Source organism: Dromaius novaehollandiae, chromosome 7 (genome assembly GCF_036370855.1).
Source record: "Dromaius novaehollandiae isolate bDroNov1 chromosome 7, bDroNov1.hap1, whole genome shotgun sequence".
NCBI classification, from domain to species: domain Eukaryota; kingdom Metazoa; phylum Chordata; class Aves; order Casuariiformes; family Dromaiidae; genus Dromaius; species Dromaius novaehollandiae.
Window position 1 is genome coordinate 37,849,620 of NC_088104.1, and position 113,353 is coordinate 37,962,972.

The 113,353-nt window shown below is 46.2% G+C and overlaps 1 protein-coding gene across 8 annotated transcripts; it reads left to right on the forward strand.

Annotated features, from left to right (window-relative positions):
* Positions 1–23,638: 23,638 nt before the first annotated feature.
* Positions 23,639–89,580, forward strand: KLF7 (KLF transcription factor 7). 8 transcript variants are annotated; one of them, XR_010390045.1, is made up of 6 exons: positions 23,639–24,199; positions 56,582–57,194; positions 75,690–75,813; positions 81,398–81,795; positions 82,440–82,524; positions 86,489–89,580. XR_010390045.1 is itself a non-coding variant. In XM_026111469.2 (4 exons), the coding sequence occupies exons 1-4, from the start codon at positions 24,098–24,100 to the stop codon at positions 81,447–81,449; spliced, it is 891 nt and encodes a 296-aa protein (XP_025967254.2). In that variant the 5' UTR covers positions 23,639–24,097; the 3' UTR covers positions 81,450–89,580. The 8 variants fall into 8 exon arrangements, 3 of the variants coding, with proteins under 3 accessions (XP_025967254.2, XP_064371308.1, XP_064371307.1); XR_010390043.1 differs by having other exon boundaries at positions 81,398–86,707; positions 87,261–89,580; XR_003260977.2 differs by having other exon boundaries at positions 81,398–82,524.
* Positions 89,581–113,353: the final 23,773 nt, after the last annotated feature.

Below are 113,353 nucleotides of genomic sequence, written 5' to 3' on the forward strand. Positions count from 1 at the left end.
TCCCCGTGCCCGGCACCCCTCGGCGCCGGCTCGGCAGAAAACAACGGGCCACCGGAGTCATTCTGTTTTTTAACCCACTAAGTAAAAGCTTTATAGCTCATGTTAATAGCTTTTATCTGATGAAAACCCTACATTCATCAGGGAAGGATTTTTTTTTAAACTTTTGAGGAAACGTTTTAATTTTTTTTTAAGCCGCCATTGATTTTTTGTAAGCAAAAATCCATTTCTTCGTGAACCAATTTTCATTTAGGAAAACATTACAACACACGACTTTCAATTTGCTCTCCATGTATTCTTCTCGTCCTGCCATTACAGGGGTCAAAGCATAACTAGAGATTGACAAAAACTGCAAAAAAATGAACTTGTTTTAACAGCACTCAAGACTCTCATATTTGTTTCCAGACGGTTTTGTCTTGCCGCTTTCCTTTTTATTTTTCCCTATACAAAGCTGTGCATGTCCAATGGAAATAGGGATGCACCCGAGCAGGTGCATGCCCGCACCAGGACCAGCACGGGGAAAACGGGACCGCTGCCCTCTTCCCGTTCCCGCGTTTGCTCCTCCGCCGCTCGCGGAGCAAAGCCAACGCTCACTGACCGGGAACCAGCAGCAACGTAATGAGTAAGGAACAGCAAAGTCGTTTTAATGTTAAAACCAACACCTTTGTGCAAGAGTGGTTTTTAGTCCCCGTTAGCCCAGTTTGGGGGATTTTAGGCTCTGCCCAGCGCCTCCCCTTCGGCCCGGGACGTGTTTTGCGACCCTCCCGGTTCCGCACCAGCTGGAGGCGAAGGGGGCAGCGGTGCTGCTCCGCAGGGCGTCCCACCCCAACGCCGTGCCCGCGAGCTCTGTTCTCCCGGGAAAGGGGGAGAAATCTGTACTTGCAACGCCCTCTGCCAGGGATTTTTATTTCGTGGCGCAGCGGCGGCTGGCGGCTCCCCGCGAGGCGGCGAAGGCAGGGCTGGCTTCATTTCGCTCCCGTGGCGGGGAGCCAAGAGTGCAAAAAACTAAGCTGTGTTCCCACCAGTTTGGTTTGATTTGGGTTTTTGTTTTTTCTTTTTAGTGCTGGTAGAGCAAACCTGTGCAACCCCGGGGGCATGAGGCGCCGGGACCACCGGCCCTCTGCTCTTGCCGTCGATTTAACAGCGATTCAAGCCCGAAAGACGACGATAGCTCTGAGCTGGCTGGCGGCCCGAGCGAGGACTGAGGAAACTCTTGCTTTCCTCCGCCAGCCTGATGTCCTGTGCAAAAACCCCTCCAGGACGCATCCCCATCCCTGTCCCCATCCCGCCATCCTGCCCCGGCGAGCGCCGCTGCACGGGAGAGGGAATAAACCTCGGTATTTGAGCTGCTCCATTACAATCGGCCATCAAATCTTCCCGGTACTGGATGAACGGGGAGAGGAGGAGCGGTTGTATTGCACACGGGCTGGAAGGGACATAACTTTTTACAAGCAGCCGATTAAGTTATAAATCTGCATACGCTGAGGGCTTCTTTAATTTGCTCTCCGGATGGAGGCGAAGGCCGGGCTGGGGGGAGGCCGCGCGGAGCCGGGGAGCATCGCTAGGCCTGCGCTCAGCCTTCGCAAGGCCTTTCCGCGCAAGGATTTTCCCGCAGCCGGGTCAGTGTTTGCAAACACGCTTTCCCCCCAAAACGTCCAGCGTTTTAAAGGTCAGGGCATACGTGCATGACGCCCGGGAGGACTTGCCCGCGCTGACCCCCCCCAGCAGCCGGCCGTGCAAGCGCCCGGGCAGCGCGGGACCTGCAAGCCCGTGTTTCCAAGTCGCGGCGAGAAGAGAAGTGCCGGCGGGGTAGTCGGAGGCGTCCAAGGCGATTTCAGCTGCTGATTAAGTTTCCAGTCATATGCTATTTGAATATTGAGATCCTCCATTTGTGCAGTTTTTAAAGGTGACCCACGAAAGAAAACAAAATTTGGGCTCACGCCCAGCTTTTGCTTCCCTGTGCTGAATAAAAGACGACCTGAAAATACACTTTTTTACAAGGCTGCTTTCTTTTTTGCCTTGGAAATGTGGATGCTGGCTTTGCTCAGGGACGCGGGAAGGTGCTGCTTCGGGTGCAGCAGCCTGCTGGAGCCGACGGAGAAGACGATCCCGGCGAGGGAGGCCCAGAAACGCAGCATCACCCATCAGCTCCAGGGAGAAATCAGCCACTTCTCCGAAAAGCGATCAACATTGCAAGTTTGCTGCTAAATTGCCACATCCTCCGGCTACTTCGGCTGGGGTGAAGCTGTTGGTGCATCAACACCGCTCGTGCTACTCTCTCCTGCCTCACCAGCAAACAACCTCGGCTTCGACGCCACCAGCCCCCGTCTTTGTCCTCGTCCTTGCTGGGAACATGCGTCCCGCGCAGCCACCAACTGCTGCGGCGTTTCCCCTTCGGCAAGGTGCCTCGCTGCCTTCGCAAGGCGCCCGGGGTCCTGCTCCGGGCGTTGCGGCAGCGTAATTAGCTGCTAATCATCCTCCTTTCCGGATTTGTTCAGCTCCGCTAGGTCTCCCTGCTGCTCCCTTCCAGACATCTTATTGTCGCCTGGTCCCTTCCCATCCACCCCCCCGGGTCGCAGGGCTGCTCGCCGAATCCACCAAAGCTGCCGCTTCGGTCTCACAATAACTTTAACAAAGGCTCTTCCTCACCCTGGGGATCTTGCTAGCGCCTCTGTCACAGCCGCCTGTGAAAGCCCTGCTACTCCTGCTCACTAATAATTCATCGCTTGGCTTCTGCTTGGCTTCCTACGGTTCTCCTGGCTCCACCGGTCTCGCTCCGGGTTCACTCGTCTTCCTCCTCGCGCAGGCTTTGGAGCAGGAAGCGGTTAATATTTGATTTCTCCCCCGAACGCGGTGCCCGGGAGGCATCAGGGGGTCGGCGGCGGCCGCCCCAGGGAGCAGCGCCCGTCGCCCTCGGAGCTGCGCTCAGGCCTCCCGGCCGTGCCGCTCTGCCCGTCTCCCCTCTCCTCCCGCAGCCACCCCCGCGGGCCTGCTTCCCCCGTGGCTAATCCATTTTCCGCACCGAACGCCTCGCCAGCGGCCTTCCCTTTGTCTGGGGCTGAAACCCCGCGCCAGATGCGGAGCTGCTTCTGTCACTAAGGGCAAATCCTTGTGCAAGAGCTGGTTGGAAAATGGGGAAACTGTTTTCACGAAAGAAAAATTGAAATATTGGGCTCGTTCTCATTCCACGGGCCTCATGAAAGAACAGCTTTTGTTTGGTGTTATTTCCATCTTTTTTCCAGAAAAAATCTTTAAAACCTTGGTTCAGAAAATGTGATTGTGTTTTCACATGCAGTTACTATTTCTCTCATTCTCTGCTTTGCCTCTGGAAAAAAAAAAAAAAGAAAAAACAGAGCAGGAGAGGGAAGCAAAAATGCGAACGCTTTGTTAAGCGTTCAGATTTCAGGAAAAAAGGGCTACTTGAGACCCCTGCACGCGTTTGGGCTGTTGCCCTTCTCCGACACCCGGCCCGCTGACTTGCGCCCACGTGTCTGCGCTGCCCCTTGGCGTTTCGCGGTGGGGTGGACTGAAGAGGTCCCGCAAAGCGGAGGTGCGAAGGAGAGGCTGAGTGAGTCCCGGTGCTGCCTGTGTCTCACAGCCAGCAGGCGCCCAGCAGAACTGGTGTGGGAGCTCCCGGGTTAGCAGCAGGCAGCGCTTCTTCATGCCACGCAGGTGTAGGTGGAGGAACCCGCTGCTGCAGGATGTGGGCAAGAGCAAAAGCACGCACAGGCTCCAGAGAAGCAGGGATTTGCAGAGGACAGACCCAGCAAAGGGTCTCCCCCCGGTCAGGACACGTCTCCCCGCTCAGGACTGCCCTCAGGGCTGAGCGCTGGCGGCTGGGAGCATCACCCAGAGGAAGGATCCCCCTAAATTCGCACTGTTTCATCAGCTTTCGCCCTCTGCATCTTCCACCCACTACCGTCACAGATGGGACACTGCACCGGAGCAACAGGGCTGCTTTAGTGCAGAGCCTACGTTGAAGTCTTATTGCATTTATTGAGGTCACTAACAACATTTCCAGAAGCAAGATTTCCTGTGTGTGTGCTGAGCGTTTCTGGGTGGATACGTAGCTGGGCTCCAGGAAGTGGGCGAGCTGCAGCTCAGAAGCAGCTCTCAAATTAACCTTCAAACCACGTTTTTATTACTTGGCATCATTTCCAGAGTTCTGCAACCTTTGTAGCTGCTAAAATAAGGCATTAGGCTGGCCCACAACGCCATCCCCACGAAGGGACACCTCAGCCGTCTCGGTGCTGAAACCTAGCAGCCCAATACCCTTGCAACAGCAGCAGAGCTGCAGCACCAGCTGCAGACAGGCAGCCGCATCCGAGAAAGCCCTCGAAAGCTTACAGACGGCATCATGCCATACTGGACCGGTATCCGAACCGAAGCCTGACGAAACGCCAAGCTGTAGGGCATGCCGACGGTGCCTCGGCACGCGGCCCCGTGCTGGTGAGCCATCACGGCTCCGTGGTCTTGCGCTCCCACCGCTACCGGCTGGCCTATCTACATTCGTCCTCCACATGCAAACAGAGACGTTTATGCAGCTAGTCAGAAACTCACTGGAAAACGCCAGCCCGAAATGTTTCAACTCCTGCTCAATGAACTGTTCCTGAACCCAGGAAGGGATCTGCTAGGACACGCTGGGCTCCTGGCGGGTCTGCCCAGGGCCAGGGCTCGGGAGCCTCCTGGGCTTGCTCACGACATTCTTCCGGTTCAGGGGGAATTTAGTGAGTTTTTAAGTTTTGCCCTAATCCAGAAGCCCTTTTTGTGGCCAGTTTCTGGCTGCAGTGGCAAGCCCTGTGCCCGGGAAGGCCTGTAGCCCCGCGGAGGCTCGCGCCGAGCCGTGCAGAAGCTCCCTTGGGGTGAGCGAGCGGATCCGCTCCCTCGGCACCCCAAGTAGCTGAAGCACTACATGGACATGTAATATCGGGACATGGATCTGCAAAGCAGCCCGGACAGAAGCCAAACAGGAACCGGCACAGGGAAAGCACCGGGGTGACGGCTGCTCGGCTGTCGGGGGAGAAGCAGCCGGCGGGCAGGAGAGCTGAGGGAGGGGGACTGCGAGAGCAGGCCCTGAGGGGAGAGCGAGGTGCTGAGAAACAGCACAGGACAGAGGGGTCTGGAGCCACGTGCGCGCGAAAGGAGGCCTGGAGCCGGCAGCAAAGACATTTTCCCCGCCTGTTTTTTCCGGCCGGCATCAAAGGCCCTCGCCTTCACCCGCAGCTCCGCCGGCCCCGTGCCTGCCGCCCCACCGCGGTGCGAACCCACGGCCGCAGGCGCACGAGCGGGGCCGCGGGGTGCCGGCAGGACGGCGCGCTGCGTCGCCACAAAAGTGGGTCACCGAAGTAGGTTGGGCGGGAGGGACAACTGCGCCCGCCACCTCACCTCCGTCGGCGCGGCCGGGGAGCCGCCGGGCCAGGCGCAGGGCCTCCGTGACCCAGCGGCCGGCGCGGAGGGAGGGAGGGAGGGCGGGCGCCGCGTTTTCGGGCGGGCAGGGGCCGGGGGCACGCGTAGCCCGCCTCTCTGCCGCCGCACACCTGCAATTTTCCCTTTCCGCCTCGCTCCAATCTGGCTACTCCCACGGGAGCTGCTAATATAGGACAACGCAACGGGGCTTCTCCCCGCCTGGCCCAGCCTCATCTATTTGGCTAATTAGCTCGTTTTCGCTGGGGGGGGAGAAGGGCGAAGAGGGGAGGGGGCGCTGGGGGGGGGGCTGCCCGGAACGCACCCTCCTGCTCCGTCCTCCCGCCCGGCCGCGGTCCGGCTCGAAGCTGAGCCCCGGGGTGCTTCTCCTGGCCGAGTCCAGGCCACCGGCGCGGGCACCGGCTCTCCGCTGGCAGCCAGGAAGCCTGCAGCTGGGCCCGCGCCGCGCGAGAAGCTTTTACGAGTCCTTCGGCAGCGAGCGGGCGGTTAATTACCATGTGCCGCCGCTGTTAACCTCGGCAAATAAGTCTAATTATCGCGGATTAATGAACGGAGCGCGGGCGCCGCCGAGGCGCCGCCGCCGCCGCCGCCGCGGGTCTTCCAGGGCCGCGCTCGGTTACGGCGCTGCCGCCCTGCCTCCCCGACCCTGCCCGGCGGCACCCGCGGCCCAGCGCTGCACCGGCGCCCGGCCACGTCCGGCACCGGGCGCCTCCGCGGGGCCCGGCACAGAGCAAGGGCTGCCACCGCCCCCAGGCCGCGGCACTCCCCGCCTCGCACGGCCCGGGAGGCAGGCAGGGGAGAGGAGACCACAGCTAGCGATTTAAAAAGGAAAAAACACCCCCCCCCCAATACCATTTTAAGACAAACCCATGACTGCGAGGACCAGAGTCCTGCTGTCGGACTGAAAGGCAGCGGCCTGAGGTTGATCTGGGATGTATTCCCCAAGCGAGGAGCATGAATAAATGATGAGATTTTATGATCATGTCAGGAAAGCTTACCCTTCCAGCATTAAAGTAAATAATGAAACACTGGTGAGCTCCTCTGGCTTATTTTCAGCGCCTGCCGAACGGCTGCTGCTTTGTTATGGCTGCTTTTACAGCAGTCACAAGTGTCCTCCCAGATTCGAACCAAGTGTCCTAACAGCACATACGCGGTCCGTGCTGACCTCGAAGGGCATCACTGCGACACGCGCACGATTTCTGGGCAGAGGCACCTGCACCGCCAAATCGCTGCGGCCTTTTCTCGCCACCCCGTCCGCGTTTGGACAGCTTGTGAGCCCTGTCCTTCCAGGCAGCCTCGCTCCGGAGGCGGCAACGATGTGCTGGGCCCCGTGGAAAGGCCAGGGCGGCCCCGGCTGCGAGCGTTGCCCGTCGCCTCCCCGGTGGGATCGCGCTGCCGCGGAGCACAAAGCCAGCCCGGCGCGGCGGCGGCGGGGAGCGCCGCGATCCTCCGCAGCGCGCGGGAATCAACAGATGCAGAGGAAGCTGAATGGGCAAATGAATGTTAAAATAATTGGCGCCACCATTTCAGCCTTGATGAGTATGTTGCTCAAATTACAGCTCTGCCTTGCAAACAAAACAAAATAAAAACCCCAATGAATGTGACATTAATTTAATAATAGTGAAACTTGTAAATAATGTAGCACTCGTTTAAACGGTTGCTCATGCAAGATCTCTGGAGAGGAGAGCAAGGGACTTGATCATTTTGGGGACGGGAGGACACATGTTCTGCAAAACGCAATGTTTTATTAATTGGGTCCCCAAAGACTTTGCTGGGCTGGTTTTACCGGGGCGGAGAAGCGCCGCCCTTCCAGGAGCCGACGCGTCCGGCAGTGACCGCACGCCATTTCCGTACGGATCCGGGATCCGTCTCCGCAGGGAATGTCACCAGCCCGGGGTCGCGGCAGGGGGGCTGTACCTATTCTGCGAATAAATAGGGCATTTTTTCCCCCTGCTGCTATCAACGCAGCCGTTCTCACAAGCCTTATTATACACGCAGCTCTTAATATCCCATTTCTCGCCTCCTCCGCGCTGCGCACAATTAAGGTAAAACCCTGCTATTTCATGTTTCCCAATATACCAAGCGTGCTCCACTTGCTTAATATAAAACACATTTAACCTACCAAATATCCTCTCCCATTCACAGTGATTACGGAATAACAGCAAAATTGCCTCCCTCTATTTACTTAAGGAAATTATCTGTTGGCTGCAAGCGCTCTGTAGCTTCGTGCGTCGGCAAGCCGGCACGCAGAACGGTTTCTTGCAGGGAAGCATCCGTCCGGGTGCAAATACCTGCGGCCCGCGCTGAAAGGCCGGCGCTTAGCTTGTCCCCTCGAATCAATACCTGACAGCCGCTGCGGGCATCGGGCTGTTGCCACGGGTTACGGCGAGGCGCTCGGCACCGGTGCCCTCAGCCGCCCCGTCCTCGCCCGGGTCAGCGTCTCGCCGCAGGGACCACCTTCCCCTTCTTTTTCTCTTTCTTCCCTTTTATTTTTGTGTGTGTTGCGCGTTAAAAATATTTTACTCGAAAGGTGAGCGAGAGCAACTACGGAAATTCGCCTGTCCGTGTGCGGCTTTTCTTGCCGTTCCCCTGGATTTCGCGATGCTCGTTGCGAGAAAACGGGAGGCGCCGCGAGTCCTTCAGCTTTCCTGCCTCGCTTCGCCCGGGCATTTATTTAAATACGTGGTTATCCTTCACCCTGCACCACGGGGTGGATGGAGCTCGCAGGGAAGCAAGCGACGGCAGCTAGCAATTACCATCACGCCCAGAGAGAAGCAGACCAGAGACGTTCGGTTCAACTCTTTGTCCCTTTCCTTGTTTTAAGTTGCCTTTTTTTTCCTTACTGCTGTAACAGCCTATTATCAGTGTCTACAACTTCCTTTCACCAGGGACCTCTGGGTTTTTCCCTGCCTGCTTCCTCTGCTCTATTTATTGACATATTCAATAATTCAGAGAAATCTTATTTTAAATGCGCAGGGCAGAGCTCGCCCCCGGGTTTAAAAAACAAATCCTGCCACGTTTGGCAAGTGACTGAACATGCGAGGCAGACATCAAGCACATATATCCAGATATGCAGATTCGCAGAATCGATGGATACGGCGCGCTCTTTATTCTCATTTTTCACCGGGAAATGAAAGCTCGTGGGTAACAGCACCGTAACGCCGCCGCATCGACCTCCTCGTGCTGAGGTGCATCCTACAAACCTGCCCCGCCAACAGCCTCTGCGCCCGCAGCCAAGGTCAGCTTGCCACGCGGGGACCTAATCGAGAGGGAAATGCGGGTGCACCAGGATGGCTGAGACACACGCAGCCCGGGCCACCCGCAGCGGGGAAAAGCGGTGAGGATGGGGGAGGCATGGAAGAGCGACTGGCCGACGGCCGCTACCCTCCCAGCGGTGCCAGCGGCGGCGCGGCGCCTCGGGGGCGTTTCCCCGCGTTATCCGTCCCCTCTCGCTGCCGTCCGTCACGAAAGGAACGCGCACACCAGCGGCGCGGCGGCAAGCAGCCGCCGGTTTTGAGGAGACGTTGGCATCGTCTCCTAAACGTCAGCGGCGGCGCAGGGCTCGGTCACCTGCTACCGCTGCGACGGCTTCCCTTTTATTAAAAACACATATTGACAATAAACGCGCTGTGTTGGTCTCGGGAGATCTTTAAGCGCGCGCCCTGCAAGGTGAGCTCGCACGTCCTCCCGCAGACGCCGCCGGGGCGGGCGCTGAAAGCCCGGGCCGCGGGAAGCCGGGCTCCCGCAGGCTCCTCGGCTGCACGGCTCAGCCGCGCGGCCCTTTCCCCCGGGTTTGGCTGCAGCCTCGGTTTAAGCGATGTTTCCCCTTTCAGGTAGGGAGGTTATTTTTTAATGGAAAATGCTTTTTAAATGTGAGGAACCGCTTCTTTTTGAAGCAACGTGGGAGAGAGAGCAGCACTTGGAAAGGCGTCCCCCGAAAGAAAATGGGCTTTATTTCACCAGCCGCTATGCACAACCTCGGTATTTCAGCTTCTTTCTCTTCTTTACCTCTTTCCTGCACAAGGGGTCTTGGGGGAAGATCGCTCGTCATGTTTTCGGGGAGACACTTGCCGTCCTGAGCTTGCTGCACCTCTCGGACTCACTGACACTACGCTTATGCACTGGGGATGCTGTTAGACAGAGCGTGGTTACGGCTTCAGTTCACACCTCCGTCTCGTACAAGAGAGCCGCGAGTCTTTCACAGGAATTCCCCAAAAATACGTTGCTCAAAACCACAAAAACGCAGCTGCCACGACGCGCACGTCCATCGCAGCAAGTCGCAGACATCGGCCATCTGTAAATCGTCCCGCTGCAAGTCGAACTGTTTTCTGGTCAGAGGAGTGTTTAATACACTATGAACAGTTTAAAGTTAGCATTTCGTACTCAGAGTGATTAATGGCACCATATTGTATTTCAATTACTACGAGATACTTCCCCGTAATAAACGATGGCAATAATATTCACATTAAGTCAATAAAAAGCATCTTCAAAGTGTGATATATAAGTGCCATTATCACGGCATAATTTGAAAGCATCAGACAACAAGTTAGCGACACCGATAACAGCGACTCCAGCCCCCAAAGAGGGAGTTTCGCCCTGACATCGGCGAGCCGCTTTCCCTCTTGCAGACTGCACGGCCTCGCGCGCACGCGCTCCCAAAACGGCAGCGGCCCGAGCGCCCAGGAGCACAGCGCACCCGGAAACGCACCCCACCGGGTATTTGCTTTCCCCGCCAGGAAGTGAAAAACCGAAAAAAAACAAATTAAAAATGTTGATTCAGAAACAAGAAAATATTTCATTTCAATACACAGCGAATTGTTTTCTCTTGACATCTTAATTTCATTTTGTTCCACTTTGCCGAGATGAAAGACAGTTGGCTTAGGTGTCAAAACACAATAGCATATAAGAAAAATTAAATACAATATTAAATACCATCTGGATAAGGGCAATGATAAGCTACCAACTATTATGACAGTGTATTTATAATTAGTAGAAAATGGAATAAAATGAGAAGGTTGAAATAAAACTATTTTTACATCATAGAAATGACAATTCGCTAGCAGAACAAGACATTTGAACGTTATTGAAATAAAACAGAAAAGCCCAAATGATTCGCTCTCACTTTCCTGTTGAAAATACTGCTCAGCTTGACACATTCCCGTGAAATGCCTGAATTTCAAAAAAGCTGCATGTCCTGATGAAAATGCTGTTCAGCTGAAAACCTCTGCGAACGCTTTGGCTGAAGAACGGGGCAGCGAAGGGGTCTGGCCACGTTTTGGCACCTCTGTGCGTCTGGGCAAGGATTCAGGCTCCTCGCCCGAGACCCGCGCGGCACCTCCGCTCGGTGGAGACGGGACTGGACAGTTCAGCTATTTCTAAGGTACAAAATAAGCAGTTCATCTCCTCGCTGCACAAAAAGCACGGCTCAGCCTTCAGTGCCACCACCAAGAAGCAACAAGAAACACACCACTAATAGCGGTATCTTACAGAACGCTACAAGAGCATTTGAAAAAGAGGATTTTTTTCATGACAGGTCAGCGTTAATGCACCCAGCGTGTGGACTGCAGGAGAGCGTGAAAATCTCCGCGCGAGCCGTTACCTGTAGATCACTGACACGACGGACCATAAAGGCCTCTTCTGAGCTATTAGAGTCAACCGTTCCAATAAGCATTCATCCTGCAATCAGTGGCAGGACAAATGGGAATGCTCTTCCCAGCCTCGCTGGGAGGAGGTGGCAACCGCTCCATCCCTCGGGGAGGCCAGATTATTGCAAGGAGAAAGCAAAATCCCCTGACCCCCAGTGCCGGGAGGCTCCCAAGCAGCACCCGCGTGATGGAAGCGGAACGGGGTTTGTTTGCACAACTGGTTTCCCTTTGCTTGCCCATCGCCAACAGCCCTTCCCACTGCTGTTCCCACTGAACTTCTCCAAAGCCGGGAGGAAAGGGAAGGCGGAAAGGGAATACAGCCTCGGGCTTGTTCACACAAGGAAACAGCTTTGGCATAGTTAATCCTCACCAGCTGGGAGCTGGGAAGCGGGTGAGGAGCCGTCCCTCACGCCTTCAGCTCAGGCCTTAGCTTAGTTTGCAGCAGCTTCCCTGCGCGGTGCAGCTCCAGCGAGGTGATCCCCGCCTCAGACCACCGAGGCTGGAATCGTGCCGCTCGGTGACTTTGGGTGGATTTCTTGCTTTCCCAGTTTCTGCAGCCCTAAGGAGAGCACCTCACATTAACGCTCTCTGTAAGGCACTGCTGAATAACGTGCTTCCTTGCAGTACCCCAGCGCAGTGACCATGCAACTGAAACTCTATATTAAAAACTGTCTCTGTGCTTGACAGCAGCCATTTTTTAAATCCTAGACATTATGACCAGTGGCTTTTATTAAAACTAATGCTTAGACAACTTAAACTGAGCTAGAGACCCCAGAACTGCCTCCTGGCAAAGCAAGATAACCTATATTACACCCCCAGGTGATGTGCTTTATACCTTGAGATGTAAAAGCACAGACTACGTATACATTTGGGAGTCTTTTCCAGCCTGCTGTTTAAACGTCTCTCAGTTCAGACGCTCCCCGGTGCACGAGTAACTGAGATCTGTGTTAATCCTTTACAAACACATGGGGTGGCTACGCGGGCTCCTCAGAGGACCCCGCTGCATGGAAAACCCTTCTGTGCCGCCTGCCCACTTTGGGCTTCCGAGAGAGAGGCAGTCAGCTGGCTGCGCGCGGTGAAAGCCGCGCTCCCACCCGAGCTGCCCCTCGGCCCCTCTGGCCAGGGGATTTCCAGCGTGTCATTCACCGAGAATCAATCCGCTGCAATAACATCAATGCAATTTTATTAACTGTCTGCTCTGCTCTGAAAGAGAAACATCAGCTTCTTCAGCAAGCCTGTATTTAACATTTTCTTTCCACAGACTGCTTTATATTGCATTTGTAGATTTTTTTTACCATGACCTAAAATTGGGAAACCCCTGTTTGGAGACATTCTTTCCTCTCTGATATAAACAGCAACATCAGTGGATGGAAAATGTTTCACTAATGGATGCATAAATTAAAGGTGGCACTAGTATTTCTATGAATCAGGGTAACTTTATCTTCATCGTCTGGAGTCCAGCAGAGTAATCCACGGGTGTGAGGAGACGATGAGAGGCACGGTGTTAACAGGGATGCTCATTAGGCTCGGTGTGATTTCTGGAAATACTGTGCTGCATTCACAGGCCTCTTGCATGACACATGGTGTTTGTCCTTGGCTCCCTGCGGATGGGTGGATGGATGGACGGACGGTCAAGGCAGCAAAATCACCGTGCCCGATGCCCACTGTGATTGACAATCCTGACTTGCAAGCAGCGAGTTAAAAGAAAACAGCTCTGAGAATGAGTATCATTCCCTCCCTCGATGGTGGCCATCCTACAGCGGTTACGAAAACACTGACTTTGCATATCGCTTGTCCAAAGCAGAAACAAAATATGCAAAAAAAATAAAGGGGTCTGGTATACAGTCTGTCCAAACCCACTTTAAAGTGGAAGCTATTGGTAGGAAGCAAAGAAACCTCCAGAATTTATTAGTCCTAACCCAATTAATGCTAATAACGTAAATCACTAATAATAGTATGTAGCACTCCTCCTCACAAATCAGACTTTACAAATGCAGCAGGCTTTGCGATGCTCACTGTACAGCTGAGAGACAGAGGCTGAAGCAGCAATAAAGCACAAGCTGCTTGAGAGTCCCGGTCAAATCAGGCCATGCCCTGACCATACTGCTCCTTACTTTTTAATTTTCGCGTTATTCATTTCTTGAAACACATGTTCCTGTTTAAGTCAATGGGAAATTTGCCACTGACTTCAAAGTGAACTCGAGCGAGCTCCTGCAGTAGCTGGTCTCCTTAAGGAGAACGAAAGTGCATCCCCAGTTTTGGTGTGGCACCAGTAATCTCGGCTGTTTATAAAGGCACAGTCACACTCAACACCACAAGTGCTGGGCAGAAGTTTCCGCAGGAATCATCTGCAGAAACTCGGCGTGGCAGCTGACCAAAAAAATACCCGAATTTGCGCAGACTTCAGTGAACAGGTTCGTAAAAACAATTAAAAATATATGCACGCATATAGTGGTTCAGCCCACAAAGAGATGAGTCACCGCCTCTGGCAGCTCGCACTGCGGTAGGACTACGCGCTTGAAAGATGCGCGCGGGCAGAGCCGCAGGCGCGGCGGGCGGGCGGGCGGCCCCCCGGGCCACCTCTTGGCTACCTGGGGTCGTGCCGGCCGGAGGAGCCGCAGGGTGGGAAGGTCACCGCGGGGGCCTGTTCCCGTCTACGCTAAGCGCAGCGGGACCTTTCCTTCTGATCCGAGCGGGGGGCGGCTCGTTCCCGCAGCGGAGCTGCTCTGGGAGCAAAGGCAAGGTGCCCTCGTGCGTCCCCCCGCCCAGGCCACACGAGCCCCCGCGAGCTCCCTGCCGAAAACCCGGTGATGTCTGTCTGCGTTGCCATGGAGAAAAAGCGATGTCAGTGACTAAAGCAGCCGCGTGCTTGCCTGTTTCCAAGAACCTGCAAGAGTTTATGAAGTGACACGTCTCCCTCTTCCTTTGTTCCTCCCAAGACGATGCCTCTCGGCGCTTTAACTCTTGATTTCAAACACCCGGGTGAATCCACCACACACAACCGGAATCTCCCTTTGCTTGACAAAGCTCTGGCAGGAATGATTACACGGGGCATCTTTAACCCTTGCCACCCCCAAACTTGCTCTCAAGTCACCTCTGTGTTTCTTTCCATCAGAAGGAGCAATGGCCACGCTTGCCTTCTGCAGGTATTTACCTCCTCCTAAAGAGGAGGAAGGAGGCTGTGTTCGTGACCTCCATTTCATAAAATGATTTCCCCCACCCCTTGTAAAACAGTCTCATAACGTTCCCCGTGGCTTTAATAGTAATAAGCAATTACTCACTGGTGGCAGCAATTGCTACGGGTGGAAAGGGCAGGGATGACAAACTGCTGGCTGCCCTGCCGAGCATTGCCCCAGAGGAAATGACAGCTCAGCAGAGCTCTGTCAACTCACGAATCGACTCGGGGAGCCAGCAGATTTCTTCAGTCAAAAGCGTGCTTTAGGGGAGCAGGTACCATAGGTACGGCCCATACCTAGGCATTAGCTTGCGATTTGAGAGGATCCGGGATTTATTTTGGGTCCTGACTTGCTTTGTGACTTTGGGTGAAGCTCGGTCTCTCCTGCATTTAGCCGAGGGCTCTTGTGGCTGTCTGGTGCCCAGCACTGCTGCCATCAGCGGGAGCCGAGACAGGCTGCTCACCGCCAAGCCGTGACAGGCACCTCTGCCAGCACGGGACTCAGGCACACCTCTCTGAGGTGAGGACAGCCTTAGCCTTAAGTGCCTAACACAACGGGACCCTCACTCCCAGGCGAGTCTCCCAAGCAGCATTGCTGTCCTGCACACAACAGCAGCACGGAAAGGTCTATAAAGTGGATGTACCAGGTGGAAGTCATGAGAGTCCAGCCTGAGCCAACATGCAAAGCTCAGAGATCTTCCTTGCAGTTCATTATTATTATTTGTACTGTTGAAGTACCTGAGAGCCTACTAATATAATCAGAGACCGTTTATGTGAGGTGCCCAACGCTGACAGAATAGCAATGACTACTGCCCTTGCAAAGAGCTTCAGAAACGTACAGATCCCTCTGGGTAGAAAGGAGGGCCTCCGGTTTGGGTTTGTGTGCACTGACCCTTCTTGTCCCCAGCATGGCTGGAAGCACGGTGGTACAGCCAACAACGGAGAACAACTTCTGGTGCCAGGCTGCTCTTACATAATTATTAGATTTGCTGCAGGATCTGGAAAGCTAAGGGAGACAGACGAAGGGTCACACAAGCATGTGACCTTTTTGAGAGGAGGGACAGACTCGTGGTTACAGGTTCAGGACCTGAAAGACAGAAGAGCGAGAGCTTAGATCCAGATCTTCCACGAGCTCTCCGTGAGACCCAAAGTGGTCCCACGAGTTCCTGGAGTCTCACGTTTCCTGCTCTAACAAAGGACTGCATCTGTGTGCTGCCGAAAGGTTTCACCCATCACCATGCAGCGCTCTGCGTGTAACTACACTGCATACTTTTACAGCATTGTTTTTACTAACATGTTTTACATCGTGCCCAGTGGCTCACTACCAACTTTCCCCCGGCCAGGGCCGCAGGCAGGGCAGCCTGCTCCATAGCCCTATTTCTATTAGATGGAGCATAGAGCTAGATCCCAGCCGATGTCAGTGCAATGCAACCAAAAGAGCATCTTAGCAACGCAAAACAGGGAGACCTGGACCACAGGGTGAAGCACACCTGAAGCAGTATTCAGTATGGGCTGAACGAGTGCACAAACCCAAATCCGGCTGAAATGTGTAAGGGGACTGCTGGGCAGTGGGAATACCATTTCTGCACTGTGGCAAAGGCAGTGGGAGAATGGGAGTGAGTCTCATACCAAACATACCAAACAATTAAGATTCGCAATTTTTCCACTGCTTCTCTGCAGGCGGAAAACCAAAGCAAAGACGGGACCTGGGGACTGTTGCTATTGTATCGTTTAAACCCAATCAGAGCAGGTTTAGGGAATAAAATGCAAAAGGAACCAAAAACATAGGTATCTCAGAGCTCCCTCTGGGACAGACCTGTAAGTCCCAATATTCTTGTTTTGAAAACTGGTAGACAGAGACAGATCCTAATGTGAACAGCCACAGTTGCATCATAACTGTGTGTGTAAGAAATATGAAAACCCTAGAGCACATGAACAAACCACAGCAGATGAAGACTCCTTCCCCAAAGCGAAAACTCAATCCTGTTAAGCGCTAAGCGTGCTGAATGCCTTTTCAGGACAGGGGGAGTCAAAAGACTTCAGGCCAGAACCAGATTAGGCCTGTTCCACTATTATTTCCAACCGTCCCTTGAAGCACTGGGCTTTGTTTTTTGTCTCAGCCCAGAGAACTGAGCTAGTCGGATGGTGTTTCCGCTTTGGGATGGCATGTCCTGCTTTCCCACCAAACATCTTCTGCGTCTGGCCAAGGATCAGCTTGCAAAGTCCGCTGAGACTTCTGGATGCCCTAAGCTATGATTATGGGTTAAGCCCATTCATCCCTAATCCTGGAGGGTGCTCATTAGCTGCCCTGCAATTAAAGCCACTGCGTTGTCCACAGGGCACTGATTTGAAAGGGGAGCCAAATGATGCCTGTTTTTAGGAAGGAGGGAAAGCATGAGAAACTCCTGTGCTACAGTCTGGTCCCCTCTTCGGCCACTGTAAATCCAGAGAGCTGCTAACGGCTCGCTAGAGGCCAGGAGACACCAGTGCCCACGCTCGCCCCGTGCGGAGATACCCACTAGCCTGCACTGAAGCGTGTCCGAGGCAGAGGCAAGCGCAGGAAAGGTGGGAGCTCAGGGCAGTGTGGCAGCACTCGGTGACGGCTGTGAGTTATGGCAGTTCCTCCCAGCTGCAGCCGCTGCGAACAGCTGTGCTGCCTCCCTGAAGCCCCAGGGATGGGGAGGTGAGCGAAGACCACCTCTGCCCTGCGTGCTCTTGGGATGCCGTTTCTGGGCTGCACCTGCTGGAGGATGAAGATGGGATCTCAGCCTTAGCTCTCTTAAATATTCCTGCTGAATTCTGCTTTCTTGGCAAAGCAGAACAGGGTCACAGCACCAAGCTTCCCACCTCGCTCTGATTTCCCTCTCTGCCTTCGCTGAGCAGCTGAGCAGGCTCTTTTCCTCTTCAGAGCGCTACGGCAGAACAGCTGCGTATGCAGCGGGTCACAACATGTGCATGCGGACAGGGAAATCAGGGCCTGGCAAAGCCGTGCTTATGCAAAAGTGCAACTTGCTTGTTTTTCATCTCAGGCTGCTTCCCTGAGGGGCAACACCAAGTCCTTTTAAGGAGGTCTCATTCCTGCCCTTGAGCAAAGGGGCAAAATGAATCCTTCTGGAAAGCACCTTCCTTCTCCTCCCCCACCAGGAAGCATGCACCAAGAACATCTGCCTGCAAAGGAGCAATGTGAAGAGTGGGGGCAGCAAGGAAGAGCCAAAATGCACGGCAGAAACACACACATGCGCTCGTGGATATCCATGCGGCGTAAAGCCTGCTCCTGCTTCCCACTCAGCCCCTTTGGAGACAAGGCCTAGCGGAAGAAACACGCCGGAGAAGGGAAGGCGAAGCGGCAGCCTGTCGCGCCCTCAAAGCCCAGCCCATTCACAGCATGGGACACAACCCGCGCGTGTGGCTTCAGCAAAGTGGACTGTGCCATGGAGGAAGAGGAGCATTTACTTAGCTGCTGGAAAAAAACTCCGCTGGTGGCTCGGAGAGCCCCGGAGCAAGCAGATTGCCAGTAGCCATAGCAACCAGCTCCGACTTGGAGGGGATCTCTCACGCGCAGAGAGGTGGTGGCGGATGGCACCGGCAGAAGCTGCGAGGCGGCGCAGTTGTGGCAAGCCGGGAGCCACTCTACACGCGGGCCCAAACCCCAAGGGGGACAGCGCGACAGAGGGAAGAACATCCTGCCTTACAAAAAAGCAGAAACGAGGCTTCGCCCCGAAGAAAAAATGCCACTAAAATGGAATAAAGCAACAGGTCAGAATTTGGCCAAAGCCTGCTCCAACCGAAGAGCTCTGGCCTCTGTTAGGGAAGGACAGCTGTAACAGCTGGATGTTTCCCAGGGGAAGGCTGGGGAAGTGCCAAGCTGGAGCTGGGGATGCAGAGACCTTCACGCAGCAAAAGAGCTGGGCCATCGCCTGCCTCATCCCCAGGGGAACGGCGGGGAAGCTGCCCCAACACAACCCACTACTCCCGGACTTACTGCACTGAGGCACGGTACAAATACACAACAAAATCTGCTTTAAACTGTCTGCAACCCGTGCAGATGAGCCACAGAACTGGGACAGACTTTAGTCAGGTGCAAGTGGTCATACAGGAGGCTAGTGGCAAAAACAGACCCAGCAAGACGTGTCCCCATGCTCTCTCCTGGAGCACCACCCACGCTGTAAGTCACACCGCTGCTCAGTGCGTCCACACCAGCCCAAATCGCTTGTGACCTGCTCAGAGCGAGGATGGCAGGACTGGCCTGCAGAGTCTCAAAAGCTGGGTGAGCTGGGTGCCCAGGGAAAGCTGTGGGTGTGCTGGTCAGAGCACAGCGGAGGAGCTCGGGGCAGCTCCCCTCTCGGTAAACCCTGCCTCCCACCACACGAGGAGGGCCCAGTCTTGTTAAAATAGCTACCCTGCAGAAAAGCCTTCAACTAAAAAGCAAAAGGTTAAAAATAAGGGCCACCCAGGATTTCCCTGCCCTCAAAAACAAGGTCCTCCTTGGAAGGCCCTCACCACCCTTCCCCAGGACAAGCTGCAGAAGGGAAGAGCTGGACTTCTGTTTCGGCCTCCCTCCTCCAGACCTGCTCCCGCCCTGCGGCATGGCCGCTCAGATCAGCCAGCGGTTCAGAGACTGCTTTAGGAAACTTGACATACTGAACTGTTCTCCAGTTCACGGAAATGTTGCCGCGCGGGGGCGGGAGGAGGATGTGAAGCCCAGCAGCAGAGACCTTTCTCTAGGAAACGGAGGACTGACAAGGAGGTGAGAGGTTGGGAGGGTGGGAGGTATCTGACTGGAGAGGAAACGGGGGACTTCCACGGCCTGGAGCGAGACGCTTGGTTCTGGGAAAGGAAGTTCTCTCCTTTATGGCTCCTTGATGTTTGTTGGGATTTTGGTAACATACACAGCTGTTCTCATCAGATTTAGACGTGGTCGTTGACACAGACACACACACTCTTGTATCAGAAAGTGGTAACTCTGAACAGCTGGGTGGCTTTCAAACTTTCCCACTGCTCCTTTTGCGGTCTCTTCCAGCGTGTCACCCGGCTGTCAGCCACCACCAAAACGACTTCTCCACTCCCCCAGCCATAGCTTTTGCACCCGCTGCTGGAGAGGGGGCAGCTGCAAACCCAAGCACACTCCAGCAAGTTTCTCAGTGCTTTTCCTCCACTCCGCTCTTTGCAAGGCTTCATAACCAATGATAACTCCAACCCTACAAATGTACAAGCATAGCCTCTTCCCCTCCGTGAGGGACGCCCTGACTGAAGAACCAACACCTTCGAGCATCCCCAGGTTTTAAGTACAGGAAAATGGTATTAACTCTCAATCTGAGATGGGGGAAAGGAAAAGGTGCAGATGGCAAAACAGCCCAAAGTCCCCTGCAAACCGACATTCCCCTTTGGGTCCCATTACACACCCTTTGCCATTGCTCCTGGTCGCAGTGGGGCTGGAGATATCACAAGGGAAGGCAACCAGAGCAATCAAAACTGTGATTCTACCCACAGCAGTGGCTTGTTGAGACCCAGCCAAGCGCAGGGGGCCACTCTGAACTCCCAACCTGGAGAGGATGGAGAGGTTGTTGGCAGGGGTCTCGTGGCAGGCAATGAGCAATTCAAGCTTTCTCAAGAAACCAGTGACCCCAGAAAACAGTGACATCATCTCTCCTCTTTCTCTACAACAGCAAAAGCAACAAGGAAATATTTTTTTTTCACTAGGACTAACCACTCCCATTGCTCCTCAATGCCAAAAATACACCCCCTTTCCTTTTTCCAGGTGCCAAGACCCATCGTCACTATTGCTAACCAGCTATCCCAACTCCCTGCATCCTCCTGACATTTCAGCAAGTCAGAGGAATGCTGGCTGGTTCAAGACTGGCTAAAAAATCCTTTTTCTGTCCAGGCTATTCTCTTTACCCAGTACAAGACCAACCGGTGCTATAGCTGAAGTGGCCATCTTTACTTCCTGCGGGACCAGCTCTCACCATTTGCCTGAATTTTTGTGTACTCCTTTGTGCCCCTGAGCCTGGCTGCGCAGTGCAGGATACTGCTGCTCCTTCACCATGCTCGATTGCATTGCTCTCCGTGATGGGTGGTTCTGTTGGGCCAGAGCAGGGAAAGTTGCTACCTGCTAAGGGTAAGCCTGGAAAACTAAGAGAGCATGGTAGAAATTGCCTGCTCCCTTTATTATCTCTGGGTTTAGCATAGGTATACGCTACATCAGATCCTGGGCCAAGTGCATTATACCCAGCGTATGACCATGTTCACTTTTTGTCCAGACCTTTCCACTTCTGCCAAGCAATAACCCCATTCTGCTGTCTCAACTGACCTCCAAAGCAGAATATCCAAGACAATAAAAATGCAATGTCTGCCTGGAAACCACCGAGGCAAGCAGCCAGATCTGTAGCCCAGCTCTTCACCTCAAGGCTCAGAGCCAAAATCCTGCTCTCAGACACAACTCCTCCTGAAGCCAGCGATAGGAGCAGACCGGTATCTGCTCATCGCTATTTGGCCACCAGTTACTATGCAATCTGGGCACAGGCTGGGATCTTTGCCGGTGTAAAGCAGCTGAGCTCCACAACTGAGAATAACCTTTACCCTAAGGGTGGAAAAGGGGCTGTTCCTACAGCAAAAGCATTCAGCAGAAAACTGAAGGCAGACAAATAGATTTTCGATGATGCTAACCGGAACTATGAAGTAGCAAGTAGTACCCTTTATCATGGCAGAGGGGACTTCTGGGCTGTAAATAGTAACTCATTATAGGCACAGAGCTTTGCTATAAACCAAAGTATGAGCAACCTGCAGCTCATACAGGCCAGTTCTGCTCTTACAGTGTTACAGGGGAGGCTTGGTGATTAGAGCACTAAACAATTTACTTATTAAGAAGGTAGTTGTGCTTAACAAGGCCAGAAGTGTAGTACCAAAATATTTTTCGGCCATCAGGATTAGAAAATTTGGAGATAGGGATATTTGAATAGCTTGCACCATGAACCTCTACTGCTCTTGTCCTCTATTTCCTTGCCTGGGTCAGAAGCAGCCTCTGCACATGCATATGGCCTTGTTCTGGTGAGTTCTTAAGGAGACATGCTTATTGAAAGCTTTTTCTGAAACAGACACTACCTGCACAACCCTCTTGGTATAGGTGCTGCGTTACGATTCCCAAATTCTGCTTCCTACCAGATCTGACCATCTTAGGTCTGATTCCCTCCTCTCCTGCCTTGAAGCTTTTACTTCCAAAGGTGCCCAGGAAATGTGTCATTTTGCCAACTTGAGGCATGCTTGGAATTGATAACAACCATCTGTAGGACCTCTCCAACAGTACTCGCTGTGCTAAGCTTCCCTCTCATCTCCCTACTAATATATACATTTATGTGTGCATTTATATGAGAAAGAACAGCTTATTATTCACATCCGATTTTACACCTAACTTTTCTGCTAAGCCTGCTGTTAAAGGTGCCAGAGATGGTCTTGTCTGAGACAGCTCCTGCTCTCAAGGTGAATGGTGAGAAACAGGCGTCCTTTTCACATCCTTTTCAGAAGCAACTAACAGGAAAGAGCCATCTTCAAGCGAGCTGCCCCAGACTGTGCTGATCCGTATCCTGAGAGTTGGAGGCTGAGCAACACTCCTGTAATGCGAGCATCCAAACAAAGAACACCTCTGCGGAGGGGTGACCATTTATGAGAAAACTGCCTACACCCGATCTCTCCCAATCACTGCATTTCCTTCAGTTAACAACCTGATTTCCCCTCCCTCCCTCTAGATTTTGACTCCCGAAACTAGGCTGCAGTACCTATTCTGTTATACTCTAAAATTACAGCTGCCTTGCTTGCCAGCGCTTAGCAGTTTGGGGCTCAGCACAGCCATTATCTGGGCAAATGGAGGTTTATTCTCAGAAGCTTTCTTCAAACATAGATTTCAAAATTGTTAACATGGATCCGGTTTTGGAAAAGGCAATTTGTCTTCATCACCAAGAAAGAAAACATACCATGAACTAATTAACACTGATGAGTTATGCTGCCTCGTACTTTCACATCAATGTGAGTGGGACACCAGGGATGAGATGTGTGTGTGTGTTAGTGGCGTTACACTGCTTTATGCCAGCTGAGACCTGGCCCAGGCATTCTCATCTGGTTCAGAAGGAAGACTGTAGGTAAGTATAGATGTCTTAGCAACACAAGGCAAGAGAAGCATAATGCAACTGCGGCAAAACCAGATGGCTTAACAACCCACGGCTGCATCTGTAGCAGGATCTGTTTACATGGATACCCATTCCAACTCACGGTCGACAACCCACCATAAAAGGGCACTGGGGGGACGTTTGTCCGGCAGCCTGGTGGCAGGGTATGGCCCTGGCAATGCAGCTGATGGGACTACGGGGCCCTCTGTATTTGAGAGCAACAAAGAGAACATATTTCTGCTATTACTGGAAAACCCCCCATCATCTTTAAATGAGCACACGCAGTTCTGCAATCTTTCCAAAAGCAGAAATGCAACCGTGCCCAGCGCCACAGCAATTTTGGGGAAGCTTTGCACCACACTAACCATTTAAGGTCAAGCAGCTCATTAGCCAACCCAAACTAGCACTCAAAGAAGGCTCTGATCACAGCTAAGCCTGCTTAAACACCCTGATAGATGCCTATCGACTTAATAAGCATTTCTGGAGAAAAGTTTGGCTTTATTAACATTTGGCACCGCTTGCTCCTCTGCAGCTGTGTCACTCTGGTCTCCACACACAGCCAGCACACACGTGCTCCTTACACTGCCCACCCTGCTCAGGGCATGCTCCTGCTCTACCTCCCCACCGCCTCCTTCCACAAAATCACACCAGCTGCTCATCTTTTTTTCCAGTCATTTGTGAGAAGTGAACACTCGGGGCTGCAGACCGACCACAGAGCCCATCCCCGCTTCCTCGGGGTCCCCGCTCAGCCCCAGGGCTCCCCCCGCCCCCTAAGGCGACCCGGCCTTCAAGGAGCAGCATTTTTCTGCTGAAAACGGCAAACACCGCTACAGCCCGGCATCGGGACACCCCGCTGCGCCACACCGAAAGCCGCCGCACCACAACGCGCCGCGCTCTGCCACCGCCGCGCCCGCCGCCGCCCCCTTATATAGCGCCCTAAAAATAGCTCGCCGCGCGCCGCCTTGTAGGGCGGTGGGGAGTGGGGGCGGGATCCGCGGCGCCGGCCAATCGGCGCCCCCGCCGCCGCCCGGGCCCCTCCCCCCGCGGCCTGGACGGCGCCGCCATTGGGCGACAGTGACTTCAGGCGCGGCGCCCCCCCCTCGCTTCCCCCTCGCCCCCCACCCGCGCCGGCGTTTACCCTACATGGTCACGCGCTGCCTGAGTGGGCCGCGCGGCTGCGCGCGGGGGGAGGGGCGGCCGTGAGGCGGCGGCGGCGGCGGCGGCCGTTGGGGGGGGGGGGGGGGACGGGGACGGGCTGGGTTTGCCGGGGGGGGGAAGAGAAGGGGGGGGAAACGTGGTCTCCCGAAAATAAAGCGTGGAGGGGGCGGGGGCGACGGGAGCGCGCGCGCATGGCCGCGGCGCGGGGCTGCGCGGCGGCGGCGGCGGCGGCGGCGGCGGAGCCCCGGTGTGGCGGCCGCGGGGTGCACGGTGCGCGCCGGGCGCCTCTCGCCGTCCTCCTCGCCCCCGGCCCTCCCCCCCCGGCCCCTCGCCTCCTTCCCTCAGCATCGATCCCCCCCATCTCTCCTCCTTTTTTTTTTTTTAAAGTGTGACTGAAACAAAACAAAGCAAAAGGGACGTTGGATCTATCATTGGTTGCTTTTCCTCCTCTTTTTTTTTTTTATGATCAAAAACAACCCCCCACCAGAGCAAACAAACACACACAAAAGCAGAAAGAAAGGGTTTTGCTCAGCAGCAGCATGGATGTCTTGGCTAGTTATAGTATATTCCAGGAACTCCAGCTTGTCCACGACACCGGCTACTTCTCAGCTTTGCCATCCTTGGAGGAAAACTGGCAGCAGGTGAATCATTTAAATTACTCCTGTAAATCTCTTAAGTGCAGACAGTCGATGCATTGGGGCTGCATTTCTGACTTTATTTTATTTTTGTTCTTTAATTCAGGGTTGGCTCTTTTTTTTTTCCGCGTGGGTAGACCTTTAAATCTCTATTTTTCTTTTGCAATGACAAACTGAGCAGTCCATTCAAATCTGTCTGCCTCCAGTCCTTTCTCTGCACGTCCGGCAGCACCTGAGAGCCGGTGAAATTCTTCTGGGTTTTGTTTTTGTGATGACTACTATTTTATTTTTCAGCTTAGGGTTTTTTTGTTGTTGTTGTTGTTCTTTTAAGCAAGGCTGATCACTTCCAGCCGGTGCTGACAACTGGCAGCTGGTGGAAACGGAATAGATCATTCTTATTTTCAGGTAATTAGTGTATGTCAATAAAAATCCTAGCTTAATTCAGAGATGGGGGGTGGGCAGGTATGTGGAAGTCGTAGTGAAAGGTTTCAGGATAAATTCTGCAACTAGGGAGGTGACTTTTTTCCTTCTCTTTTTTAGAAGGTGGGAGAAACGCACACTTCTTGCTGTATCTTAAAACAATGACGCCTTAGGCTGGTTTCGGTGAACCGATGTGTTTTGAGGCACCATAGGGTTAATATGCAGAAAGAATTAGGGTATTTTTAAAGGGGGAAATCAAGTGTTATGAATACATTAAAGTGATGATTGGTAGCATGAATAAATAATATCAAGGAGAGGAGTAGGTTATAGAGAAAGCAGTTATATAGAATTAACTATGAGCCCAAATGCACAGGACTATAAATAGTTATCAGCTAGGATACTGAGGGGAAAGAAAAGGTAGGATTCCTTATTATGGCAGGATATCATGAGATAGTCCCGTTTCTTGACAGGGTTTTCTGGCAGAGGCAATACACCAGTCAAAATTCAGTAAACTAGTGTCTCTTTAAAAAAAAAAAAACCGCTGGTCTGTAGGAATAGTGGAGTGTGGCTGGAGTGACATGTGGTGCTAACGCGAGGCACGGACCCATGACAGTGTCAGTTTAAGAAGAACGAGCCGCTGGATTTCATCTTGCAGGAGCTCACGTCCGTGTTGGCGAGCGTGAGGGTAGTGTGCGTTAGTTCCCCGCTAAGTGACTGTTTGGGACATCCGTTTAATTTTCCTTAGGAGTGCTGAGGGGTGAGAAATGTGGATGGTAGGACTTTGGGAGAGTACTCGGACTATATCAGTGACAGCCAGCTGGGCTGTGGCTGGATCTTTAAAGGTTTTCCCTAGTAAAATTGTTTTGCCTTCAGCTTTGTGTCTCTGTGTGTGTGTATGCACGCTTATGAGAGGTTTATTAACAGCCACATTCAGGATTTCATTTGCAAAATGACTGATCCAACTTTGCTTTATCCTTCAGGGGGGTGGGGATGCTTTTTGTTATTGATATTCAGCTCGCACATCCATGATGGTCACATCTGCTTTCCTTTTATATTTTTAACATGCTAATTAAACCGAAGAGGTTAATATAATTTCATTTTAAAAAAACCCCACGCATTTAATTCCATAGCATCGTTGTTGCTGAATCAGTTGCATATTAATGACAGTCCAGACAGTCCAAAGCGAGATAATCTGTTGACATAGCCAGCATGCTTTAGGCAGTACAGTATGTGATACTCTGTCTCCTGCTGCCTTCTTTTATGTGAGGAAGAGCAGCAGTTTGTTCTATACCGCACAACGTATCTACGCAAGCCCACTGTTATTACTGGGAAATCTAAACTAACACTCCTCTGGTTAAATCCCACTAACTCTCCACAAACGTTTGAAAAGAAAAGTTGAAAATAATATATTACATTTCCCGTCATATCCTCCAACCAGTGTGTGATGTTTCATAATATATCCTGTATTTACAGTTTTTTTCCTCTCCCCTGTTGCTGCCTGGACTCTCCTTGCAAACAAGGGGGGGAGGGGACTGCTGGAGCAGCAGTAGTAGTAGGAGCAGTTAAAGTCGGCTGTACGATATGCGCTGTCATACAGACTTGGCAGACCCACTGACACAGAGACCCCAATTTCATTCCTCTGAATCGCTTCCAAATGTAGCCAGGTCTTAGGGATTTATTTACATTAGGCAAACAGTAGCAACTTTGAGACAAAGTGCATGTGTGTGTTTCTAAAGGTGTCCCTTAAAACTGGCAGGCTGCAGCCAAGACCCCAGGGAAGACAGCTGACTGAGCATTGACTGATCCCTGCGGGAAGCCTCAGCATTGGGAAGCATCAGCTTTAATTTTGAGTGAAAACACTTGAACCGTTCATCCCTCCGCTCTCACAAAGAGCTCTGGTGCAGTATCTGTGCTCCACAGAGGCTCCGGAGTGGAGCTTCTCCCAGCAGCAAGGCAGTGCCTCCGGGAAATTACTTCAGAGTCTCTTGAAAGGGGAGAAGTCCTTATTTGGGTCAAGAGCAGGCTTCCTTATCACTTTGCGAGCTCAAATTGTTTTGTGATATAGAGGCTACTGCTGGTGCTTGATGTGGAGAGGTTAGTCTGTGCCAGTTCTTACTCCTGGATATGGTGTCTGCTGCTATACCATAAAGGTGCACTTGCCCCGCTGAAAGCTTGGCAGAGCCTTCGGGTGAAAGTGTTGACAAAGTATGGTCTTCGTTTTCTGCTGAGTCTGGCCCACCCTTTTGTGGGTGCTTGCTGAGGGATCTAGAGCTCGGCAGTTGCTCATATTTCCGATTGTGAAACATCAGTCACTCACGGAGGGCACTGACAGCAGAGGCAGGTTGCTAAATACTTACATACAGTCAGCTGGTCTTTCCCCTTTTTCCTTCCCACTGCAAGAGAAATGTGAGGAAGTTTGGTATCTACTCTTTTGACACTTAGTGCTGGAGCTAAATGAGGGCAACCTGGCAATATGTCTAACGCAAACAGATTTTGGGTGGGAAGAGATTGTCATCTGCTTATGCAGGTTTCTTTTTCAGGAGGAAAAATACAAACAAAAAGCCCCTCATTCCACACCAAACATAGTTTAAATTGTAAAAGCAGATATACCTGAAGTGGAAGCTGGAACTCAAGCCACGATGTGTTTGATGCTATTTTAAAACACATAGTGATGGCAAAGAAGGGCTTGGATTTTAGGCAACAAAGCTTAACTTTACTGTGTCAGCTTTGGGTGTCCTGTTCTCCTTCAGGCAAAACACGTCTGAGGTCAGAAGGGTTTTTTCAGAGTGAGGAGGACAGGATCTCATGAGTAATTTGTAGCACAGGTTCATCGAGAGAGAGAGAACTTTGTTTATTCTTTTTCAGTGGTGTTGATCAACCGTGACACTAAGGGATATTAAAGAGCGCGGTAGGCTCTGTGTGTTCAAAAATCAGACCTTCGCCATACGTCAGCAGGCAGGTAGCGTGGAATCCGCGTGTTTCTGTCTGGTGTTGGTTTCAGCCTTGCTCTAATTTGAACCATCCTTGTTGCTGTCTGTTCCAGCGAGCTGACTCCACATTTCAGAACCTGTCGGGAGGGATTTCAGCACCTGCATCTTTGCTCTTGTGCAGTGTGAGGATCTCTGGTCCCATATGCTGTTGTTCAGGGACCGCCGTCTGATGTGGCGTTCTTGAGATTGGAACCAGACTGCTGGGGGAGACAACAGGAGGCCAAAGAGTGCCTTGTTACTCTGCAGAGGAAGGAAGTGGGTAGCAGGCTGTTTGTTGGGATGTAGTTGTGAGGAGTGTAATCCATGCGGCTGCATGTGGTCCCACTGTCAGGGTGCCAAGCTGCAAAGAGGGGGAGACGGGGCAGGATTTGGGATGGGATTGACAGTGAGCTCCAGTCTGTCCCTTGCACTGACCCTCACTACATCATCTGAGCGGTCATTAGAAGATCAGTGTGCAGAGGGCATCTTCTGTCGTCAGATATGTCTCTTCATAGGCGTAAGATTTCAAGCCACTCCCCCTATCCTTCTCCTTGGGCCCCGTGGAGAGCTTGGGACTCACCATCCCTGTGTGGAGAAGGAGGTCTGATCAGGGGACATCTTTGGGCTCTCCTCATTTTCTGTGGGGGGCCATCGGGCAGCCTTTAGCACAGTGATTCCTATAATGTCAGAGTACAGGAGTGCAAAGAGCAGGTAGACGCACAGGGCTACTGTGCATGGGGCTGATTCAGGAGATTTCTGAAATCAGCAGAGTTTAGATGTCAAACCCAGGCTTAAAGACAGATCCTCTGGAAGACAGCCAGCCTTTCACATGTGTATCATTGGGCAGAACAGGTCTTATTGGCTGGCAGAAATGGGAATAGCATTGTATTTTTTGTTAACCATTGCCTGGTAGGGTTTCCTCTTGCCTTGATTGACCCAGTTGCTCTTAGCTACAGCAAGCTGTGATCTTTCCAAGTAGAAGGGAGGCTGAAATTGCCTGTAAAGCACGGGACCAAGGCAACCTTTGTTTTGCTCTTGGCTTTGTGGCAGAGCCTTCTTTGCATATCTTTGAGCACACCTTCACGCTTTAGTTTCCCCCTTTCTGAAATGACTGACAACAATAATGCTAAGGCACGGTCTTGTGGGACTGGGAGGCTGAAGTGACCCATTCTGGCAAAGTGCTTTGAAATCTCTGTGCTATGTGGGAGCAGAGTATCCCGAGGTGACTAATCTAGCAGAACTCTGTTACATCTTAATTCTGACTTCTATTTGGCAGACAGGGTCGTTTTCAGGCCTATAGGAAAAATTTCCACTGCTACTGAAAAGGAATAAATCACACTGGAGAACATTCCTGCCTCCCCATCGTCTCCATTGTTCTAGTTTAATGGCATAGTTGGCCACTACATAAACTAAACCATCTCTTTTAATATTGCTATTTCATCTTGGTTCCAGTCACAGTGTAACACATTTCTTAAGTGCTTATAGTACATCATGCCTCTTGAGAATAACTTGCAGAAATGGTTGACTTCCAAGAACAGCCACATGTGTAATACAGTGTATTTCAGAATCTGAGCTCTGGTGCATTTGTAGCTGCAGGTTTGCTGCTTGCTTCATGTGCTGAAAGCAAGCTCCTGTCACCTTATAGAAAGAAATGAAGAAAGAGGAAAGACAAACCAAAACTGCTATCTGTATTGTTTTCTGATTCCTTAATTACAGAATCTGCTGTTTTAAATGATTATTTCTTGGCACTATGGAAGTGTAGAGCCCTACAAACCACATTATAAATGTTAAATAGCTGATTTTATGTATGACTTACGGCATGTGATTTTTGAAAGGGGGTGAATGTCTTTAACTAATGCACAATCACAATGTGGGTACTAAATTAGAAAATATTTTCTCTTATTTTCTCTTATTTAGTGTGCTTTAACCTCCCCCTCCAAACCACCCATGTCTTTATGTCCTATTAAATAGGCAACACATATATAAGAGCATACCGCATAAAAATCATGATATGTAGCTAGTTTGCAATGTGATACTTCCATGTGGAAATGCTGGGAGGTCTTCAGTTTCATGCAGTAATTTCACACTTAGGCTTTTCAAGGTGGAGGCAAATGGTCTCTTCTGGATATTCTCAAATTCTTTGAAGCTTTGTCAAATGATTCCTTTCTGAGAGGGGTCCATCGTATCGGTTCTCCATTCCGTATTAGGAAGCATATTACTGGGAAGTGAGAGGGGAGCTGCTTCTGTTCGAATATGTAGCTGCATATGAACAACCTTGCTTGCTACTGTCCTCATAAAACAAAGGAATTTTGCTCAATGGCTGAGCAGCATTGGTGCTCAGTACGCTAAGCAGTGGGGTGGTAGTACATTTCATCTCGTATCAAGTCTGTCACGTCCTGCAGAGGGAAGAAAAACTGAAAGCTTTTGATCACCACACTCAAAACCTCAGCAAAAGTTATTCACGGCTATTGTAATTGATGGGAGTTTTCCTCTTTGATGATGAAGCTGCATTCCAGAGAGTTAATAAGGATGTTTTTAAGAGTGGTGCTGAATCCCTCTTACTTTCCTTTCTGTTTCTCTGGGCTCTCAGGTACCTCCTGCCTATTCTCTTATGTGTGAATCTGCAACACCCTCACCACTTTCAAACTCCCAGCAATGCTGAGGAGCTGAGAGTGCCATTTCTGTGGCTCTTTGCAGGCTTAAGTCCCTGCCATAGTCCATCTCTGAATTTTCTCTTCCCACAGGTCCTCTTTGTGCTATTGATAACAGCTTCATCCAAATTAATTTGGATTTGAATTTGCATGGGTCAGTCGATTCTGTAACAACCAAACAAAAAGACCTGCCAGGGAAAGAACCTCCCGTCCTCCCAGGTTTTTCCGGATGGAGAACAGGTTTGCAGTGTAGATGTTACAAAGGAGCATTCCCCGGCCTGATGCTGTTGCATTCAAGACCATCCCAGTTTTCTTCCCTTGGTTTCAATCTTGGAAGGCATTATACATGTTCTGCGTGTCTGTGTCTGGTGCTCTCTTGACTGGGTCTCCTCTCCAGCATTGCTGCTTTGAGTTTAAAAATCATATGCCTGGTTCCCAAAACACTGTAAGATTGTTCTTAAAATCAAAGACTTTTTAAATTTGATGTTCTTTTCATTTTCTTTGCTTCTCAGCCACTGAAGATTTATTTTATTGTCTTTTTCTCTTGACAAAAAAAAAGCTGGGTTTTCAGGCAGTTAGTTGACTGCAGGAGAGTATTAAGAAAATGCCAGCTATTGTGAGGGTTACAGCGTAAGCTTGAGAGCTCACGGCGCTGAGATGAAAGCACATGTCAGAGGGAGGCTGCGTGTGGCTGTGTTAGCTGGGCTGCGTTAGCCGTCGCTGGTCCAGCAGCAGCTGGGGAAGAAGGCTGCCTGGCTGCTCAGGTTGCTAGGCGGGTTGTGAGAGCAGGGCTCAAATCTCATTTCCCTTCACAGAACAAATTGCTTCAGTCTTTGTGCTCAAAGACAGTTCGGCATCTTGAATTTCACCAAAAAGCCAGACCTTTGCTTCTCAGTTCTTCAGTTACAAAATTACGATAGCAGCAGCTTCTCCTTTTGTCACAGAGGTGCTGTGAGGACAAGTATTGAAGATGTGAGGTGCTTGGGTACAGTGGTTGGTAAGTATATGGGGAAACAGCCCGCACCCTCAGAAGCATGGTGTCACAAATCCCTGCCATTTTAGCCCATATATTTGCAGTGATGTGTGCTGAAACTGCAGGACAGCTCCCCTCTCTGAGAACCCTCAGCTAGGCTTAGGATTGCCTGTGTTAAAAATAAAATAAAACAAAATAAAATGTCTGAAAGGTGAACTTAAATCCCCCTTCTCTGAAGTCTGTGGCACCTTTGAGACAACTTGCACATAGAACTACTTTGGCCCCACCCCTGGGTTTTGAAAAGAGGTGTCAAAGAGGAGTTGGGCATAGGAAACAAGCATGAAGGCAAGAAATTTGTTGTTTAAAGGGTTTAGTGTATTAGCAAGCTGCTCTGATGCTCGTAATGCTTTTAAAGCAGGTAGTCCTTCTCTCCCTGTCCTTTCACATGAAGGATCCTTTCTGATGCAGGGCATTTCTGCTCAGTGCAACTGTGTATGCATCACATGTGCTATTGTTTAGAGAACTATTAAGATGCATGCCGTAGAGTTTACAGTGTGCACTAGAGAATCTGAGTCACTTACGCGCAGACTGCATATTAATGCTTGCTGAAGGTCCAGCACTTAAGTGTCATAATGGTTTTGAACACGGTGCTTATAGACCATGTCTCACATTGCCTACTCCTGTTGGTTATTTCCCAGCAGAGTGGATCTGACTACAAAGCTAGGCTTTAAATCATACGTGGGGGTCAACAGCTCCTACTTTGCAAGGGCTGGGGAAGTAGCCACTGACACAGGCAAGCTTGGGAGACACTGTGATTGATGGGGAGGCACGCAAAGGAGAAGGACACTGGCTTGTGAGAGGCTCTTCTGAGACATTCCAATTAGTGTCCTGATTTACAAATCCTGCCCTTAAATCTGCAGCCTCCCAAGGTCAGTTTTAAAGGGACATTGGCATAAGGTTGACTTCTGACCACGATGGAGCTTTGTAAACAAACATATTCTGACAAAAACTGCAATCAACGGAAGGATTTCCATCTATATAATTAAAAAAACCCTGGAAGCGGGGTTTGTGTCTTTTGGACAGGATTGTCTTGCCCACCTGCTGTCTTTGCAGCTCTGACAAAGCAGTATTCTTCTGTCCGAAGTAAAAGTGACTGGAAATCAGAGTGAAAATGACTGTTTGTTTGGATTGTGTGGTGAGGAGAAATGCATGCGGCATGACAAGTAAATTAGATTTTAAAATGCTTTCACTACTAATAGGCTAATATGCTGTTAGGCATTTGGTTTTAATCCTGACTCTTCAGTGGGCAAAGTTCATTTTCAAGCCTGAGGAAAGTTCTCGGGTTTGTAAACATTTGCAGGTTTGACCCCTTGCTGGCTTGTCTTGACTCCCAGCCCGGAAGGAGGGGCCAGCATCCCACTGAGTTCCTCCGTGCTGCTGAGGGGGAAGCTGGGAACGGCCTTCAGCTGCCTGCCTTTATTTCCCACCAGAGCTGGAGGGAAAACAAAGGTTCCAGTGAGCGAAGGCGGGATGAAAATGTTCAGTGGGTGGGAGAGTAGAAGGGGGTGAGAGCTGCTCCCATCTGCTTGCTTTTTACACCCAAAACAGACACTGGCCACAGCACAGCACTCAGTTGTGGTGTTAGAGACCCCGGTTCGAGTCCCTTCTCTGCTTGATTCAAGTTTGCCCTTCCGGGTTCCATCTTGGGTATGTGAAACTCTTGTCTTGTTGATAACACGGTGGATCTGAAACCAGGCTATTCCACTGAAAAATTTTAGATTTAACAAAAATGTCTTTTTTTCTTTTTGACTGGAGAGTGTCTGGTAGAAATGTTTCAATCAGTTCTACTTTCTGGAGCTTTCACTGAGGGCCTGGCCCTGTTTTCAGTGCGAGATGCTTGGCTTGGCTAACACCTTCAGCTTTGTTGTCCACTGTAGCCTTCTGTTTCAGGTTCTGAACATCTAAAACTTGGTTCATTTTTCCCAGCTAGTATCAGTTTGGCCAGTAAAAGGTACCTCCCCTCTCTGCAGCCTTTGACTCTCTCGCACTTTTGAGCACTGCAGCCACAACGCTGCTGTGATGCCACAGGCAATGTCTAATCGCTTCTGGTCCCTGCCCTGGGAGCCTGCTCTCCCTCCCTGCACGAGTGTGTTGGTGTGTGAGCGCACGAGCGCGATGCAGTCCCACTTCTCCCTCGGCTCACCCTCCGCCGGCACCGCTGGGTTAGCCTGGGCTCTGAGGTGCCGTGCGTCCCGGGGTGCGGGGTGAGATGAGCGGCTCCGTGCTTTGTTCTTTTCTTGTGGTTGCCAGTGGTTTTAAAGGTTGCCAGGCCTGCAGAGCTTACTGCCTCCAACAAACTGGTGAAAAGTACTTTGTAATCCTGGTTTGGGGTTTGTTGGGTTTTTTTAATTTTCTTTCTTTTGGCCTTCCATGTCAGCCTGGAAAATTTACGCTGCTCTGAAGAAAACATTCTACTCATCTGCAAGCTACTAAAAGCTGCTGTGTGAGTAATAAAATATGGAAAAGGAAGGGAGAGGGGAGAAGAAAGATGGGAGCTGGTGGTTCATATGGAAAGCATCAGGCCAGAAGTGGCTTTGTTTCCGACACGTGGACGGTGGAGAGGCTGCATTTGCATTTGTTGCTCAGTGGAAAATCTGTGCCAGTGAAAAGAAACCTCCTTCATTAGTGGCTAGCTCAGATGGGGAGGAACTTTAGTGTCCCTTGCTTTTATTTTTAATTTTGTCTACATTTTAAAATAAGGGAGAAGCAAAGGGCATTGGACTGACTGAGATTATGACCAATTTCAACAAAATAACTCTTCTCTATCTCCATCTGATGCTTCTCTCCCAGTTCAATCTGGTTCTGTCACAGCTCTCCCCCAGCTATTCATAAACTATGTACCAGAACCTCAAAATAGTTGTGAAAATTTTTAAGTGGCTAAATACCAGGTTTTTTAGCAAGGTGCATGTTCTTTTTATTTGTTTTTGCATTTTGATCGTTTGGGATAATGTAAAGCTGTGTTTGTAGGCTTTTCTATGCAACCAGAGAAACCAGAAGCTTGTTTTTGGTGTTGAGAAGAGTAGTTCTGATGCAACCAGGAGCCTCTGAGAATTGAGGCTTTAAGAAACCTGTGAAAGAGCAGGGGACTTGCAGTAAATATTGAGAGTAAGGGGTGTTTCCTATCTGTTCAGACCAGAGGAAGGGAACAGTAACATCAGCAAGAGGTCTCTTGTGACTTGGAAGGAGAGCTAGGCTGCTCGAGGTGTTGAAGTGAACTGGTGAAATAGCTTGTAAGGTGCTTCTTTGGCAAGTTTGAGAATTTTAGGGTAAGTGGATGTCACATGGTGTATGAGCACAGTCTAGGGTAGTTTCCAACTATATATCACAGGAAAAAGCACAGCATAACGTTCCTTTTTGGAACATCTCTTAGCTTTCCTGTGTTTTTAAAGAAAAAAGAGATATCTTTGTATACAGCATTTGAAAAATAGAAGCACCTGCCTTAATCTGGGAGGTTTTCTAGAGGGAATGGGTCTGTTAACCTCTGGTTGTCCAGTTAAGGTCAGGAGGAACATTGCTGTTACTTTCATTGAAGATAGCATGAAACCTTTTAGGCACAGGCTGAAGTCTCTTTGACTCCAGTGCTTTCCCGAACGAAGATGTTTTCCTGAATTAGTGCCTCAGTAATTATGGTATTTTGGGGTTAAGTAAACCAGTTCGTATAGCGCAGCTCCCTTGCACGGCTCTGTTTGCATGCCCCCAGGACTGCTAGGGCCATTACACAGCACTGTGTGCTGGTTCTGAGTCGTCAGAACAGCTCACGCTCTCTGATCAGTCAGCCTTGATTTTCTACTTATTTAAGAGAATTTTATGGTTTCCAAGAGTGATTCCGTTATTAATCTTTCTTCAATACTGGCAGGTGAGTTTTGGGGTACCCAGTTTAAATATTCTTTATTAAGTATGCCTGACTTGTCTTGGGCTTTCTGAGTTTGGCTTGTTTTTTTAAATACATGGAACAAGTCACAGTGGTTCGAGGGAGAACGGAAGAATCCAAGTGCCAAGTTGCTTTCTAGTTTGAAGGACTTAGTAAGTGGATGGCTTCCCAACATAGTTTCTCAGTGCTGAGGAGAAGACCAGTAGGTGCATGTAGCCCTGCAAAGGCTGCATTGGGATTTTGTTTTCTGGCATTAGGCATTCACATTAGAGTTCCTTTAAAAAAACACTTTTGAGGGAGAACAAGGGAAGCAAGGTGTAGGAGGTATTTTACTCCTAAATACCTTGAGCTTCCATGACTTTTAGAAAAGGCTGAATGCTCATCTTCCAAGACCTGAATGCCTGTTAAGTTGGACATGGAGTGGCTACCCTAACTTGAAGACTCCTCACTGGGACTGTCTCACACAGATTACCTTCAAGCAGTGAAAGCTATACCAGCTGTAAGGCCTTTAATTTAATATTTAGCTGTAAGGCCTTGTAACTCAGTAATTTAGAGTGTTTCGTGTAAGCAAGCTACATATCTCATTGGACGTTGGACTGTGATAAAAGACGGGAATTTCTGTCTGCTATTTCTGTATGTTTGATTGGAGCAGATCAGGGAAATCTTTGACATTCAATTCTCAGGCAGTTTTTCTCTTTGTAAATGGGAAGAATAGTACCCACTTCACGTTGGGGATTTCAGATCGGTTAGTGAGTCAGATCCTGGGCTGATGCGAACTGATACAGGCCTGCCAAAGTTACGGTGGTGTTACACTGATGTACACTGGCCCAGTGTCTACAAAGTCACTTGACACCTTTGAGGAGAATAGCCTATACAAATTCCAAATATTGTCAGGATGTGGAATAAATATCAGGATGTGGGCAAAAAACAGCACACCCATTTTAATGATTTGATTAAAACAATATTGCTGTTCTATGGCTCTCATAATTGTACTTCCAGCGGTATCTGGGGGTGGAGATATTCTCAAGTGCCATAGTGAGAGAGTACATTTTTTAAATATTGCACAATAGGCCCCTAGGTTGTGCTGTAGCTATATTGGCTTATTTCTGTTTTATAGCGAGTGTGGCCTTTGGCGTCCTATAAATACCATTTCTCCCCCCACCTTCAGCTAATAAATAATGGAAACTATGCCAGAAAAAAATTTTCTTTCCGTGAGTGGGTGGGAGGTCTTGGGCTGCCCTCTTTAACACAGAGAATGTAGCATGGTTTCTGCTTTGTTTTTTCAAATGAAGAAAATATGGGGGTGGGAGGGGAAGAGAAGATTTTTCTAAGCTCTGAATGTGCTCTCCCAAACACTGCAAGGTAGGATGATATCTGGTGTGGGCACTGCTTCCCCCGTGACAGTATTACCCATCTGTGAAGTGAAGACAGATGTTTCTGAACGGTCTCAGTGCATGGAAAGACTGAAGGATCCCATTCTGATTTACTCTCAGGCCTTTCATATCCAGCACTGGAAACCAACCTGAAAGTGGATGTAAATGAGTGTTTAAAGGAACCTTTTATGTGATTCCATGGACTCTGTCATGCAGGGGTGAGACTAAATGATTATAATGGTCCTTTCTGGCCTTAAAATCTACTTCCTTAAGCAAGTCCACTTCAAGGTCTTTTTGCTCTATTTTAATGATGCCAAAAAGCTGCAATGTAATTGTGAGTCATGTGATTGAAGGGCGCATGCGCATGCACCTATGGGCAGCAAGACATACACATTTCGTTCCTAGAATCCATCAGACATGTATCGTGTTGGAAATGCGCCTCAAAGGAAAGGCCGAGTTTCTGCATAGTGGAGGTGATGGAGGTTCAAGAGTGGTGTGCACATGATGAAAAGGCAGTTTTAGTCACTGCCAGCAACAGTAAACTGTGCCTGTAAGCAGATCTGGTCCAGAAACACACGGGTGCACAGAAATCAGTATCAAAAAAAATAGATCATCAGATTCTTCTGCCCAGGTGCCATTTCTTACTGTATGCCTCGCTCGTGCGTTCCAGTCTCATCTGAAATCCACCTCGCATGTGGCCATGCTGCTTTCCTTGGAAGCATGCGCTATAATTCCCCTCCTCTCATTTAGGAAAGGAATATCTAAAAGACTATTCCCTCTTTCCCAATTGAATCAAATTCCTCACCCACCCCTCTCTCTCTTCCCCGTGAGTAACTCCAGGGATTTGTGGGGTTCACCCCATTCAGAGCTGTGTGGTCTGTGACTCTTTTTCCCACTCATTATCTATATTAACTCGTTCAAGGATTTTAGCTAAACGTGGAATGAGACTCCTGTTCATTGACTGGGGATTCTGGTACTGGCTGTGGAACCGACAGGATGAATAGTAATAAATAGACATGTGCTTTGCAGTTTTGCTATACTTGCCAGCTCTGCATTCCCTCCAATTTGCCTGTGTATCAGGTACTAAGAATGTATCCCCTAAACCATATTGGTCTCCTCTGTTTTATCTTAGTTTTCTGACTTTTTCAGTCTTACTGGATCCCTGCTTTGTATTTACTGCGCGTGTTGTGTTGCAGTTTCTTCCATAAATGCATTAATTTGTTTTTTTCCAAATTCAGTCTCATGGACTTATTTCCTGCCCCTGTGTGGGTTTCTTTATATATTGCCTCTCTCTGCTAGCATCTCAAAAAACATTACTACTTCCTCCTTGAGCCCTTTTCCCTGCTTTTCTTCACAATGAAAACTTTTTATCAGTTTCCTCAGTTTTCTGATTTGTTTTCATTAAGCATGTTTTTGTAGTTGGGGGTTGCAGTTCATCAAAGTAACTGGAAACAAAAAAAATATTGCCAAGTTTTTGTTTGTTTGTTTAACAAAACAGATCAGACTTTAAATGGGATGGAGTCACAAAGGTGCTGATGGTTGAACTTGATAGGAGCTGATTCTCAATGCTCGCTATTGACAGCGGGTAGTGGAATATCTCAGCACTTTAAAGAGCCTAAATGTACAAAGTGCTGGTGATTGAAAATCATGTGTTTGTATTAGTAACGGGAAGAGTAGGGTCACTGCTGTTAGAGTTTCTATGCCTTGTTTAGAAAACAGTGTCCATATGCTGACAATTAGTTAAAGACCATTGGTTTTCTTGTTCTTGTGGTTGATAGGTGTGAGGCGGGTATTTAACCTAGATCTTTTGGAAAGGCCCCTTGAATTTCTGCGCCAAGCCAGCACACCTCTACCCTGTCCTTCAGCAAAGGGAGCTGCTTTGATGTGAGCAGGGAGCAGGGTGGGCAGCCAAGTCCCACCGCTGTCCCTCCCAAATGGGGTCCCTCCACCACCCACGACCCCAAACACCATCTCACGGTGTGGAAAGTCCATGGTGGGTGGCCATGGTGGCCTCGAGTAGGATGGCCCCAGAGCCCTGCTGCTCTGAGGGGCAGCACGAGGGAGTACTTCGGCTGCTGTGGCACCCCCGTGCTGACCCTGCAGCAGAGGAAAGACGCCGACATCGGCATTTGGGTGCCCTAGGAGCTGGGGGAGTTGGGAAGGCCGTCAGGTCCTGTCAGGAACATTAATCCTCCTGGCCATCAGTGTGGACTAGCCTTGCAAAGCCTTGAGGGAGGGCGTCCTGGGCGCTGTTTGTGAGCCAGAACTGTCCCTGGCGTTTCCACGCGCCGTGCTGCAAAGCCCCATATCCTGTAACATGCAGAGTCTGGAAAGGAGCTGTTTCCACCTCTCCCTGTGGCTGTCGTTGCTGAGTCAGTGCTGGGCAGGCAGTTCGGGCCTCGTCCCAAGGCCACTGGAATCGATGGAAATAATTCCTCTGAATTCAAGTGGGTTCTGGACTGAGCCCAAGAAAGGCAGGATTAGTATGTCCGGGCCCTGTTGCCTTAAAGGAGGATCTGACACAGCTGCTAGCGTAAGGCAAAGGAGTCTTCGTGAGTTCAAGGGGATGTGCTGGCTGCTCTGAGCTGCAAGACACTTTTTGGTTTGCTTGGCTGCTAACCCCAGGTTGTGGGCCGCCTTGGTGTGTTTGCCCACTTGCTGCTTTTAACTGTCTCCACTCCTTCGAGGCAGCTTGGGCTGCTTGCACGGGAGGTTTGCAAAGAAATATTTTCCTATAGGAGCTGCTCAGAAAAACTGCACTCTTTCTCCCCTCCTTTCAGCAAGCTTTTAAGAGAGACCATCCTCCTTGAAGAGCGTCAACAAACTAGTATCACAGTCAAAGTTACTGCTCTGCTGGCAAAAGAAATAAAATTATCCTATGGGATAGAAACCATGTTCTTAGAAGTGCGTGTGTTCACCTAGTAGCATGCAGGGATCAGGTGTTTAAAATGGAGTTCCTGGTTGTGCGTCTGCATTAGCAGTTTTATCAAGCACAGATGCTTTCATGGAATAGGGATGAACAGTGGAGAGTTCCTGCTGTGAGTATCTCTAAGTAGCGTCTGTGTGGAACGTGAGGGTTGTAGAGAGCCAGGTCCTAAATAATGTATTGTTGCTAATGATCCTGCAGAGTAGCATGTAAAAAGCCAAATGCTTTAATAGGAATTAGGGAATAAAAATGGAGAAAGGACCTGCTATAATGAGGCATCACATGACACCGTCCTTAGGACTTAATGGTGTGATTGCAGTGGTCCACATCCTGGGTGTTTTCCTCCATTTAGTGACTTCCTGGAAGAGCTGAAAATGCAGGGAGATGCAGAAGATCCACATCCAGATGCTAATGAGTATGAAAGTCCAAATTCAGAGGTAAAATATGAATAAGAAAATTACAGGAAAGCATTACAGTATGTGCATACCTGTATTTAAGTACCAGGGACCAACAGTGAGGAAGGACTTTCTCTTTTTTGCATTGTGCTTGTGAATTTGTGTCATCTGGTCCAGCAGTACCCTAATAAACCAAAGATCTGGTACCTACTGTCTTGCAAGCAAACCTTCAGTTGCCTTTCTGAGGCTCAGATTTTCCAAGAGCAGGGACAGAACTGTCTCAGCAGAGGAAAAAACATACAGTTTCCTTCATGACCCAGAGTTTTAGAGCATTCAGATGTCTGTCTGATTTGATAGGTGAGCTTTGAACGGATAGGATGCTTTTCAGTCATTGCCCTCGGAGAGCAGAGGAGCTGTATCGTGTCCATTTTCCAGGCTGGGAAATCGGGACAACTGAGGGCTCTGTTGTCATCAAGAGGAAGCAGAGAGTGGCGCTGGAAAAGGATACCAGTTCCCTGGTCTCTGTTTTAATTAAATTCTTTTCGCAATTGTCTTCCCTGGCAGTTTAGCTGGGGGAATGTGGTCTAGCAGAGGGATTTTGGCTGCAGGCTTGACAGGATTATTTTTCTGGGCCAGATCCTTGCTTAGTGTAAATTAAGGTGAGTCTGCTAGCTACAATTACAGTAGTAGCAATTTACTTCTCCCTCTGAGAATCTGGCCCTGGTTTAGAGGCAGTGGGCAGTGTTGTATCATTTGTTCTTTTTAATTTTAGTTCGTCTAGATGCTTCTGCAGCACCCCTTTCTGGGAGAGTTTTGTGCCAGCAGCTCAGCAGTAGCACCATGCTTCTCTGGTGAGAGCAGCTTAGCAAACACAACATGGAGATGGCCTGGTGTGTGTTCAGACTCAGCATTTCCGCTTCCCTTGGCAGGATTTGGCTTTGGCAGTCTTTGTATTTTTATGTTTGAGAGGGGGTGGAGGGGGTTCACGGCAGGATTTGTTCGCTGTGGAGGGGACACGAGTCTGTCATTTTCTCTGGTTTTGACTATGTGTTGTCCAAGTTCAGTGCTGAAGAAAGATGGTTGGTGTGGATGCAGCATTTCTATGGTGGTTTCTTCCTAGCAATGGATGAAACACCTTTCTCTGTGGGTGGGAAGGTCTTTCTCCTGGTTTTGAAGGCCATTTGCTGGTCTTGCTGTTTATTATTACAGCCACCGCTTCTTCCTGTGCTGTCAGGATTTACCATTAGCCCTTTAGCTTCTCCGTTTTGCTTTTTCCCACCCTGAGTCACTTGGGGTAGGCGTGGGGAGACTGTGCCCTGCATGGCAGCTCTCTAGCCTTCTTCACGCTCGTTGTGCAGCACACACAGGACCTAGTTCTTGCAAAATCCCTAGACTTTGCTGGCCATGGTTAAGCAGGTGATTAGCTGGGATTGTTTTCCTTCCCCTTCCATTCTCTTGCCAGTTCCTCAGTTGCTCACCAGGGCTGTCTCTAAACTGCGTTTGTCAAGAGCCAAACACCGAAATGCCACGATTCTGACTGGGGCTTGGGAGAGGTAGCAGTATGTACCCTTTTACTAACATTACTTCCGCTTAAGTCCAAATGCACTTGACTCATAACCCTTAGTCTTCATAGTTCATTTTACGATATTTGCTGTTCATAAAGTCCCGCCTTTTGGAGTCATGTTGTTAACTACCTACATACACGTGTCTGCACCCAGCCCATGGAAGGAAGGCTTTTTATGGCTTCAGAAAAAAGCTTGAACATAGGGATCCTAAAGTCATTAGAAGACAAAATTTCTTCTTGGAACAAACAAAAGCACACACTATTTGTGGGATCTCACCTGATTTCTGAGCTTTATCAATACTAACGAAGCAAGGCTCTGCCAAAAAAGCACCTTGCGTAGAAATGGGTATCAGGTTCTTCATGCAAACGAACAGTTTTGAGAAAGACATTTTCCCCTGTGAACTGCTGTAGGAATTTGCTCCCCTTCCCCCATGCTCAGCAGAGGCAAGAGCTTATGGCTATGCTCTTGTAAGGTATTGTGGTGTTACTAATGCTGCTGTATTGATCACGTTGGTCTTCTTGGTCACCAGGGACTCCTGGGGGGATTTGTTTTGATTCTTAACACCATGCCTCCTTAAGTGCATTTTCCAATTCTTTCACTAGGTAAAGGGTGTTCTGTGCTTTATATCTTCGCCTGCAGGAAAGGTGCCTTCAAAAGGTTTCTTGGTGTCCTACCATCCTCTGTGCCTCTCATTTCTGCTTTCACGGGTTCCACCTGACTCCCACTCAGAACTGGCCCTGTCTCCAGTTTAAAAATGCTTCGCAACAGGCTAATTCTGTGCCCTTGGAGAACTGCTCAAGGAGCCTGTAAGCACTGTTGGCTGCTGGAATGTGGATAAACACATAGTTACGGGAACAGGAGAGGTTTCCTCTTTGCTTAGAAAGTGAGCAAAACATTGGTAAGAGCGCAGCATAGAAGGAAAACATGTGCAGGATGGTTTTGTTTCCACCCTCCCCCTCCAGGCTGATATTCATGACCTTGTTGAAAAGATCGGTGTGCTTCAGAGGCTGCACGTGGTCATTTTTAAGTGTAGGGAGAAACCAAATGTGGCTTTTATTTTTCCATCTGATAAATTGCCAATTGCAGGTTTTACTTACAGAACACTCTGAGTAGTCTGAGGAGAACACGATCACCTTGATGTTATATTTATGAGTAAAAATGGCATGAGGCAAAGAAAGCTCTTAGCTCTCATGTAAAGAAGACTTTTAATGCAGTTTTTGCTTCCAGGAATGCACCGTTACTTGTGCTGGGGAAGGGACACGTTAGCACTCCTTGCAGCAGTCCCGAAACGCCTGTAGGCACTCAGGGGCTTGTGGGGTCAGTTTGACTTCATGCTTCTTTGACAGATGTGGTGAGCTCAGTGCTGTGCCGTGATGGGACATCTGCAGAGCAGGGGATGCTTGTAGTCTTGGCAAGGAAGCGTTAGAACCATTTAAAATGGAGGAAGTCCTATGTGTGCCTTCCTCTGGCGATGGCGGGAGTAGCTCCTCTGGGATGCTCGTGCTGCACTCCTGAGGGAAGCTGCACGCTTACAAGTGCTGTGTTGGCCTCTGCAGGGTCTCAGGGTGGCATCAGAGCCACAAGTGATGCCAGAGAAGCTGTATCCTGAGCATGTAGGCTGCCAAGAGTGCCAGCTATAGCTGAAGCAGCAGGGCTCCTCCAGCTGCGTTCCCATCACTTCATGTTTGAAGTGTGCTTCTCTCCCATGCTGAATCCCGGTTCCTGGGCTGCTGGGACTGATGCAGATCCCTCAGTCAGCCCCAGGCACGGCTAGGAATTTTGGCTCTCGCTTCAGCTCTGATATCATCGTAACTGCTTGGGAAGCGGAGTCTGCTGGAGGCGAGGTGGCCAAGTGCTCCCAGGAATGTTCCCTGCGAAGCAGAGACTCTCAGCCTGTGGTCTCTTGGGCTGCTCCTCCTCTTCTAGCATAAAGGTTATCTTTGTGTGTTTATAACCAAAATAAAATTGCAGCTCCTGAAAGCTATAATTTGTACTTGGGGGAACATAATGTTTGTGTTTAGCTATTGCAGGGATTGTACCAAAGCACAGTGACAGAGGTCTGAAAGTGTTTGGGATGATGATAGCTGGCAACAGACTCCGCCTTTGGGGGCTACTGAAAACAGCTTTAGTTGAACAATATTGATGATAAACAAAATGACAGGAAAATGGAGGATTGATTGCATCATGAGGAAGAGAACCCCCCTTCTCCAGCGCGAGAAGCTGTCCTTGCTCCGTGATAGAGCCCAGGTTCCTGCGCTTCCCCTTCCCACAAACCAAGCCAAGAGAGCCTGGCTGCGATCTTCCAAGTCATGACATTGGAGATTTCCATCCCATCTCAGAAAGACAATAGAGGGAAGGAGTGGTGTACAGCAAACCCACAAAAGCAGGCTTATCTCGGGAGATACGATACAGGCTTAAATAGATAGGACAAAGGAAAATCAGGGAGAATAGGACACTTATGGTAAACTAACTAAATTTTTTTAAATGTCTGAGTTGGAAATATGCCAGATAACATGTCCGCTGTTTGGATTACAGTGACTACAATGTGTATTTCCTCTTGGAACATATTTCCTCTTCCTCCTTGTTGGTAAATGGCTTTTGTTTGTTTCAATCCTGGAGAGTAGCGAGGGATCCCAGTGCATGTTCGGTAGTGAGCTGGAGCTGCGTATGGTACTTTCATTAGTAGGATTGTAGTACCTTGAGCATGACATCTTCAGAAGCCCAGCATCATCGTTTGGGCCTTTTCATTCCTGAGAAAGATAAGTGCTGAGTTTCATTCAGTTTAGTCAGTGAGGATGCTTAAGGATGGGGCCGGAAAGCCCAAGGCCTCACTCGGAGCCTCTCAGCAATGTGGATGCAGGCAGAATGGACTCTAAAAGCCTTGGGGAGTTGTCAGCAGAGACCTGCCTTTGGCTGGTATTTTGTCCACAAGGTGATTCTGGATGTTGTGTTTAGTGGTGTACCTGGGAGTAATTTGGGAGCCCTAGGAGGGAAAGGTACTGACAAAAACTTGAGGCAGTCTGGCTGCCTTGCACAGTGTTATCCAATATGCTTCCATGGATATTTTGCCAGGAGAAAGAGAAGGTTTGAGAGAGAGGGCCATAAAAAGGGGCAGTGACTTGCCTTGGCAGCAAGGCTCCTGCCAAAAAAAAATGTTAGGGTGAAGGAACAAGGGAAGCAAAGGTGCTAATAGGGGAAGAGAGGTTGAAAGGCAGAGCTTCTCTGAAGTCCTTGAGTCTGACAGGTTTCTGAGTGCGGCTCACATAGGTTCCCTCCTGTCCTCCGCCTCCATTAGGAAGTGTAGAGTTTCTGCTGGCCTCTTTCTTCTGATGCCTACTCACAGTGCCCAACTTCTGCTTCTCACTAGCCTGTTCCCAGTAACAAAATACCACCCTTTGGGTCTCTGCATTGCGGCCTCTGCAGACTTAGAGTCCACAGGTATCCGGATGGGGCATCTCTGTGAAGGCCCATCGTGATACCGTGTAGCTAGCTCCTCTAACAAAAGGCAGAGTGTCCAGTGCACAGAAACATCTTGAATTAACCATGGTGGCTGCTTGGATACTGGGAAGTCATTATATCTTCCAGGAATACCAAAACATTGCATTCCTTGTAGGCTTTTTTCTGGCTGCTCCTACTATTAATAACTTTGCCCTGAAATAGCACTTTCATATTGCAGCATATTAAAATCCATAACAACTGGGTGGGTGTCCACAGTCAACAGACTCTGAGGAAGGCAAGCCAGAGTGAGAACCTCGGCTGTGTAAATTGGCTCGCAGAGGTGTGCTGACTTCGAGCAGCTGGTGCTCTGACCTGCTGAGCTTTTGCAAGTCAATAAATGCCAGGGCTCTTAATGGGATCTCCTGACTTCCCATCCTGCGCTGTCGCCATTAGCCGTACAGCCTGCTGGAAACCGCTCTGACACAGGAATGATCGCCTTCCTCTAATGAGGACTGAGCAGTGCCTAGTCCAGCTCTGGCAGTGCACCTTGAGTTGCTAACGATATTCACAAAGGCCCTGCTGATCTCCCTTTCGTTTGATCTAATGCGTTTTGGAGATGCAGGTCTCTGCAGATCCCTGTGGGCAGCTGCCTATGTTGCTGCGGAGTTGTTGGGCCAATACTGGCAGGCACTTTACCAACGTGCTCCCTAAATTACCTCAGAAGAGAGCCATGCTGCTTTTATCAGGGTGTGTAGCGCCTGTCTGATTTGAGGCTGGAAGAAAATCGCCTGATGGCTAGAATTTTGGAACAAATTCCTCACGGTGCAATGTCAAAAATAAAAACAATGGAAAAACACCCTTCTTGGCTGTAAGGGAACGTCCTTTAGGAGACACCTGCTTTTGAGCGAGAGGCCAATCTGGCTGCAGTGGGGTGCTTAAACGTGGATCTTGTTGGTTTTGGTGGGCAGAGATGATGAAAACCCTGGCCTAGAAGTGGTACCAACCAGTTTGTGAAAACCTTCAAATAGACTACTGGGCCTGAATTCAAAAAGAAAAAAAGGCAAAAAAGGCAGATACAAGCACGAGGATGTCTGAAGGTGGAGTTGTTTTTAAATTCTTTCTGTTTTTCCATTTGGGTCACATCGTGCCTCATAAAGTAGACAAGATTTGTAGTATAAAATAACTATCTCCAGCCGTCAAAGAACATGTCAAATTCTGCTTTGCATAAGCCCCAGAGTTAAGTGGCCCTGATCAAGAGCAGAATTTCATGGCGTTTGAATGCTGGCAAGGTCCTCAGCTGGTGTAAACAGGAACAATGAAATCAGTGCTGCTCGGTGCTTACTTACCCCAGCTGAGAATCCGGTTGTGTTTCCCATCGCTTTGCTTCTAGTCTTGAGGTTTTTTTCTCTGTGTAAGTGATGGTGAAACTCGAGGCTGCTGTCTTCTCTTTTCCTTACCCAGACTGGCGTATTTAGCACGGTAGCGCACACATCTTCCTGCTCTTGTGAGATAGCAAATTACCCAAGTGATTAAAAGAAAAGACAAAAAGGAAAACAGCAATCGGCTTTTTATAAACGTGATTGGACAGTTCTTGCACTCATATTAAAGTGTAAACTTCAGCCAAACAGCCCACTGCTCCCTGTGTGGCTTGAGGCAGACTTTGGCCCTATCTGTTTATTATGGTTTAGAAGTGGTATAAATGCTCTTCTATTCTTTTTTTGTTCTGACCTTACTCTACAACTCTTCCCCCCCTCCCTCCTGCTTCCTGTTTCCCAGACAGGTCCCCACCTCTTCTTCCCCACAGCCAAAAATAATACAAAAGGGAACATACAGAAGGTTTTCTGAGCCACGAGGTGTGATAATGAATGGGCACCATGTACAGAGTAGATAACAGCAGTCCCAGCACAAAAATGTTGCTCGTGCAATGTTGGGATGAGGAATTGCGTGTTTTTGGATTAGGAATGCAGTGTAATGCATCCCCTTGTTTAATGCTTTTTTAGGTCAGAGCAGAAGAGATGACTCACAGCCAAGAACTCACATGAAATGTACCATGTATTCTGGGTTTACTGGTACATCTCTTCTTTAGATTTGACTTAATAGCCTAATTGTGAAGAATTGCGCTTATGAATATGTCTTTGCATGAGGCTGTAAGAACAAAACTGGTGTATGCATTTGTGTCAGCTGCTGAGGAGGAAATTTTAAGCTCTCTCCGGATGTTAATGAAACATCTCTAAATAGTACACTTCTTCATTCATGATCCATTCCGGAATAGTTACAAGGAATCTGGTTCTGCTGCATAAACCCACTGCAGTATTTTGTAAGGATGAATCTTAACTGAGGATCGAGATCTAAAATATTGCTCTGCTTTGTGCATTTCACCGCCATCAGCATTTGCTTTTGCATATCCATTTCCTGTGAGAAGTTTACCACACTCTGGGGCATGCTTTGAACCTGATCCTTTGATTTCAGTGGGAGCTAGAACTGGCAGTTGCAGAAGCTAATTGTCTCTTTTTGCTATTTATAATGCTAAATTAAAGCTACTTCCAAACAGGACAGGAACAGGTTAAATACACACTTCATGAAGTCTGGAGAAAAGTTTGCAGGGAGGGCCAGTAGCCAGCTCGCTCAAAGCCATCCAGGATTGTTATATAAATAAATGATCTCTTCAAAAAGATTTTGAAACACACTTATGTTATAGTTATCATTTCTCAGATGGTCACTGTACAGCTACTTGCAGTCTGCATTACATGGCAGCAGAGCATGCAGTATGTGTGCACTCAGGGGTTTTCTCATGCGCTAGCACAATGGGCTGCCTTCACTTTTGAATTCATCATTTGGCTATCCGTAATCCTCTGCTGACATTGATGGTATTTTTAGCTGTTGTGACTGGTTGCAAATATTTTTTCTGTCTTTATTAAACAGTCAAACCCAGCAAAAGCCCTCCGAAGCCCTGATTCAGTTTTCAGTTTTCTTTCATCCATTTTTTAGCTAGATGCCTATTGAATTCAGCCATGCTTAGCTGCAGTCCTTTGTTCGGTATCTTGCAACTGGTGCACTCAAATTCTCTATGTACAAGCTCAAGTACAAGAGATTTTTAATGAACACATTTGACCTGTCCATTCACGAGAATATTCATTAGGTAAGATGCATTTCATAATCACTAAGTTTGGGAACAAATCTTGATTTTGATTCCTTGGTTAGAGTTATGAATTCAGACTTTTTTCTGTTTGACTCTTGCAGTATTTCTTGGTTTACTAACCATTTCTCCTGGTGAAAATTGCCAGCTTGTGGCAAAATTGCTTTTTATCCTTTGAACTTAATAGGCTGATAAAAGTCTTTGCTGACCTTGGTTACATCATTCCCCACAGCAAAAGGAAAATGTCTTGTGCATGTGTGAAGGTAGTGATTCTGTTCTTTAAGCAAATCTACAGAACTTTTTAAATTAAAATGTGTCTTCACTGAATGTAATCTCAAGCAGATCTACAAAACAAGCAAAGTTTGAAGTTTCTGACTTCAGCATTTTTTATGTACTGAAGAAAAACTCTGTGAAGACCATCCAGGGAGTATGTCATCTTGGTTGTGATAAAAGAACATTCTTCAGTAGTGCTTTTGTGTATGAATAATAGAGAATGGGCTGGTTTGGCTAAATACATTTCCTTAAAAGTTCATTTTCTGGTCTGAAACCAAGAAGGAAAAAATCAGCACAAGTTACTGTACTGAAGAAATTTGCAAACAGAGACTTGGGTCCTGTGTAGCTTATTCAACAGATATCATCGGGTTAATGGACTTGCCCATTCCAGACTGTGCGGGTGGCGAGACTCAGTCAGCCAGTGGTTTAGAGGACTAGCTTGATGGCTCAAGCATATGGCAAAGTTACCACAGGAAAACAAATCTCTGTTTATCGGCTGATCTTTGCTGACCACATGTGCGCCTGCTTTCTGCTCATGGCAAAAGCCTGTTTGTTGCGCATACGGCTAACTTGATTTGCTTATTATATACAGGGGACTAAGGACATGCATGCAGATATTTATCATGAGTTAGTTATCATTAAGTACTTACTGTTGTACCTGAAAGTGTCTTTAACTCCCCCTTTTTAATGAACTTTGTGTACTTTGTAGGCAGGATATACTGGCATACTACTAGTTTTGTCTTAAATCCTTTGCAACACAAATTTGCTATCATTTGAAACTTGTGCTTAATATTCACTCATTTCAGACTGCAGTTTGTCCATGTTCCCAAGTGTATTCTGCATAACTACTTATTTAATACTAAAATTCTGTTTATTTTATGCTGGCCCAAATGTTACACTTGTGATGTGCTGCAGATTTTTGACAACTAGCAACTGCCCAGTAAAGGTTGCCAAAAGGAAAAGCTGGAGGTTTTGGCAGCTGGGTGGGAACAGATGACAATCTTGGAATAGATGGGCAAGAGTATTGGGTTTTGTTGTTCAGGAAGTAATGAAGGCTTTTGGCAGTGGGAAAAAGATGCATCTTTCAAACCCTGTTTTGGGGTCAAGGACAAAAATAGCATGACATTTCAGGGACGGCAGGTGAGTTTTGAATTTCTCATTCCTCATAATATCTGAGTTGCCCTGTGATGGTCAGTTCAGTATCTGCCTCTCGGATCAGAAATGCAAATGCCACCGTAGCTCAAGGCTTTTGCTGTTCCGCTAAACAACGAAATAGTGACAACCAGGCACTGGACCTGGAAACAACCTGTCATTGCTTGCTCTGAACTTGAGTGAACTGTGGTGATATTCACCTTAGATTTATTGTTTTGGGCTGCTTTCAGATTCAGGATGTTCTCTCCTCTTTTGCAATCTTGAGACTCACGCAGTTATTTCATTTTAGAGATGAGGCCCCTTTTTACATGCGAATGGAAAGCAGTAGGGTTATGATGGAGACTGGAATTCGACCTTAACTATTGCATGGGTAGTTCAGCTTTGCTCATATAAATTATGCTGCAAAGAAAATCCTTTCGAGTGTTGTAAATGGAGCTGGTAGGTCAGACCTGCTTGTCAACCACACTTGACATTTTCATTCTCTGTCACAGCCCGATCTAAGTATCTAACTTCTTAATTAGGTTTTGGATAGCTTCCAAGATCAGTGCTTGATGTCCCATTATATCTGCAATAAAATGGCACTTAAAAGTAACTAGCACTTCCAGATAAGAACTTCCCATGGTCTGCTAGAAAAATTCAAAATCAAGATGTTATAAAATACTTCAGCATCAGTAAAACAGAGGAGCCCACTGAACATGTTGATTATGTGTCTTCCCCGACTTTCTGGCTTCAAATCATTATTAAGTGTTTGGGCTTTGATTTACCCTTGACAGAACTTTACTGTTGCTGCGCTGTCCTCAGCTGTGCAGAACGCCCAGGAGTTTCTGAATACTGTAAAGACTCCACAGTATAGGCAGGTGCTTCTGAAGTTACCTCTAATTTTTTCAAGAGCCTATATATATATGGGTCGAATTCTGGTATACTGCATGGCTGCAAATCAAGACCAGTTCTTTTCAATTCATTGGAGCAACTTCAGATTTATATCCTTGGAAGTGAGAGTTAATTTGGGGTCATCAGTTGGAACTAGGTTTTCCAGAGCTGTCTGGACCTGAACCCAGACAATGAGCACGTGCCCTCTTCAGAGACCGCTGGCCTGTGGGCAGGGTCTTTCCCTGGTCATTCGCTCAAGTGCAGACAGAGAGCTCAGGTACCTCCGCCGCCTTGAGACTTGGCACATAGATGGCCACGGTGGTCCCATCTGGAGCTTCCCTGCTGGTTGTTCTCTGGAGGAGAGTGATGAAGGCAGACATCAACAGTGAGCACCGACTCCAGCTCCTTCGTAGCTTGATTTTGAATGTTCTGGGTTGCGCTTTAACCTGGACAGCTGACAAGCACCAAGAAACGTAGGCTGTTCTGAGTCGAAGCCAAATATCTGCAAGTCTAGGAGAGATTGTTTGGGCTTTGTCATATCACTGTTGAAGCTGGTGACAAAACTGTCTTATTTCAGTGGCTCCAGAGTTAGGTGAGTGCTAAGCTCTGCAGGAAATGGTACTCGTGTCACATCGAATATCAGAGGCACACACTATGTTTCTCTTGCATTGTATTTCATAGGGGTGAGCGTACTCAGGTGTTCGATAAATAATCTTTATTTTCAGTAACTGAGCTCCAGAGGTAAGAATACATGTAGATTAGAGGTCATATGTTTCTGAACTGGAAGATGTACTGAACACTGAATTCCCTTGGATCAATGCTACTGCAGCCTCTGGAGGTACTAACTGCAAGTGAGAAGTAGGTCCTTAGCAGGTATGAAACAGCACTACAATGGCTGTCTTGTGCTGTCTGAAAGATCTGCTTTTGCCTGTTGAACTGTCATGGTGTGCAAATTCTGTGTATTCTGCTGCTATCCAGGCCCCAGAGGACTGAGGAGGTAGTATAATGTGGGGAATGAAGAGATGTTATGAGTTACCTATATGAGGCAGGGTAACAAACTGACTTTCTTTCAGGTGATGAAAATGTACCTCTGTTGGGAAAGTGACCCATCTTTTGCAATCGTATCCAAAAGTGAAAAATCAAGCTGAGGCCTTGTTGGGAATGTCCAGCTGCCGGACTGCTGTCCTCTGCTACCTGGCTTTCTGCAAGCACGTGGAGTCTAGCAAGGTCACATCCTATTATTTGTCAGCCATGAATCATCATTTCTTTTAGCTGGCTAAATTGAAGAGCAAGGTGCAAAGAGAATGACCCTTGTTAATCAGGGCAGGTAGGTTAAAGTAGTGGGTCACTTTTTATCCCTAGTCTGAGAAAACAGCTTGACAGCAATGAGCAGTCTTATGGATCTTCTCATTGTGTCCCTGAAGGGAGCCATCTTCCTCTTCCCTTTACAATTTTTGAAGTCTTTATTGCTGTAAATCATTCAGGTGCTGTGTAAGAAAGTTTAATGCCTGTCAAGTTGCCTGCGATGTAGCAGCCTACAGAATAGTAAGGCATATGCTGCGTGTGACATTTATTACATCCATTACCCATTTCTCCCCCTCTCTTGCATGAATGTTTAAGGAGAAGCTGGGCATCCAAGAGGACTGGAGATCAAGACAAGAACAGCGCGCTCCTGTCTTAGGTAACCTTGGACCATTTTCTTCCCAGTTTGGTAGTGAAGACAGAAGATCTGTGGAAGGTTCTCCAGGGTCTGAATCTACCAGTTTAGATTGGATGGTTGTCAATATCCTACTGTTCCCACCCAAAATTGGTATTCCTTGATGCACTTGCTGGCGAATGACTGGGTGAGAATGAGACTAAAAAACTCTCCTGCCCCTCCTGATGGTCCATGTGGCTGAAGTGGATACCTTGGTGGTCTCAGCCTGACTGGTTTCTCCAGGTCAGAGCTCAAGACAAGGGGATGGGCTTAGTTGACCTAAAAATTAAAAGTCCTGCCAGGGCAAGAATGAAGAAAACAGGTGGATTTCAAAATCCTGCCTCTCCACTCCACGGATGACTTAGGCCAGAAAGAGGGGAAGGTAGTGTGAGGTATTTGGCATAAGCAGGGAAGTGCATATGGGGAAGGAAGCATTGTTTCTGCATGCAATTGCCTGCTCTCGGCAAGTGCAGCAGCAGGTAGGACCCTGGCAGGGGGTAGAGGAAGGAGGGCTGTGGCCTTAACCCTTGTCAGGCTTTGTCTGTGATGTAGATTAGATGGAGGCCTTTTCTTGCTCAGTGTTGCTAGGATTTTTTCGCCTATTGACTTGAGAGATTGAGGGGGGTGAAAGGGAGGGACTTCATTATATTGTTTCTTATTCTTTGAGTTCTTTTTTTGTTCCCCTCTATGGGGAGATGGGCTTGATCTACTGGTTTTGGATTTCAGAGGCAGAAGGCAAGACATGACCAGCTGGTGTCTTGAAATGGCACAGGTGCAATGGCTGCGGGAGGGGGGAGCCAAGAATAATTACAGGTTTCTGAAGCATCAGGCTTTGCCTGAAAAGGGCTCATCGAGAAGCTGCTCTTTATGGAAAATTAATGGTGAAGCTGGAAAAACTGTCAGGCCTACTATTGTTGTCATAGGGGTAGTTATGCCTTAAAGGGGCAGCACGTCCTGCTTCCCTCCATGGGCAACGAGGAGCTGTAGCGCAGCCTTTCTGATCTTAGAGCAATTGAAATTTCATGTGACTGTCATCAGCTTTAATGGCCTTGAGTCTCTGCCTTTCTCTTTTTTTTTTTTTTCCCCTTTCCTTTCCCCCCTAATTTATGATTATGCTTGCTCTTTCGTTTGGAAGCCTTTATTTATTAGGCTCCTAAATCTGTTTCTCTCCCACTGGACGAAAGCTAAGTGAATGCAAAAGCCCAAATTAGATGTGGGGAATTCAAAAGCATCACCTGTTTTGGTGTGTGTATTCTTGAAAGGCTGTGGGGTACCTTTGGAAACCTGTTAGGATGCATTTGGGTAGAGACCAAATCCCCAGCTAAAGCCATTCCTCACAATCCCAGAATTGCACTTTAAACAGACAATGGACTTTTTCTGTCCGTAAGAGCAGCCTTCCCGTTTTCCTGTGCGCAGCCCTGGCTCGGTGGCTTTCCAGGGTGCTGGTACCAAGCTTTCCTGTGAGAGCAGCCTGAGCATGGTCTGTAGGCACCAGTGCCCCTAGGGACAGCCCTGGTAGTGTCTGCTGCTTGGTCAGGAACCGGTTCGGATGGACCTTCATGGGAGAGGGGACTCCCAGATGGAGGCCGAAGCCTTGTCCCCTGTCTCTCCCCTTGAAGGAAGTCCTTGGCACTTGATTAAGTGCCGAGGCAGGGCGGCAGTGCTGCAATCGCATGGCCCAGCAAGGTTAGGCAACAGCAGCGTGAGGTGCTGTGACGAGTTGCTTGAAAGCTTAATGCCGATTGCTGTTGTTTCAAGCTCTATCCAGGGAGCAGGAAGCGGGGAAACCTTGGGGGCTGAGCGGGGCGGATGTGCCAGGGGCCGAGCCGCATTGTTGCAGCAGGAAATAGGAACCGTTCCAGAAAAACCCAGCTAAAGGAGAGCTGTGGGGGAAGGGGAGGACACAAATAAGCAGCTTCTCAGGGCTGCTGGAACAGGGCTGTCAGTGGGAGAAACGCACCAATAGCATCTGACAGGAATCGCAAAGTCTTTAGTGTTTGCCTTGTACTGCGTTAGTGTTTGCAGCATTACTCATGGATTTCACAACGGTAACGAGGTGGAGCGGGGGAATCCTCGTAATCTGACTTCAGCTTTTCTCAGCCACTCGCTACTGGAAATACTCACTGGAAGAAAAAGGGATTAGCGGCTGGTTGCAGCCTCTTGGTTTCCTGGAGCAGTGCAGTGATATAGAGTTAACCCGCTGCCCTAGTAGTAAATGCAGCTCATCACCGACGTAGGTATAGGAAAGGGAATCCCCCTGGTAGAGGCAGTAATCTGGAGCAGGGGACCTGGGTTTAAGTCTCTGCCCTGCCACAGGCTGTCTCACTGACCTTGAAGAAATCATTCAGATTCCTTTGTGGTCAGTATGGACGATCGCACTCCCCTGCCGTACAGCGGCTTGGGAGGTTGTGGAGGGCACCAGGCATAATAATATGTCGTGGGCCATCATGTTGGTTGAATATCCAGGGCAGCTCAGATGAGCACCACTGCTCGTCTGTACAAAGATGTAAGAGTCCAGGGGTTTTGTCAGTGTTGGTGTTGCTTGGAGTGACAGTCATTCTTCAGGAGGTGACATCGGGGAATTTTAGAAGCAACAATGCTTTATACTTTTAGCCCTTCTCACTCTGCTTGGCAGGAACCAGACTCAGGAGCAGTACCACAACACAGTGGTGTCTGCAGGTGTTGCATGTCTTTTTGTGTCCTTTCAGGACCAGAAGTTTATCCAGGTTAAAAAGCGGGTAGGAGAAGGGGACAGCATGGAGTTTTAAAACAATTCCCAGGCACTGCTGAGAGGGCACCTTGGCCCTCTGTTTTCAGGAGTTGGACCATCCCCTGTTGAATGTCAGGAGCGCAAAAGCTTGACAACTTCACCTCCCAAGTATTTGACAAAATCAGTTCTTCGGAAATCTCTTTTGTGATAAATAAAGCTCCGTTATTACATTTGGGGAAACTGAGCAGAGACTGTGGTAATTTGCTTAAGGCAAGAATGCTAACTAGCAAGTGTCCTACCTCCAAGCCTGTGTGCATTATATATATCATATCATGCCTCTGAAAATTATCCACATGCTAAACTATAGCACTCTTCTCTTGCATATATTGCTGTTTTATTGCTTTCTGCCCAAGTCTATCTCTACAGCTCAGATCTGTAATCAGTGATTATTAAAAAAACAGGTAACTGTCCGACAAATTCTTTTCTTAACTCTGAAAGTCATCTCACCAAATTACATGTGAAAACAACAGCATTCCTTCCTCAGTAGGTTAAAAGTAATAATCTTGAGTTACTTCGTAGCTCCTAGACAGCTATGAGTGGGACCTCTTTAACCTCCTATTGATGAGACCTTTGTACTCAGATGTCAGGAATCTGTCTCCTCCTGTCTTTGGCGATAACAAGTTTTTGTTTCTCTATCAGGTGCTTGACTTCCAGGTTGAGATGTAGCTGGGTGGCCATAGGCTGCTTTGAAAAATTTGGTCTGAAATTCCCTTCCTTATTGTCTCTAGAAGTGTTCTCTCAGGAGTAGTTTTTAGAGGTTTCTAAAAAATATTAGAACGTCTGTCTCTCCGAGTCCTGTAAAATCACAATGGTGGTACTAAACTAGCTAGCCTTTCAAGCAGCAAGAAATGAAAAATAGCACTAATAAACTCTGTTAAAAGCTCCTGAAACTACAGCTAACCATTTTCTATAAATAATAAAAGTTTATAATGTGGGTTTTGGAGAACGTTGAGCAGTTTGATGGTGCCTGGAGGTTTTACTGGGACTAGCTCAGGACACCTCACATAAGGTCCATTTAAGTAGGGGAGGCTCACCCCATCCTCATGTTGATGATCATTGCTTTGGAGATGCAGGAACTCATTTTTAAGTGGCAGCCACTTTAACTGTGTCTTTACTTTTTAAAAAGCTGCGTGTGTGTTTGTGTGCAAGTCTAGTATTCTGTATACAGGAAGTCCCACTTGACCAGATGTGCCAAAAACTCTCTAAAAATGACAGTCGAACCCTTTTTTCTGTCACATCTTCCCTTGTTTTACGCCCTTTAAATAATCTGCGGTATCACTGGAGTTTTTCTCTGTCTCCTGTTTCTATCTTAAAATGCTATAGTTCAGAATTGTGCCATTTTAAGAACAGATTGAGCCCCAGCCAACTATGCTGAGTTAAATTTGGAGTGAAATTTAGTGTTCGTGGAGAAGGAGGAAACAATTCTTTGGAGAGGCAACTTTTTGTTTGTAGATCTCCAGGAGAGCAGTAAGCATCGTTTCATACGGAGGTGACTGTTGGCCAGATTACACTTACATTTTGAAAGGACCTGGTATCCGTGGGACAGCATGCAGACTTTCATGAAAAATTCAGTAGATGCTTTCCAGTTGTTATGTCTTCACATTGATGACATGTCCACTGCTGTATGCAGATATTCCTGCACCCTGTCTCTGAGCAGCTTCAAAGAAGTGCCAGATCCTCATATCTCCCAGAAGGTGACCCTTTCATGAGAAGGTGCTGGTGTGCATGAGTGCCATCTCTGAATGGCTCTGGACCACATTTGTTCTCCTGCTCTAGGTGGGAGCTACACTGCAATCTCTCTCTAACGGCGATTTCTTTCCCTCCTCTCTCCCTTCCCCCTCCTTCTGCAGACATGCCTCGAATTGGAGCGATACCTTCAGACAGAACCACGGAAGATCTCCGAGAGCTTTGGTGAGGATTTGGACTGCTTCCTTCATGCTTCCTCAGCTCCAGATGCAGAGGACAGTATCCGACGGCTGGACCCCATCCTCTTGCCAGTGGAAACAAGTACATGTGACAAAAACGCCAACATGGACATTATCCTCTCACGGGACAAGCTGCTGTCTGAGACGTGCCTCAGCTTGCAGTCCACCAGCTCTTCCACAGAAGGCTACACAGCCGTCAACCAGGCCCAACTCAATGCAGTAACCTCATTAACACCCCCTTCGTCTCCGGAGCTCAGCCGCCACCTCGTAAAAACCTCACAAACTCTCTCAGCGGTGGACGGCACGGTGACATTGAAACTGGTGGCCAAGAAGGCTTCACTCAGCTCCATGAAAGTGGGTGTGGCAGCAGCGACTGCGGGGACAATAAAGAGTGGGCAAAGCGACAGTGAACAAGGAGGGACAGGGGCAGAGGCATCCCCGGAAAACAAGAAGAGGGTTCATCGCTGTCAATTTAATGGATGCCGGAAGGTTTATACAAAGAGCTCCCACTTAAAGGCTCACCAGAGGACTCATACAGGTACTTGTGTAGGATGCTTCTCCCTTCTTGTCCTCCTGCCAGCTATAACAGTAACCGTCTCCTTTTATTATCATTTAGAAAAAACCCTCTCTTCTGAAAGTCCAAGCCTGTATCTGTGAAACAGGGCAATGGAAAAATATGGCAGGCCACCGGTTGTACCTTTTTCAAGAGAACAGGGGAATTCACTGTCTACAATTAATCTGTTGTGGTTTAATGTCTTATGGGGCTTGATGCAGAGTAGTTTCAGGATACCTAAGGGATTTAGATATACCATTCACATTAAAACTGTCGTCATGCCAGTTTGGGTTTTGGGTACTCAGTTCCCCAAGACAACCTTAAAAACGTTGATTTTAGTCATATTAACAGTTTGAAACAGAAGATACCGTGAGTAGGTTTTTTGTTGCCTTTCATATGGGGGAAGAGAAAAAATGTATTTCAGATCTGAGATCTGTGATTTAGGAATAACGTGCGTGTGAGAGCACATGTGTAGATGCAGACATATGAATGTGTACAGACACATGTGCCCTTGCTATCTTGGGCTACTCTGGTGATAAAATACAGTGAGAACAAACTAGAGAATGACGTGGAGCCTGTCTAGTATAGGTAGAGAGGGAATAGAAGGTACGGAAAAATATCAGGCTTTTTTGGGGGGGGTAATGTTTGCTAATGTTGTATATAAGCTTCACTGTGTAAGCTTCTTGAAGCATACCAAATTGGCTTAGATTTGGCTGTTCAAAATCCCCAATCTCCTGTCATTTGTTCATCATCCCCAGTAGCTTTTCGGTTGGTATTCATTGGCAGTAATAGCTGTGCAGTTGACTAGCATTGCTGCTTTGTTCTAAGCTTCACATGTGATGAGAGATGATAAATTCCCATTAGCACTATCTTATCATGTGATTATTCTTGTTTCCAGAGGGATTGCTGTAATCAGTTTTCTCAATTTTACTGTAAAATGTGTGGTCTCTTACGATAACTGCACATTTAATTCACGATCTTATCATGCAGGCAGATTCCTAAAAGCGAGGTTGTTCTTGCAAGGTAGAAAATAACATGTTGGACCAGTGCAGTAAATCAAACAAATGTGTGGGTTGGTGAGAGAGCTGCATCCGTCATATGCTAGGCAACACTGTAAAAGTTACATGGTCTGAAGCATAAATCATATTAAGATATGAAAGGCATTGGTTTTGATCTTTCAATATGGGCTTCCGAGAGTTTTTACTGGGGATAGTCAGCTTGGCAGTAGTGACCTCACTTGCAATCCAGTGATTTGGAAGCCAATGGAAGTAGTTTAGTCATTTAAAAATCTGCAGCAATGTGGTCAGGAGGAGACGCCTTGTACTGCCACTGCCATTTTGGGGCTCGTCCACAGCAGAGCAGGCCCCCCTCGCTGTGGCTCTCCGGGAGACATCCCAGACGAGGCCTTCCCGAGGGCAAAGGGGCTGCTGCGGAAGCACAAATGGAGCAGTGTTGTTGTTGACACGGTGGCCTTGTCTGTTCAGACCTGACCCCTGTGCTCCTTCTCAAGCGGGAAATGATGAGTCTCACGAGGCTGTTCTTGAAGTTAGCCAAGAATGTGATATGTTCGCCTAGAAAGGGGGAACTTGTGGAATTTTTATATTTTTGTCACCCAGTAGGTGGGTATGGGAACAAGGAGTCCTGAGAGCACTTGCAGAAACAACTGCTCTTGCAAAACCTCCAACCTTTTGAGTTAAAATCTTGCAAGATTTTGCGTGTTTTTGAATCCCAGCCCTAGGTCTGGTTGAACTTTGTATTGAACTCAAAACCGTTCCTGTAGGTAACATCCACATATCAAGTCCTGTGCATCTCTTACATTTTTCTCTTAATACATGATGAGAAACATTTCTCACTGTGGTCCTGTGGCCTTAGACTGCACATGCTGCCATTGATGTGCGTGTGTCTGCCTCCCGCAGCAACGGTCCACGTGGTGAGAAGGGCAGGTCCGCCTTTACTGGCAGCCAGGGGAGCCCTTTGTCAAATGATGAGGCTGCAGCTGTGCAGATGCAGTGTCCCTGCCACCGACTCCCATCACCTCACGTAGGGGTTTCAGCTGCCCCTCTGAGCTTGCCAGTTAAAGCTTCCATCTTTCAACCATGCTGTAAACGAGCCGCCCAGAAAGCATGGTTTCATTTTGCAGCGTGCATCGGACAGAGCCTTGTTGCTAGAACAAAGCCGAGCCACCTTTAATGCAGCACCTGGGAGCAGATAGGCACCTGGCTCCCATTTTTTCAGTGGGAAGCAGATTGCCTAAATGTCTCCGAACATCTACATGTTGGGAGCAGTCTGAGTCATTGGTGGGCAGGGTGCAATAGCATCATCTAACTAACTTATCTGGGTCCACAGTGCAAAGTGATTTTAAACCCCTTCATCCTGTGTAAGTGCTCTGCTCCCGTCCCTTAAAAACGGCTGGCCTTTGGATGCCTTACGAATCAGAGCTGGTACGATCCAGACGTTCAGTCTGTTCACTCTGACCCATACAGTGGCGCTTCCCTGCAGGGAACCCCAGGGCTTCCTGTAGAAGGGAAGGACAGAGGGGAGTAGCGCTGGAGATTTGGGACTAAATTGTAAATGGCAGGGGCTGCCTCCTTCCCTGCGCACACCTTCAGGGCTAGGGGCAGGGAGCCCTTTTCTCTGTCGGTGCTTTGTTTTTTCCCGCAGCTGGCTCAGAGCTGCCGTTCGCTGGAAGTGCTGTGGGTTGTGAATGCACCCAGCAGTGCCAATGGCTAGTAGCCACTTGGCTTAGGCAGTGGCTGAACCAGAGGGCCTGAAACGATTGCGAGATATTTTCCTTTGGCTGGTAGCTTGTTAGTATGTCATGCGAGAGCAGTCTGCCAGTGCGGGCTCTGTGTAAAAGGGTGTGATTGCCCCGACAGACAAAGAGCTCAGTGTGGGGTTCGCTGTCAGGGAGGCAGATGCAGGCCGGTCACCCAGCTTGCATGTGCAAAGTCCACTTGTGGGATCAAAGGGATTAGCTGCCTTGTGTGAAAACAAGAAAGCCATGGGTCGGGGAGCTGGGGGGTGGCAGGCAGCGGAGGGAGGCTGCATTCCTTTCACTGGTATGTAACGCTGACCAGACACTGGCTGGCGTGCCTCGCTGCGTGATGAGCCAGACGGGGCTGGAGGCAACACGGAGTGAGAGCAGCTTGCTAGATTGGTGCTCATCTTCTCTCAGGGCTTTGCTTTGCTGGGGAGCCCAGAGGCAGTCAGACCCCGTGTTGCACTTGGTGCCACACAAGGTTCCCTTGTTATTTGTCCACATCTCATCCACGAGGGAATGAGGACACTACTGTAAGGCCCATCACAACGGTTGAGTTGGTTATGAAACCACCTTCTGGATGACCTTTGGAGGGGAAAAAACAATTATCTGTGTGGGAGAGAATTTAATCTGGAAGGGAAAGGGGAAAACATGGGCCAGATGGAAAGGGAAATTAAAATATTTTACTGAATTCAGAGTAAGCGGGGGCATCTAAAGTGAAGGGTGTGTAAATGAGCTGAGAGCAGTGTTGGGACTGACTGTCAGTCAGAAAAGCGAAGAAGCCATGCAGGGGAGAAATAGAGGCTGTGCCTGTAAGCAGGAAGGAGAGGTGAGCTGTAGGTTTGGAAAGACCATGCTGCTGATGTGGGAGTGAGACGAAAAAAATCTAAAGAAGGAGCCACGAGGACACATTCTCTTACACTTATTCACGGAGCAGACATCAATGCAAACAACGACAATTTGTCTCTTTTGAGAGACAGAAATTTTAGTCCTGTCTTCACACATGCCTGGAGATGAATTGCCAATGTAATGGAGAGTGGAGAGGGAAGGAATTAGAATGAGCAAAAAAAAAAATGTATAGTCATCGGTACTTCCTAAATTAGAAAACAGGATATTACTGGTGAGTGTCTGGCTACAGATAGGTCTTAAGAGTAAGCTGGCCTATGACCTATGGAGAGGTTAGTCTCAGAGAAGTTGCTGTGTCCCCAAGATCAAAGACCTCTGGAAGGGATTTCTATCTCCAGACAAAGCCAGTCATATTGGCCTTCCTTGCACTAATGTAGAGGGCAAGGTATGAGACGGCGTGGATGCTTTCTGGCCAGAAAGAAAGCATCACATATAAACTTCTCAGGAAATACTTAAGATGGGGATAATGATAAAAAGGTGACCTTCAGAGGGTTCTGCTGAGGTTTGCATTTTGTGAGGATCTGAAGGCTTTGATTTTTTTTTTCTATTTCCGTCCAAAAAGAGGATCCGATACAAGCTAAGCTGAAGTCTAAGAAATAGCAATTGCTCATTGCACATCTATATTTAGCGGCATAAAGCATAAAACAACTGGGAGATACCCATGCAAATAGATATTAGCAGTCTACATGCTATCTAAAGAATATGCAGGTTTAAGTGGAATCTGTTTGCCATTGTCAGGACATCTTATTTTAAATTACATAGTTCCTTGATCCAAAGTGCCGGGTGAGAGTAACAAAATCAAATAAATCCTCCCTGCAGGAAAACAAGTTGCTACGTTTGCAAAGAAGAGGCTAGGGAGATACAACAGTATCAGAAACAGCATTAAAGAATATGAAGGTTTTTGAGGCAGGATTTAAAATGGCAGAGAAGAAAAGTTTCCCTGAAGCATTGGGGCTAGAAGAGGAAAAGTCCAGAATTTGGAAATGGTAGGAAAAGAACGAATTGAGGTGAGAAGGCTGGGTGATAAATAAAGGAGAATAATATGAAATAAAGGAATAATAGAGAAAATAAAGACTATTTGAGTCCATGATAATACAGGAATGGGAAGTTGCATTTCTGTATTGTGTTAACATGGTAGCACCAGTGAACAGTAAGCCAAAGAAGAGAATGAAAATGCTGATAGCCAAGTGAAGCACCAGTTCAGCAGGATGCAAGATTTTGACTAATGGGTTAGGGAGATGCATTTGGAAAAGCAGTGCAGGTAGCAGAGGAGAAATGAAAGCGCACGACCCAGGATTTTTACTGCACAAGAAGAGAGACCCACAGCTTCCTACAGAGTCCCTGGCCTCATGTGCAGAGCTGGAGCCCTGCTAGGGGACACCGGGTCAGAGGACACGGAGGATACTAAAGCTCCCGTGGCAGCAGCTGAAGCAAGGCTGAGTTTGCTACTGGAAACAAGAGCAAGGGAACTGAAGAAGAAGGGGTATGTGAGGAAGGCCTTTATTCATGGTTGTGTTTATTGTGGGGTACAGTTGCATTGCCAAATTGGAAAGACGTGTTTTGCTGTTTTTTTCTTTTTTAAAAAAGTTACTTGAATAACAGCATAGATAGAATTTATCAAAGCTGACTAAAATGAGCCCAGCCTGATCATGAGCTCTTTAAAACTTTACCTTTTGAAGGCATTGAACCATTTGGGAGGTTTGGAGAGGAGGGCTGTGATTTCACTGCGGAGGGCCAGAGCCTCACTTCGTTATTACAGCGAGAGCCCAGGCTGCAGAAACGAGCCCCGTGAGTGTCCCAGATGGAGGGAGGATGGGCTCTGCCAAGAGCAGCCCTCGCCATTGAAAACACCAGTGTCGTTCGTCCATTGCTTAGTTGCCAATACCTGAATTCTCAGTCCTGTGTTTCTGCTCCATCATTTGCCAAATCAACAGCACAGGGAGGGAGACAATCTTACTGTTTTGGTTTGAAAATGTAAATGGGTATTGTTTGTTTGTTTGTTTGTTTGTTTGTTTGCTGCGCGAGATGGTTTTGGCAAACGGTTCGGGGCTGGGAGAGCTAGCGAGCGATGTTTGCTGTCTGCTCAGCAGCTGCAGGAGGGAGAGTGCGGGCGCCTCCAAGTGTTATGGCAGGCTGCCTTGGTGAGGCACGGAGAAGCCACCGCGAGTTTGTCATCCAGCATTTTCTTTATATCCATCCATCCCTGAGCCTCTCTGAGGCACCCAGCAAAGAGGGAAATAATATGGATCGCAGAGCACGGCCTCAAAGAGAAAACGCTCAAGCTGTCTCCTGTCGACTCCCCTCGGTGTTGCTGCCGTCCCGGCTGGATTAGAAAGGGCGGGTTAGCGACGAGAAGCTGGGTGTTTCTTTTCCATTTGTCCAAGGCACTAACGCTTCTGAAATACTGGAAGTCCCATGCAAGGCTGAATCATTGTGTCTTACAGATGTGGGCGAGACGGGGAGCTTCTTGTACACTGCTGGGCAGTTCACTTTCCGACCAAAATCTGGCCCAGGAAGATCATTCCCCAGGAGCTTTGCGGCGGTGTGCCAGGGAGAGCCTGGCTTCTGCGGGGCCTGCCCCCAGTGATGTGTAACACTCCTGTGGCCCTTTCTGTGGTTGCCGACACTGACCTAAATTTCCCTGCCACGTTCCAGTTGCCCTGTGCCTGCTTAAACCTTTCCTGAGGTTTCAGTGCATTCCTGATCATGAGACGGTATTGCATGTTGTCGGGAAGCATCATAAATGTAGCTGCGTTTTGGCTTGGGTGAATCACCTGCTTTGTGTCCCCAGGGCTGCTCCTCAGGAGAGAGAGGAGGGGACAAGGCCTGCTAGGTGAGAGGCTCTGCGAGATCTTTCCGTGGAGGCGCGTGGCCTTGGGACGCAGGCACATGCTCCGTTCACCTCTTTCTCCCCATCACCCCGAGGAGCTGTTGTCCTCTCCCGTCCGTGAGAGCTCGCTGCGCAGGTCTCTCTCCCCTCAGTTCTTGTGGTACATGTCTGTGGCTCGCAGCCACGTGAAAATGTTGGCCGGTTGGACCATGAAGATAGGTTAGCCCCACGATGGAGAGAGGAGGGAGCAGTTATGGGCTCAGCCGGATAGTTTTGGGTTTGGCAAAGGAAGAACTGGTTTGAATAGTGAAGCTGAAGTCACGGCTGGAAACAGCACTGCAGAGGGAGTATGCAGGGCCTGAGCACGTGTGTTCTCAGGTCCAGAGACGCTGTCTGGAGAGATCATTTAAAAGCAAGCATGCCCTGAGGCACACGCTTAGGCTGAGGTCTGAAGCTTGCTGGAAGAGAAGATCCAGAGCAGGTTTGGAGAGCTGAGGCTGTCTGAGCAGGAAAAGCCAAGTGTGCTACAGCTCATCTTTACAGCAGGTATCACATTAGGCTCTTCTTAAGCACAACATGGGTGTCATGGGTGTTTGAGTCTGGGCTCCATCTGGGCAAGCAGCCAGGTACCTGGATGGAAAGTGTGGGGGTCAAGGGGTTTATTCCCCATCCAGAGCCTGCCTTTCACAGCCCGTGTGGGACATGGTCCATATACCCACCTACTGCCAGCAGCAACTGCAAGCCGAGCTTGTGAACTGTAAGCCTTCATCTAAACCAATCTAAATATTGCTGAGGCATCCAAGCTTACACCAAAAGTAGTGGAGTCCCAAATAAAACCACTTTCTTCGCTTGGCTGGTAGATGGTGTCCACGTTATAGCTCAGACCAGCTACGAGGAGGGAGGTCAGTCAGACATGCCTTAGCAGTAGGAAGAATGGCTGGAAAAAGTTATTTAAAGATAGGTAAAGGACAAGCATACAATGCAGAGTGTAGGGTGGATTTTGTTTCTGACTGGCTGGAGTTTAGGAGAAAGTATATTTGTTTTCAGAAAACTTTGGTCTGACACCACTCTCAAAAGCCAGTTGGTTAACAAACATCAAGCAGTGAGTGGTAATGTACTGTGGTAGACTGAATGTGAGACAAGGACTCCCAAGCGAGGAGAGCTTTAAAGACTAGCTCAGCAAAATACTGCATGTGTACCTGCCTTGTCTCCAGGTCTCCAAGGGCATCCAAAACCTTCGTGTCACAGGGAAGTCAAACCCACTGTCCATAGGTCAGCTTTATATGTTACAAGAAGTCCACAGCAATAAAGGGCTTAACGGGAATTAAAAGCCTTTAAAGAATTGCAGACTGGTTCTTGGCCTTGGCAATCCCCGTGTGCAGATGGGCGCCCAAGCCTTCTGCCGGGCAGCTTCGTGCCCAGCCGGGCGCCCGGCCTCCGCAAACCACCACTGAGAGCTGGGGCTGAAAAACTGGCTGAAAACACATTTGTGGGTGTGCTAGCTGAGCTAACAGCGAGGAGCTTGTGTTTCAAGATAAAAGCTGATCCCCAGCTGAGCTGTGAAAGAAAGGTGTCCTCGTTGTATAACCGCACACATCCAGAGCTTTAGCAGGGATTTATTCCTCCTTCCTACACATCTGCACTCTTACCGCTCACTGACAGAGGCAGCGGGATAGATTAGCTGGACAATTTTGCAATGTCATTCTCGTTTTCTGATGACGTTAATGCTCATTAGTGCACTAGGAGCTTGTATTAGTTCTTTGAAATTAATGATTTTATGTAATTTATAAAAATACAGGCGTGCATATCTGCATATGCTTTGTTCAATCTGTAAATGTTTGGAACCATAGTATGTTTAATTTTGCATAAACATTGCTTTGGCCCTCTGCTTGTTCGTCACCTGTAACTTTGCAAAACTTTTCCTTCTTCAGGTTGAAATTTTCCACATTTGGTCTTTTTCCAGGGTAGTTGCTGTTTGTTACTTTAGGAGTTTGAGGGGAAATACTTGTTTTTTAGGAGAATGTGGCATGTGTGCTGGGGAGGGGCGGGCAGGAAAAGAGCTTTCTTCAGTGTAAAAAGTTGAGCCGGAAACTTGGCATATTTAGTGGAAAATAGCCTTTGAGTAGAAGATCTTTATCTGTGAATACTTGAGTGAAAATTAACTTGAATGGACTGTTATGCTCTGTTGTACACTGACATACCACAGGTGAATGTGGTATGGCCGATACAATTTTATCATTAATTCTCTGCAAAATCCAAGGAATCCAAATGTGAATCTTTTCCTGGACTTTGTTTGTCTTTCGATGAGTTTTCAGAAATGTGTTTCATACAGAAAAAGCAGTTTTAATTTTTTTTTTCCTCTGAAGATGCAGTGTCGCCTAAGAAGGGAATTTCAGAGACATTTGTATCTTACTGTAGCTGGATTCATGTGGTAGGATGAATGACCGCGGTGATACCTGACCGACTGTTTGCATCTCCCTTAGAGTTAAGGAGAGGGGTCGGGTCGTCTGTGGCTTCTCCGTGATCCAGATGCAGAGACGTCCTAGGCAGTAGAATTAACCATCTTTACTCCCCGCCTGGGAGAGGGCTCCTCAGTTTGCCAAGGTTTGCCCCTGCTCCGTGTTTTTCAAGCCCAAACACGTTGTTTTCCTCCCCCTGCCCCAATCAGGTTTAGTATCAGAGGGACCGAAAGCATCCTGGGTCTCTTTCCTTTTGTCGTTGACAAGACTGGGAAACAGAAAAGATTTTTTTTATCATTTTTTGCTTACGCTTTGTTGCTGTGTTATCCCTGCTAACCTGCATTCCTTGCTTTCTGTCATCTTCCTCCTGTTTTTCAGTGGCAAAAGGGAGAAAAGGAAGCAATAGGTGTATAGTGAAGAACATCAACCCTGCAAGAGTTTGAATGAGTGGGAAGCCACATTCACTAGCGAAAATATGGAAGAAGAAGAATTAAAAATGTTGACATTTGGGGAAGGGGCCAATTCCTCTTCATCTTTTCTGCATCAGTTCTAGCGTTTATGTTTTGCCTGGGATTTTCAGGGCCCCCAGGCCTGAGTCCTGGTGCCCAAAGGACGCCACTCTGGATGACATCCCTGTGTGCCGTGGCCCGCGGAGGGCTGTCTCTGTGACTCGCCGTGCAGTGTAATTTGCAAAAAAGCCAAGGGGGAAAAATCGATTGTGGGGTCCTGGGAAAAGCTGACCCGGTGAACTGCTGAGTTTTCCTCTTGATTCCTCTCTTCCTGCAGCCGCCGCTGCCGTGCCTCGTGTCTCCGAGCTTTCAGAGCCCGGCTGAATGCGAAACTAAAAGCCCTGATTAGAGCAGGGTTTTTTTATTTTTTAAGTTCTCGCTGCTCCTCTGGGGCCCAAAGTAATGGCAGCTGGAGGCAGCGGAGAGCTGGTAATTAGGGCAGGCGGCAGTGCCTCGCCTGACGGGAAGAGCGCAGCCGCCGGGCTGGCGCGGCCGTCACTAGGAGACCCGCGCGGCGCCCGCAGCCGGGTACCAGCCCGGCCTGCTGCGCAGCTGCTTCCCGCGCCCGTTGCCCAGCAACTCCAGCCGCTCTTTTTCTCCCCCCCTGCTTTCCGGAGGCTTAATTGGGTAGTTTTGCTGCTGGTGCTGCTGGCGGGTGCCCGCCGGGGCCGGCAGCTCCGCCGCTCTCCCCGGGGCGCGGGGCCACCTCGCAATTAGCGGGGCAGAGGCGAGGGCGGCGCGAGGCGGCCGGCACCTGGGCCCCCAGCAGCCCGCGGCGGGGGCCGGGGCGAGCGGGGATAGGCGTTCGGTGGGCTTTGTCGCTCGCCGTGGGAGTTGTGCGTAGCAATAAGGGGCGATGCGGCTGGGCGCCCTTTCAAGTAGAGTAGAAAATGGGATATTTGGGGATATTTCTTTCCCTTTGAGCGCCGCCGCGTGCTTTGCCTTCCTCCGCTTTCCAGCCGGGCAAGGGGGCTTTGTGGATGTGTGTCGTGTACTTGTGTGTGCGGAAGAAATAAGGCTGAAGAAATGCATTTCATGTCCTGAATGGCTGCACGCCGAGGACTGCTGCTGGCTTGGAAGACGGGCTTTGGCGAGGCCCTCGGGGAGCCACCAGAGCTTTGAAGTTTGTAGAAAGACTGATGGGACATTGGATCAGGTTCTTCACCTCTTTTCCTCCACCTCTAATACCGACATGATTAGAGCCATCTCTCCATAAGGGCCCTTCTGACCCTTTTGGATGAGAGGAGCTATACATCGTCCGCGGCAATGCGCTGCTCTTGCACTTGATCATCCCTGCCGGTCTAAAAATAGGCACCACCTCCTCACACTGTGTATTTCACAGGCCTGCCACGTTCCTCCCCGGCCCCGCGCCGTCCCCTGCGAGTTTTTCTCTTGTGCTTTGTCACCCTTTCAAAGGCTTTTCCGTCTTTCCAGCAGGTGGCAAAACTGTGAATAAAATGCCTTTTTTTCTTTGCTTTTTTGGGTAAAAAGCATTGGTGACACGTTTAAGCACTGTCCGCTCCCTGCCCCCCCACGTTCCTTTGTAATAATAAAAGATAATAATTATGCTTTCTATTTCTCCAACAAAAATCAGTTAGGAGTATATTGAGGAATGAAAGGCTCATAAAAGTATCTGAAATTGATTTTTATAATTAGTTTTACTGGTTGATGGGCTGCACACGTATATGCTTAAATGGCAGCATTGACCTCTAGAGGTTGCGTGTATTAAACAGCTTGTTCCTCCTTTTTGCTAAAGGAATGGAGTTATTATTAATCTTAAAAAGAGGATGATGATGATGTTCGCTGAACTGCAGCTGCTTGCTGCCTTTCCTGTAAGCTCACCGGTAAAGCAGCCATGTGAGCCATGTGGTGGCAACTTGCTAGCGTGGAAGTGAGGATACTTAGCAAGCAGCAGATCTTGGGCCCCTCCTCATCTGGGTCTTGCATTTGATGGAGCGTGCGTATATAGCGAGAGAGGATAGACGAGGTGGTAAGGAGACCCATTTGGTTAGGAGATTCCATGTTTTCGGGACTCCTTAAAACTGAATTTCCTTCTGCAACGTGCTGCTATTAAATATCGAATAGCAGTTTTCTATTAAATATCAAATAGCAGTTTTCACAGAAGAAGCAGAGTGACCAGTAACGCTCTCTGTTGTGCCATGAGATGTGTGCTGATATTCAGCTAATTAGAAGAATTATGGCTTGGCTTCATTGGTATGCCATGTATGTAGCTCGTAAAGCTCTGGGGGACCCTTGGAGATGAAGAGCGCTACATAAATATAAAATATTGTTAATGTGATGTTCCACATTAAGCTTCCCATTGTGCTGCGCAGCCTTTTGTAATGAACGGCAAAGCGAATGCACGCGCCTGCCTGGCGTTTCTCTGCAAGGCCGTCTGGGGGCCGCTTCTCACCGAAGCCCCCCGTGGCCGCCGGCATTTCCCAGCGACGTCCTGTTGCGCTAAGAGCGTCCCGGGGGGCCCCGGCCTCGGGGGGACGGGCGCCTCGGGCCGTCCCCGCAGCCACGCTGCTGCTCCGTGCGGCGGCCCCTTCCTGCTCAGCAGCCCGGGAACAGCAGCTCCCCAAAGGATCTCTCAGACAGGGCGTCGAGGAGAGTTATTAAAACACGCTCTTAAAAAGCCAGCGGGACTACTTGGTTCTTCATACATTTCTTTGCACAACTTGGGCCCCCAGAGATTGCTTATGGGAGAAATCCGGGAGAGAAATTTGGCATTTAATTCCTTTTTCAGTTGGAAGTTGCAGTCCGCGTTTGCCGGGTTCTCCAAGAGCACCAACACTGGAACGAGTGTATCGAAAGCTGTCTTTCAGTACGTATTTTTAGACTCTGAGGCTTTTAGAACTGGTTTCGTTTTGAATAATGCTTTAATCACAGATTTAAAAATTGGAAGGAAATGTTTTGTGGCTTTTTTTCATAAAACATTTTTGGGGCCCTGAAACTGTATGTAAATAGCTCACCACGGATTAGAGCACATCATGCTTTTTAAGAGGGTGTTTATGTTGTTTTTCAAAGACAAACTTTTGCATACTATTTTTGTGTAGTTGCATACGTGATATTAAGGAGCTATAAAGTGTAATATAACTAATTTCTTATTTTAATGGCCTTCAAAGTGTGTGTACAGACAGGATTTGTTTTTGTTCCTCACTTTCTCTAAGCTTTTTTGGCTAAATCAGTCATGCTGACAGAGAGGCTCCTGACTATACTATATTTTAGCTCTGAGAGATACCAGCAAGGTTTTTGACTGGGATTCTCCACTGAACTTTATAGGGATGGTCTGCCTTTTTGAAGTTCATTGCAGGACTGGGGTCTTAAACTCCTTGCTTATTTTCCTAAGCACACTGTAATCAGCATATGTTTGTGCTGTGGTGCTTAAGGTGGGGTGCAGGGGAGGGCAAGGGAAATAGATACGCATGGATAATCATAATATGTTTATTTACTTTAATTCTGCGAAGATAAAGGGTGAAACTCAAGCCTTAATGGGCATTTTGCCAATGACTTCCATGGAGCCAGGATTTTACCCAGCAGCATTGCCAGTTTGTTTGATCTTATCATGCAGATCCCCAAATTTGGAGGGTTTTCTTCTTTGAAACCCAAGGAACAGAGAACAAAATCCCTTCTGTTTTCTTTTTTAATAGATGGTTTTAATTTGCAGGACTGCAAAGAGAAGTTTAAAATCATGACCTTAGGTTATGTCCAAAACAAAAGCCAAGTGATCTCTAAATATTATTGTTTTTTTCTTTAAAATCTCATTATTTTTATGGGAGACTGAACTCATGACTTTTCAACCCTTGGGCTTGGCAATAAATACTGCAAATAGAAGATGTATAAAATCCTTGCCTTCCTCCGTTGTGTGCGCTAGTCTTGTGATGATGACCGTGTCCTCAGTTGATCTCTGTTATGTACCTCTGTGTCCTGTAACCATATTTCTACTAATCAGTCTCTTGAAACTGCCAGAAGAACCATCACATGTTGGTAGCAAACGCCATTTACTGCTGCAAACAACTCCAGAGTTCCACAAAACAAATATCCCTTGGACCTAGATGGTGCCTGGGGTGTGAGGGTGGGGAGGACAGGGCTCTGGATGTTGAGGAGAGGCGAGAACACCCCCACCGAGGTGCTTTGTGAGGGAATACCTATTGCGAAGGCCTGCGTAGGGTTTGCAGTCTGAGTAGGTGGGAGAGAAAACACAGTGGTCTCCGCTTTGTGCCCAGAGCGCCAAGATGCAGATGCCTGCGACTGAGGTGCTTGCCTAGACGCCCCGTGCGATCGATGGAGAGAAATTCACCTCGGATTTTGGTCTAACTGGGGTCCGATATTTCACACTCTAAACGTGCCTTTATCCTTCCATTAACTTTAAAAGGAGTCATAGGTGACTCTATCAGATGAAGGTTTGCAGTACCTAGAGGTGCATGAGGTGAACCTCGCTGGAACTGTCTGAGGCTGAAAAATGAACTCAGAAGTCCCAAGGGCCAGTGCGGAGTCTTCATCACAAAACCGGCCTGGCTCTATCCGTCATGTTTTGTGGGGACCCTGGCATGTGTTTACCATGGTTGCTTTCAAATGATACATTTTTGGCTTCATTTATTTATTTTTATAACTAGGTGCCTAATATGTAGAGTTTTGCATTTGTCTTAGTCACCAAAGGAACAGTGACCTGATTTCAGGGACACCAAGGTCTCATAGATTTTTGCTGTGACTCTCATAAATTTTGGCTTCAGTATTGCATATTTCCCATCAGTTTGCAAAGTCCTTTGTCCTGCAGTTACCAGACTGGAGCAGGCTGGATTAAACGAAGAGGGACGGAGGGCCAGACTGTACCAAAGTGAGCACAGGGGGCACTTTTCAGAAAGAGAGCTAGATTGTGTGAGTTGCTGTACACAGAAGTGGAAGAGAGAGCCTCTTCCCCAAACAGCCCAATCTCAGGGTATGAAAATACGCTCTAGGAAGATGAAAAAATAAAAATGGGCGGCAGGACAGAGAAACAATAAAGAGAGGCTGCTTTACAGAAGTAGGCAGTCACGTGGGACTGAAAACCCTAAGGCTTATTGGATGGGGGTAATAGCTTTTCCGTACCGCTAACTTTTCTGATGATAAGGTCCTTCTAGACCAGTAGTTTTCAGCATGGTGCTCTGTTGATTTGCAGGCATGCAAGGCTCCTTCCAAGGGGTCCTCAGAAGGCATCTAAGGATGTGTTCACATGAGTGTTTCCCGTGGATGCTCTCCAAGTGCACACCTAGCACGCTCCAGCTGTAAACAAGCATTCAGGCCGCAGCAGCAGGCGGCCGCTCGTCTGAAGCTGGGTGCTGAGCACGCACGGTTCCAACGTACCCCTCACCTCTCTTGCTCTGCGCTGCTCGCTGCGTGGGCGCCTGCAGCCTAGGGAAAGCGGGCCCTGCTCAGCAGGTTTGAAATCACTAGAGGAGGGTCTCCACCTCCCAGGGAGAAAATTAGAAAAACCTGAAAGCCACTATTCTGGGTCAATTCTAGAAGACTTTCCATAAACAAATGATATGCTAACATTAGCGCTCATCTCAGAAAATTGCATAACTTGATGCTTAAACGTGTGCCTGCACTGCTGGCTGCCTGCCCTTCCCGGGTGCACTTGTAGATGTGTGAAAACTAAACAGGTCCATGTTGCAGGACACGTTCTGAGCTGAAACAACTGAGCACTGAACATCTGCCTATCTGCATAGCGGCTTCTTTCTCCCTGTGCGTTTGGATCCCCTCTTGAGTGCCTTTGTGTAAATGTGGGTCATAGATTTGTTCAAGCACTATGCAGACTTTTGTGGTGTTGAATAAAAGTGACTTAGGAAGTAGAGCCCCCTTCCTGGGAGTGACTCACAGGCACAATTTTTAAGTGCAGTTATTAATTTTGCGGAATTAGAGCTTGAAAAAAGTCAGTGTGGCACAGCTCTGTGATGTTCCTATTTTTAATTGAATTTTGAAGCTTATAATTAATTTGTTAAAAAGGGGGAAATCCTGGCCCTGTAGAAGTGAGTGGGAGTTCTGCCATTGCCTTCAGCAGAGGAGGATTTCACCATCCATCCTTTTATTCTCGTTAATCCTCTACAACAACAGAAGAGCAGCCTGGCACGTGGAAATGATCCTTCCCGTTTCTCCTGCCTGCCATTGCCAGCAGAGGACCCTCCCCGCTTTTCCATTCCCACACTTCCTACATGCATCCACCTTAGCAAAATATGCTTTCATCGTATCCACGGTAAGATGAAAACAGCCATTAAAGGAGCAGTTTGTTCTTAGTCTTTATGTGCAGAGATACAGAAATCTCTCTCTTTACACCCTCTCTTGTTTTTGAGCGGCTGTAGGAGAGCAGGAAACTTAACCTCTCGGAGGTCTCTGGGCCAAGGACCTGTCTGACATGGCTTTAAAGGTCACGGTGCTACTTCGCCCCGCTGCTGCGGCATGCAGAGCACCGTATGCCGGCGTGCTGTCTGGGAGCACAGAGAGGCCCTATCTGACATTTGGTGGAGCATGGCTTCGCTGACAGAGGAAAAGCATCAGAAAACAAAACTCGGCTCAGGGCTGTTCAGAGCCAAATCGGGATCCCTTGTGAGAGGAGCCCCTGGAGCAAAGAGCAGAGATGCGTGGCATCCCGTGGGTTTACCAGTAATCATGCTTGGCATTTCTGTCTCTCGTAACCTATATATAGCACTGTACATTTGCAAAGCTTTTGACAAATGTTAACAAACCAAACCCTGCTTCAGTCCTAATAGCCCTCGGTTCCTCAGAAAGACCGTGATGTTTGTCCTTCACCCTTCGGCTCCGTAGGCGACTGCCTCCTTCAGACTGGTGGTACCTGCCGGTTTTAGCTGAGCGCTGGTCTCTCGCGTTTGCATTACGACGTGTGTAGCCAGCATAAGCTCCAAGGCAGCTCGTCTGCCTTGCTGTCGCTGCTCTAAGGTAGGCACTAGAGAGCGTCGGAGAACCGAGGAAGCTGAATTATCCTCGAGGTTTCTTTATTGACAGCTTTTAAAAATAATTGATGAACTATTCACACAGAACCGCTGCATCATCACAGACAAGACCAAGGCTGGGAAAATCCTTTTTCTCTGACAAGGGGAGAGCAAATGTGTTATGCTAGGTAGTATGTCAAGGCTTGTGTAGGGGTGAGCGCTGAAACAACTGCACGCCTTGTTTCTGGGGCCAGCGCTGATGGCAGTGTTTAAGCCACAGAGGAACGAGCACAGAAACAGAGCACCAGCACTTGGCTCGCTAATAAGAAGCTTCTCGCTTTTTTTTCTGAAAAATCTTTTTTTAAAAAGAACAAAACAAAACAGTCCGCAGAGATGACCAGACAGGCAGAGTCTGATCAGGGTGGTGTTTTCATTGGCGCTGTCCCTGGTCTTGTTGGGCATGTCCCCGGGGTGGATTGCAGCACACGATAGAGACACGCAGGCTGGCCTTCTGCGTCCAGGGACTGAGGGACAAATCAATATTTTGGCACAGTCTTGCCTGCTGCTGCCCTCTCTTCATTGCTTCACCCTAGTGAATCCTGTAATTTAGTTATTGAGCCAAACAAACTTCACATAGGCTGAAAGGCTAAAATGGCTTAACTCCAGTTAATATTGCAGCCTGCTTTGCGTGGCGCAGCCGAGCTGTGCATGCAGTCAGGCAGCTGCAGAAATGAACTCGCCAGGGAGCAGCTTTTCGTGCGTATTTGGATGCAGTTCTTGAGCCTTTTTCATTTCTCTTGCTCTTTTGGCCTCTCCAATTTGTCACCCTGAAATACACAGGGCTCCCATAATCAGATCTCTCTCCTTTACCTGCTGAATAGACACGTTAAATATAGAAATCTGCCTCTCTGCACTGAGGGATTTCAGTCTACTTTAGCCAAGTGATTATTTCACATGACTTTGCCATAGGGAGGTCATATGGATTGCAACTTCAGTATGGTCAGTGATGGTTTTTATAAGATCCTCTTCTTAGTAATGTTAAGAACAAATAAATAAGTAATAATCCCGTCTTTGTTTATAATTCCCAGCTTAGAAGCTCAGTAGTGAAAGTGTCTTCTTGTCGGCATTTTCCCTCAACCCCCTCCTCTTCTAATGCGTCCATACTGTGTTCGCTGCATGGGGAATGCTGGCATTGATTTTATATAGGAGAAGCAGCACTGGAGCATTTGTTATAGGGGAGATGATGTTACACCACGGCAGACTTTGAGCCGCAGGGACTGGTTTGTGTTAGAAAGTAGGTAACTGTGAACCCAGCAGACCAAAATCTCTCCTGACTCCTCACTGCACCATTTCACTGCCTTCAGTGGTATGGTTAATAATTTGGGGTAGAATAACTGATAACAGTGGAGTGCAAAAAGCCTGAAGGACCAGCTGATTTCAAGAAAAAATATTTCTCCCCTAACACTCACTATGTTGGTATATCGTTTCTTGAACCAAAGAGCAGTTTTTATTTTGGGAAGCAACTAAGGGAGATGCAGTGCTAGAGGGCAGTGGGCATGAAACCGTGGTGGGAACCGATGTGACGTGACCGTGCTGGGGTAAACGGCAGCACGGGACAAGCACGCAGCGCGGTGGTGTTGCACGCTCTGGGGTGGTGCCAGGGCAGCTGTGTGCCCAGCTGGCCCCTGCAGCGTGTCCGTGCGTCGAGCACCCCAGTAACTTAGCTGGCGAGGGCAGTGCTGGCCAAAGGCTGACGGACAGTCAGCTTTCAGCAGCACAAAAGGAGAAGCACTTGGGGATTTTTTAAGGGTTTCTTTGGAGAGTTATCGACTGGCTTCATTAGAAATGGGAAACATTCCTTTTGCCACGATAGTGCAAGAGTTTAAACAGCTGTGAATTTCAGACTGGATCGGTCCCCAGTGCAGTGTGTCCCAAGCTCTGAAGGGAGTCACTGGCGGTGGATTGTGTGACTGAGGGGAGGCCAACCTGCCCAAGCGGGATGGAGAGGAGGGGGGAGGACGCAGAGCTTGGACATGTAGTGCTCAGTAACCCTGCTGCCACGCTGACTGTTCTCTCCTCCCCTCCGCAGGTGAGAAGCCTTACAAGTGTTCGTGGGAAGGGTGCGAGTGGCGTTTTGCACGGAGCGACGAGCTCACGAGGCATTACAGAAAGCACACGGGTGCAAAGCCCTTTAAATGCAACCATTGTGACAGGTAATGCAGCCTCCTGACATGGTGTTCAAGCAAAATGCAGTTACTGGGCACGGCACGGAGCTGGCGGCTCCCTGAGACCAGAGGCCTGTCTCCTTGCCGAGGAGGCTCTTTCTGTCCCCAGATGAAACTGGAGAGAGTCAACAAAAGACAGCAAACAGCTTCATTTGCAAAAGCCCAGGCGTGATTTAGGCACATCGGACAATTCAACTTTGTGGGGTTGTTTTACGTAGGATCAGGGATCTCTGCGCATTCCCACTAATGAGTGAGTCTTCTCCAGCTTTAAATCTCACCCTTGACATTTGTTTGATGTGGGAAATACTCTATATTTTGTGTGAGCTCAGATTTTAAACCATGACGGGTGCCCAGAGCAGGGCTTCCTGAAGAGCCTGTCATGCAACAGTCCTCCTTTGGGCACTCAGAAATGAGGGGCCTGGAGAAGCTGGGCACCCAGGAGCTCTCAGTGAGAGCAGTGGGAGCTGCCACTCGCTGCCAATACCTTTTTGTAGCCCTCACCACTTTATCTAGCTGCTGAATTAACAATGAGCTTGTCTGAAAAAATCTGGTCATCCTTGCTGGGTGCTGAGCATTTCTGAAAGCTGAGCTCTTTGAATTTAGAGACAAAACCAAAAGAAAACCCTCCTCCCATCCCCAATCCCAAATGATAATAGGTTAGGGTGGAGCAAAAGCAATTACCCCTGTAATGACTCTTGACAGCACTGACAGGCTCAAACAATGAGCACTTTTCCCCCTCACACCCCCCCCCCCAACTGGAGACTGGCAGTGCCCTGGGTGAAACCTGCATCCAGTATTGAGTAATCAAATAATGTGCTTGCATCTGAACATGTTATCCAGCTAATCCTATTTATATATATTTTTAAAAGAGGCTTAAGAAAATTACCCATTTTTTAATGCAGCACTAAGGTTCTCTGCTCTGAGAAGAAAACGTTTTATAACACAATAAAGGCCGCTGGGTACACCAGACCAGCAGAGAACCTGTGTGGAAAGAGGATGTATGGGACGTAAACAAGGGACCCCATCCTTTTATGGGAAGGAAATTCGATCATTTTCACATCCTGTCTTTCCAAGAGCTTCATCTCCTTGAGCTCTCTTCTCCCCTTGTCTCCCCTCTTCCTGGCCCCCTTCCCCCACTGAAGGCTTCCTCTGGAATTGTCTTTTGTTTTATCCCTGGATTATCTTTTGTTTGCTCAGAATGAGGGACAGGATAAGCCAAGTAGAGACCTCTGGAGTTCTGCTTTTGTATAGGCACCTCTGCGAAGGAGGACGTTTGTGTTCTCATTTTTAATGTAAGGCCCTGCTTTTCTCGCTTCTTTCCTCTAAAGAATGAACTGACTACCCCCAGTCTCCCCCTCCCCCCCCAAGCAGTGCAAAGCCCCCGAGTTTCCATGTCAGAACAAACAACAATTTTAGCAGGGATTTGAAAAAATACAGTCAATGTTTTCAACTCCTCAGTCTCTTTCAGTCCTTTGTTAAGTATTTGTTCTCCCACTACATGTCATGCCTTCCTATCTAGGCTTTTTCTGTGTCAGCCAGCTACTCAGTCACTGCAGCAGAGATAGATCCCTTCAACCATCTAACACATTTTCTGCTCTTCAGCAGAAATCTGTGGGTGAAGGAGCAAATATTTCTTGATACGTCAGGAGTGCTGGGGTTGTGCACTGTTAAATTCCACGCACAGTCCATCTGTGTGTGGTGGTAGGAGTCAGATTTGTTTCTACTCACCCAGTCAGTTGTTGCAAGCTAGTAGAGTGACTGTGCCTGTTTTTTTTCTTTTTCTTTTTTTTTTGTCCCACACTGCCATACTGCTGTTTTTCCTTCTTTTCTCATTCACAGCTATTTCTACTACCTCCTATTGCAGATGTCACTTCAGGCAAGCACTTAAGTGTGTCCCTGCCCAGGAGAGCATTTAAGCAGACATTTAATGTTAAATACACTCCTTCCTGAGTCAGGGTCCCAGCTGGAAAACAGTTTCTTCATATCTGAACTGCTACCCTTTTCTGCCCCTGCCATTAGAGACAGGAGTTGTGGTGGCTCCCTCAGACATCCTGGCTTGCTGAACAGTAAGGAGCCTTTGCTAAGAGCATGCTTAGCTGGAATGAACAAATCCCACCGTGGAGAACCCAGAGCTGGTAGGAAAGATGGCTGAGTGCTGTATTCTCCTCCCATCAGAGCTACCTTCCCTCTCTCTCCTGCAGAGGCTTCGGTGCTGAGCAGTACTGTGTTGCTAGGGAAAGAGAGCAAAGGGAGAGAGGAAGGAGTCCTGTCTGAGAGCAGGAATGTATGCATTGCTGCAGGACTTTCAGAATTAGCGTATCTTAATCTAGCATAAACTGTCCTTCCTAGGAAGAGCTGGATTGGGGGAGGGATGATGGGGAAGACTGTGATGGGCCTCCGTACAACATGCAGAGCTGGCCAGGAGCTGGAAGAGCTGTAGAGCTGGAGGTGTGTCGCATGGTCTTGTTTCACAGGCAAGACTAGGGACCAGCAAGCTGCTTGATTTGTGGAGAAGTGAGTTTCTCTTGTCATCTTTGCCTTTGGAGCCTTCTCCCCTGCTGGCTCGAGTTCCAGAAGGGAAAAATGTGTCCACTTTCTTCATCAGCATGATTTAGGTACAACATTTGGTAGGGACTTTTTTACTGTTGAAAATAAATGTCCACATCCAGCAGCCTTACCAATAGATGGAACTGACCATAGGAAGGTAGGAAAACTTGAAGAATTAGTAATGTACCATTTTGTTAGTGATAAAGTATACTGGAGCTGAAAAGTATACTAGATGCTAATACTATGGTTCTTGATGTGAAACAATGTTTTGAGTCCTTATTTTTAACAGATCTTGCTGCATTGTGACTTGGCATACTTTTTCCTGGGTCGCATTTGTAACAGAGACGATCAGAGAGGAAAAGCCGTGCTTGGGTGGTGGTCTTACGACTAGTCCTAGACTAAAATGCCAGCTGGTGCATGTCTTTTTGGCAGCCACTCAAGCTGTTGTTTTGTTTTGGCAGCCCTCACAGCCAGAGCATGCTGCCTTCTCAGTTTAGACTGACGAGAGGGATGTTGGTCCAAGGATGTATTTTGGCACCCTATGGCTAGAAAATTCTAGCTGTGCTGAGCCTGCTGCACTGAAAGCCAAGTGCTCGTTGTCAGCTTCTAATTTGTCTCGCGGCGCTTCTGCTGGGAGCTTGGAGGAATGCAGCTTCCCTCCCATTCGCACGGGTTTCTTTTTTATTTTTGCCGCTCTGCCTTATACAAAGGTATTGACCACCTCCTAAGCTGCTACAAATCGATAGAGAACTGCTGACTTGGGTAGAGCTGTCCTCATCCGCAGCAGCTGAGCAGTTCGCTTTTCTTGTCAAAGTTGCCTTCTTATGAGGTTTCTTTGTCTTAAAAATATATATCTTGATCACTCATCTCTGCATATAGATGCAGATAGTGTGCCTGTGCCAGAGGGACAGACAAGGTCCCTTAACAATTTAAAATTTTTCATTTTTATAGTTCTTCTCTTTCTCAGCCTTTTTCTGCTTATGGTGGTTATCCTCTGGATGTTCACCTTCAGACTGAGTGTACTTCCTTTTTTTTAACTTAGTAGTTGAATTAATTTTTTTACCTTCTTTCTGAAAAATACAAAATACTCAACTACTACTTTTTTGGAAGTATATTCAGTGCATGTATGAGCTATCCAGATTCTCACAAGAAGCTGTTTGGGTTTTTTCAAACGTGCATTGGTGGCTCTTTTATACTCCAAATCTGTGGGGCAGTGAAATGACATTCCAGGCAAGACGGTTCTGGAAGTAGCTTGTCATGATGCCCTCAGAGCCTAAAAAAACAGTTTACTCAAAAGCCACAGATATGTGTCTTTTTGTGTGATATTTATAATAGATGTTTTTTGCTATTACTAAAAGTAAGGGAGCCAATGTCTTATGGGTTAGGGTGGAAAGAATGCAAGCCAAGGTTTGCAGGGAACTTGGAAGCCTCCCTTTTTGAGGGCTCAGCTTGAAATATCTAGCAGAGGCTTGGCTTTTCAGAGTGTCTGAGTACTCCCTCGGTGACCGTCGGGCCCCATTTTAGGGCTCTGGGGTAGGCAGCCACAAGCACTGCCCACCTGCCCTGCAGTTCGTTCTCGGGCGCTATATGTCTCTGATGACATTATCATAATGGGTGTGAAGTGGGTCGCTGCTCTCAATCCCATTTCTAATGGGCATGAAGTTGAAAGAATATTCTTGCTTCCTGGCAGTTTTGGTAAAATGGAGTATATATTGAAAAAGCACTTGAAAAAGAAAAGGAAAAGCACTTGTCCTGCTCCTCTCATCACACTGACACTACCTTGGTGGTGTAAAGAGCCGAAGTTTGGGCTACTGTTCCTAGTGTTGTGAGTGCCCTTCAGCATGTCTGCTGCACTGGAGTTGTTCTTGAACAGTAATTCCTGATTAAATCTTTGTGGGGTTGTTGTTCTCCTGGAATAAGTGTGTTTTATTCTGGGTATTTTAACCCACTTCCCAAGTGGATTAAAATATTTCAGAAGGCAGCCATAAGCCTTTAGAGAGAGAGTTAATCAAGAATAGATGTTGCATTTCAAATTCATACCCTACCTTATCCTAAATTAACTGCATATCTAGACCAGCCCTGAAACTCAACAGATGTTTTCATTCTCCAGGGTTGCCTTTCTAAGTCCATCTCATCAGCATCTATCTACATTTTTAGAATGTCAAAATATTATGTTTTGTAATAAGATAGAGAAGAAATGGCTTTGTAGATAAAGAACAGAAGTTGAAAATCCAGATCCTGGGGTTTGTTTCTGGTTTTACCAGACTTCTTGTGTGATCCGTAGCAATTTCCTTGCCTTCTCCATGTCTGTTTTCACACTTACAAAATAGGTACAATACCTTATCTCCCCTCAGCATTATTCAGAGAGATAGTGTTCATCAACATCCACATATTACCACTGAGATTCTCAGCAGAGAGAAAGGGAGAGTTATGTAGCCTGATAGATTTTCAGCCCCCAAACTCTGAACCAGCTTTCCTTCAAATTTGGAATTAGAAATGGGAATTCAGCTTTCAAGTCTGACTTCTTTCTTTGGTGCCTCTTTCAGGTCCTGGGTACTTTAAAAAGCTGGTGTTTTTTTAAGCTGGCACTGCTGAGCACTTGAGTAAAAATGACTTACTATGTTTTACTTTGTTTTATATATATATATATTTATATTTATATATTTATATTTATAGATGTACACACACAAACAAACACTTATACTAAATATTTGATTTTATTGCTATGGGTGCATGAGTGAGCACCCTTCCTTGATGTTTGACTCAGTGGAAGAAGAGGGAGGGAGAGGAACAGCAGAAGAAGAATAGTTTATTAACTGATACAGCTGCTGAAGAGCCAGGGTAGTTGGCCGTCTAGGGTCATAGAGGTGAATCATGCATGGTTTAGTGTCCATACATGGATAATCTAAAGAATGGCTCTAAACTTGGATAACTATTTCCTCCTGTACGTAAGCAGGGAGGAGCAGGAACCCTGTTTTTGCCAAATCCTATATTTATTTCATTTCCCATTTGGTTTATTTTGCAGGTGTTTCTCCAGGTCTGATCACCTCGCCCTCCACATGAAGAGACACATCTAAACATCAGTCAGCTTGGCATGGATGTCATCTGAGCTAAGTGTTATGAGATGAGAGTGGAACTCAAGTTAATAAACCGCTGCCTTGCAGGAGAAGAGAACTTGTTCACATGTAATCCTCTGTACAGAGACCACACGCTCACACTGTCATGCACCCAATTATACTTCAATACATACATCTGTTCTTTATGCCTTGCCCCAGCTGGATGGGAGAAGATGCAGGCGAGGAAATGGGATAGAGGTGAAGACAGTAAGAAGGAACAATTGCTTACAGTACTTCATCTCTCTTGGATTTGTTTCCTGTTTTTTGCCAATGGAAATCAAAGAAAATGGAGGAGGCTTCCCTGCAGGTGGACAGCAGTAGGAGGGGCTTATTTAACTTGCTTCTCAGTGCAACTCCATAGGAGAATATGTCGTCTTGAAGTTGCATATTTGTAGCACTAACTTTTCTTTTTAAATAGATGGGGGAAAAACAATGACCTAGAAAACCAAATCCCAGTTTGGTAGCCAAAATTAACCTCTTGGTTCATTTGTTCTTTGTCTGAGAATTCCTAATGTTCAGTGCGTCAGACTTCTCACAGACACTTTGACCTGTCTTGGTTTTGGTTCTTCTTCCTAGAACTGAGCTATTAAGATCCTTTTAAGTCAATACCAGTGGCCTTAATGGCAGTAGACTGTGGAGTGACACTTGTGACACAAACATCCTCTTTTTGGCCTGAGTTTATGTAGACTTCACGGAGGACTATATTTTTCTTGGTTGTATTATTTTAATTTTTGTTTTGGCTATTGCACAACATATGCACTAGGGACTCCGCAAGCTGCTGGCATGATGGCTAAGTGGCCAAGGGATAAGCCCCTGAGAAACAGCACCTAATATCTCTGTAGGCATCACCTTATTGCCGTAGCTAGGACTTCTTGTTTATTTGTTGAACGAAAACTTTAAAAGCTTATTTGGAAGCTTAAACATTTTTTTTCTCTTTTCTCCACGAACAAGTGATCTTCAGAACTCCTTGTCTTCACCTGGATATCGGTCTGGGACTGGCCACACAGGCATGACTACAGGATTCCTTCCACATCATGTGAGCATGTTAGCCACAACCCACAGTGACTTATTGATGAATTATGTTGCTTGTTCTTGCTGTTCTTCTATTAACCAGTTTAAAACATTAGACTTTTGTTTGTGTAAAAAGCACCTGCAGACATTTTAATTTAAACCTAATGTTTGTTGAGCATCTTACACACAAAAAAAGCCAAAAACTCCAGTCCCTGAGTGGCAAAGCAAGAACCTCTTCCAAGTACAATGGCTTCATTCAGCATTAGTCTTTTAAAGAAATTGTTAAAAGTCCTCATTTTCCATTCATCAAGTTGATACTGTAGCCCATTCCTGTACGAAAAAAACATAACAAAATGTAAATGGTGAATGAAGGGTGGGATTTTACACACAGCAGTGAGGCTTTTCCAATTGATTGGTCTAAAGTATTACTAACCTAGAGGTCCATTTTGGCCTACTGTGTGAACCATCAAGGAGAAGTGGAGGTCTGATGCTCACCTTTCAGCCCTATTGATAATTGGATTTTTTTGGCTCAAAGTGGATTAAAGTCTTCATTTCAAAAGAAAAACAAAAAAAATGAATCTTGCCATAACTTGCATTTGAAACTATTTGGCACTGGCCCTGACTCCAAAGACTGCATTTAAGACCATAAAAATGGCCTATGCAAGCAGGCAGGGTGATCATTAGGTTGTATATTTTGTATATTCTGGGACCATCCCTACAAAATGTGTCTAGAAATGAAACAAAATGGCGCGTGGTCCACAAATGATTGCTGCTCTTTTATACTGTACTAGCCAACTGCCCTTCTTTGACTGTTTTGACTCATTGACTGTTATATATTTCCCTTAATTTATGTTTTGGGAGGTAAAACTGTACTCTTGGGGAAAAAAGAAACAAGAAACTCGATAGACGTTTAAGACCTGTCACCGGGATCCTTGGCACTTGAATTCTCAGCTTTTTTGCAACCTTTGGTTCCAGTGAGAGATTGAATTTACTAGAAAGATGCTGTTTTTCCTCACAGTTTTCACAAAACACTGTGACTGTCAACTGAGCATTTTGGGGACAGGGGGAATACAATGTCTGGCCCATATGGCATGAAATATGGACCAAAATCTAACCATCTTTTAGGGGCAATGATGTACCATTCATGATAAAAGTAAGAGAGAGAGAGAGAGAGAAAGAAAGGGAGGACGGAAGGACAGAAGAAAGGAAGGAAGGAAGAAAATTGAGTTTATTCCAAAGATTTAAAACTAACCATACTATATATATATATATATATATATAAAAAGAAATTACGGAGCACTGCTTGCTGACAATCTTGTAGTTCTCTCCTTCTGTATTTGCATACTTTTTATGGCCATTCCATCCAGCTATTCCACTGGGATTGAGGGTCCTAGAATCCAACTTGTGTTGGAATATATAGAGCATCCTGCCAGATGTCTAATGGGAACTGAAACCTCATCTGTGTGAAACTGTAGAGCATCCAGATTAGATTAAAAAAAAGGATAAAGAATCTTAGAATTTCATTACTGCAGCGTACTAAAAAGTATGTGCTCGCAAGCCCACCACTGCAATATTCATTGGCTGTGAACCTGCATAAATATCCTCTGTTGACCTCTGAACACACCTGCCTTTAGGTATGCTATCAATAGCCTACAAAATGTAATTATTAAGTGACAGTTTAAGTACCAGCCTCTATATAAAAAGGCAAAAAAATCAAGCAAGACTGTTTATTTACTTCCTATTGTCATTTGTCGTCTTGTAACATCTCATTTAAATATGGCAGAACAAGGGCCCCATGGAAAAAACACACTGAAATATCTCATTATTTTATTGTTTCTAGAGATAGGCCTACATCTAAGTCCTGGTCCAAATAGCCAAAAATCAGAGGGAAAAAGGGGATTAGAGTCTTAACCAGAATCCAGATTTCTCAGGCCCTATCTCTAGCAGGTCTTGAACTTTGAAGCAAAATTCGGGCCTTTGGGACCATCTCTTCTGTTTGTAAAGGGAGATATTTTTCACCTGCATATGCTCTGCACGCGGTCAGTCTCTGGACTTCAGGTTTTATGTGCTCATATGCAAGTGTCTCAGAACCATAGCTAATGTTTTGTAGACGGGGTTTCCATTTTGGAAGGGCATAATTAGTGACACTTTACAGGAGTCTGTTTTTACAATGAGAAAATGTATTTCTTTGCAGATGTTTCAAATTGTGCACTTAAAACCTGAGTAATCTGTAATAGCTAGATCCTTCCTGGGCCTGTGTCTCCTTGCTAAAGTTGTATAGAGATCTTCCATTTCTTAGCCATGAGTAGAAACAGACTAATGAAAAAAGGCTAATCCTGCTTGTCATGTTGCTTTGGTATCAAACTTGGTAAAAGTTGAGGGGAGCAAATTATCCAGCAGTTTTCAGAGAGCTCTAGAAAGGAGAAGCTTTGCCTTATTTCCTTCATACTGGATTTATATCTATTTGCAAAACTGAAGCCATTATAAAAGTGCCAGATTCTGTTTTCCAAGGCCTTGGAACTATAGGATGAGAAAAAAAAATGAACAAAATACAATACCCAAATGAAAATAATGCAGGCAAATGTGTTTTTTTTTGTGAATGGTTAAATAGTATTTTGGAACAGAGCAGTCAATCATAGAATCATGCAGGCAGGAGAAGACCTCCAGAGGCCACAGCAGCCAACCTTCTGCTCCAAGCAGGTCCAACTAGAGCTAGTTGCTCAGGGCCGTGTCCAGTCGAGTTCTGAATATCGCCAAGGGTGGAAATTCTACAACGTCTTTGTGCAGCCTGGTCCAATATTTGACCACCCTTGTGGCAAAATTCTTTTTTTCCGTATGTCAAGCCAGGATTTCCCATGTTCCAATTTGTGTTCATTGCCTCTCATCCTTCCACTGTGCACGGAGAAGTATTTGACTGTCTTTTCTACCTCCTCCCATTAGGCAGTTGTAGACAGCAGTAAGATCTCCCCTTACACTTCTCTAAGGCTGAACAAATCCATGTCTCTCAGCCTCTCCTTGTCCATCATGTGCTCCAGCCCCCTGACCCTCTTGGTGGCCCACCTCTGGACTCGCTGCAGTATCTCAATAACTTTCTTGTAATGGAGAGTCGAGAACTAGACAGAGTATTCCAGATCAACATATACTTCATGTATGATGGTGTTGATATAACTTATTTATTCTGGATTTTTCAACTAATTCTATAATGAGATTCTACTTTGAAACCTGACATATGAAAAATCTTCTAGGAAGCTACAGTATCAAGCATTTTAAAATTGGATTTGCTGAATTTATGTATAAAAACATGCTTATAGAACTGTGATTTCTATACATCCAGCCTGGGGTCTGGCAGGCAAGATTCTGTTTTTCCAACATAATCATTGCTGTTTTACCTTAAACTGAAAAATGTATTGTTTCACTCATGTTATATCAAATATGGAAACACATGATGCTGTATTTTAGTCACCTTTCAGAACAGAACAACACATCAGTGCATATTTGCTCTACTTTTTTCCATTAGGAGAAAAAGAGCAACCTGAAACATCACACATATTTTATAAAGACTATTCTAACAGAAAAAGAGATTCCAGAGTCCAGAGTATTTTTCATTATCCCAGAGTCACTCACTTTCAATAGTCACTACTCAGTCTGGAAAATTGTATCACCTGGACAGACTCGGCAAATGAACAAAGAAAGGTAATTCCCTGTCAAATTCCAGGACTGAAATCCTAGGTTTATTGAATGTCTTGGACAAGGCTCTGAGCTATCTGATCTAACTGAACTGCTTAAAGCAGAGGGTGGAGTAGGTGACCTCCAGAGGCACTTTCCAACATAAATTTTTCCATGATTCTATGATTCTTATCGGAGCTCTCACTGATTAAGTGTGTGCTGGTTCCGGTCTTCCCAGTCTTGTTCTGGCAGAATACAGTGTCGGATCAGTCTGTAGGATTTCTCTCAAACGCTGATAGTTTCATCCTTGTTAAACTTTGTAGGGCTTCCTCATGAGATGTGGAGAGGAGGAAATCTTAAAAAAGAAAAAAGAAGACACTCAGCATATCAGTATGAAGTGGTATCATACCATGAGTTATGTCACTGCTGCAGGGACCAACCAAATATTTTGAAAACAAGTTTGCTAGCCTGGAAGATCAAAGTGATATCTGACCAATGGTTCCCAGTACCTGAAATCTGAGCCAACTTATCTCTCTGTGGAGGTGAACATTAAAATCTTATTTTTCATTCTCATTTGTCTCAGACTTTTTAGAATTGTATTTATGCTTTTTCTTAGACTAGGATATTTTTACTTAATACCTGGAAAGCACTGACAAAATATGGTTAGGGAAAAAGAATTTGAATGTAAGAGGACACTCTAGACCCTTGTTTTTGGAACTGTTCATTTCAGTAATAAAAAAAAATCACTGGGTGTATGACTAAAATGGAATTGATGAACACGATGGCTGCAGTAACTTGAGTATATCTTATCTATGACCCTTTTGATATTTACCAAATCAGGCTTTCTTCCTCATTTTCATCTGGCCCTAGACAATTTGGGCTTTTTAGCCATCTCTACCACAAAGGTTGCTCCTCCTGTTTAATGTACTTCGTTTAGTTACGTACAGAAGAGGTCATAATTGGTGCTTTTGACAAAACCAATGAAAATCAAACTTATGTGTTTCCTTTCTTTCCCTGCTCCCTTATATGTGTCAAAGTATTCAAATTTAAAAAATAAAAAAGAGTAAAATTTTGTAAATAATTTAATGTCTCCAGGCCAGCACCCAGTGGCTCAAGGGCTTTTACTCTTGATTTCATTCAGGACTTGGCACATCCTGGCATTCCATCGGGTAAGACTTTTTCTAAGCTTTCATGTTCCTGGGTGACCCCGACACTCTCTTAAAGTACCTTTTGCTGATTTCTGGTAGAATTGCAGTTATGAAAATGCCCACATGCTAAGAACAAAGGCGAACAACATTTGACAATGATTCTGTTTAGCTTTGGCTTGAAAAACACAAATGATTTCCTCACGAGATTTTACAGCTACTCATGGGCAAGTCTTGCCTGTCTCTCAATAGCATTAAATCTACCCCTTCTTGAATGATTGTTCCCAGATCCAGCTTCAACAGTCTTCTTCCTTGTGCCACATGCGTGTCTGTTTTTATTAATAGTTTAGGGACAGTTGCTGTAGTCTTGCCTCCTCCACAACTCTACATTGGCTTCAGTGGCAAGATTTAGCATTGTAAGAACTGTAGGATCTGGCCCACCAGGTACTAAGATCTCTCTTGTAAAGCTGAGATTTTCCTCCTTCCTTAGAGGAAGTCCAAGACATACTTGTACTATATAAGTTATATATATAATGATATAGTTGTATATATAAATTATATACATAAAACTTAAAATTGTGGAGATGGGGGGTAGGCTGCCTTTATCACCTTAAGAATGGGTTTCCCTACCTGAAAGCTTTCAAATGCAGGTGTCATTTTTTAAACAGGGTTTTATAGTTTTCCTTAATGCTTGTTAATAGCGTTTTTGGTGTAATAGTTAAAGTTGGAACTCTTCACAATTTTCAAAATGAAAGCTCTGATTATTTTTTTTAAGTGCTTTGGTCCTAACTTCTATATACTGCCAGAAAATAGGTTCTACACCCTGTCTCTGTGTGGGTGTGCATATACAACAAAATACCACATATACCTGCACAGGAGAGGAAACTGAGCTACTGTCTTTCAGTGTGTAGTAGCCAACCGTGCCTATTGCTTTGATTTAGGGAGGGCAGTTACAGTTGCCACTGCATTTTAGGAATCATGTCAGCTTCTGTAGGAAAGTTTTCGACACTGCTGGGAAATATATGTTGCTGTGTACTGTGAATGAGTAGGCCGCAAATTTGGGGGTTGGGAGGGGAGGTGGGAAAGGAGGGGGAAGAGGGCTTAGCATGTACACGCTAAAAGTGAACTAGAATGGACAGAAAGGTGACAATTTTAGCCTTCATCTTTGGGCTTTCGGGGAACCTAAAAGCTAACACACAGTCCCTAAACGGCCTGATGGCTGAAGGGCTGATCTTCACTTTCTATTTTACAACGTATGTTTCACCGTCTCTGTGTAGTTTAGAACCAGGCCTGTCAGATTCTGGAAGTAGATCAAAACTCTGGTTTAAACACTACTTTGTTACCAAGGCCATGTCTCTACCCGGGAAGTTGCCCTGTGTTCCTGTATCTGTCTAGTTAAAATCCCCTTGTGGATGCAGCAAGCACTTGCTTGCCTGGGCTGTGTTTGCATTGGTATGCTATGCGGTTAAGATAAAGTGTAAGAAATGGTTAAACCAATTAAGATACCTCTGCAGGAAGGTTCTTGCACCAGTTTAACTACATGGTTTTGAAATCATTGCATATGAACCATGACAGCTTTTCTCTTAGAAACAAGGCCTTCGTTTAGCATGTCTACTATTCTAATTGAAATAATAATAATTTAGGCTAAGATTTTTTTCTTGCTTTGCAAAGTGGCCTGTTTTCTTTCATGTTGTTTAAAACCTTTCTTGCTCTCTGCTAGACATCAAGTTTTTGGATTTGGGATTTTTTTAGCAACAACAACAAAGTATGAATGCTCCCTATTTAAAAAAACAAACAACATTGCTTGAAGGACTTTCATTTTGCACTATAATTTTTCTTTTGCCAGATGTGTCTGACAAGTGCATTTTGGAGATGCCCTCGGTCACGTTCTCTCAGGCCTACTCTGGTATTTCTAATATATCACAGAAGTACCCAATCTTGTAGCCCTCAGTTCTGCCTTTTTTTGACATTTTATTTTTTTTAAGCTTTTTATATATATATATATATATATATAAATATATTACTTTGTCAGTTTTTTTGCTGTACAAAAAGTCTTAAGATTTAAAAATATTATTTGTATTATATGATGGTGGTATGTTAATGTTACAAAATTATTAATGAAGAAAAAATTTATTTTTGTTACTGGTCTGTTTCATAATTCTTTTTTAAATTGGTATATTGTAAGATATCTATGCAAAAATGTTATGTGACGCATTTTTATTTAAGAATGTAATATGTGTAATAAACAGTAGAATGTGTTTGGCCCGACAGTGTTTAGTGTGCCTTGTATATTATTTCTCTATGAAAACTTCTATGAGCAGTGACATTGCTTTTGAATATCGGTTACAGCTATGGTTCTGTGAACACTTATTCACCTAAAATCTGTAACTTCTAATTAAGCTTTAGCTTATCACAATCGTATTTGGGAATTTAAATAATTTCTTTTTTAAAATGTATTTTATAACAGGTGCTGTTTATACTTATGCTATAACATGTGTCACTTTTGGAAAAGGTGCTCAAGAAAAATTCTTGTTCTTAAAACCAGTCAGATTTTCATCTGGCTTATAACATTGCTTCTTTTGAAGTCAATGACTTTTGTTATTTGTCAGATTACGCTGGTTGAAGATTTCACCCGATACCATTTTCATAAAAAATACAGAGAGCACTTGCATTGCCTTTTCCATGCCTAGCTATCAAAACATTTGTCAGTCAGTGGTCAAAACAGGACTAGACTTTGAGGCTCCTGAGCACTAGTGCTGTGCTCCAGTCTGTGCATCATGCCGTCTCTCAGGAGTTGAGCGCAGCATTGTTCGCTTTCCCCCGCCTCAGTCATTTACTCTCCCTCTTTAATGTCTGCAAAGCTGCAAGCACAATTTAATCCACCTGGATGCTCAAGTACTAAAAATATATTTAGACAGTAAAAACAGTCATTCTGGGCACAATTACTTTGCAGTGTCATTGCATAAAATGAAGGGACTGACTTTTTCAATCCTGGCCTGTATCCCTTTAGGTTTTTGCTGTCTTGTGTCACATACTGCAGCGGCTTAAATGGGCACTGCATATGGACATCTCATAGGGCTCCTCTGGTGCAAACTTGCTAGCTTGTATTTCTGGGGCAATATGCCTCCCTGGTGGAAGACCTCCTGGGATTAGTAATGTCAGACAGATAGAGCATAGAAATCCCAACCTAACGTCTGCATCTAAAAGTCAGATGACTCTTCTAACCTAGTCATTTATACTCCCTCTGTAGTTAATGAAGAGAGAGAGGCATGTCCAGAAGTGATTCACTCCAGGGGATGAGGTGAATGCAAAGGGAGCTGAGGTGACGTCAAGCAATTCTGGAAAGCCACGTGGTAAGTTGGAAGGTAAAAGTTCCAGTGATGCACATGGCTGCTCTGATTACTCAGGCTGTATCAGATGTTTGATAATGGGCCTAACACGTACTGTTGGTGTGTGTTAACAACCCTTGAGCACTGGAAAACAGCTCAGCACAGGCAGAAGTTTGGGGCTTGTGATCCGAATGGTCAAGATTTCACAGTGCTCTGGCTGGTTCAATGTAGCAGTGATATCTTGGTGTCACTTGTGGAGCATGAGTGAGGCAGGCAGTCATAAGTTTTTGGCATTCTACCATAAAAATACGTTGCAGAAAAAAATGGTCTCTGTTCTTGTACATGAAAATATCCATACAATAATATAATAATTAGAGCTATATATAACTAGAACTATATAAGAATTCTTTCTAGAAATATAATTTTATTTTTATAGCTTTTTCATACAAAGACAAGGTCAAAATTCCTTTCTCTCTTCCTTGAAAACCTCTGGAAGCTTTTAGTGTCTCACCTACCTTTAGCCTTCTGATAGATATGTGTCTAGTCTAAGACATTTCTAGTCTAAATGAGTCATCTGCACACCATCTATGAGAGAGACTTCCAGAGAGCTCTGGAACAGCCTTTATGAAGGAAAATTTGGGGCAGCATAGCTGGTTCTTTGGCCTCGCCTGTATTCAACCTGCATGAATTGGAGAGAGGAGTATCCATTACAGGCAAACATATGAATAGTTTGTTCTCTGGGAACATTCAGAAAAATCCAATTCTTTACTATCATACACATGCTCCTAGAAGCAGCTAGGTTATTAGCCTGCAGGAATAGCTGTCAGACACTTCCCTGGGCTGGAGGCCAGGGAAAGGAGATACTATGAAAAAACACCTTCCTTCTGAAATTGTTTAAGTAGCACAGTTACAAACCTTGGACAACTCCCACTGTCAGAGTGCCAAGTTCTCTAAGGGAAGAAAAGAAGAATCTGTCACATCTGTGGTTAGGGCTGTTACCCATGACTTTTCAGACGTAGTTCCTCCCCTTCAAATGCACTTGACACTGGAGCAGAGAGGAGTGGCAAGCCCAGGGCTGAGGCTCTTACCCCTTTATCAGGCTGAAGGAGGCTGAACAAGCTCAACCAATTTCTAGATACAGCTGCATAACGTAATAGAGCAGGTTGCCAGCTGCACTGGTTTTCTCAAGTATCTTCTCTTCCAAGCTACTTCAGGAAAAGCAAGGGGAGGCAGCTGAAAAAGAAAGACTTGCTTGCTATGAAACGGTTACAAGTGTGGCTTTTTCTCCCCACTCGCTCCTTTTTTGGCTCTGTCTCATCTTTTCCTGATGGGAATAAATGAGAAAAAAACTAAAAGTGAATGAAAGTGAGGGTTTTCCACCAGAATTAGTCAATTTTAATACTTTTTACAAATATTTGTAATACTTCTGAGTTTAATTTTTTTAAAGATACCAGTCAGTTTTGATATGAAATAAAGAGTTTTCTGTGAGCAGTTTTTGACCACCTTGCCTGAAACCTTTCCAGAGGCCCAGTCACAAGCCATGTCTGATGACCGAACGCTTGTACGCGGCATTGCTTACTTTTGCAGTCTTGAGAGCTGACTGGGATTATTGGAACTATCGCTTCTCGGGGCCTTCTGTGCCAAGGGCTTGCCCACTAACTTCAGTTTCCTGGATATCTCTTGTCCTGTTTTCAGAGAGCCTTTCCCATGTATTCCTCCACAAGGTTTCAGATTCATTAGATGCTTCTGTTCCAGCTGGTTAATGTTCAGTGATGGACAGGCAGTAAAACTAAGCAAGATGGAGCTGTGGTGTATCTAATTTGTCTTGTCTGAGTTTAAAATTCTTCAGGGCTGTGGAAGCTTTTCCAAACTCAGTCAAATTTACCTACATCTGCTGGATTTCCCTGGGATTTTTTAGGGAAGGGTTGGGGGGTGGCACAAATGAACAAAAAGCATCCCAAACCTGTGGAGCAGGATGGAAGTGCCTCAAATGCAGCTGAGTTCCCCAAAAAGTATGGAGTGGGGACTGCAAGTCAGAGCGTCAGTCCAGGCAAATGCCTTTGCTCCATATCTAAATTGTCTAATTTACTGAAGCAATCAGCAGGCACTCTTCCCCTCAGGATCCAGTCTAACTGGCATTAGTAAAGGGAGAATCAGTTTGACGCTAGATCCAGTACTAATCCCATGTGCAGAGAGATGTGTGAGTGAGTGGTACCATTTTAAAAGTATTTCTGGATATTCAGGAAGGATCTTTGAGAATGGGAACTTTCCTACCCTTCAACAAAAGCCTCTTATCCTTCTGTCAGAAAGCTGCAAAATAAATACAAGTATCAGCACGTGTTCCTGAAATTCCCTGAGGACAACCTTGGCCTTCTGAGGTGAGTATTTTGGTTCCTGATATATAAATTTCTTTCCACCTCTTTCCTGTGACCCTGAAATACTGTGGTTCTGCTGGTGGTGCAGCAGGAGAGCTGCTAGAACTAAGCTAATTCGGAAAAGGAAGGATAAAACAGCCCCTGTAATCAGAACAATACCTAATGCTGTGGGAAACGATAAGAGCTGCTAAAATATCACTTAAATACAGTTCACAAGCTGTGGCAGAGAATGGAAGACTGCAGTTTCAGGCCTTTTACTTTCCCGTGCAAAGTCACGTGAGTAGCTCCAAGACATCGCCACAAACTCCCTGACATCCCAGGCAAACTTCATATTAATAAACCTTAACTGTTTCCATTCGGCTTGTCGTTTCTGAAGCTTATGCTCCCCTCAGTCCTCTCAGCCCACCCTGAACCTGCTCATTTCTCTCTTCTTTCAAGTTTTCATTCTGCCAGATGACAGGCTTCCCTCAGCCCCAAACCATCGTCTGCACTTTACATTTGACTGATTACATCTTCTGTTTTCTTCATCGTGAAGGCATTTACAGGAATGAGATAGAGAAAGTTAAAGCGATCAGTGTTCAGAGACCCAAGAAGTAAAGTTGTGGCTGGGTCACTCTACACCTCAGAGAAAATAACAATGTCCTGGTGAGTCAACATTGAGACACCCAAGTAACAGATGTATTTGTTGACTATAGGAGGATGGGTTTAGCTGCTTTGATCCAAAGATGAAACAGAGGCGTACCTTCAGTGTGCACGCGTGCTCTACCTGGGAGCCATTATTAATGTGAGTCCTCTGTACAGCTAATTAGACATAATTAAAAGACGTTTCCCCCATCTTTAAAAGCCTTTTATTCACGTGGTCGTCACCAGCGCTGTGACAGGCAGGCTGTGTCCTCGCAGCTGCCCTGGGATGCAGGTATCACTCCTGTTTTACACGTGGGGAAGAGCAGATGGCATTTCTGCCCCGAAAACAGCTAGGGAGAACTCCGTGCAGCGAGGTAACTCTCCTGTCGCTCGGAGAGCACCCCAGTCCTAAAAAACCTAATTGGTTATTTTCTCCTCAAGCCAAATCTCCCCCCCCCTCCCCGAGTGAGTACGTTTACAGTTTTCATTGTGAACTGCGGGGATCTTTTCTGCTCCCCCCCCCGCCACAGCCGAGTTTCCTGCAATTCGTGGAGAGCCCCGGGCCGGAAGCGGGGCCGGGAGCCAAGCAGCCATTACCAGAGGGCCAATTTCCTCCCTCCTCCTTCCCCGCCGCTGGCAGGGGGCTTGCCTGTTCCTGCGCCATGCCGGCGCCGAGCCCCCGGCCCCTGTGCCACGCAGCCTGTATAGGGGCAAAACCCCCTTTCTCCCCGGCACAGGGGGCCACTCAACGCAGCTGCGGCGAGGGCCGAGGGCTGCCCTCACGGCACCACACCGGGAGCCGTGCCCGAGGGCGCGGTGCTTCAAATGGCCGCCGAGGCACGACGCTTCAAAATGGCGGCAGCGGCCACCATGGCCGGGCTGGATGAGGCAGGCTGCCGCTCACGCCTGGCGGTGCCGGCAGCGGAGGTAAGCGCAGCGGGCAGCTGGCGAGGCGTCTGCAGGTCCAGCGATTTTACTGTGCACAGGCTAAAGCAGCCCCTTGGTAGCTGCTGCCCAGCAGGTTTAAGGAGGGCAGTTTCCCCTTTGGCGTTAGCGGGAGCTACACCGTGCGCGTACCCCTAATTAATCAGAAATCGCTGGTGGTGAGTCCTCGTGTCAAGAGGGTTTTGACACTCTGCGTCCAGCCTTCAGAAGGGCACCATTTCCACACAGAAAAGGAAGTGTGTGGAAACCGCTTGAACAGGTGAAAAGAAGGCAACAGCTGAGGAAATCACCTATACGTTTGTGTCGAAACAGTTCTGTTATTTTAATAGAGCAATATACACTCAGATTTAAATGACCTCTTAGTTTATTTTTTTACAAAAGAGAACAGCATGAAGAGAGCATTAAAGACAAAGCACGCCAAGAAAACCTTGGCTCAAGTTTAGGTCTAAATGCGGCGAGATGTTAGTGGAGCTGTGTGGTGAGGAACTGCACCAGGGCTCCCAGGTGCCAGATTGTACCCATACCGCTGCAGACCTTCTAGGTAAATTTAACCAGATATCACCACCTTGTAGTGGCTCTACGTGTTCCTGTGCAACAGAAGTACATTGTGCTCGTGAAATTTGCTACCTCTGTGGCTCTGTTAACCACACAACAAGCTGTTCGTGTCTGCGTAAGACATTTTACCTCAGTGATTCTCCTGTGAAAGGCTGATTTCCTCTTTCTGTGAGGAAAACAGAGACAGCCCACTTAATCGAAGCTCAAAAATCAGGGGTAAGCGGTGAGGAGGGAGTTTTTCCTGGCAATAGCCAGGCCCAAGGAGGACAGTTTGAACTGTCATTTGTTATTACTGGATTCTGGGCTAAAAAATGATTCTAGGAATTACAGCCTAGTCCACAGAGGGCTTGGGCTGACTTTGATGCCAAATTGGGAAAGGCATCTCCTTCATGACATCCAAACACACATAAGTGTAGCCGTTGGTTACAATACCCTTTGTTATAAATATAGCAACCAATTTTCTTCAAGGCAGGGGGTGACTTCCTTATTGTGTGTTGTTTTTTTTGAAAAGAATTTGTAAACAGTTTCAGAAAATCCATAGTTCCATTGGAGGGATATGACCCACAAACAGCTCCATAATTTTGATTTGATTACAGTGCCAATTATCTTACAATGAGATGGCACTGAAAACAAGAATATGATGCCAAGATCACTTTCAGCTCATGTTGGTTTTGGTTTTGCTTTGTTTGGGGAAAAATTTGTAGCTGGTGAAAATGCTAGATAAATCAAGGAAGTTTATGATTCTTCACAAGCCATGTGCCTCATGTCTGACTCAGAAGGCCTATTTAGATTGAGGGACTAACACAGTCATTGCACCGCATAAATTCAAGGCTTACTGGCTGTAATTGCTTTTACCTGTGCCAAACATCACCAGCTGTGGAGGTGGATACACATCCATTGAAAAAGAGACTAGCATCCATTTTATGTGCTGGGCAACTGTCGTAATGAACAGGTAGTCACCAGCAACATGACTGTGCTTTACATGTTGCCCCACGTATGTCCGTTGCCCCACGTATGTGCATGTGTATGTATGCATATATACATGTGTATAAACACGTGTATTTAGGGACATCCAAGTTCTTCTGTTCCCTCCTGGCCTTAACTGGCAGCATCATAGCACAATCTTGGAGAGCATTCTCCTACCGCACCCCTATATTGAGGTGATGTGAGAGGAAAAGAGGAACAAAGGTACTCTTTTGGGTACAATACTAGTGTGGTGCTGAGAAGCTCTGCCTGCCTAGCCAGATACTCCTGTAAGACTATAAACCTGTCACTGAGGTCCAAATCCACAGGTGACATTCAGTGCCTAAATATCTTTGAGGATCTGGTATTTGGACCTCAGCAACCCCCTAAAATAGGAATAAAAGCACTTCTCTACCTGACAGGGGTACGGTGAGGATACATGCGTTAATGAGGATGAGATTGTCAGATTCAGAAGGGATAAAGGCCCCAGAATGACTTCCCTAATCCCACCTCTCTCTTAACCTGCTTATAACACTGTTATTCCTGGTCGATACCAGCTTTGATTAAGTCATATCCTGATAAGCACCAGCTTTTCCTTAGCTGACTGCCAAACCATGAAATGACAGCTTCAGTGGCAACATCGTGATATTCAAACACAGTAGGTGAAATACTGCTTTGCCCTGGCACTTCCCCTGCCATGACTCACATGCTCTCTTGTTTGACAGTTGTCACTGGGCATGCTGCATCACACAGTCGTTTTGTGTGTGCTCTTGTGAACTGGGTGAATTCTCCGTCTCAGCAGGACTTGTTTCTTTTCACATAAAGACATGTAAATATAAGGGACCATATGTATTTGAATCACAGCTAAGGCTGTGCTGATGTGTGCTGTGTGATATTGATAATACATTTTGTGATACCAGTGCACCTTTGCTTTCTCATCTGGAAACCGGAAGCAATACGAGGAACTACTTGTCAGGGTGTCTGTGAAGATCCAGTGTTTTGAAGAGGCTATGTAATTGCTAATAATAATTAATATTTGCTTGGTAGTAAGCATATTTTTTGTTGTCTCCCTGAATCTCTATTGACATAAGAGACAAAAAAATTGTAACATGGTTCTGTAAGAAACTCTGAGACCAGAGCTAATACACCAAAACAGAAGATACATATGGAAAAGGCTGTATGTTATACATCCTTGGGAGTGTTTGAGAGCATCAGTGCATACTCCTGTCTCTCCTTTTCTTGGAGCAATGTAGGTTACGAGTGTTAAAGTTCATGGCCCATACATGTATAGGGGAGGAGAAAGGAAATTAGGGTATTTAGGCAGCAATTCTTCAATCTAGTGATTTTGGGAAGAGAGAGGAAGAAGCTCAATCAAAATACCACTGAGCAGATAGATTTTTATGGATCACTCTTTAGGGGTGAATACAGAAAAAAAGTCCTCCTTCTGTAGAGTTTTCTGTAGCCTGGTATCTGATCTGAAACTCTTTAAAGCTACTAGGCAGATTTGCAGCTTGAACAGAGTTTAGACTGAGCCCTCAATTCTCAGATCTGAGTTCGGAGATTTTCTTGATTCATGCCAACCTTTTTTATTTTGTCATAAAATGAAATAGATTTTAAAAAGCACCAATGAAAAGTGCTAAAGGACAGGCAATCTGATTATGACATTTCTGTCGGCAGCCATTCTTTTGGTGCCGAAAGGAGCAGGCTCCCGCCATGGTTCTGCTTTTCCACGTGGTTCTGATTTTAATAAGAACAGGAGGAGGCAAATGGAGAGAGCAATATTTTCTGCAGGGGACTGTTCCATGCCTCAGCATTAATAATGTAACAAATTAACAGTCTCCTTTAAGTACTGCTCCTTTGTATGATGACAGCCCAGTGTGTCATATTTCCTACAAAACCATAGTTTATGACTAATACTCTCATCAGATGCTACACATACATTCATGTTGCAGATTTCCAAATGGCGGTAACAATGAAGCTATTTTCCAGGCTTTACACAGCCTTTTTTTTTAATTTCTGTCTCTCGTTTTTAAAAAAGTTCGTTATCGCTCTACCTCAAGCACTTCTTTTCTCACCTTGTGGGTCACTAACCCCCCCACCAGTCAAGCTGTGTGAAATCTTTCTGGCAAGACCTAAGATCATGTGATATCCTCCTGGTCTCAAGCTGAGAGCGGCCGCAGGATACGGCGCTAGCTGACAGGGGGACTGCCAGGCGGCTGGGATTGTGTAGGCGTTCAGAACTGAGCGATTGGGGCTGCTCAATATGTTTTTAATGAAACTAATAAATACAGCCATTGAATGAATAGAGCTGATTGACATGGGGAGTTCCCAGTTCCTCCCTCCATCTGCAGCCTTTTCAGTAGCACAACAGAGTAAAGAAATTTAAAAAGAAGCTGGCACGTACATTTTCAATGAAATATTATGCAAAATTTCAAGCAGAATGCTGGGTAAAAGAAAAATTATTCTTTTTCTACACAAAGCCTAACCTGGTTTTCCATATTTTTTCCACAGAACAGAATCAAACCCTCTCTCACAGTTTCCAGTGAGCCAATAGGAACATCAGTAATGGAATAGTTGAAAAAAATTCAAAGTATAAATTGTTTTTCATTATCATTTTCATAACAGGGGGAAAATACTAGGAAAAATCAGCTGTCTCACTGCTTAAAAAAAAAAAAGAAAAAAATAGAAGTGAGCTCTGAAATGTCTTGATGATAAAGAGGGAGCGTTTCCAAGGGAAATCTAATTATGGAAAGGGGTTTGCAGCCACACAACTGTGACCTCATGATACCACGTAGTATCAGGCAGCACGTTGTCTCATGCAGGGCAGAAGGTGGGCAGTCGAGTCTTCTGGTAAAACAGTGCCTGCCTTTCCACATCTTTTTCCCCCTTAAGTGCTAGCCAGTACAATGTTGACTGTGTATCCAGTACTGAAAGATGGAAACAAGAATGATGGATGACCTTGAGGATAGCTGCTCTGAAATCACAGCAGTATATTCTGAAGTAGGGAGCCAGGCAGAGGAGTTGTTTAAAAATAGGTGCATAGCCAAAAATAAATGCTATAAATGTCTGTATACCACAAGCTTAAAAATAATAACAGGTGAAAGCAGAGTGTATGGCAGTGGAAGAAGAACTTGATGTAATGGGTGTTTCTGAAGAATGAGGCAAAGACAAAAATCAATAGGATATTGTAATACTTGGTGTAAGCTTTAGAGCAAGGACAGGTTAGGTCACAGAGTGGGGAAGAAGAAAACTCTACAGCTGTAAAACCCCACTGGACCTACATAGATAAGAATTTAGTAGGTGAAGAAAATCAGATAGTAAAATACTTGTATGTTACTAGTAAGGGAGTAAATAAATGTGAGGGCAGCACAACTCTGAGCAACCTCCTCTGAGGAAGAAGCATCCCAAAGGGTAGTTTGCCAATGCTAAAATTTGTAAAGGAGGCATTTTCTTATAAAAATACAAAATCAAAGAAGCTAGTCAGTGAGCCACAGAACTGCAAATGAGGATATTCATAGCCTTAGGCTGAGCAAAAAGTTTTTCTCTAAGTAACACATGATGATCACAGACCACATAAAGTAGACTTTAAACACTAGATTATCTAACGCCTGCATTTATACCTTCCCACCTCACACTCCAACATTACACCAAAAAGTTGTCAAAGGTATTCTTCCTCTTCCTGTTCTTCTTTATAACTCTCTCCCCCCAAACTGTTGTTATTGGAACATATCCAGCTGTTTTCTTGCTGCTGTGGATATGTGCAAAAGATTCCCACACTACTGTACAGGCAATAGCCCAGAATCCTTCACAGCATCCCTGAGCTGCTTGACCTTATACCCTGCACAGAGTTATGCTGAAATCAAGGAATATAATTAAAGTCATGGGGGCTACTCCACAGAGGTTTAGGTCAAACATATGCACAAGTCATTGTAGGGGCATAGTTTCCAAATCCCATGTAAAAGTTGAAAAAAAAAAGTATATTTATAATTGCAACAGAAAGATTATTTGTATTAGGAAAATAATTGAGCCAGAGCCCGACTTGCAATGGCAAGAGAGGTGTGATTGAATGATACCATTTTAAAAGTATTTTTAGATATTCAGGAAGGATCATTGAGAACAGGAACTTTCCTACCCTTCAACAAAAGCCCCTTATCCTTCTATCTATTCCGTAGCCAGGCTAGTCGCGCCAGCTCTATACGGGAATGCACAGATATCCAAAGTAAACTGAAGTAGTTCAGAACACACATTTTCTGTAACTCTCACTTGCCGTCCTTGGTCCTACGTGAACAGGTGCGTTGCGTGTGACAGACCAAGTGGGCAGCAAAGCTGAGCTCTGACAGGCCAGGTGGAAAAGCAGGTTCCAGGGTCAAACTCACTGGTACCAACAGAAGTTTTGCCTTAATAGTGAAAGTGGGTCAAAGTCCCTTGGCTTGTCTGTTGTGAATGTTTGTGCTATTTATAGACTATTCTAGGTGGATGATTTTTTAAAAAGTACAGAATAAGGTAGTCAGGAAACAGAAATAGTAGCATTCCCCCTCCAAGCTCTTATTTCTTTTCTTTGTTCTATGGAGCCATCTCTTTAGTCAGGCAGTTTTAATCAGATAAGGAGTGTTTTTTGCAGATACAGGCAATTAGTACATGGGATGTCTCAAGACTGGCTATCAAGTGATAGTGTTCAGGTTTCATGTCCCCTATGGATTATCAAGCTAGAAACCTTATGGTAGGGTGAATCTTCATGAGTAACCCTTATAAGTGTGTGAGATTATCTTTAAGAAAGTTATTAGGCTCTTTTGACATATTTTAGGTGAAATACATCCAAACCTGAGATTCTTCAGTTCATGAATCACATTTCCAGAATTGTGGTTCCTGGAATTCAGGTCTAAAATCGCCAGTTCTTCCACCAACCCTAGGGCTTGGTCATGTTTCTGTGAAAATCAGAATCAAATTTTGCATTGGCTTTACAGACAACACATGCAGGTTCTAAATGTCTAATTAAAACAATGAACTTCCTTATTAAGTATTTTAAAACTATTGGCAGTGTTTTTTCCGTATTTGCCACGTGTGGGAACATTTTGTAACATGATCATAAACACACACACACACACAAAATTAAGCTGGTGTTCAAAAGACGCTCAGAAGACTTAGGAAGGGTAAAGTTTTGCATGGCAGTTTTCTTTCTTCTTCATTTTGTTTTGTTTTACATGCTATTTATGAGGCTCCTTGGTGCCGATTTATAGCTTTCAAAAACATAACTAGTTTATTTATAGAAGACAAACATTACTAAAAAGCCAGGTTCAGTCTTATGTATACTTAGCCCTCAGGCTTCCAGTGAAATTGAAATGATTCAGAAATACAAATTCATCTTAAAAAGTTGGGAATGTGGTGCTATTTTTATAATCTATTCCCCCATATTATTATTGAAATAAATTGCCTCCTACAGTCCCTCACCCACCTACCATATTTAGGAAAGAGAAAAACTTTGCAAAGATGCATTACAGGTGATGTGAGGAAAAAAAGAAAAAGAAAGAGACAAAGACTCCCCCAGCCCCTGAAACTGCAGGAGAGAAGAGATAGCTTGCAGTTCAGGAAAGACTTCCTATTTCCAAAGAGGTCTTTAATCATGGGCTTAAAGGTAAGCACACACTTATGTGCTTTGCAAAATTAGGATATAGGAGGAAATTATATGCTGAATAGAACATCCTGATTTTATTTCATAAAATGTCTTCTTTTATTTAAGATCTTGTCTGTTCTCTCTGACAGGAGAACTGATAATCACAGGACAAAATCGGCCTAGGCTTTGGAGGAGCTGATTGCCAGCAGGTCAGTTGAACCATATCCTGAACAGGAGACTAGTTGGTGGAGTTCTGCAGTTGTTAAAAAATCTGTTGGGGAAGACCATGAGAACTAGCATTTATATTTCTGATTTTATAAGCACAGTGGCATAAATTAGGAACAAATCCTCATTCTTTACATTCATCCTCACTTGCAAGTATCTGGGTGCTAGGAAAAAATGATTAATGAACAAGTTCTTATTTATATTATGGCACCTTTGTATTGCCTTGGGTAAAAGGGCCTTCATGTTTGAATCAAGAACAAAATGCATTAAATTATCAAAAGGTATAAATAGCTTTCCTATAAATGAGAATCTGACCCCAAATATTAGGAACTCCAGAGTGAAAGAATAGCATGTTTACAAAATAAAGGGCAAGAGGACCTTAAATTCAGGCATGTAATTGCTTCACAGACATTCATCATTCAAAAACAGAAGGCAAAAATCCTATTAGGGACAGTGTGATACATTAAGACATTTACCCCCAGGTAAATCAGGAGTAATTCTCCTGAAATCAACAGATTGATGTAAAGTGAGCCTAAGGGCAAGACAGGACTCAGAGATAACATTTGCTCAAGTTACCTTCCTTGCTATTGGAAGCATTGTCAGCTGCAGCCAGGTCTATTTAGAGCTGCAACACAGGAGGATAAAGGCTGAAAGGAAGAATGCTTGAGAACTAATTAACAAGTTACCAGCTGAGTGGCTGTCATTATTTTGAAATGTAAATGCTTTTGTTGATTAAATCTGGACCATTAGCTCTGCTCTGTGATAGAGGAAGTTTCATCAGAAGTGAAAAAAGACGAATCAAGGAGCTTTGTGTCGTTGTGATGGCCACTAAAATAGCTGATCCACTGGGGAATGTCCCAAGAATGTCCAGAGAGCTAAAAACATGAGCTGTTATGTTTGAGTGTATGCTCTGCAATTGGAGCTGTGAGAGATTCTCACCCTTTTAGGATTATGCAGAAAGGAAAAGGATTACACAGTTTAGCGACAAGACATATTCCTATTCAGTGGGGTCTTGGTAACGTATAAATATAAATTCTAGTGCAGGACAGGCAAAAATCTCTTCTCAGATACTGATGTTGATTTTTTTAGTCCACTGTTACACATAGAGTTCCTGTTCATGAAACCAAATTTCTGCACATGTAAAAAGAAATGTGTTTTGGATTTAGATGCCTTCTCACTTGGCTTGCACAAGAATAATCACCCAGCTTAAACACCTCCTGAAAGGTGTATTTTTGTATATACAAGGCCAAATTCTATCTTGATTATAGGACAGGATGAAGCAAAAACACTGAAAGTTACAAAAAAACCCCAACTATTGTAATAGAGCTCTCCTTTCGAAATTTCTGGTCCTGTGGTATGGATCTCTAAATCTAAAATAGATGATCAGCCAACCTCCAACCAGTGTCTTAACCAATGCCAGGGACCAAGACTTTAGCATTTGTTTCTGGCAATGCACTTTATTTCTGTCTTTCTTCCAAGTACAGTAGGAGACCCCCCCCCCACATTTTATTACTAGAAACCATAGTGATCTTCTCTCTACCTGGGTACAGTTTTATATGAAATGCAATTACATATATGTTGAATGACCAAGTGATCAACAGGATCGTCTGAAATATTGTTCCATAGCCATGCATCCCACTTAGCCTGTCAAAAATAACTGACTGTGTGTACTATAAATTTCACATAAATCCTGAGCGGTACTTTTCATTAAGTTTGGGGTCAAGGCTTTGGGTAAGTTGGTCAAACTTGCAGACATGGGGATATCTTCAGCTCGACTGTGCTGATTATTGCTCAAGCTCTTGGACTACAGAGAAAATCTGTGTGGTATTTGAAAAGACAAGTCCCTGGAATAATTGGACAGCTTCATTATAGGTTGGCTAGAGCAGAAAATAATTTCTCCTTCCTGGTTAACAAGAAACCTCCATCTACCGTTCTCCTCATTCAGTCCAGATATGCAGTCAGGCTTTATTTTACCCATTCAAGAAATAGAACCTTCACTTCTTACATAAAAACGTAGTATATATTTATGATTTACTGATTTGTTTGTGTTACAGTAGCACCAAGAAGAACTAATTAGGGGCAGGGTGCCAATTATGGCAGGTGTTGCACAAACATATAAAGGAAAATCTCTGTAATAAAGGTGTTGCCTTCTAGTTTAAGACAAAGCATCAGAAGCGAGGATAGAAGGAGTTGGGGAGATAGGGGAACACATGCTTATATAGACAAGCAGTGGAAATGTAAAATGGGTGAAAATTCAGACTTCTCACTTTTTTCTGAAGCTAAGGCCCCAGTAAGGTGATAGCAATAGGATAAGTAGAAATGATGTGTTCCTTTGAAATACCTTAATACCTTGGCTTTTGGCTTTATCAACTAACTGGCAGTTGTTTTCACTGGGGGGGGGGGGGGGGGGAAGGGGGGGAGTGAAAAAAATACAGGCTGAGCATACCAGATGCTTTCCATGTGTGTTTAATACAACACTACTAGAGCATTATCCCAAATGACTTATACCCTCTCAAACAATGATAGCTCTAGGAAAAAGCAAATATTGATGCTCCAATAATGTTTGCCCAGCAATCAGTGCGCAGTATACAGCACTCAGGGCATCTTTGTTACAGGAATCAATTAGGAAAATGGAGAATTGAGGTACTCCAATTAGAAATATATAATAAATGCTGACTTTACTGAAAAAGTCCACTCCGCATATCTTTCTGAAGCTGTACATTTATCTGCTTCTCAGTCAGTACCACTTAAACCTGTCACTCCAGCTGACCCCCCAGTATCTATACCTTCCATTTTAATGTTATTTCCCACATTTGAAAATAGCATGGTCACACTGTATCCATGCAGCATCCACCTAGTCCACTGTCTTGCCTCCAGAAATGATCAGCGCCAGCTTTGCCAGAGGAAATAACCCTGCAGCTGAGAAGATATTGAAAATCTGCCCAAGGGGAGTGTTTCCTCCTATTCCCATTAACTGCATTGTGTCCTTGAAATAGACTTCATATACTTTGATTAGATGACAGCTATTTTCCTCCTGCAAACTCTTATTTCCTTCTCTCGGCTTGACTAATGCTAAGATTAGTCTTTCTATGGACCAAAACATTGACATTTGAAAATAAAGGGCTAGGGTCTTAGCTTAATTCTCCTTAGCCACTTCATACCACCAGCAAGGCAAAGAAGTCACTTGCTCCCCTTCACACAGTGAAGACTGGAACTCCCAGCTCTTCTGTGTTGCCTGAGCACTCAAAGTAATTAGAGGAGATCAGTTATTCTAACCCCAAATGTTTGGTGAATAGAAGCCAGTTCTAGTTTTCATTTATGTGATGCGTGGGATAGAGCTTCTTACAGATGGGATTCACAGTCTGCTCTCAGCAGCTCCATCAGGAAGATTTTTACTCTCTTTTCTTGTATGCTGTTTTCTGATTCTCTTAGTATTCACAAATGTCTCAACATCTAGCTTTTTTTCCATTATAGCCTCTATAATTTGTCACTGCTTCTCCCAGGACAAATATTTGCTGTGAAAAGATGAATCTGATTGGCTTGTTTTTAAGACCATGGCTTTTTCTTTTCTTTCTTTTCTGATAACATCATTGTTGCTTTTGGCAGCCGAGTCACAAGAAGACGTTGCACAAAGGGTATTTACAGTATAATGAGGTTCAATGGAGTTGAAAGATAAAGTTCATTAGCCTCACATTTAAGACTATTAGAGCAGAGAGGCTGTAGTGAAGCATTGTGTTTGTCATTTGCACAGTGCTTCTAAAAAGCAAATAGCATATATTCTCTGCACACTTACTGGCTTCCTTTCTAACCTCTCAGCTGATTTTCATTTGCAACAGAGTTCAGTTTTGCAGAATGAAGATTGATGGAATCATTCAGCACTGTGTCAGCAAGTGTATGTAACCTCTGCTCTGACCATCACCAAAGTTACCAGGAGAATGAATCAGAAAGGATTTGAGCAAAAGATGGTGTCGGTACCGTAGTGACCATTCAGTTGCTAAGGATGTGATTAGCACTCCGATTTCAGGAAGGGGAGAGTTAATTGCTATGTCCTCATTCCATTTCTCTAGGGGAATACCTGTTTGCCAATTATACAAGACCAAAAAAACCCGCCTCTTGATTTTTACAACATCTGAAGCCAGCACCTGTTTGACCCTGAACATCTCTATTATAAAACTAGACTACATAACTTTTATTCACTTGTGCAACACAAGCAAATGTAGCAACCTCCTATTTTAATTTTTTTTTGCTATATTTCCCTCTCTCATATACACTATACACTTACTTGGTCACTTACCTCTGGAAGTTTGAAAGCTATTTTTTTTTCTGTAAGTCCAAAATCTGGCTATTAAGCTGAAGAAGGCTCAGGGAAATGAACCGAAATGTCTAGTGAGAAGAAAAATGGCACTGTAAAGATGAGATTAAAAAAAAAAAGAAAAGCCCAGGGTAATAGAGATTGATCACTCAATCTGTCCATGGCCTCAAATAAAACTGATTGAATTTAACATGTTAGGTTACAGTTAAGGAGCTGAGTTGTTTCAGTGGGTATAATATAGTTTCAGATTATCATGGGGAGCCATTTATTTATTTTTGCATTTGTGAGTCACTTAGTCCCTTTATGTGAGTGAAAATACGTTTATTTTCCCACTCCCTGCTGTTGTGTGTTCTATTAATATCACACTAGTTGAAATAGATGGGCACACTAGAAACTATTTGGTGTTGAATTTGTTTTTCAGATTTCTTTTTTTCTTCTTTTTCTTCTTGAGGCAGCTATTTTTATAAACCAATTCAAAAGCCTGCAGGCACTTTTAGTACAAACTTAGTTCTCCTGCATTTTTGAAAAAACTGGACTTAACCCTGCAACAAGAAGCCACAGGGATACAAGAGCCTATGTAAGGTCTGTAATGTCTTTTATGCCATTCAGACAACATGGAGATGACATTGTATTTCCCCAGCTTTCCAAATAAAGCATTGGGCACTCAGAAATAGCCCCAGTTCAGGCTTCTTCTTTTTGATTAAAAAACAAAGAGAAAAACTAGAAGCCATCAAAGAAGAAAAGTGAATAGAAAGGGAATGCTGCTGTGAGATATACTGATCCTTGCAGCTTACCAGCAACCACAATCACCGTCTCCTTCCCTCACCGCAGACACTCCTGCTAGCTGCTGCCACAGGCTTTGCTGCCCCTTTCCTCATAGCAGCAGCTGCAGTTAATAGTACATAGGTAAATTTAGCCCTTTTTATTCTCCCCAAAATCTCATGGAGTTGTTTCTCTTTGCCCTGCTGTTCCTATGGCTCCATTTGGATTTTAGTAAACCACAGGGGCTCCAGGCAGGGATCTGGTGCCATGCCATGCTTGGCACTGTATATACAGACTACGACACTGGATAGCTTATTATCAATAGAGATGAGACACAACAGGTTTACAAAGCAAAGCAGTGGGGAGAAGATGGATGTGAAGTGTTCTCAGCTGCGCTAGCAGGGGGAGTGGCAAAAGAGGGCTTAAGTTCAGGAGCCTGAGCCCAGGGACCTGAGTTACAAGTCTGGTTGTGCTGTTTCTTGTTCATGCTGAAATCAAGGAGGATTAGAGTGCCTGTACTTGATGGAGGTAAGAGGATTGTACTGGGGACTCCAGGCAGCTGTCTTTGGGCTCCTGAACTCATGCAGGGTGAATTGTATCTATGATTGCTGCTGCCTGTAGCAGAGGCAGGATGGCACCCAAAGTGAGGTCCTTTTCACACCCTCAGCCAGTGTGACCCAATTACTTTGCAGCAGCACACATCAGTAAGGAGGTCTGTCTCTGGCGGTAGCTGAAGTGCCCTGGCTCCGTTCTTGCTTTCCCCTATCTGTCTCCCCCTTTTGCATCACTCTGTCCTCATGCTGTGTACTGTCTAGGTTGTGAGATACCTGTACTGCAAAAGAGCCACTGCCTCTGTGTTAAATGTCACTATTGTGCCTTGTCCAACATGGCCCTGACCTCTTGGTATTGCTCTTAAGAGTTACAGCAGTATAAATTAATACATAAATCCTCCCACCATAGCAATAAAGGAAGGGTGGGATGGTCATGACCCCATGGTACATATTCCCACCCTCCCTGGGAGTCTTTAGCCCCAGGTTGTCACTCCATGATGGAACACATATTACCATCTTTAAAATGTAACCTTGCAAGCTTTCTTCTTGGGGGGAAGTGCCTCTGTCTCTTTCTTTCTTGATCATATATTTTGGTTGACACACAGCTCACCTTGTGTCCTCCTCTCTGCCAGTGGAAGGGGAATAATTTTGAAAGGGCATTAATAATCTGTCATTTAGTACACACTTCAGCTAGATCAATAAAAGTGTCAGCTGTTCCAAAGATACCATTGGACAGTAAGTAGATGTTATATAAAGGTATCCAGCGATAAAGAGCTACCTAGATGCATCTCCTGGCTTAAGCCAACAGATAAGCAGGCACAAACAGGCCTCCTAGAGAGGGGAGCTAAAAAGACCGATGGTGGGTAGCAATAGATAGGAACAATAGATTGGAGGAGAGAGCAGGAAATTAAATATTCTTGTCAGTCCTACTTTCCTTAAAGTCCAAGGGAAATTAGTCAATGTCTAGAAATGAGAGCAAGATCAAGACGTGCAAACTTACCCCTCACTGCCTATAGCTTCTGTTGAATATGCTGGCATTATCTACTTTCTCAGGTGCTTTATTCAGACTAGGAAACAAGGCTGGTAAAACATTTTGTACGTCTTCTGCAGGAACATGGCTTCCGCATCTGAGTGTTTTTGATCTGAGACAGGATTTTTTTTTCTTTGCTGTTACTAGCAAAACCTGTGGTATCATCTTATGAGTGATATTGTATAACAGCCATTTTTTAACGTACTCTGCTTTCAAATGCTATATGTCTTTTAATAAGTCTTTTTAAAAGTCGTCCGGCCCCTCAGAATCCAATTTATGACACATCTCTTTTTAAATACATGGGTCAGAAATCGGCACATTCAGCATGTGAAGCACAGGAGCTTAATGCTGAGTTCTTAAACCATTGGCTGAAATCCTAGAAATAAGCACCAGAATCCTCAAGAGGGATGAAAACTAAAGAGCTTCAACACCACATCAGGAGATGATGTATTTGGTTCTTTTGAGAAGCCAGCATATAGCAAGAGACAGAGCTCGTAATGCAGGACTCATTTTCTAGTCTGCATGAAGAGTGTTTCTTTAGTAATCTCAGGGTTTTACACTGATTTGTCCTTAGAGTGGTATCCATGCATTAGAGCACCGGACCAGGGCCCAGGAATTTTCAGTAACTCTTATTGTTGCCCTGTTTTCTCGGCTTTAGTTTCACTATCTGTAAGATGGAGGATGGGGAGTAAAGACAAAAATGTAAAGGGAAAAGAGGAAATAATGGTGACCATGTTTATGAAGCAGATTGAGATCTCCTGATGAAAATGAGACAGAAGAGCTAGGGTTTACTCTGGGGCACCATATTAATGCTGAACTAGACTGCGTGCAAATACACTTGGCAGAGCCTCCCTGGGAAAAAGAATTCCTGAATTTGTTCCTATTTTTACACAGGGTTGTAAGTATAATTATTCTAGGACTGTGTGCAGTCCTAATGTAAATGACAGGGAGTGGGGAAATTGCTGCTGTGTGCCATGACTCTTCCGTGGAACCAACCCTCTGTCCCATAAATCACTGCCCAGTTACATTGTTCTGCTGCAGAAATCTCTGCCCTGAAAATGTAAAATATAAATCCATGCTACCTGGCTTTTGGAGAGCAAACAGTGGCTGTGCCTGGAAAATTACTTCCCTGGCAACTCTTTGTACTAACAAAGCCTGTTCCTTCTGCGAGGGCAGATCGCAGGAGGCAAGAGCATTCAGCGTTTTGTGACTTGGCATCACACTGGCAGGACCGGGCCTTGGGTTTTTCTATGACAAGCAATCTCCTAAGCAACAAAACATGTAGGAAGAAAAATAGCAACTAGGCTAATAACAAAATTAGGGGAAATCCCAGCCTGAGTCATTGTAGGAAAGGGAATTTTCAGTCCTCTTGAGTCTTATGACACTTACTCAACAGAAAATTTGTTCAAGATTATCATCCTGTCACCTGCTGGAGATGTGAGGTATGTTTTTACCAGGTCTTCCTTATTGCAGAGCAAAACTCCCTCCTTGCCTCACCTTCTGCTTACTTTTAACAAAGTGGTATTTTAACAATTGAAGAGTGAGACAGTCCTCTCTTCAGCAGCAGCTAAATTCGTATAGAAACTAGATTTTACTCCCAGATTGGCTTTAAGTTGAAAAAACTCCTGCCACTTCTACAGGCTTGCTCCTTTTCAAGACAGAAATGAGAACAGAATCCAACTCTTTAGTTACTTCCATGAGGACAGCACCTGTTTGACTTATAGTCCCTCATTTCTGTTCCTAGGCCTCACCTGAGATCTGTTCTCCTACATGAAGGACATGGCTCTTCAGGGCTGATATTTGCTTTATGCCTAAGCCTTTGTACTGATGTTTTCAGCGTATTTCTACAAAACAAAAAGTTCAAGTGTGTTTCTAGAGAGCACAGTGACTAATTCTGAGCTAGCACTTCCATAGGAAGCTATACTGAAATAAGTAGGTGGTTAGGTTTGTCAAACATACCAAAGGATCAGTCAAGGAACTCGGAACAACCTTTGGCTGAGCTCAGGTACATCCAAAAATATACACCGATTTATGCAGATGCAGTCCTTGCTCTGACTAACCAACCTGCGGCTTCTTCCTCAATTTGCTAGGGCTTTCAGCATTTTTATTAATTAACATGCTGTTTAAATTAAATGTTAATATTGGCTCTTATTGTGGATGACTAGCTATTACATGGCTTCTCAGCATCTGAGCTTTTTTCTCATCATCCTCTTGTGGTTTGGTACAGGCCTTTCCATATTACCAATGAAACTGAGTCAACTATGTCTAATAATTCTAATAATTTTCACAGACAACAATAATACAACCAAGCAGCATAATTAGTGAAATCTAGCTTCTTTGGAATTGTGTCCCTGCCCACACACAGTTTAAAACCCTCTCCTCCTCAATTTTCATCATAAACGCACCAACAAAACACCCTCAATTTCCTCTGCCCTCCTCTTACAGAGTCCCCCCGCCCCATTTCAAAAAAGATGTAATTAGTGACCTCATGGCACATCCCTTTCCCTCTTGAAGACAATAATGTGGGGCTTTGGTACTCTACACAGCCACACTCTCTTTTTTTTTTTTCTTTCTTTTTTCTTTTTTCTTACTTCTGAGACCTCTTTCACATGGACAATTTGGCTGAAACTGGCCAGTAGGTTTGAGAGTTATTAAGGAGAGGCTGAGAGACAGACTCTTAGTCCTTATTTCCATAGGAAAAGAGGATAAAAATACAAATGGTTAGAGCCTGACTGTTTATGTCTATGGATCTGGATTTTCTGGAGGCCCTTTATCCCCCACACCTGGTGTTTTTTGTTGAGAAGTTACACTAAAACTATACACTCCAGCATATAGTGTATTCCCCAGTCATTACATTGTACCATCATCTGTGGAACAAAATAGAAATGTTTTAGGATAATGATTTATTTGTCAAGTTGGTTATGAAAGGCCAGGAACTGCATTTAAACTGCTTGCAAACTTCCAGGGGCACTGTCTGAGTCCTGCTTCCCCTCCCTCACTGTTTCCTCTCTCCTAAAATGGCTCATGTTGCCAGCCGTGTCTGCTGTCCAAGGAGTAGATGGCTTGGCTTCCCGTCGGGCTGTCAGCGTCGCTCTTCTAAGCAGCTAGGGATTTGTTGTTGAATGAGAGAAGTCTCTCGGGCATCTTTCAAGTGAATGGTCTCCACAGAATTCCCAACCTGAGTTGCTGTGAGAAACTGGGTAAAAAGGTTCTAGAAATCAAGGTCCAGTCTCAAGCATGTTAGGATTCACAAAGTCAGATCCAGCATTGCTAAGGGCAAAAGAGATTTTATTGTGGACTTCAGTGAGTTCAGGATTAAGCCCATTGCCACTTAGCTACCATGGTGACAGAAACCTTAGAAATTTCGGAGGCATTGCTGACATGCTGGACTAATTTCAAGCTTAAATTTGGTCTATACAGCAAGTCTAACGTTGCCTTTTAAATACAGTCAACAGTCTTTTCTACTAAAAAATACATCGAACAAAATATGTTTTTATATATATATCTTTACATCTTGGAGGTACATTGTGATTTTGCAAATTCTCTTCCTTTCCATATCATTAAAAAAAAAAAAAAGACTCCTCAACAAAAAGGAGTCTCCCTTTAAGCAGCTTTTGTTTCCACTCTTGTGTCTGGAAAATGCTGCTGTTTAGTGAAGAGCCCTCTGAGACACTCAGGCTTTCTGTGAGGTCAGAACTCCTCACCGGCTTGCTGCAGTCTGTTCCTGGCACATCATCATATTAATGTTCCTGGTGGGTTTCTCTAGAGTTTCCCTCTTGAAGCTGAGGAGGAAGTGGAGTCAGTAATTTCATGAAGCACTAAAGCACCGTGTCAACATTTGTTTTTGGTCCTTTCAGTAAGATCTGCTGCACCTTGTAGAGAATTCTAAGGTCTCTCTCAAAAAAAAGTGCCCTTTAAGCAGTGTGTATTTCACTAGCGTGCCTGTTAAAGATACTTGCAAGTGCTTGTCGTGGTTTTTCTCTCTAATAGCAAAATGAGAAATCCACGCTACATTACTAAAAATACTATGTAAGAGAAATGTGATAGACAAAAAATATTGATTAGCTCTAGAATGCTGGTGTTTTTAAAGCAGACCTGTGCATAGAAACAGTTTCTATTCCTTTGAAGCCGTTTTTCATTGTAAAGCTCTGTGGCTCAGTTTGTATGGCAGTCTAGCGAGTAAGTCACCAGACAGACTCAACAGATCTGGGTCCGTTCTATGCTCTACTCCTCATCTTGCTAGGTGCCCTCGTGCAAGTTGTTTGTCTTTCCCTTCAGTGTTTCTCTTGCTATTAAAAGTGAGACTTCCAATAGCTGTGTGTTGACTTCACTCAAAGTGGCACCAGCTGAGGTACATAAAAGATAATACTTTTGCTGTTCAAGAACATTAAACTCTAGAAAAGTTCTGCAGCAAATGTCATTGTATTTGATTTTACAGGTAGGTGAAATAGTCTTGTCCCAGTTCACAGTCTAGAAAAGTGCTATTTTAGCCTATTTGGAGAGTAAATGGCTTATTCTTTCAGACATCTGGCCATTTTTGCATGAGCATAGCGCATCTGAGAGGACCTTCACCTGGCACTGAAGAATAGCATAGCTGGAACAGTGGGACTGACCAGCCTGCCTAATCTGGGTGTTCCTGAGCATGGAGTAGAAGCAGAGTGAGAGCAAGCTTTGTTTCAGCACCTAGCTTAAGCAACAGAACTCAGCTGGAGTTTCTAATTTTCCCTGGAAGACAGTCAAAGAGCTCAATCTTCTGCTGAT

Excerpts from the sequence above, each read along its gene's own strand:
- KLF7 (XM_026111469.2), top strand. The coding sequence starts at position 24,098 with ATGGATGTCTTGGCTAGTTATAGTATATTCCAGGAACTCCAGCTTGTC. Across the intron at positions 24,200-56,581 it reads TGGAGGAAAACTGGCAGCAG|ACATGCCTCGAATTGGAGCG; the intron begins GTGAATCATTTA and ends CTCCTTCTGCAG. Across the intron at positions 75,814-81,397 it reads AAATGCAACCATTGTGACAG|GTGTTTCTCCAGGTCTGATC; the intron begins GTAATGCAGCCT and ends TTTATTTTGCAG.